Here is a 142,368-nt window from a genome sequence, read left to right on the forward strand (position 1 = left end):
ACCTAGGTGGAAGGTTCAGGAAGAAATAAGCAAAGCTGGTGTGGTGGAGACAGGAGGGAATGCACAGGGCAGTGACGGAGCGCAAAATCGGCGGAGAGGGGGCAGCTCATAGGCGTGACTCTGCTGGAGGGAGGTCGGGGGCGGAGTGGGGCTGGGAGAAGGTGGGCTCAGGGTGGGGGGAGCACGGGCAGCAGGGAAGGTCAGGAGACCAAGGAAGATGTGGGGAGGACCTGACGCGACAGGTTGCAGCGAGGCCGCGGTGGGCATCCGAAGTTGGCAGAAGCTGGCCGCAAGGAAGTAGGCGGGGCCAGGAGAGGGGGCAGGACCAGGGACAACTCACCGCCTTAATTGGGGCGGGGTTTTGAGGGTAGGAGGCGGGGAAAGGGCGGGTTTAGGGGCGTGCCCGTGCCGAGGGCGTGGCCTGGGCGGTGGCGGGCGCGCGCGGGCGGCGGCGGCGGAGCGGAGGCTCGCAGTGCTGGGCTGGGCTCCCGGGTCGGCGGCAGTGGCGGCGGCGGCGGCGGCGACGCGCACAAAAGCGGATTGTGGCTTCACTGGTGCTCGCGGCGGGCGGCGGCGGGGCGCGGGCGGCGGGGCGTGCCGGGGGCCCCCGCGGGCGCGGCGCGGGCGATGAGCCGGGGCCCGGCATGGCCTCCGCGCGGCCGCCGGGCCGGGCCTGTGCCTCGGCGTCCGCGCCCGCGGGGCTCCGGGCTGGGCCGTCCGCGCAGCCGGCCGCCTCCCGGGAGCCCGCGGACGGCGCCGAAGCGGAGGAGCGCTCGTTGCAGCACATGCTGCGCGCCATAGCGGAGGAGCGCGGTCGCCTCAACCTGCGCCGCGAGGTCTGCGGCCTGGGTGAGTGACAGTGCCGGGAGCGCGCGCGAGTGTCCGCGCGTGTCTACCTCCGCGCGTCCCCCTGTGCTCCCTGTCCTCCGTGCGTCCCCGGGGCCCTGCGCTCTGTCTCTCGGGACCCCAGGTCTCAGTCTCTTTTCGGTACCACAGAATCCCGAGCCTTGTGTCTTTGCGTCTCTGTCTCCCGCTGACCGTCAGGATGACTGTCCCAGCTCCTCCTTCCTCTTCGTGGTTCTGCAACTCTTCTGCCTTCTCCGGGAAGACCCAGGGGCCCCCACTGCTGCTGCGGGGAGTGTGGGCGTGAGATTTCGAGAGGCCTTTAGTCCAGCGCGCGAGGCAATGTGCCGTGATCGCATCCCCAGCCCACATGGAAGGCTGTGTCTCCTGTTTGCTGTAGTCTTTTGTCTTTCTGCACCCAAAGGCCCTCTTGTCCATTAGCTCTACCAGGGACCTGTTGGGCCTCTGCCCCTTGACCCCGCCTAGTTGGCGGCGGAATCTGGGCTTGCTGCAGCTTAGCCGGGTGATTCTGGTCTAAGGAGTCTTTCATCTGCTGGGTGGGGTGGGGGTGTCTCATTGTTTGAAAGGGCCTGGGACTGTTGGTGTGGGTGGGGTCTTCTTGGATGCGAGGTAATGCATTACTGATGCATTTGCCCATGCCCATGCAGAGGAGCCCCCTCCACTCTAGTCTCGGGCTTGTCATTTTTCTCTGTAAAAAGACCCCTCCCTTCTTCATGCAAGGAATGACTTCATTCCATGTTGTCAGTGTCCCCTCACCCCAACCTCCCTCTTAGTGTGGGCTTGGCTTTGTGTGTGTGTGTGTGTGTGTGTGTGTGTGTGTGTGTGTGTGTGTGTGCTGGGGGTGACAGCCTTCTAGATTCTATGAGTGCTCCAAAGTGGAAGTGTGCCTTGGTAAGGCCACAGAGTAGCAAGGACAGGATAAAGCCTGGCACTCAAGGTCCCTTGGTAGGCCACGCCCTGGAGTCTTGGTGAGGACAGGAAGTGGATTTCAATTGTTTTTTGAAGGAGGCCTGTTTAGCACCTGACCTTCTCAGGCAGCAGGGTCTAGCATAGTTCACCTTGAGTGGTGTTCTTTTGTCAGGCAGGTACGGCCACCTGGGGGTGTCTTCTGAGGTGGGAATGAATGAAAACATAGATTTTAGTGGTTTCCTCAAAAAGGGGTCCAGAGAATGGTTTGTGGCTGAATTGGAGTGCCCTTATTGATGGACTCTGTGTACATGTATTTGAGCACTGTGTGCCCACCTGTCATGACCAGCTGTCACTTGGCACAGAATATCTGAATTGGGGAGGGTCTGGGGGACCATCTGTTGCAAGCCCTTCGGCCCTGTGACCTCAGCAGCTCCAGGTAGCCCCTTCACACTCCCCCTGCACACACCTACCTCTGTTGTTCTTGGCCTGAGAGCGTCACCACTCCTGTTACAGTCTCTACTGGACAGCCTGCAGGGTCGTTCCCTAAGAGCAGCGAGCCCGTTACCCTAGCCTTACCTGGCAACTCACTACATGCCAAGTGCTCTGTGCATGCTCTGCCAGCTCAACCCTCCTGACACAGTATCACTTTTGCCAAGCACGAATATAATCTGCCACCCGTAAGGAGTCTTGTTCAGGGACACCCAGTGAGGAAGGAGCATAGCTGACTGACCGCTGGCTAGGATGACCCCAGAGCCTCCCCACATCCCCAGCCAGGTCTGCTGTGCCCGTTACCCCATACAGTGACTGTCACTTCTGCCAGCCTTCAGTCCTCCCTCACATACCGGGCTCCCTCCATCCTCTAGAGCGTCCTTAGACCCTCCTGCTTTGAGCTTCTGGATGTCTGTGTGTGCTGCTGGTTTCTCTGCATGGGAAGCCGTTCCTCCTCGTCTGTGCCTCGTGCACTGAAAGTTCCCCTTTGAGTCTGCTCCCTGCGGTTGCCTGGAACCCGTCCTCCATACCCAGTCACACAGCCCTGTCCCCTCTGTCCCAGACGATTGGCACGACGGTGGCATTGCAATGAGCCGTGTGGCTGTCCCTCCAGCAATCAAGAACCATGAGGGCATTGCCCAGTCCTCATGTTGGTGCCTGACACGGGGACACATACGGAGCATGAGCTTAGTAAACATGTTGGGGACAAAGGAGACATTTCCCTGCTATGTGGATGGCCAAGGAGAATTGAGCCTGAGCTCTTAGAAGAGAACGTTCTCTTCACAATGAGAAATCTGATGTTCAGAGAGGAAGGGGGAAGCCTGAGAGGGGCTTATGGTTCAGTTGGGTTAGAGCCTCGCAGTAGATACTTTTTGAGTCGCCGTGACTAATACCTAACGAGAGCAACTTAGGGAAGGTCTGGTTTGTTTTGGCTCAAAATTCAAGGATAGAGTTCATCATGGCAGCAGGTGCTTGAGGCCGCTGGTCACATGGTATCTGCACCAGGAAACACAAGGAGAGAGGGGGGGGGGGAAGAGAGAGAGAGAGAGAGGAGAGAGAGAGAGAGAGAGAGAGAGAGAGATGCTGGCACCCACCTCATGTTCTCCTTTTCATTCAGTCCAGGCCCCCACCCCATGAGGTGGGCCTGCCCATGTTCAAGGTTTGTTTCCCCGCATGGATTAACCCAATCCAGATAATCCCTCAAAGACTTGCCCAGAGGCTTGTTTCTTTAAGTGTCAAGTGGATGGTGGATATTACCCATCCTGGGTCTGCTGGTCGGCCCCCACACTCAGGATGTAGGAACTCAGGACCCCGTCAGAGTACTCCACGCCTGGCACGCAGTCACTTACCCTCTCAGCCCGCGGGGCAGCGTTACATTCTTGTTTTGTTTTGCTTTTGTGTTTCAGTTTTGTCCTTTGGATTCCATCTTGTCGTGCTGACTTTACAGCTGTGACAACCTGTTGGGTCTATTAGTAAATTTATTGGTGTTGGGAATTGAACCTAAAAAGCCTCATATGTGACGCTAAACACACGCTTTATCACCGAGTGACACTCCCGGCCCATTATAAATGAATTTCGGTGTTTAAGTAAAGCTTGTTACTCAGAGCTACGCTGTGTCCTCTCAGGCTCTTGTTTTCCTCCTGAGGTGGTTCTGAGGTATCCAGGGAGCCTCTGGGAAAGCTATTGTCCTGTCTGAGTCAGTGTCTGTTTATGAGAATAAAGTTGCCGGCCCTACCTGCATAAGGATGATCACTTGGCTCTCGGGATGAAAGGCACCTTGGAGCTACAAATCTGATTTTTTTTTTTTTAATGCTCTTCTGTGATGGCCTCAGTCAAAACATTTTTGGGACTCTTGCTGTGTGCCAAGGATTGAGGCTGGTCCTGGCTTCACTGCAGGGGAGAGAGAAGACAGCTGCATAGGTGATTGCTAGGTTAAGTAAAAAACTCCACTGGAAGCAGCCAAGATTATGGCTGCCCGTGCAAGAGTCTGATGTTTCCATAGGAAACTACTTATGACTCTGTAGCTCCCAGAGAGCTCTGCTCTGCCTCAGTGGTTTGGTGCCCACGAATGTGATACAGCCATCTAGAGGCCCACTGCTTCTGGTAGGGGTGGGACTTCTCCTGTTCCCTGGATGGCGACACAGGGCCCATCTTAAATAGGCAGTGTGCTTCACCAACCAGTGTGAGTTCTGGGGGGCCGGGGTCCACATCTTGCTGCTTGCCTTTGTCTCTGTTTTGACAGAGTATTTTTTCAGCCTCATGCCTGGGTGTTGGGCTTCATTGTCTGATAGATGGTAGAGGGGTCCTTCCTGGTCCATAGTGCTGCAGATTGGAAGGAGTGCTCTGTGCCCATTCCTTCTGTTTACCCCTGAAGTGTGCCTAAGCGGAGGGTCTCAGGGCACTGCCTGGGACACAGGTTTAGAGGGGTGGTATTGTGCCCTCCACCACAAGTGGCAGGATGTACCTGAGTTCAGTCTCTGCACAGAACAGAGACCCACCCAGACCTGTCCTCAGGATGCCAGTGTGTCCTGGTGTCTGCCAGGTTGTCACATATGGCTGCTTGGCTGAGATGGACCAAGGAAAGGGTCACAGATAAGAGCTAAACCCAGGAGAAGGGTTTGTGAATGGTATTGATTGGCCTCTGGGCAGAGCCGAGTCTGGGGGAGGCTGGGTGGAGGAGGAATGCTGGGTAATTTGGAGGGGCCTGTGAGAGTTGAGGCCGGAGCAGCAGTTTGGGTTGAGTGTCTGAGAATTTGGTACTTCTCAGGACTGGCCTCTGGGAGCTTTGTAGGTGTGGCTTTGGGTCAGGGCAGGTGTTACCACGCAGAACTCTGCACACTGTGCCGTGGGCCCGATGCCCCTGCACCTGTAGCACTTGCTGTAGCTTGGCTCCTGTGGAGGGAGGCTCTGCCATCACCCCATTTCCAAGGTGAGGAAGCTGCACTTGAGAGGGGACTGGCTGTCCTGAGGTCACAGAGTGAGAGGCAACCTGGAGAAGGTTCGAGAAAGATAAAGGAAGCCCTGCTGCCTTGTTCTCAAGTGTGCCGGGCCCCTGGGACCACCTTTTGAATTGGAATGCCCCCCCCCCCCCACACACACACCCCGGCTGACCTGGCCTTTTTCTAGGCAGACATCGCAGGGTTTAAGTGGTGGCTGGGGATTCTGTGGCAGGTATGGCTGGAGAAGAGGAGGACTGTGGGACCCTGGCCAAGCACCATTTCTGTGTCCTGACTGTAACAAAGGAGGCAGGCTCTGTGGGGACACGGGAATCACACAGAAGAGGAGCAAGTAGGAGATGAGCCGTGGCATGCACCGGCTCAGCATAACCTCTGGTGGAGGCAGCACAGGCTGAGCCAATGCCTGGGGTAAAGATGTCTGTTGGGATGTCTGCCCATAGGATTTTTTTTTTTTTTTTTTTTAGGATCTAGAAATAGAAATAGAGTTGTTAAGACAGGGAAAGTGGTCCCAAGAATGGGAGTGGGCTAGTGAGCTGAGGGCAAAGCCTCTGAAGAGATGGCTCCTTTGTTCTGAAGTTCAGGCTGGTTTGCAGTCACTGGGCAAGGCTCTCTTGGGATGGCAGTGGCCCTTCAGCCCGATGGCTGTGAGCTGGTTGTGGGCCAGCGTGGTGGGAGGAAGTGTGTCTGTACAGAGGGGTAGCAATGCTGCTTTCGGTTCCTGGGCCTATTTCAAGGCCTGTGATTCTGGCTTCTGCTGGTCCTAGGACCGGAGCAACCCCAAGGCACTGGTCAAGTGGAAACCCTGTGCCTTTATTGCACCTGAGGGCTCTGGGGGGGAGACCGTGGTCACAGCTGCAAGGCCATCTGTAGCCAGCCTTCTTGACATCACTGGGCCCCGGGTGACAATACTGTGCTGCTGTCTTGCTCTGTGGCTTGGCTGAGTCATTTCCTACCCTGTGGCTTTCTTCTGACCCAGAGGCTCCTTGCCTCCCTCACCAAGCTGGGAAGGCTCCCGAGTATCAGCTTAGCCAAGAGTGTTGGGAAATATTATTTTAAGATGTGTTACCTTTGTTTATGTTGCATCTGTTTAGCTCTGTGAAGCTGTGTTACTGTGCCTGTCTAAAGCACCTGTTGGTCTAATAAAAAGCTGAATGGTCAATAGCGAGGCAGGAGAAAGGATAGGCAGGGCTGGCAGGCAGAGAGAAGAGACAGACAGAGAAATCTGGGAGAAGGGGAGAAAAGTAAGGGCCAGAGGAGCAGGAGGACTCCAGGGGCCAGCCACCCAGGTACACAGCAAGCTACGGAGTAAGAAACAAAGAAAAGGAAAAGCCCAGAGGCAAAAGATAGACAGGATAATTTAAAGTTAAGAAAAGCTGGCTAGAAACTAAGCCAAGGTAAGACTGGGCATTCATAAATAATAATAAGCCTCTGTGTGTGAATTTATTTGGGAGCTGGGTGGCAAGCCCCCCCCCAAAAAAGAGGAAAAACAAAAAACAACACAGGAGTCCATTGAAGAGACGCTCCACATAGGCCACTTGTTAAAAAGCATCTTCCAAGTCGCCAAACAATCTAGCCAATTAAAGAGGTAATTTGCTGGATGTGGTGGTTGGTGCATGCCTTTGATCACAGCACTCAGGAAGCAGAGGCAGGCTGGTCTCTGTGAGTTCCAGACCAGCCAGGGCTACAGAGGGATACCTTAACAAATAAATGAATGAATAAGTAAATAAAATAGTTTTTTTTTTTAAAGATAAAGCAAACTTGCTGGATGCAGTGGTATGCAACTGCAATCCTAGAACCTTGGAGGCAAGAGGATCCCTTTGAGGCTAGTTCAGTCTACACAGCAAGTTTTGGGCTAGCCTGGGCTACTTATGAGATCCAGTCTCAAAACGTTTAAATACCAAACATTTTAAATTTAAAGTGGCTGTGCCATAATTTATCTAATTGGTTTTATCTTGTTAGTCACTTAGCTCAGCTTCACAAATAGGTTTCTATATTGACCAAGTTGCCTGGGAGGCCATTCTTAGAGTCTGACCTCCAAGGGCCAAGCTAGGGCCATTGCTAGAGGACAGATGCTCACCAAACTCACAGAGAAACTTTTTAAACATTGGCACAAAAGCAGAAAGGAAAGTGAGCTGTGGTAGGGGAGGAACCTGGGAAGAAGCCCGCACTGAGAGAGCATGTGTGCAGGGAGCTGAGGGAGAATCTGTACTGAGAGAGCGTGTGTGCAAGGAGCTGAGGGAGAACCTGTACTGAGAGAGCGTGTGTGCAGGGAGCTGAGGGAGAATCTGTACTGAGAGAGCGTGTGTGCAAGGAGCTGAGGGAGAGCCTGCACTGAGAGATTGTGTGTGCAAGAGCTGAGGAAGGAGCAGCACCAGATGAGGCTCCCAGCCAGGCACCCTGTTGGTCTGTTAGTCTTCAATCTGTCTGCTCACCTGAGAGATCTTTGCCTGGGATCTCTGGATTGTCCTGCTTCTAGAGGCTCAGAGCCGTTTGTTCCCAGCTAAGGACGGGGAGGTCTGGGAGCTAGGCCTCTGACCACAGCCCAGGCTGGCTCCCCATGACACCTGCATGTCCGCTTGGCCCCCTCCCACACTGCATGCCCAGCAATGCTCAGCAGCACCTGCTCCTTTCTTCTTCTAGTTATGCCTCTTAACACCTCCCCTGGGCTGCTACGGAGGCAGCCTTGTAAGCCATGTCTCACTCCATCCTCGTAACTCCCTGAGAAATAGGATTGGATTCCACATTTTATAGAAAAACTAACAACGAAAAATGGGGCCCAGAAGCTGGGTGGGTGGTGGTGGCACACTCCTTTAATCCCAGCACTCAGGAGGCAGAGGTAGGCAGATCTTTGTGAGTTCAAGGCCAGCCTGAACACAGAGTGAGTTCCAGGACAGCCAAGGTGACACAGAGAAAATCTGTCTGGGAAAACTAAAACTAATAATAATAATAAATTAATAACGGTGGGGAGATGGGGGTGGGGAACAGAGCATTGAATGGTACTTTTATCATCTTGGGTTTGGGTGCACTCAGCTTTCTAAAGGGCAGAGTTCTCAACCCTGCACTCAAACCCTGTCAGAGGGTGAATCCTGGCATGTTCTGGCAAACAGGCTGTAATCCTGGAAGCTTCCTGCAGAGCATCCTCCAGGTCCCCTGGTGAGGTAGACACACGGAGCTTGGATCCCGAGGGTAGGCTGCTGGGCTGTTTCACGATGGCTTTGAAGGCTCCTCAGCCATGTCTTGACCAGATATATCTTCCTGAACATTCCAGATGTCCCCACCTCTGGATCCATACCTGGAACACCCTTCCTCCACAGACCAGCCTGTCTGTGCTGAGCACATGGTGTAGGCTCATGGGCTAGGAAGCACTTGGCCTGGGCTGGGGCACTGGGCAATTACTGCTCTTAATCCAGCGGTGGCAGTCACTGGCTTCATTGGAAACTCAGCTTCCCTCCAGCCCCTCTGCCTCAGTCTACCTACTTGTTACCACACTGTCCACTGTATCAGCTCACCTTTGGACAGGGCCACTCCTGGGAACCTTGTGCGTGTCTGGCACTGCTGATGGAACCCGAGGCAGTGTGTGTGTGTGTGTGTGTGTGTGTGTGTGTGTGTGTGTGTGTGTTTGTTAGGCAAATGTCTGTCATTGAGCTGTATTCCAGCCTCCCTGGAAACTTTCAACAACCCAATGTGTCCACTCTCCTTGTCCCCCCGCCCCCCAGACATGAATTTACTCCATGGCGTCTCTGCTGTTAGCCTGTTTCCTGTGTGATCAGGGCAACTCTCACAGTTGGTGGTAACTGTCCAGCTACCAGTCCCTTCCCCGTTTCAGAGATGGGATCATTTACCACTGAGGCTCAGAAGCCAAAAAGTGCCTGTGATGCCTCCTAGGCTACAACTGTCATCCTCCTTCCTGTCATGAGTGGCCTTTGCTCACTCCTCTCCCTGGCCGTCACCGTTCTGAGGGACAGTCAATCTACAGCCCCCCTCTTGGGCCTCCTGTCCCATAGGGTTGGGTGGGTTAGGGAGTATCCTGGTGGGACTCATGAGGGATGACCCCCAGGACATGCTCCAGGTAGTTTGGTCCAGATCGCAGAATGCTCTGGAGATCTGGGATGCAGCAGAAGATCTCAGGATGCTGCCAGCCTAGCCTTGTCACCAGCAGGGGAGGTGGGGGCAGGTTCAGGAGGCCCTAAGGGGACCCTGACTGGCTCACAGAAGATCTCAGGATGCTGCCAGCCTAGCCGTGTCACCAGCAGGGGAGGTGGGGGCAGGTTCAGGAGGCCCTAAGGGGACCCTGACTGGCTCACACAGGACATGACCATGAGAGCTAGCTAGAGCAGAAATGCCTGGCCCTGACCACTCCATCCTGGGGCCTTGTTGGGCAGGTGAAGAGACTGAGGCCCATTGATGGCAGGTAGAGTTTACTTTTCACATGGGCAAATGAGGACCCCAGAACATAGACATGAGAGGAGTTCCAGGACTTTACAAGGCCCCTGGGCTGCAGAGTGGAGCAAGGATGTATCGGCTGGATGGTGTCCACCAGCTGTCCCTGGGATATGCAGACATTGGGGATGGGAGGCTTGTTTAGGCTCGTAGCTTTGGAGTCATCTAACCAGTGAAGGACTCTTAATGCAGGTAGTCCAGGCTTAGAGCAGACCCCTGCCAGCTCACTCTGGGGGTCCTCTGCCTCTTCAGTCCTCCTTTTGTGTGGACATGTGTATGTGTGATTGTGCGTATGTGACACATGTGTATGTGACACATGTGTATGTGACGCATGTGTATGTGACGCATGCCTATGAAGGCCAGAGGTCAGCTGAAAGTCTTCCTCACTTACTCTCCACCATAATTTTTTGAGACAGGTTCTCTTACCAAACTCAGAGCTCACCTATTTGTCTAGATTGGCAGGCCAGCAAGCTCCAGGGATCTTCCTGTCTCTGCCTCCCTGATGCCGGGATCACAGGTGATGTCACCGTGCCCAGCTTTTACATGGAATGAAGCTCAGATCTTTGTTTGGGCAGCAGGCACTTTCCACTGCCCTGTGTCCTGTTCATGCCATTGTGGGACCTGCCTCGACACCCCCCAGACATCCAGGCCTCACCACTGATGTAGGCAATGAATAGTCTTCTTCATCTTGGGACTATTGCTGGAGATTCCAGTACCAAAGCAGATTAACACAAGAAGAGCATTACAGCCTTACGGAGTGTATGTTTCACGTGACTCAGTCTCCCTCAAGACGAAGGGCTAAAGCTGTCTATGTTTCATGCTAAGTCTGAGGAAGTGGAGAGTTTGTGGTGTGGTGGGCTCACACCTATAATCTCAACAGTTGAGCTGTGAGGCTGAGGCAGAAGGATTGCCGCAAGTGTGAGGCCAGTCAGGGCTACAGAATGAAACCCAGTTTCAAAGAAGCAAAGCATGTAATGGTCTTAGAGAAAGGCAGCTGGATACAAATATGAATGGATGTCAGTGGCCTCTTGGTCTTGGGAAGTGCTGGAGTATGGAGCTTGGGAAGCGAACTGAGGGGGATTCCGTCTGTACAGCCATGGAGAAGTCATCCATGCTGGGTGGGACTTTTCAGTGGTGAGATTACTTTGGGGTCATCTGCGCTTTGTAAGTAAACCCTTGGTTCCCCAAGTTGGACTTGGATGGAATCGCGCTTAGGTTTGTCTTGGGACCGATAAGGAAGGGGTAGAAGTTTGTTTCTCTTCCCTGGGGAGAGTTCTCACAGCACCCTCTGTATGTCCCAGGCCACAAGCCCCGAGATGCCCCTCCTTGTCCCACGTTCACCGACAATGCCAGCTTCTGTAGTGATGCTGAGCCATCACCGGCCTCCATCTGTCTGGCCCACAGCAGCCGCCTGTCACTTCTGCTGGTCACAACTTTAATGACAGAGCAGAAGCCTAAGTAAGATTCTTAGTGCTCTCTGCTCCTCTCAGTGACTCGGGATGTTCCCAGGACTCCTTGACTCCTTCACTCTGCTCTCCTGTGCCTGGAATTGTTTTCCTGCCCGTCTGTTGGACAGCCTCAGGTATCAGCTCCAGGCCCTCAGGAGCCTTTTCCTGGTACTGTAGGAACTGGCCTCCATTCCCTCCTTCTGTTCCTGAGGTCAAGATTCCTGCCACCAGGCTCCTCCCCACACCCACCGGTGCCCCTTCCAGTGCCAGTCAGCTCTCCTGTGTCCCTTGCTGTGCCAGCCCAGTGGACAGTGCCCGAGTCACCCCCACAGGAACTCAGAGTGCGGGATGCGGGACTGTATCAGGTGTTGGGTTGGTGGAAGAGGCCTCTTGAGTGGAGAGGGTGTCTGGTCTTGGGGAGCCAGCCTTTGATGGGGGCTTCCTCCTGAGCAGAGCCACAGTGGGAAAAGAGATTTCTTTGATTCAGGGTGGGATGGGCTACTGCTGCCTACCTTCAGGGGATGAGGGGCAGACTACGCTAGCCTCAGGGCGTCTCAGAGATGGTCGGTGGGGACAGGGCATAGTTCCTTCCTGTCAACTCTTGGTTTCCTCTTAAGAGAATGAGGAACCAGTCATAACTGCCAGCTGGAGTTCTGGGACACTGTTTAAAGCCTGTTACGCATGCTCTCTTTCTCTCTTTGGAGTGTTTTTTTTTTTGTTTTTGTTTTTTGGTTTTTTTTTTGAGACAGGGTTTCTCTGTGTAGCCCTGGCTGTCCTAAAACAATTTGTAGACCAGGCTGGCCTCGAACTCAGAGATCCCCCTGCCTCTGCCTCCTCAGTGCTAGGATTAAAGTTGTGTGCCACCACTGCCACGCTCGCCTGTTATGCTCTTAAGGACTGTTAAAAACCTCGCCACCTGTGGAAAGTACTGTCGGCCAGCAGGGCCACTGCTTGAGGCTGTCAATAGGACCATGTGTGTGCTCGGGTTCAGGGCCAACCGACATGAAGGGAGAAAGACAAGTTAGAGGTGCATTTCTACCCTGTACGTCATGGCATTAAGTCCCTGCTGCCTTAGGGCCCTGTGAGAGCTGGAACACCACATTTGGAGCCTCAGACATGGTTGGCCTGCTTGGGCTGCTGACTCAGGGAAATCCAGATCCTGCCAGCCAGGGAGGTGGGGCTGGGATTCCAGAGTACTCCTGTCCCCTCCCCCCAGTTCTCCCGGGAGTCCTCTCCAGACAGGGAACCTGGTGGGATGAATCAGCCTCAGCTGGTGCTGCAGCTGTGCTCAGCTGAGGTCACCCTCTTCCCGGGGCTATCAGGGGAGCCTGTGCACCCGGGAGAGTTCTCTGTAGCGCTCTGAGTGGTACAGAGCTCTTCTCAACCTGTACTGCTCCCTTTCTGCAGGGGAGTGTCACCCCTGTTGGCACATGGAGCCAGTGGGACTTAGGGGGGTTGAGGCAGTTGCTCAGACTCTCACAGTAGCAGTAGGCAGGAACCTACCTTTCCTGGATTTGGAGCTGTGGCCTGTCCATTCTCACACTTCAACACATCTGCATCAGAGGGTGCCCTTTGGTGCCCTGTTCTTTTCTGGGTGGTCCTGTCCTGGGTTGGCACGTGAGGAAGCACCCAGCCCCTGGCTTTCAGAAGGTGGGTAGTCGCAGAAGTGAGAGCAGAGACCTGAAAGAGAATGGTGATGGAGTGGGCCGTTCCAGGAGGAGGAAGTCAGTGGGGGACAAGGTGCCTGCAAGAAGGATCACCTGGCCGTGGGAAAGGTGTGCTTGGGTTTGTTTTGCTCCCAAAGGGGCCTGGATGACTGTGAAGCTAGGGGAAGCCCCAGGGCCAGTTAGCACTTGGGGGTCTGCCCAGGTCTGGAGGTGCAGAGTCCTGTTTTGTGTGATGGTTCTTTATCTGGGCACATGGGAAAAGCTTAGCACACTTGGGCCTGCAGAACCCGCAGCAAGCTGGTACCGGGTCCACTGTAGACGAGATGCAGCTACGTGGATGGAGCTAGGGTGTCTGGATCCTGGCCGGAGCCTGGCACAGAGAGCAGGGTGAAGAAATGAATGAACAGTGAGGCCCAAGTTCCCAGCCTGGGTGCTGACCTCTGTACTAGTCAGGGAGTGGCTAGAGAGGGTGAGTTCTGGGCGTCTGAGGTTCTGTGACTCACCTCCTGCCCTGCAGTGCATGAGTGGAAGCCTGAGGAGGGTCTAGTGACTGCTCAGTGGAAAAATAATCTGCAGCCTAGGGAGATGGAGGTGCTGGCTGGGGGGTATCTCAGGAGGCTCACAGCTCCCTTTGGGTCAGGGCACCCTGTAAAGTGTTATGGAGCTAGTTTTTCATGTGGAAATAAAAGCCACCGTAGTGGTGAGCCCAGAGGTGGGGGTTTGCATCTGAAGACCCCCTCAGTTGATGAGATGTGCCAAGGAACATCACAGTGGTCTGGAGGCAGGCTGTGGGTGGTGATGTGGCAGGTGCTGTGTTGTGCCAGTCACGTGGGCGATTCTGTGGCATTGCTGCTGCGGAGGGAGCATAAAGGATGGCTTTGTGGGAACTAGAGTCCTGCAGGCCGCCCCAGAGGAAGCTCGCACTCTCCCTGGCAAGGGGGAGGCTGCAGAGTGCCAGCATCTACCATGACCTTCCCAGGCAGCGTGGATGTCAGCCCCTGGTTTCCTGACCGTGAAGTGGGTTCTGAGGATTTTCGATGTGTGCTTGCCGATGGTGGTTTGTGTGTGTGTGTGTGTGTGTGTGTGTGTGTGTGTGTGTGTGTGTAAATCTGCCTTAGCGTCTCTGAGAGTACACCATATGTTCATGTGCCTGACATCATTTGCTGGCTGCCTACAGTGACCTCTGTCCCGCAAGGTGCAAGGCCCCTCACTGATAGGAAGTGAGAAATCACTGGGACAAGGCTGGAAAGGGCTGAAGGTGTGGCTTGCAGGCAGATGCATGTGGGCAGTGGTCTGACCCTGCCACAAAGCAGCAGTGGCACGCCTGGCTGGTGACGCAGGCCTTGTGCCTCAGTTTCCCATCATGTGAATGAAGATCAGATCAGAGTGGGCACTCAGAAGGGATCCAGCCCCAGGGTACAGATAGCTCTTAATGTGTCTAGAAAGGTGCAGCCAGTCAGAGGCAGCCTGGTGTGGGAGTGAGTGTGCAGATGGACCCCAGGAGCTGAGCACAGAGCTGCTGTCACAGGGAGTAGATACTACTGCTGAAGGACATGTGGCCTCTGCGGAGATATTTGGTCAGGGAACTGGGTCAAGGCTGGCTACTGCATTTGAGAAATGCAGGGCAGATCTGGGGTGCTGTCTGGAGAGCTTAGCTCATGTGGTGAGGGAGCCCGGACTTCCTGAAGAAGAGACCAGACCAGCTCAGCCTGTTTTGACCATCAGCATCACCCACACCCCCCACTTCCCTTGGGATTGCTCACATGGGACCCGAATGACCAGTTCTTCATCCAGGGCCTCATCAGGGCAGCCTGGCCTCCTAGGACAGCTTCTTTGTGCTTTGTGTCCCAGGGAAGGAGGGCCCTCAGCACCCAGGCACAAGATGATAAAAGGCCTATTGAGGCCACAGAAGCCTATTCATCCTGCCCAGAGGACCAAGGGCCACCCTTGGACTCTTGTCAAAGAAAATTGACCTCTCAGCCTCTGCTGTTGGCAGGTATCCAGAAGCCAGCAGAATCCACTGCTGACCAGGTGTGCTCTTGGGAGGACCTTGTCCGTGTAGCCGGCGTTGGGTCAGGACCAGGAGAGCGAGCATGCACACACCACAGCAGAGAGACACCATCCCAGTGCCCCCACCCCTTGCCAGACTGTTCAGAGGCTTATCCTTGGAGGGGAATCACTGACCGCCAGCCAGCGTGCTCCTGAGGTTGGCCCCTCCAGCTCCACCTCCTCACTAGGCTGGGCTGCTGGGCCTTTCCTGTCCTCCCTCGGCCCAGGCTTCCCTGCAGTGGCCTTGAATGCTGCTCCCAGCAGCTGTACTCCCTCTGCCTTGTTAGCTTATAGTTTCCACTGAGCCCCGGCTGCACTCTCTTCACTGGGAGCTGCTGGCAGTTGGGCCAGGGTGCATGCCCTGCTGTCCAGCCCTTGCTCCTTGCCTGGCTCTGAGCGCCATCTGCCAACAGCCTGGACAGTGGGCACTTGGGATGCTGGGTTCACAGTCCAGGTGGGGCCAACTGTGCTCCTGGGCAGCCTCTCCTTACGGCAGCACCCCTGCCTGTTTAAAACAAAACAAAAACAAAAACAAAAACACACCAAAAAACTGCTAATGGAATTGTGAGATGGGAGGGAAGTTTAGCATGGTGCCTGGCGTTCAGGAAGCCTTAGTGTGTTTATAAAGCTGTGACAGAAAACTGGGAAACAGGAAGGAACCACAGCTCCATGCTTGCTGGACATTTGGATACTTCCTTCCAGTCTTCATAGGCATTTAAAAGCAAAACAAACAAAAACCTGTTCTCATAAGTATTTATATATGTTCGCTTTCTGTGTTCTGGCTCCCTCTCTTGATGGAAGTAATTTTCTAGTAGTTAAGTTGTAAGTCGTATTAAATTCTGGCATTTGCTAGCTGTAGTTGCTAAAAATGTCTTGGTTCCTTTTTATTTCTGGTGTGTGTGTGTGTGTGTGTGTGTGTGGTGTGTGTGTGTGTGTGTCTGTCTGTCTGTGTGTCTGTGTCTTTGTCTGTGTGTGGTGTTGTGTGGAAACTTAAGGTTGACACTGGGTGTCTTCCTCAGTTACCCCCCACTTTACTTTTTTGAGACAGAGTCTCTCCCTGAATCTCGGGCTTGCTGATTTGGCCAGACTAGCTGGCTGGCGAGCAAGCCCCGGAGATCAGCCTGTCTCACATCCCTGTGCTGGGACCCCGTGTGCTCACTGCCACATCTGGCTTTTTACGTGGGTTCTGGGGAGTCGCCAGCTTTTGTGGCCAGCACTTGGCCAAGCCATCTCCAGAATCCCTGTTTCGGTTCCGTTTGTTTGTTTTTGAGTTAGGGGGTCTTACTGTGTAGTCAAGGCTGGCCTCCAATTCCCAGTCCTTCTGCCTCAGTCTCCTGAGTGTTGGGATCATATGAGGGTATCATATCCAGCTATTTTTGGTTATTTTTTCAGTAGATCAACTTAAGACATAAAATTCAAAATGTATAAGACAATTCTTAATGAAAACCCAGTTGGGGAACATAGCTTCATGGTAGAGTAGGGGCTCAGCACTCACAAAGCCCTGGGTTCGATCCCCAACACCTCCCTCTTCTAAAAATCACAACTTTTAAGGGCCATCAAGATGGCTCAGTGCATAAGAACGTTTGTTACCAAGCTTGGCAACCTGAGTTCACTCCCTAGAGCCCACGCAGCGGGAGAGAATTGGCTCTCAGAAGTTGTCCTCTGACCTCTACACATGTGCTGTGGCACGCCCCCCCCCCCCAGCAAATTTTAAAAAATACAAACTAAGCCTTCTGTATTAGCTGCTTTTCTCGTTGCTGTGACAAAATACCAGAAAAAAACCAAAACAATGTAAGGGTTTGAGTTTATGGTTTAATAGGAGTTACAATGTTTCATCATGGTGGAAAGACTTGTGGCAGGGGTGCGAGGTCGCTGGGGACGAGATGAGTTCTGACTCTTAGGTAACTTTCTCCTTTCTCCACTTCTATCCAGTCCAGTCCTTAGTCTACTTGCTCTAGGAATCCACCTAACTCTGCCTCTTAAGTCCACACCAACATTGCCTAGGATAGTTTACATGGGGATGAATTCGGGTCCTCACGCTGGTATAGGTGCTCTGTCTACTGAGCATCTGCCCTGTCTACTGAGCATCACAAAGCCCCCATCACAAATGGTCCCCATTGAGTATCTAAGCCATCTCCCAGGCCTGCATTGAGTATCTAAGCCATCTCCCAGGCTTGCATTGAGTATCTAAGCCATCTCCCAGGCCCACATTGAGTATCTAAGCCATCTCCCAGGCCCACATTGAGTATCTAAGCCATCTCCCAGGCCCACATTGAGTATCGAAGCCATCTACCAAGCCCACATTGAGTATCTAAGCCATCTCCCAGGCCCACATTGAGTATCAAAGCCGTCTACCAAGCCCACATTGAGTATCTAAGCCATCTTCCAGGCCTGCATTGAGTATCTAAGCCATCTCCCAGGCCTGCATTGAGTATCTAAGCCATCTCCCAGGCCCACATTGAGTATCTAAGCCATCTCCCAGGCCCGCATTGAGTATCGAAGCCATCTCCCAGGCCCACATTGAGTAAGCCATCTCCCAGACCCCCACTGAGTATCTAAGCCATCTCTCAGGCCCACATTGAATATCCACCAATACCACCTTGATTTCATTAATCATCTTATTCATCTCATTCATTCATTCAACTTATAAGTATTTATTGTTTCCATATACCAGACACTGTTGTAGGAATTCACTGTATAGCAATGAACAAAGTGACCAAAGACAGGCAAGACTAAGGGCTTTGGGGAACTGATGTTCTGTCAGGATGACTTTGTTAAAGCATGTCCCGGGCTCAGAATAAATTACTCTTTTTGAGGCAACAGCTGTGTTTTGTAAATAAGTAAATAAATAAAAAGGTAAAATATCCATTCTGTTTGATAGTGACAATGCATAGGGTAGAGAATGCTGGGGCTTGCAGGTGTGTGTGTGTGTGTGTGTGTGTGTGTGTGTGTGTGTGTGTGTGTGTGAACTTCAGTCATCATCCTTAGCAACACTGCTCACCTCCTATGACACAGGGTCCCTTGCTAGCTTGGAGCTCCCTAGTTAGACTGGCTACCAGTGAACCTCAGGGGTCCTCCAGATGCTGCTCTCCAGGACCAAGGCAAGCACTTTACTAACTGATCTGTCTCCACACCCTGGGGCTTGCAATTTAAAATTGACCAGGCTGGGCTTGAACTCACAGAGATCCACCTGCCTCTGCCTTCTGTGTGTTGGGATTAAAGGTGTGAACTACCACCACAAACTAAAATTGATTTTTAAAAATATTTCTTTTATATGTCTGGTTGTTTTTGCCTGCATGAATATATGTGCACTGGATGCATGTCTGGTCTTGTTGAGGTCAGAAGAGAGCATTAGATTCTCTGTAACTGGAGTTACAGATGGTCTGTGAGCCCATATGGGTGCTGGGAACCAAACCTGAGTCCTCTGCAAGAGCAGCGAGTGCTCTCAACTGCTGAGCCTCTCTCCAGCCCCGGGCTTGCAGTTCTCATGGGGACCTGGAGCTGGGAGTATGGATGGAGAGGTCTGACAGTTCTGTAGGGGAGGAAAATTGTCGGCAGAAACACGTCTGCAGATTGGCAGCTGTGCAGGGAAGCTATAACTGGGAGTTTCCACTGGAGACAGGCTGCCTGTGGTCACGTGGGCCTAGAGGATGATGGGCTTGGGGTTTGTGTTTAAAGGGGGAGAGTCTTGAATGTGTTAGGATTCTACATCCGAGTAACAAAAACACACATCCTACTTACATTTTGTCGCTGACCAGAAGAAGTGTAGAGAAGGAAGGGGGTGTTTTAGCTTATAGGGCCTTCAATGGTCCATTGCTGAGGAAAGTCAGTGCAGGAACCATGGAGGGACATACAAGAACCAGGTGCCCAGGGAATGGTGCTGCTCACAATGGGCTGGGCCTTCCTCCATGATTAGCATTCAAGACAGACATGCCCACAGGCCTATCTGAGCTGAGAGATCCCTCAAAGGGGACTCCTTTCTCGGGTAACTCTAGAATGTCAACCTGTTGACAGTTAAGGCTAACTAGGAGACAATACCAGAGAAGCTCAGACAAGGGTAATATATTGGCTGACCATCTATGGGAGGGTGAAAACCCAAACCCCAGAATACCAACACCCTCTAAGGATTCCCAGGGCAGCAGCCCCCCTCTGCAGCCCCCCTCCGCAGCCCCCCTCCGCAGCCCCCCTCCACAGCTCCCCTCCTCAGCCCCCCTCTGCAGCCCCCCTCTGTAGCTCCCGTCTGCAGCCCCCCTCCTCAGCCCCCCTTCTGCAGCCCCCCCTCCACAGCCCCCCTGTGCAGCCCCCCTCTGTAGCTCCCGTCTGCAGCCCCCCTCCGCAGCCCCCCTCTGCACCGTTGCTGGCATTGTCTTGTATGTGATGGAGCCTCCAGCAGCTGCAGTCTTATGTCTATAACACTGCAGGGCAGGGGATGGTCTGGGCTGCTGTGACGTGAGGGTTGAGTTTTTTAAAAAGTATGTTACAGGCTGGAGAGATGGCTGAGCCATTAAAGGCTAGGCTCAAAACCAAAAGTATGAAAAGAAGTGTTTTGCATTTATGTTTTGTGTCTATATGTGTGACATATGTGTCATGTCACATGTGTGGAGATCAGAGGACAACTTGTGGGAGTCAGTTCTCTCCTTCTACCACATGGGTTTTCATAATGGAACTCAGGTCCTCAGGCTTAGTGGTGCACCTTCACTCACTGACACACTTAAATGACCCTGGGTTTTATTCTTTCCTTCCTTCCTTTCTTCCTGTTGTAAATGACTCTGAGTTTTATTCTTTCCTTCCTTCCTTTCTTCCTGTCGTAAATGACCCTGGGTTTTATTCTTTCCTTCCTTCCTTTCTTCCTTTCGTACAGTGTTCTGCCTGCATGTACACCTGCTGACCAGAAGAGGGCACCAGATCTCATTATAGGTGGTTGTGAGCCACCATGTGGTTGCTGACACTTGAACTCAGGACCTCTGGAGGAGCAGCTAGTGTTTTTAACCCCTGAGCCATCTCTCCAGCTCCCCTGTTTTTTATTTTAAGACAGAGCTTCACTCTACAGCCCTGGAACTTACCATGTTGTCCAGGCTGGTCTCAAACTCGTAGTGATTCTCTTCCCTCAGCCTCCCAAGTGCTGGGATTGTGGCTATATAGCACCGTGCCTGTCTGGGATTTAGTTTTATAGTCTGTTGTTAGATCTGGTTGGGCTCCTATGGGATTCTTCTGATTATTTCTAGCTGCACTGACTTTTTGAAAACGTGTGTGCATACATGCATGTTTTGTGTGTGCTGTGTGTGAGTGTGTGTGAGTGTGTATGTATGTTGTGTGCACATGTGTTCGTGCATGTGTGTCGTACATGTTCCTGTGGCTGTGTGTACATGTGTGTACTTGGGTGTATATTCATGTGGGGACCAGAGACTGATATTAAGTATTTTCCTTAACTGTTTTCCACCTTACTCACTTTAAAAGGTTTATTATTTTTAATTATGTGTATGTCTGTGTTGGTGTGGATATGTGCATGTGAGTGCAGATGTGGAGGCCAGAAGAGGACTCTGGATCTCCTGGATCCAGCTGGCAGTTGTGAGCTGTCATGTGGGTGCTGGGGACTGAACCTGGGTCATCCAAGAGCAGCAAGTGCTCTGAACCGTGGAGCCTACTTTTTAAAATCAAGAATGGGAGTTGAACTTGGCATCTATGATCATGTCTTATTTCTCTCTGGAACTATAAATAGATGTGAATACATTGGTAAGCCTAATATTAGATTATTCTTGCACTGCTAATTACATCTTGCTTAGCCAGCAACATGTTCTTAGTGGATTTCTGGATCCACAGTTAAGATTTGTTGTTGCTGTTTTGAGTCAGGGCTTTATGTAGTGTTGGCTGGTCCTGAGTTCGTCATGTAGCTGAGGACAACCTTGAACTTCTGATCCTCCTGCCCACATGCTGGGATTATGGCCACTAGCTGCCACACCTGGTCTGCATTTGAGATTTTCATGTTGATCCCTATGTGATTTTACTGATTTTACTGTGCCTGGGTATGTTGTCTTGGAGTCAGCTGTCTACCTCATAAAAAGAACGTGCAAGTTTCGTGGGCTTTAGTAATGTGTGAGTAACTGGAAGTTGGAGTTACCTGCCAGCTGATAGCATTGTCCTCCTGGGGGCGTGCCAAGTCGCTAATACATAGCAGCCCCTGACCTAGCAGGTTAACTAGGTGCCTATGCAATACCTTAATCATCTTGTGTGGTCTTCTCCATGGCAATGGCAGGAGCAGCCATTCTTAATCTTGCTGATGGGGAAACTGAGAGGTTGGGTCACTTATCCAAACAGGCAGCAGGCAGGAGCATGGACCAAGTCGATTATAACTGGTTCCACAGAGGCTTCTCCAACTCCACACTGGGGTGGACAGTGCATGACAAGCCTCATAAGACAGCATGTTCCCTTCCTTTTCGGTAAGTATTTGAGAAGTCACCTCTGTGGAAGGTAGTTGGAATCTGTAAAATGGGCTCTCTGCAGGGAAGGGGGCCCACAGACCCTGACCCATGGAGCATCCTACCCACGTTTCTCTTATGTTACTTGAAGCTCCGAGCACGGTAGAGCTCAGTGGCTGCTGTGGTCACTCACACAGTAGCAGGGAGGGCAGAGCTGTTCTTGGGGGCTCAGAGGGTATGAGGGCAGGGGCAGCTGTTCACCACATGACCTCAGAGACTCCTTAGGTTCATGATTTATCAGCTAGAAGAATCTTAGCTCTGCCCATGTCTCTATGTGGGATGTTGGAAAAAGCAAGTTCTTTTTGAGGGGCTGGATGTGAGTTGCAGCTCTCCAGTCTGCCACCAATTTCTAAGGCCTCGTGTTGGAAAAAAAAGGCAGGTTTAGGGCTGGGAGTGTGGCTCGTTGGTAGTGTTTATGTCGTGTGCACGAAGCCCCAAGTTTGATTCCCAGCACTGCATAAACCTGGTGTGGTGGTCTATGCCTGTCATGCCCGCACCTGTGAGGTAGAGGGAGTTCAAGGCCATGCCCATTCTCAATTCATAGCAATGTGAAGGTCAGCCTGGCCCACCTAAGACACTGTCTCAGTAAAAATACAAAGAGATGGGCATGGTGACGCACACCTTTAATCCTATCACTTGGGAGGCAGAGGCAGGTGGGTCTCTGTGAGTTCAAGGCCAGCCTGGTCTACATATTGAGTTCCAAGACAGCCAGGGCTGCGTAGAGAGACCCTATCTCACCCTCCCCATTGTGTGTGTGTGTGTGTGTGTGTGTGTGTGTTTAAAAGACTGACCTTCATGCTATGCTGCTGTTGTCCTCCTAAGGTGGACAAGGGGGTCTGAAAGGCAGTAGGCAACAGTGCTTTATAAACTGCAGAAGGTGGCCGGCCGCACACCATCATTACCCTTCTCAGCCTAGCACTGTGGAACTAGGACTTTCATCCGTCACTTCTCCATTATGATGCGTGGTGAGGGTGGCGAACCTGCTGCCCCAGAGGCAGAAAACATAAGCGTTCAGAGAGGCCCAGGCCTGGTGCTTACCCCACTGCGCACCCTCTCCACCTGTCAAGGACCCGTCAGTTCAGGAGAATCAGAAATTGCTGGACAGGAAAGGCAAATGGTCCACACCCTATTTGGAGCTGGCTATTACGTTATAATATGTTTATGCCTTCCCAGTGAGAAATCACTCCAAGCACTCAGAGATTAATAAAGGAAAAACTCTTTAATAATAGCATGCAACCCGTTCTGGCTAATGCACAAAAGGGAACCGGCCCTGAATGAAATCCAGGCCCCAAGTTCATGGCCCCAAGTTACACTTTGAGCAGTTACATGTGCTCCACAGAGACAGAGCTCCAGGGCTTGGTTGTCGGGACAAACAGGAAGACTTACAGTGTAGAAATACTTACTGCCATAGTTATCCCGAGATGGACCAAGGCTGCTTTTTCTGGGCCGGTACCAGGGTCGTCCTTCCGCCTGGCAGAATTATGCTCTTCCCCATATTAGGCATAGAGCTTAATTAGCATGGTCAGCCCGGGTCGTCCTCTCTAAACTGCCTGGCAGAGGCATGCTCCTTTAGCTAAATTTTACTCTTGTGTAACTTAGTATTTCCTAAGCAAGTTTCCTGCTCCATCCTTCATAGCCTCAGTTTATTACCTCCATTTCCTCCTCCAACCAGAGTCAGTTTTTACCCAGTCATTCATGTGAGAGTCTGTTGCTTGCTGTCCCCACATCACTGCGCTCATGATTAATGGTAGACACTGCAAAGTGGTGAAAACCGGGCACCTGACAAACAGGTCTCCCGCTGAGACTGAGCAAGGCGACAGACACTCAGCTTTTGTTTTTTCAGTCCTCAGACAGTAAACAGCAGAGCTGTCTGACAGAATGCCGGTCTCCACAGCATCACAGACAGATCTCAGAATCTCCTTGAAGGTCAAAGAGGTCAGGCTCATGGGGCTATGTTCTATGTCTGGGCATGAATGCATCTGATATTAGTCAGCTACACATTAAATAAAGTGCCTTAGAAGTCATCATAAGGCAATCGATTGCTTGCTGACAGTGTGGCCAGAGTTCCTCACTTGTAGCCTGCCTCTCTAGTTCCCCTGGAGCAGTGGGTCAGTTTTCACTGATTTCCCACCCGGCAAGGACAACTGACTCACTGTCGCTGCCCCTCAGGACCCTAGCGTGAGAGGGAGGAGCCCAGCGGCTGAGAGCTGTCCGTGGTGCTGCCCGAGTGAGTGGCTGGGCTTCAGGCTGTCTGCTGCCCTGGGACTTGGGCTCCCTGGGTCACTGGGCCCATGGTTAGTAAACCTGCAGACCCTGTCAGCGGGGTGGGCTGGAGGACAGGAACAGATAGAGAGTTCAGGAGACTAGAAAGGTCTGTGCTAGACTGGCAGTTCCCAGGCTTATCACCCAGGGATTTCTTCTGGGCAGGCTTGGGGAAGAGAAGGAAGAAGGGCTTACCTATGGGAGAAACAGCAGACCAAAAAGAGTTCAGTTGCCTCTTGTGTGTTCACTACACAGATACTGTACCACAGGACCAAAGGATGCTGGGGGGCTGTGATCCATTGACTTCATCCCAGCTGACCAGAGAGGCGTGCAGAGCAGTACCTCCAAGTTCCTCACTTGCTCCATGTGATTGAGTATCACAGACTATCAAGGAATTTTGCTCTGGCTCTGCTACCCCAGACCTCACCGTGGTTCTGGGAAGGTGTGAAGTTACTGGAGCAGTCTGGGTGGGGAGCAGTTGGGACCAAGATCCATGTTGTAGGATTTCAAAGCCTGCATTACTCTGTGTCCCCAAGAGTTAGAAATTCTATGCCAGATCTGCCCTGCCCAGCTTCTGGACATGAAACACATCTCTGTGTCTGTCTTTCCCTCCCTGTGAAGAGGGATCTCTCCCTTCCCCTGCATGCTCTCTAGGCCTGTGACACCAAGCCATAGATTTAGGGCAAAAGACAGTTTGTGGAGAAGGGAGACAGGAAGGGGGGCTGGCCAGCCACCTGTGAAAGGCAGCTGTTCCCACTGTCCCCTGTGCTTTGTGGCGCTGTCAGTGGGACTACAACTGAGTTTTGCCTTTTTACTCAGGACTGAGTCTGTATGTGGTCTTCACAGCCTTTTAGGAGGCAATGTGACCGAGGGTGTGGCTTAGCACCATCGAGGCCCTTGGTTTGGTTCCTTGCACTTTAAGTAAATTAATAATCAAATAGTCAACAGACATTTGGTTTAGTACATATACCATGATTTGCCTAATTATTGGCAAATGGCAATACTTGCACAATCCTCCTCACCTTTTGAAAGTTGTTGGATCATTTGATCTTGCTAGCAGCACAGAACACAGTGTGTTTATTTATTTATTTTTATTTATTATGTATACAGTGTTCTGTTTGCATATATCCCTGCAGGCCAGAAGAGGGAGCCAGATCTCATTACAGATGGTTGTGAGCCACCATGTGGGTGCTGGGAACTGAACTCAGGACCTCTGGAAGAACAGCCAGTGTTCTTAACCTCTGAGCCATCTCTCCAGCCCCATGTTTATTCTTGTTACTTTTTGTTTTGCTTTGTTATACTTTTTTAAGGTTTACACATTTTTATTTTACATGTATGAGTGTTCTGCCTCCAAGAAAGTGTACCCATATGTGTGTGGTGCCCAAGGAAGCCAGGCCCCACAAAGGGTGCTGGATCCCTGGAACGGATCACAGAGATGGTTGTGAGCCACTCTGTGGGTGCTGGGAACTGAATCCAGGTCCTCTGCAAGAGCAGCCAGTGCTTTTAACTGCTGATCCTTCTCTCAATTCCCACTACTTATTTTTTAAGACAAACACTCCTTGGCTGTTTGTTTGTTTGTTTTGAGGTAAGGTCTCTTACAGGTCAGATGACCTTCAACTCTGGAGTTCTGGGTTACAGGTGTGCACCGTCACATCAGGCTTTTGGGTTTTTTGTTTTTGTTTTGTTGTTGTTGTTTTGGTTTTTCCGAGACAGAGTTTCTCTGTGTAGCTTTGTGCCTTTCCTGGAACTCACTCTGTAGCCCAGGCTGGCCTCAAACTCACAGAGATCTGCCTGCCTTTGCCTCCCAAGTGCTGGGATTAAAGGCATGCGCCACCACCACCCGGCCCGGCTTTTGCTTTTTTAAGCCTTTATTTTTTGTCTTTTTTTCCTGAAATACCCTGTGAATTCAGTCACACAGGATTTAGTCTTGTGAGCCTGACTTGTGAATATGATCTCTCTGATGACTCCATGGCACTATGGGGAGTTGTCGGCCACTGGCCAGTTCGCCTGGGTTTCTTGTGTCTACTTGGTTTCCTGGTTCTCACTTTGGGGCTCTTAGAAAAAAACCCTGTGAACATGTGTGTGCTAACCTCTCTTTGGATGCACACCCTATTCTCTGGTTGGACGTAGCAGGACTGGGTTATGACAGCTCTATAAGAATCCGAAGAAGGCAAATTTGCTCCTTTAAAAATATCACTCAGGGTACTGGAGAGGGGGTTCAGCGGTTAAGAGCACTGGCTGCTCTTGCAGAGGACCCGAATTCCCAGAACCCAACATGGTGGCTCACAACTGGCCATAGCTCTAGTCCCAGGGGATCTGATGTTCACTCTGGCTTCTCTAGACACCAGGCACACATGTGGTACCCAGACATACATGCAGGTAAAACATCCTTACACATAGAATGAAATCAAATAAAAATTCCACTTAGGCCAGGCATGCTGGCTCACATCTCTAATCCCAGCCCTTGAGAAGCTGAGATAGGAGAATTCCCGATCAAACCGACAAGTAGGGCAGTGAGATGGCTTAGCGGAAGTCTGCTGGCCTGAGTTTGACCCCTCCACCCCCCACTCGAGAGCCCTCCTGGTGAAAGGGAAGAACAGACTCGTACAAGTTATCCTCTAATTTCCACACATACACCACAGCATGATGCATCTGTGCCCGTATACATGCACACAAATAAATAAATGATAGAAAAGGATGAGTAATGATGAAAAATAGAAAAAGAACATTTATTCAATGTGACCATACTGGGAAGAGGAACAGAAAAAGAGGCCCAGGGATCCCAGAATCATGAGGGTTAGGTTTAAAGATTTGTTTTATTATTTTCAATTATGGGGTGTGTGTGTGTGTGTGTGTGTGTGTGTGTGTGTGTGTTGTGCACATGAGTGCAGGCACCCACAGAGGCCAGAAGAGGGCGTTGGGTCCTCTGGAGCTGGAGTTACAGGTCATTGTTAGCTGACTCGCGTGGGTTCTGGGAACCGAACCCCAGTCCTCTGTCCAGTGTTGGAGTATGTGGACCATGTGGACCTGCCTGGCCCCTGCCAGCCCCTTTCCTGTCTAAACAGGGCTTCCCCATCTTCTGCTCCTTGTGCCCTGAAACTGCCAGCATCCGTGATTGGCTCCTTTTCAGTAAATTGTTGAGCACAGGTTTTCCCAGGCCTGAGTGTGGCCATCAGGTAGGTCAGTCTCCAGCTCTGGAAACTTGGACACATCCTTTAGCCTCTTCTGTGAAATGAGTTGGGGACAATTGAGTGACAGTGAGCGTTTACTGTTTACAGTCTACACAGTACTTTGCCTAGCTAATTTGTAGCTAAGGTCATTATCATTTTGTTTTGTTAATATTGTTAATTGCCTGAATGCTCTAGAAGCCACTGCCCGGTGACCTTTTGTGGTCCTGGGGATGGAACCTCTGACCTTGCCCATGCTCAGCTAGGGCTTAATCACAGAGTTGCACCCTAGTCCCACAGGTGACTTGTATTCAAGAGCAGAAGAGCTCTTTGGAGGAAGGGCAGTCCTTTCCTCTGGGACTGACATTTGTAAACTGCCTGGCTGTGACATGGGTTGGACTGAGTCAGGCCAGAGATGCTTCTGCCTCATCTTACGGTATGTGCATCGTTGGACATTGCCTGGTGCAAAAGGGGTGGCAGGAATGTCCGATGCCAGTGGAGGTCCCACCTCGTCCCTGTGAGCCTGCCCCCTCTTCACTTGAGGCTGGCACTGCAGGAGTGGGTGGACCACACATTGCTGTCAGAGGGTGGAGGGGAAGGGCTGCCTTTGAGTCCTGGTTCTGTGATGTGGCTGGCATCTTCTACTTGCCAGTAGCCCCTGGTCTGGCCACTGACTGTCTCTGAGGATAGTGAAGGGTGTCATACAGCGTGGACCTTCCCAGAAGTAAGGCGCTAGGGCTGGGTCTCCATGGTTCAAGGGAAATGGGGAAAGAAAGAAACTCAGGTTTAACGTGTTGGGTAGCACAGGGTGACAATTTGTTGATCCATCCAGAGAGAGGAAGCCCGAATTTCCTGACCTGCTCTGTGCCCGGCACTGGCCATTCATCCTCATGTAGCCGAAAGGAGCCTGTGGCTCAGCAGCTCAGCCACCTGTCCCCTGTCACATAATAAAGTGGCAGGGCTGAAGAGGAAACCCAGATTTTTCTTACCGAAACTTGGGGGGAGGGCGGGTTTCTTCTATCTTGACCAGGAAATGATTTCACATTTATCATGCAGAAATACCCTTTGTAATAGAAAAAAGCTGAAGGGGTCATGGGGACCAGTCTGGCATTCTCCCAGGGCCTTCCTGCCTGCAGCTGAGATGCGCTGGCTGTCCCTTTAAGTCGGGTTCTCCTCGGGATTGCCGCAGCCTGAGGGGGAGGGCTAGGGATGTCTGCGGGGAAGATTTCCCCAGCAAAGCCTTTCTCCTTGCAGCCCAGCCAGCTTGCCAGTGACGTCCTCACAGCTTCTAGATTTTCCTTTTCCTCACAAGCCGCTGAATCATTCACGGGCCGGAGTCGGCTCACCAGTGGGGCCGTCAGGCTGCCGCTGGGTGGAGTCCTCCGGGGAGGCATCCCCAGCCTCTCTGATACCCGTGGGTGGGGGTGGGGGGCGCCCAGGGAGAAGGGGCAGAGCATTCCAGCCTTGTCAGCTCTCTGACCAGAAATGCAGGTGGGGAGGACCAGGTTTGACCAAGGTCAGAGCCAGGGCCAGGAGGGCCCCTTCTCACTCCTCTGGCCTCCTCCTGTAGGGTGCTTCAAGGATGACCGAATCGTCTTCTGGACGTGGATGTTTTCCACCTACTTCATGGAGAAACTGGCCCCCAGGCAGGACGACATGCTTTTCTACGTGCGCAGGAAGCGAGCCTACCCGAGCAGTGAGAGCAGCGTCGATGGGAGGAAGGTGGGTGACCCCCCCATCCCCCCCACCTGTGCCCTGAACATCCTGTAGGGGCTCCTTCCCTCCCTGCAGTATTCGTGTGTGGCTGAAGGGAAAACCACACTGAATACCCAGCACATTTGAGGGACCCAGGAGACGGTTACCAGTGGCTTACTTCTGGGTTTCTCCATGTTTTTGCCATGGCTCCAAAAGGCAGTGATCGTGTCTTTGAGGAAACTGAGGCTCAAGGTCCAGCTGATGTGGCCAGCCTCTTAGAGTGAGTTAGTGAATGGAGGTCCAGGGCTTTGAACCCCAAGTCTGGGGCACTTCTCAGGGTGGGCAGGGCAGTAGTGGGATGGTGGTGATGGTGATGATGGATGGTGGTGATGGTGGTGATGGTGATGATGGATGGTGGTGATGGTGGTGATGGTGATGATGCATGGTGGTGATGGTGGTGATGGTGGTGATGGTGATGATGGATGGTAGTGATGGTGATGATGGATGGTAGTGATGGTGATGATGGATGGTGGTGATGGTGATGATGGATGGTGGTGATGGTGATGATGGATGGTGGTGATGGTGGTGATGGATGGTGGTGATGGTGATGATGGATGGTGGTGATGGTGATGATGGATGGTGGTGATGGTGGTGATGGATGGTGGTGATGGTGATGATGGATGGTGGTGATGGTGGTGATGGATGGTGGTGATGGTGATGATGGATGGTGGTGATGGTGATGATGGATGGTGGTGATGGTGGTGATGGATGGTGGTGATGGTGATGATGGATGGTGGTGATGGTGGTGATGGATGGTGGTGATGGTGATGATGGATGGTGGTGATGGTGATGATGGATGGATGGTGGTGATGGTGATGATGGATGGATGGTGGTGATGGTGATGATGTTGTCCTTCTCTGACTTGGTCCTTACTGTAAACTAGAGGGAGCACTCAGGGCTATCATTGGTCTTTTGAACTCCCAGCAGCTGGGCAAATAGACAGATGAGGAAACAGGACTTAGAGAGAAGTGACTCACCCAGGGCATTTCATCTTCTAAGTGTGGCAGTGTGGAGGAGTTCGTGAGACAGACTTTGCATGCTTTCTTGTCTTTTCAGATTTTTTTAGTCGTTTATAGAATGTTTAAGCAGCCCACGTGTTTGGCATGGGAATAATTTGTTTGCCTTTAAGGATAAACAGTGGTCAGGCTTTGAGCCTGGTCTGGGACTAACAGCTTGTCTGCTACCAAGCTCCCTACAGCTCAGGCTCTGTGGTTTCTTAGTTATGGCTCACACACTTGAGTGTTGGGGGCTCTTTCCTGTCATGTGCCTGAAGAATGCATTTGCTGTGAGTGGACACCCCTGGGTGCTTGCTGCAAAGCAGGCCTTTGGTGGCTTTCTTGGCAGGCTGGTGTGTGTGTGTGTGGGGGGGGTGGCCTGCAAGGAGCCCATGAACCACTGGCCAGAGAGTTAGAAGAGCCAGGGGAGGGTAGGATCTGGAGATGTGGGTGATGCTGGGGCTGGACTAGGGCCCAGGAGTGACAGGTGGGTGGAGCAGGAGATGCTCTGTGGGAGAGCTAAAACTGAGACCTGACTGGTGGGTCCCTCTGGCAGCTTTTGGTAGTGGCACCAGTGAGGCAGGAACTTTCTCAGTAGGAGGGCAGCCCTGGGCCCCTTAGTCCTGCCCCCTACTGCCATTGAAGTCCAGATTTCTCCCCTTGATCAGTACTATGGCTGTGGCCCAGACCCAGACATCTCTGGGACTTGGAACAGATAGTAAGGGCCCAGCCTCCCACTGGATACATGTGACGCTGGGATGTTTGGGGTGATGTGACCACAGAGGTGCCCTTGGCAGGAAGGGACAAGTGCTAGGGAGCCTCTGCATGCTGATGACCCAGCACCAGTCCCTCTGGGAGTAGACGTTGCTTCCACCCAAGGTTTACCTTGGGATGAAGGTCCTTGGAGCAGCAAGACTGTGGACCCCACCTCTGGCTCCAGCCACTTCAGCCTGTCATCTCTGAGGACAGGCACATGTCTGTCTTTCAGGTGGAACCTACGTGGCGGTTCTGGGAGAGGTCATTGAGATGCAGGGGGAGGAGAGGGCAGGCAGGTCTGTGTGTACTGTTGAGGGGCCAGGTTGAGAGGAAACTGGGATGATTAGTTGATGGCAGTAGGGTGGAAGAGAAGTAAGACAGGAGTACTCCTTGGGAGAAGCAGCCCTGGGCCCAAGATGGAGAAGTCTGTAGCTGGAGGGTCCCTGGGGTTATGTTGAAACACGATTGAAGATTTAGGGGGTGTTGAAGTCAGCAGAGGCAGCCTGGGTCTAACAGGGGTGCTGAGTAACAGTGAGCCACATGGAAATGGCTCTTTCCTCAGCACTGATAACACAGACATGACTCAGGCTGCCCACTGTCTTTGGGAGACCCTCAGTGGGTGGGCAGCACCATATAGTGGGAGCCACAAAAGGTGACATCTGTCTACGGGACTGTAAGGCAGCTGTCCACTGAAGACATACCCGGGGTGGGAGTAGTACCTGTGTGGGAGGTGAGGAGGCCAAGCACATTTGACCCAGGGTGTGCTATAACTTAGTGTGTGACCATTTGTGACATCATGCCAGCAGAGCACCCTGGCCTCAGAGTGATATGTGCAGGGAGAAAGAGTCACCAGATGTCAGTGGAGTGAGACCGAGAACAGCCGTAGTCTTGCTGCTCAGATGGCTCTGTATAGGCGTTGGGAAGTGGGGACCCTCCTCCCATACATCCTCTTGGTGCGTGGTTGGCCTCCTGCTCCTCTGTATGGGTCCCAGGGAGGGCTGACTGGGTGGTGTCTGGTACAGGGTTTGGAGGACCAGGCGTAGGGTCAGGCAAGCTCAGGTCCACTCAGACCGGACATCTTTTCCAGCCTGGCAGCCTGCAGTGTGGCCTGTAAGGGGCAGGCTGGGGGTACACCCGGGAACCCCAACCTACCAGGAAACAGAAGCCAGGGCTGCAGAGATGTGGACTCCAGCGCCTGCGCACTAGGAGTGTTCTGCGGCAAGCGCTGCACCACCTCCCACCCTTCCCCATCCTGCTGGTACTGGTTGTCACGGCAACCAACCAGGCTCCTTGCCTAACTGAGGAGGGTGGGTGGGCAGAGCCGAGCTGCAGTGTGAGTGGCTGGGTTACTGGAGTCCCCACACCCTGCTGCAGGATCACGTTGGGGATCTGGACCGGCTTCCCCCAGTGTGCCCTAGATTTTCTGCAGTCTTGCTGTGCCACCCCTGGACGAAACACTCCCTGTTCTCAGCCCATTTTGTCTTTGGCACTGATGAGCACTGGCATCTGTTTGTGTCCTTGTCTATGCTGGTGGCCTCCTACTGACACCCTCAGCGGTCCTGGAGTAGAGATTACCCCAAACCTACTTGGAAAACCAGAGCTCAGAAGCAGTGAGGGTGTTTTTCTGGTCCCACAGCGTCCAGTCTTGTGTTTTCTCTTTTGGTAGCTTTTCTTGTGTGTGTGTGTGTGTGTGTGTGTGTGTGTGTGTGTGTGTGTGTGTGTGTGTGAATCAGGATCTCACTATGTAGCTTTGTCTGGCCTGGAACTCTATATAGACCAGGCTGGTCTCAAACTCACAGAGATCTGAGTACTAGGATTAAAGGTGGGTGCCGCCACATCCAGCTGGTAGCTTTACTTGATTGTGATGTACACGCAAGGGTGTCCAGGTTAATGGCCTTTTGTGTGTGTGAGTGCTGGGGTCGCCAGCCTTCAAGATCCAGAGACCCAGCATGACCAGTATGCCCAAGGGGCCTTGGCTCCAGCAGCTCCCTCCCCTCCTGGGCTTAGCTGGACTTCTGCCACTTAGGAGGTTCGTTTATCTCGAGCTAACATGGAGCTGCACTGTATCCTCTGGCTGCTTCTCAGTCCCTTTTTCATGGAGATGTGTCACTGTCCTGCTGACCTACCACAGGAGTGCAGTTGTGCTATAGGTGTTTCCCTGCCCGGGGGCACTGAGCCAGTGGCTGGTGAGTGCCCGCCTGTGTGGGCTCTCCTGCAGGAGAGTAAACGAGATGAGTACTAAGCATGGCACAACCAAGCAGGGCAGTGGAGTGAGACCAGGGCAGGCAGTGTGGAGGCTCCCAACTCAGAGTTTGGGTGATTCCCACAGCCACACAGACCATGGGAGGCAGGAGTCCCACCCCTATGGCATATCCTATTGCACTGAGGCATCTCTGTGTGGATCCCAGCTCTGCCCCACGGGCACACAGGCCTCTGTTCCTGTAGGGCGCCCCAGAGCTGTCCAGCAGGAGGTGACTGTTGTCTCTTGGCGCTGACCCTGTAGGAGCCCTCCTGGGCCTAGTTCGGACCCTGAGCTCAGGACCCCTACCGGGACAGCTTGCTTTCAAATCTGCTTTTGATTACTTATGCCTGGAGTAGGAGTAGCTGGGGTTCTTCTCTCTCTGATGAGCGTGTGGCGTGTGATCTCTAGCCTGTTTGATCCTCATCAGTAACAGTGGGATTAATGGCTCCTTTCTTGCAGATAAAAGGTTAATAATTTGTACGACATGGAGACTAGCCTCTGCTTCCCACTGCGAGCCCAGTAGATGTTACTGTCACTGGGAACTTGGGAAATACGATGTCTTAATTATCACAACTTGGAGAGGGAAATGCTTTTTCTGTTGTACAGATTAGAAAACTGGGCCTGCAAAGGAAGGAGAGGTGGGCACTGGGGATGGGATCTTTGTATGTTACCACCTGCCTGGTACAGCAGTCAGAGCAGCAGGCCCCAGTGGACCGACCCTAGAGTCTCCCTCTGTCCTGCACCACAGGCCGAGGCTGAGGCTGAGGTGGAGGTGGAAGTGTACCGGCGGGACTCCAAGAAGCTTCCAGGCCTGGGAGACCCTGACATCGACTGGGAAGAGAGTGTCTGCCTGAACCTCATCCTGCAGAAGGTATGGGCCGGGTGGTGATGGCTGCTCATGGGTCTGGGGGATGTGATTCCCCCCCCCCTCCCCCGCAACACACACACTGTGCCTTCTTCTAGCTGGACTATATGGTGACCTGTGCTGTGTGCACACGTGCCGATGGAGGCGACATCCACATTCACAGGAAGAAATCTCAGGTGAGCCCTTCCCTCCCTCCCTCCTCCCTCCCCCCTCCCTCCCTCCCTCCCCCCCTCCCTCCCTCCCTCCCCCCCTCCCTCCCTCCCTCCCTCCCTCCCTCCCTCCTCCCTCCCCCCTCCCTTCCTCCCTCCCTCCTTCCCTCCCCTCTCCCTCCCTCCCTCCCTCCTTCCCTCCCCTCTCCCTCCCTCCCTCCCTCCCTCCCCCCTCCCTCCCTCCCTCCCTCCCTCCCTCCTTCCCTCCCTTCCTCCCAGTAGCTGTCCAGGAAGATGTCTCCTCCTCCTCACATTCCCTCCCCTGAGGTGAGGGGTTGACTCCAGGGGTCTCGGTCACATGCATGGCTCCCGAAGAGAACATCCCTGGCCATACCTGAGGTGGCTGTCGCATCCAGGCTGGCTTCTCAGCTCTCTGCTTTGCTTTCTTTTTAGCAAGTGTTTGCGTCCCCCAGCAAACACCCCATGGACAGCAAAGGAGAAGAGTCCAAGATGAGCTACCCCAACATCTTCTTCATGATCGACAGCTTTGAGGAGGTGAGTGCTCACCACTGGACACGTTCCCCATCCTCTTCTCCTGGGGGCAGGGCGGGCGGGGCGGGTGTCAGGCTGAGGACCTGCAAAGCCTCCCGGGAGACATGGGCAGCAGGAGCAGGGAATGGTCTGGGTGACAGCCAGTGAGGCTCCCCTCCTCACAGTGATGGACTTAGACAAGTCCATCCTCCCTGCTCCGGGCCTTGGTTTTATTATTCATCTATAAAGTGAGTGTCATGACCTTGAGACCTACTCAGGTGTCAGGGTCGATGACCTGAGGACTTCTGGGTGGGAGTGTGCATCCTAGATGCTGACAGTAAGTGCTGCCTGACCGGACGGCACCGTCATCTGCCGCTCTGTGAATGGCTGCCTCCACCCTGCCCAGGGCGTCAGAGGACATGCCTTCAGTTCTGAGGCCAAGCCTTTGTTTCAAGATTGGCCAAATGTGCTCCGGACACATTAACTCACTGAAGGAGTGGAGGAGTGGAGGAGGGAGGCTGCCATTCCACTTCCTGGTCTGCTTGTCTGCCAAGGCTGATGGAGTGTGTGTGTGTGTGTGTGTGTGTGTGTGTGTGTGTGTGTGTGTGTGCCATGGTTCTTGGAAGTTCCATGAAGGTGGCCATGGCTTTCAGGGCCCCTGTGGGCTCTGATGGTGTCTGAAAATATACCCGAGGCTCAGGAAGATGATGTGGCCTCCATGGGCTCACACTGCACATGTGTTTGCCCCTGAGTCTCTCACCTCGAAGCTCACACCTGGATGTCAGATATTAGGAACAGCAGCTCGGGAATGTGGCAGGGTGTGGTCACTGCCCGTGTCCAGTGGTGTTATCCCAGGAAGGCAGTCACAGTCACATTAGCTCGGGCAGCCAAGCTCAGAGTAAGGTGGGCTGGACCAGGCTGTGACGAAGGAGGTCCCCAAGGGTCCCCATAGTCCTTGTAACTTGAACTCAGTATTAGGAAGTCCGATGAGGGTCTTGCTGGTGGCTCAGCTCGGCGTGGGGTGTCTTCCTCCAGTCCCAGACACCCCGCTGTTGCACAGCCCTGCCCCTCAGGGAGGCTGTTCCTACCCTGAGGATTGGAGGAGGGGGATGGCGGACATGGGTGCCTGTGGGCAGGTCCTCATCTGTGAAATGGGATCCCCTTCTCCTCCCTGATTCTCTCCCTCCTCTTTTCCTTCCCCCACTTCTCTGTCTTGAGACACATTGTCTATACCCCAGGCTGACCTCAAATCCTGCTCCTTCTGCCTCAGCCCAGTCGGGGCCTGGTGTGGGTGGTGGCGCCGACCGAGGTGGCACCGAGGTTTGTCACCTCCGTCTCTCTCCCCCCCACCCTCAGGTTTTCAGTGACATGACCGTAGGGGAAGGAGAGATGGTCTGCGTCGAGCTGGTGGCCAGTGACAAAACCAACACGTTCCAGGGCGTCATCTTTCAGGGCTCCATCCGCTACGAGGCGCTCAAGAAGGTGTATGACAACCGCGTGAGTGCAGGGCTGCCTAGGGGTGTGCGTCCAGGCCCTTGGCTCCTCACGGCCCCCCGCCCCCCGCCCCCCAGCCTGCATTGCTGAGGCCACCCCACATGAGGGCACCAGCCAGTGCCATACCGCCTCTCCCTTACTGCTGGTAAGGAGTACTTAGCCCAGTCCTGGGGACACTTCCAAAATTAACCCTGACTAATACAGCAGAGGAAGGAGTCCGGATGAACAGGCCACTCTCCTGTAGCTGATGCTGTCTGGCCTGAGGTGAAGTTAGGCCCAGGGTTAAGGCCCTGGCCAACAGTGTGGGTGTTCAGGGCTGTGAGAACAGCCTTGGCCAGGGATCTGGAACACACGCCATACTAGACCGGCTTCCCCGTGCCTCAGCCTCCCTCAGGATGACTCAGAGATGGTAATACTGGCCGCTGTGTCTGGAGAGAGAGGGCCTGTGGAGCCGCTCTTCACTCGGTGCTGACGGGGTCCTGTCCCACCTACCACAGGTGAGTGTGGCAGCTCGCATGGCCCAGAAGATGTCATTTGGCTTCTACAAGTACAACAACATGGAGTTTGTGCGCATGAAGGGGCCTCAGGGCAAGGGCCACGCTGAGATGGCAGTCAGCCGTGTGTCTACTGGGGACACGTCCCCCTGTGGGACCGAAGAAGACTCAAACCCAGCATCGCCCATGCATGAGCGGGTAAGGGCTGCACAGCGGGGGGCGGGGGGGACTTCCTGTCCCTCCATTCACTTCCTCACCCCACAGCCCCCAGGTGAGGGAGATGTCACCAGCTGACCTCCACGGCCGATGAGGAATCCGAGGCTCTGAGAGGGGAGGTGCCTTGCTTGAGGTCACCCTGCAGGTTCATACCCAGGCTCAGGCTGATTCTGCTGCTTCCCTGAGCTGCTCTGCCCTGAGGCAGTTCCCAGGGCCAAGAACAGAGGAAAGCCACTAGGAGCTGGGCCTGGTCCCTGTCCCTGTGGACCTGCTGGGCAGCTGCGGCCACATAGCCGTTCCGCAGTGAGCCAATAGGAGGAGGAAGAACTGAACCCTGGGTTGTCCCACGAGGACACCCAGGAAACACAAGGCTGGCTCTGGGCCTGGTCATTTGTTTAGGGTAGTCTGTTAGCAGTATCCCCCGGCAGGCAGGATTCTGTCTGGGCTGCCCCGCCGCATCTCTGAGGGCTCAGCGTAGGCCTCAAGCCTTGCTTCCATTGAGTTCTCTCTCTCAGTCCTTAGCGGGGAGCTGATGTCAGTGGCCATGTAGAGACCCCAGGCTCAGGCTCGAGAAAAACTCTGCCCATGGAGTCAGTGTTCAGATGTCACTCAGAGCAGTGGGTGCATCAGTCAGCCCTCATCCAAGAGCCCCGGTGGGCCGAGTTCTAGGATCCGCTGCTCATGTGACCTTGGCCGAGTCCCTTCTTCCCTAAGCTTCTGTAGTGAGGTGTGAACCTGCTTCCCGAGGTGTGGGGTCTCCAGGGGCACCGCTCACGGCTCATGCCTTGCATGGGGCTTGGCCCTGTGAAGTGTCCCAAGTGGCAGCCACGGTGGTTACTGTCCACCTGAGAGGTGACTCTCGAGTGGACAGTGCCTGACCAGCTGCTGCTGGGGTTAGTTCCTGGGCGCCTCTTTTTCTTTCTTTTGGAATCTTCTATACTTAGTGTGTTTTATAAGCCAAACGAAACCAAGAAATGCCGGGAGATTTGTAAAGGGTTGAGCACCTCAGGCAGGGGTCCTCTTGTGTTTTGGAATGGAGGTGTCTTGGATTCTGAGCTCCCGGGTGACAGCCTGCTTCTGCCCAGTTCTGTGTTGCACTGGATGCTGAAAGGTGTGCGTGCGCAGATGTGCAGAGGTGACCCCCACCTGGGCAACACTGGGCACTGTTCGCTGAGTGCCCACAGATGACTCAGGAGACCACCCAAGCCTCAGTTGTCCCACCTGCCAAGTGGGAGTGGCCATGAGGGAATGAGCTGGCCCTTAGCCGTGCCCTTCATAGCAGGGAGATGTGGCGCCCTGGGGAGGAGTCATGAGGTCATACAGGGCTCAGGGCCACTGCCCATGTACACACTGTTGCTTGTCTTCTTGTCCTAAGGGGTCACTCGTAAGCAGTGTACAAGAAATGCAGACTGTGTGTATTGTGGTTTCTGGTATTTGTTTTTTTATCTTTTAAAACCTTCCCTGACTTGAGGGAGGACCGTCTGGAGCCCAGCAGCCGCCGGGACTTTGGTGGATGTCGGAGCTATGACGAGGAGGCCGATGGGGCCCCGAAGTCTCGGTCTCAGCTCATCTTGCTGCTCCCGATTCTTGTTTGCGTGGGGAGGAGGGAGGGGATGGGCCAAGTTCCCTATGCCTGGAACGCCCTTCCCCCCCTTCTTCACCTGGCGAACTCCTACTCGTCCTTCAAGACCCAGCTCAAGCGGCACCTCCTCCAGGAAGCCTACTCTGATTTCACAGGCTGTCTGTTCCTTCCATGTCCTGTGCTTCCCTTTCTCTGTCTCAGCAACCGGCATGCAGTCTGTGGTTGTCACTTGAGTCTGTCACCCCCAGCAGACTGTGAGCTCCTTGAGGGCAGGGGATCTATGTCTTGTGCCTGTCTGTGCCCACCTCACCCCCAAGTGAGTGTGGAGAATGTTGGTGGCCGGGACCGAATGTGCTTGGAAGGGAGGGGAGGAGACGACGGGCAGAGAGCTGCCTGAGCACTTGTGAGCTGGGCTAAGTGTAAGAGGGAAGGGCCCCAGGGGGTGACCTGGGGTGTAGTCCCAGTGGCTTTGGGCAGGTCAAGGTGGCCATTTGTGTGCCTTGTCTGCTGGTATGTGACGGGCATCGTGAACTGCTGTGTTGGGACATGGTCGGAATGACATGGTAGTGTTTCCACCACGCCCCACAGCCTGCCACCTGGCATTTGACAGCCCCTCCTTTGTGTGGAAATGTGTAAGGGTGGCCCTTCTGTCAGTTCTGCTGGCAGCCTGCTCCCTCCGTAGGCAGGACTGGCTGCTGCTGTGTGTGGCAAGCCCCTGGTGCCCAGTGCCCCTCATCCAGGACAGGTGGCCCTCAGGCCAGGGTCAGCAGCTGTAACTACAGCCCCCGCTTGGGCTGGCTTTGATCTGAGTGGCTTTGGGGCCTCCTGCTACACTTGTGACTTGGACTCCTTGTTCCCAGGTGACCTCCTTTAGCACCCCGCCCACCCCGGAGCGAAACAACCGGCCCGCCTTCTTCTCCCCATCCCTCAAGAGGAAGGTGCCCCGGAACCGCATTGCAGAGATGAAGAAGTCCCACTCAGCCAACGACAGTGAGGAGTTCTTCCGAGAGGACGACAGTGGAGGTGATGGGCCTCACCTTCGTCCTGCAGACTAACGGCCCCTGCGCTGGCTTGCGATCACTCATCTTTGCGGTCATTTGTGCATGTGGCCACTCATTCTTGCGTTCGCTCATCCATGCATTCATGCGCTCTGCCTCCATGAGCCCTGTTTTCACACTGTCCGCCCACCTCATATCCAGAGGCTCTGGAGCTTTCTGCGGACCTCGGTGCACATCACGGGCTGTCTTGCTCTTCTTCTTCTGCTTCCCAGGCCAGCTTTCCTCATTCTAGAACCTTTTGTCCTGGGTGAAGCTCAGGGTTTCTCTGTTACCTCTGTCTCCTGGTCTCCCGCGAGTCACCCTGACTCACAGATCCTTCCCTGTGGCCCCACCAATGACCTTCTGGTGTCTGCCCAGAGGTCCCTGGAGCCCTTGGTCCCACCCACTCATCTGCTCTGTGTACACAACCCCCTCCCCAGTGGTCCGTCACTGCCAGTGAGTTGTGTAGCTGTGGCACAGGACTCCGCAGTCTTGGACCAGGAAAGCTAGTGGTTGGTGGGTAAACTGGCCACTCCATCAGTCTTGTGGGAAGTGGGGTTCAGGGAACAGACCCCCTGGGTTGGGAGTTTCTGAGGGAATGCCAGCATCCCTAACTGTCCCTCACAAGCTGGTACCATGCCGGTTCCACGTTGTGTTGAGTGGCTGGAAGAGGGAAGCTTCACTGGGGTGAACCCTGAGTACTTTCTGGACCAGGCCCAGGGAGAGGGGGGCCCTGGCAGACAGGACAGTGCGAGGGCCTAGAAGCAGGGCTTTGGGGGTGTGGATACTGGTGGGGAGCACTTGTGAGTGGCATCAGTCTAGAGGAACAGATGTCTTGTTGCCCCTCCCCCATGCTCCCTGACCCATACTGGGACACTGACCTGCCCTTCTCCCCTGCAGCCGACCTGCATAATGCCACCAACCTGCGGTCTCGATCCCTGTCCGGCACGGGACGGTCCCTGGTTGGGTCCTGGCTGAAGCTGAACCGAGCTGATGGAAACTTCCTTCTCTATGCACACTTGACCTACGTCACCTTACCACTGCATCGGATCTTAACAGGTACATGAAGGCAGAGCCCTTCAGTACAGCCCTTCAGTGGGCTGTAGTTTCCGTAGCCAGTGGCTTCCCTCCACCTGTGTCCCTGATGTCCTCACTGGCCCTTCTCTCAGTGGTGGCAGGTGGGTGTTAGCCCCAGAGTCTCTGTGGGGGTCTTATTCCTCTTGGCCTCTGCATCTACACTTATCCATTGCTGGTGTGGGAGGGCAGGGTGATGATGGCGTCTGTAGCCTGTGAGGCCTGATCAGAAATGGTGGGTGTACATGGCAGCTGTGGCTCCCTCCCAAGAGTGTCCTCACCCCACCTGCTCCCTCCTGTCACCCTAGACATCCTGGAAGTACGGCAGAAACCCATCTTGATGACCTAGTGTGTGTGGAGCCTGCACAGAGCCCTGGCCCTGCCTGGCCCTGGGAATGCTGTCAAGTGCCTACCTGTCACCGCCACGGGGTCTTCTGTGACAAGCCAGCGCCGGAGCTGCAGCCAGGCAGGGCCACTCGACTCCTGGGGCCAGGGCCGACTCCATGAACACCAGCCCAAACTGAAGTGCCTCCTCCCTTGCTGGCTCTGCTCCCACCATGTCCCGCGCTCAGCCCCCTCAGCCCGTCTCTGGAGAGCCTTCTGCTCCCAAAGAGGGCCAGAGACACTAAGAGGTCAGAGAGCGTGAGGGGGCTGCCAGCTTCCAGAATGTTCTTAGACCTCCCGACCTCGACTCCATCCCCCTGCCGGGGCTCTGTGCCAGGCCACTGTCCACACATCCTACACAAAGCCAGTTGAAGATTTTGTAATGCAGTCCTGACGGACTTCAGCTCGCCAGTCAGTCCCAACTTGTTCTCCCGTAGTCATTATTTGTCGCCGTGGGTTCCAGCTGGGAGTCACAGGACATGAGCTGCTTGTCGGCTGGGAATACCTCGCCCTATGCCTAGCTCAGAATGGGTCCCAACCTCCAGCTGGGCAGACAGGCCCCGATCCCCCAGAATGGCCTTTGCTTCCATCCAAAGAACACCGCCAACACACACACCTCCGACCCCGAGATGTCCTGCGTCAATCTCGGCTGGAGGGACGCAGAATTTGGTTCTGAAGGAATGCGGGAGGGAACTTCTGCTGAGGGATGTCTGATGGGGACCGGGGTTGGAAGCCTCCCAGGAAGGTTTTTAGGCAGAATCACCCTGGGGCCAGAGCTCAGGGCAAGGCTGGTGCTGTCCCCTCTGCCTCCATGCTTTTGGTCAGCATGCTGGTCTTGTCCTCAGCCTGGCTTCCTAGGCAGAGAGGAGCAGACTGGGCTGCTCATGAGCCCACGTTGTCCTCGGTGAGTGCAAGTGGCCATGGGTCACCAGCCCAAGGCTCACCCTGGCAGTGTGCTCTAGCTGAGGCCTCCTCTACCCAACTCGAATAAACTGGAAGCTAGGCCTCCTTTTGCCGCTGGGTTTAGTGTCCCAGATTCTGGAGAAATCAGCAGTGTATGTAGAGCTCGGCCCCTCTGGGCTGTAGAGCAGGAACAGGAGCACGGCTCCAATCCTTGGTCTTTGGGAGTGGGGACTACTTTGGGGCTTTCTCTAGATTTTGTATGTTGTTATTAAAAGCGAGCTATTGCATTTCATTCTGCCTCAGTTTGCCCACCTGTAAAATGGGGCTGATACCACCTACCTCACTGAAGTCTCCAGGGTTCAAGTGCATGGCTGGGTCAGGGCTTGAGACCACCTATCATTCTGCATAGCTCAGGCTGGGTCTTAGGAGTGGGTGTTAGGTGGCCAGGAAGCTCGCCTCTCCTGCCTGCTCTGAAATAACTCCTTCCAAAGGGACAAGTAGTGGGTAAGTTTAGACACTGATCTTCTGCTGGAGCCTGGGTCCATGCTGTAGTCTAACCACTGAAGCAGACTCACATCCTGCCCCAGAATGCCCGAGTACCTCAGGCCTATGGGTGTGGCCGTGCAGTCTAGGGTTTCCATTTCTCCTGCAGGGGGGTGACTGCTGTCCCACATTTGTTTCTAGGGAGGTCATAGCAGCCTGCCACTTCAGGACCCTAGCCATTCTGGGGTCTGAACACTCTGGACTTGATCTTGGGGGAAATGCAGCCAGGTGTGTGTTCTGCAGAAGACTGAGGCTGTCCTAGACCATAGCAATTTTGTGGCTTCTCTTTTCAGGGAGTTTCCCTCTCCCAGAGCTTAGCCATGTTCTCTCGGCTGGGCTTGGGCAAGACTGGCTTCTCTAAGCTGGGTTAACTGTGAATACAAGTGCTTCCCAGGTTGTAGGAAGGTACAGTCTGTGTCATGCTACTTGGCTCTGTGTGGCCCATGGAAGTAACTGATATCCACAGGCCCATTTACAATGCTTAGGTACCATCATTCCATTTATAGAGAAGGAAAGCACCCCAGAGAGGCTGAGTGAACTCCAAACTGAACCACAGGAACAGTGGAAGGAGGCAAGCTTGTTCTGAGCCCCAGTCTATGGTTGGAACCGCATGCTGTCCCTGAGCACACAGCCAGACATTCGGTCAACCTTCCCCTTTCTCCAAAGGGTACTTTTGAGTTCCAAACATGTTGAGGCTCTTGAGAACTGGGATAGAATTCTGACGTTTACTTTTTCAAATCGCTGACATCAGAGGGCCAGACATGTCTGCAAATCTCAGTACTGAGGCTGAGGCAGGACAGTTCCCAGCTAGCCTAGGCTACATAGCAAGACCCTGTCTCAAAGTCTGAGAGTGACAAGTGACAAGCTGACAGACTGACTTCTAAGACCATCTTTCCTTTTCCTGGGAACATGCCTGTCCTCACACAACACAGTGACACATGGCAGCTGGAATCCGAGTGCAGCTGTGTTTTGAGGAAACCTTGGTGTCAGTCTTTAGGACACTAAGAAGCAAGCACTGTTTGCTTTGTGCTCTTTGGAGGGGGCATCTCTGTTTCTTAAGGCCGTGTCCACCTTACCTCCTGGGATCTTGCTGGAATCCCAGCCTACAAAGGCAGCCCAGGCTCATTTCTACTCCAAAAGATTATTATCTAAAACATAGGCAAAAAATAAAGTAAGCCAGGTGTGGTGGAGCACACCTTTAATCCCAGCACTTGGGAAGCAGAGGCAGGTGGCTCTCCATGAGTTCGAGGCCAGCCTGCTCTACATAGTGAATTCAGGACAGCCAGGGCTACATAATGAGACCCTGTCTCAAACAAACAAACAAAAAAGTGTTTTCATTAAAAGACATCCTAGCCCCTATGTAGTTTGTCTAGTCTAATAACTATAAAAATTTTTTTTTGACAGTGTCATAAGTAGTCTGAAGTTTTTGGCCAAAACTCTGGATGTATTGAGTTTGATGATTTAGGTCCAGTTCATTTTCAGGTTAGCTTCACAATCCAAGTATCTTGACAGCACACGGCTTCTCTGTTCAGGCTCTCTCTCTCACCTCTGCATCATTACACAGGACTGTCCCCTGGATGTAGCCTCCCTAAGAAGTAAATATAACACCCAAAGGACTAAGGGCTCTATGAGACATGAACATACACAGGAGTCGCTGTCCCTGGCATGGTGTGTCCCTGGTGGGCCTGAAGACTAAGGGTAAAAGATCTTGAGGTTGAACAGAAGTAGCCTTTGGGGGCATCAGCAATGGCCCTTTTGGGGGAGTAGCCGGAGTGCCCCCTGTCCCTCTAGGTGAGGAGTGGCAGTACCTGAAAGGCCATCACTGATGAGATACTGACAGGAACCTGCAGGTCTCCACTGGCCACTGCTGGCAACACCACGCCAAGCAAGTGACTTGACAGCTCATGGCTGGGGTGGGGACCTGAGTTCTGCAGCAGGTAGCTCCTCACAAGGGGAGGGAGCCACGGCCTGCTGACAGTTTGTGTTTACAGGTTTCTGTTTCCAAGGTGATTTCAGACCATGAGCTAGCAATTGTGTGGTGTGTGTGTGTGTGTGTGTGTGTGTGTGTGTGTGTGTGTGTGTGTGTGTGTTTGGTCTGTTTTTGAGACAGGGTCTATGTAGCCCAGGCTGGCTTCAAACTTGCTGTCTAGCAGAGAATGACCTTGAGCTAACTAATGAACCTTCTGCCTCCACCTCCATGTGCTGGGATTACAGGCTTACACCACTGTGCCTGGTTTTATGCTGTGGTGGGGGTGGAACCCAGGGCTTTGTGCCACTGGGCACGCACTCTTACCAGCTGGACTGTGCCCCTCGGTGCAGTCCTTTCTACCTTCTTTTGACTTCAGCCCCTTACTTTGTAAGTCAGGAAACTTAGATGCAAATAGCAATCTTCCCTCTTCCAAAATTACATGAGTAATTACACCTACAAAAATTGTTTTTTTTTGTTTTGTTTTTTGTTTTTGTTACTTCAAAACTTGTGATTTCTACAAAAAACATTTCAACGAAGACATGAGTACATTGAATGAGTTAGTGTACGGATTGCAAGTGGCTTGCCCAGGACACCCGTGCTCACCCACAGAAAGCCTCTCAAGGCAGGCTTTCCAGCAGCTGTTGACTTTGCTTTATGATTTCACCGTTCTTTGAGACGTTGCTTTGCCTTTTAGAGACACTGAAAATGAGTTTTCTTAGAAGTGACCCTGGCCCGTACCTGTTTCTTTTAATACACATTTCAGGTTAATACAGACACTACAGCAAGTCAGGGAATGACCTTGACTTTGCGGCAAGCTTTGCCACAGACACTGTTCTGAATGGTTCCCGCTGGGGTTGACAGGCCACCCCGTGCACTGGCTGTCCTGCTGGCTGCTGGTCTGTGAAGACCCTGTGAGGGGACAGTGACCATGCTGGCCAGAGGTGTAGGCCTTTCCAAAGCTATCACATGATGCCTTTTGGGCTTGGTTCTGTGCTCCCATGAAAATACACCCTGGCAGGGTTTGGACCGAAACTTTCCAAGCTTTTCTAAGAATCCCATAAAAACCCTTATGGTAGTGGGAAGATGGCTGGAATAGAAGTTGGAACCTAGTGAGTTTAGGAAAAATCCTGGCAGGTGCCTTACTGTCCCTGTCACCCAGCACCTCTGACAGTGGGCTGCTGAACAGGCACCTGTAATCATCACAGGTTGATAATATCACAGCCACCTTTCACGCATAGGGAGCATGCCAAATGACTTATGTCACAAGGAACTGGGCCTAATATACTATATACATTGGAGTTAGGAACTGCAGTGGAGGAGGAGTGGACACGGGTCTGAGAGAACACAGTAAGGAATCAGCCCCTACCCTAGAAACACCAAACCAGGAGAGCCCTGTGAACTGGAACCTCCAACTGTAAGGTGGTAGGAAGGAGGCGTGGGCTTAGCAGGTAAGTCACGCCTCCTTGCTATCCCTGGGTGGCCTGAAGTCTCTGCCCCAGATGCTGGCTGCAGTGCGGGCCTTCCAGCTTCCCAGATGCTGTGGGAAGAGAGTTCTGTCTCAGGTCTTTTATCCGGACCCATACCTTTGAGGAGCAGCTGTCAGCCCTATCATGGAAGAAAATGCTCTGAAAAGGAAAAACTTCCAGAACATATGGAGAAAAGAGCAATGTAAAATAACGTACTCCTTGTAGCTCATTGTATATACCCATGTCACCTGGAGACATCGGACTTTGTGCTTGTTAAAGTGACAGAAAGCTGGGAAACTTAAGGAAGGGAAAGCTTGCTTCGGGGGGGATGGGTAATAAAAGAAAGGGTCCTGTTCTGTTCTTAACAATGTCACTCACTGGCCTCCTGTAGCCTCATGTAAGCCAACAGGCTAGCAAGACTTTTCTCTCCTCTATGTGGATGGCTCTTTCATTTTGGAATCTGACTTTAATAAAGCAATCAGGTTGCTCAGTTTGAAATAACCATTGTTTCTGGTGAGCTTTGATTATATTTTTAATGAACAATTTTACTCAAAAGACTTAAGCCAATTCCAGAAACCACTGAAATTGAGTGATTCAATGGGCACACTGGAAAGGGCCACATAGATCGGGCCCCTTAGCAAGCCATGACACCCCCAATACATCCCTTCAGGTTCACCAACAATGAAGTTAGACAAGGTCATGTATAGAGGTCAGCATAGTTCCTGGGAATGCTGGTGGTCACTGCCATTTACTCCTAGGATGTGCTAACAGGTGTTTATTTCATGGCTGTACCTGGATTACAGGGAGGGAGCTTGCCGGCTGGTAGTGGTCAAGTGCAGCTGTGTGCCAGGTCATCTGGTCACATACAACGGCTGGTACTAGTTGTGTGATTGTACAAAAACCACTAACAATATCAAATAAAGACTGGGCCTTAACCTGAGCTTCTGGTTCAGTGGGCTTAGGGGGCCCCAAAAGCTGTCAGTCCTGGAAAGTCTGTGGGAGCCCACACCAACTCAGCCAGTTTCCCCAATGGCTCAGGGACAGTCTTACTCTTCAGGAAGCACCTGTCACTTGTCTCAGTTCAGAACCCTGGGGACAGCATTCCATTACCTTCTTTTTCAACTAGGAAACACCTTGTAACTTAGACAATGCTGTGCTCCTTAGCAAACTTGAGAATCTGAACACAGTTCCAACACATCACCGAATGGACTAGAATTCAGTGTTACTTCTGGAGGAGAAAGCTAGCCTCCTCCAGCCCTAGTCTGGGGCTCTGCACCCCACTTCAGAGATGCTTCTGCACACTACTGTCACGTGCCTCTTCTCCACTGATTTGCCAGGGTATCAGAAACAAACCAGTGTCACACGCCTGGGGTTAACTTTCCATTTATTCACATTTCATGGATTGGTACACTTCCTCACAGGCTCATTCAAAAGCTCACACACACTGAGATTATACTGTCTGACAATTCAAGTATTTTAGCTTTAGAAAACAATTTCCTGTTTAAGGTAAAAAGCAGATTATTCCATGTGATTGTTAAGAAGTCTTACATCCCCTTTACAAATCTGTCCTCAGTCTTATGATTGCTTCTGGAGAGTCCGAGGTGGCCTTGTGCAGAGCGTGGGGCTAGAAGATGCCTGAAGAGCTCCCAACTTCACCTATGGGTAACAGAACAGGTCATTTCCTTAAAATCCCCCTTCCAGAATGAGACTTGGTCTGAGCCCATAGCCTGCAGCCTCAGGGGGGCTGTTTCTCATCTTCAGAAATAGTAACAACATAACAACAAACTGGTAAGAACAGACTCCTTAACCTTCAAAAGGTAGAGGAAGCTGTCAGGGAAAACCCTGACAAGGTGGTATTTTCCCTCGACTCCGCAGCAGGTATTATTTTTTTTTGGCACGCAGCATGTACAAAATAGGATTTAGAACTGAAACTGTAAAAGAGAAATCAGCCCATCAGCAGTTGGGCCTGTCACTAACAGCCACAGCCCATACGGTGTGGCTCCGAGGAAGCCAGCACAGGGCTCAGACTTTGTTTACTGGGAATGTGCGAAAGAAAGCGGGAGATACAGTGTGGCCCAGGCTCGGCGTCTGCCTAGATGCACCCTGACCACAGAGAACACATACTTCCTCAGGCAAATATATGAAAGACTTTAGATTTTCCAACTGGAGATAAAAACCGCAGTTCATATCAAACATACAAGAGGCAAATTTTAACATGTTGAAACATAAATGAAGTTTAAGCCATGAGTTGGAACCAGCTACTAACACAGTGGAGGGAGAAGACAGCCCTCCAGGGGCCAGCCTCCCTGGGACACAGACATTATAGTGACTCACACTCAGGTTAAGTGCAGAGTGTTGAGCCAGCTCCTACAGCACAAGGACAAGACACACTGAGTTCCGGGCACACCACCTCTCCCCTGTAATTCTCGCTTCCAAAAGTGATAGTCTTAGCAGCAAACTTGGGGCTAGGAATGTTAGCAAAGGGAGAGCCACACCCACTAATTTACAGTTAAAATGGACTAGGGAGTTTAGGAGGCAACCCAGTTTCGACCTTTTTTGCTTTTGTTCTTTTGGTAAATATTCAAGGCATGGGCAGATGCTCACAGAGCCCCACCACCACGAACAGACAAGTTCCTGAAAGTGCCTGAGAGTCTGAGAGCAGTCAGCCCCACGAGCACGTGGTACATGGCACTGTTCTGAATACGTTCCCCTCATTACATCTTTGGAAAGCTGGGCAAACCCAATGTCAACAGGGCAGGGCCAGCGATAACAGAAGCAGCAACTTGCTTGTTAGAAACCAATTCTCAATGCCAAATGGCAAGCAAATCAATGCACAGCACCTCCCCAGGTCCACACCCCATGAAGCGCAAGCATGCCATCTGTGCAGAGCACTGTAACCCTGAGTGATAAACCACCCCACCTCAACAGAGGCTAACCAGCTCAGGGCTCAGGAGGCAGAGGCAGGTGGATCTCCGAGTTCAAGGCTAGCCATGGCTACATAAACAAAAGTTAACTAGGTTTCATTCCCACCCCTGGCACTGCCGTTTTGAGAAGGCAACTGTGCCATCAGGTTTTGTGACTCTGCCCAGGTCAGAACAGCTGTGTATTGACGATCTGAGCACACCAGTGTGCACCCTGGGCAACTGAGCCTAAGCCTTCTGACAAGATCTGGTCCTAGTGTTGAATGGTTTCACGAGGAATCAGAGTGGAACTTTAGTCCTTTTTTTTTTGCGGGGGGATGGGAGGTGGGGGGTGGGAAGTGGGGGAGTGGGGGTGGGGGATTACTATGTAGCTCAGGCTGCTGCGAACTCACCATCTTCCTGCCTCAGCTTCTCCAGCACTGGATTACAGGTGTGTGAGCCATGAGCAGCTAGGCATCAAATCCTGCATTTAACTGATGTCTGGTCTTCAGAGAATGCTAGTTTTAGTAACCTCACTGCTCTGAAGTGACATGAATGGCCCGTGCAGAACCACGGCTCTCTTCCAAATGGACACAATACCTCAGCCTTAAAAAAATAAAAATAAAAACGAGTTTTCCAGATGCCAGTAACATGCTGCTGTCTGAAGCTACAGGCCAAACCGGTGGTTCCCACTGCCACACTCCTGCTTCTTTTGAGTGCACGGTTCCTGAGAGGACTCTACTCAGGCTGTACCCATGGGGTTCAGCAGGCAGAAACGGCCATGAGCACACATCCCTTTTCAGTATGGTTTCTCTTTTTTCTTTTAAAATAAAGGCTTGTTTGTGGTATAGAAATGATATAAAAAAAGCTACCAAATTTGTGCTTTTAAAATCCATTATTCCTGACAGCCCCTTCCACATTAACTGAGGGGTAAAGTAAGAGCACCTCCTGGATAAAAACAAAACCTAGTCTACGCCGCCAGCTCCCCGACAAGCCACTCATGTCCTTTTCATGAAAAGGCCGTTTCTGGATCAGTCAAGCAGCCCCAGGTCAAAGGCCAGTACCTGCCAACAGGCCGATGACAGCGACACCCAGTACCCACAGTTTAGCGCAGTCACAGTGTGGCGGCGTGGTGTTTGGCAGGAGTGCTAGTCACGGGTCAGAGGCCCACAGGAGGGGAGCGATGGGTGTCTTCCGGAGCACTGAGGGACACTGCCATGGGGTCTCCTGGGGCAGGCAGGAGAGCGGAGCCCAAGGCTGCCTGCAGGAGCCTTTGAAGAGCTAACTGGTACCCTGATTGCAGTCCATTAAGAATCACTTAGGTTAGTTTTTACTCAATGAATCCACATTAAAAATCTTCCCCAATTTTCCCCTGAATGTATTTTGCTTAGTTCTCAGGAAGGGAACAGAGCTGACACATCCAGAGGTTTTATTGGCCTTCATCTTCCTCACAGAAGTTTCCCGTTACCTAGAAGTTCTCAGAATGTCACAGTAAGAAGAGGAAAGAATGTGACTAAGTTTAGGGGCAGAGGGGAAGCAGCAATGTGGCAACATTCCTTGGTCGGCCTCAGTGCTCAGGCATCCTTTTTCTGCAGTAAAATCTTGTGTAATTCATCCGCATCCTCGCTCGTCTTCACCCGAATCAGCATGGTGACCGGGACTGTGGGCTGCTTCTCATCGAGTGGAGGGTTGGGGACACAGACGATGAGGACATTGTTTTTCCCTGTTCGGGTGCACGGCATATTGGGTGGAATCAGAACATTCAGCAGTATGTTGCCTTTGAGTAAACAAAGGAAAATATTTATCAAAACAACATATAAACATGTATCAAAACTGTAGGATTCTTTAAGAGGCTAGAGACTCTACACTGAAGCAACTCTCCACGTGTTAAAAGTTACAGCCATCCATCGTCTTTCCTTTCCTGTATGCTGGACTGTGCCAAGCTGGGGAGCTGGAGGTTGACAGGAACCAAGCCAACTGTCCACACTCTGCAATCTCCGAGGCAGGAGCCTTGTTCCGAGTGTCACTGGCTTACCCAGATCTTCACCATTTCATGGGACTTAAGGATGCCGGGTCAGCAGACATAGTGCTTCTCACCAGCACTGCTCACTGGGCAGGAGTGACACTATGGTGACACGGGCCTAGTTAGTCAAATCACAGGAAAGCGAACCCCAGGAGTCTCTCGGTGATGCCAGGCAGTCTCACACTACCGACCACACCCCACAGGCCCACTGCTGTCAGAGCTAGTCTCTTAACGGACTGTTGCGAGCGTCAGCTCAAGTGTGGCAAGGAGACAGCACCGTGGTCTTCTTGTTCTGGATAGACAGATTCCCTAGGGCTGGAGATGGCCCCATCACAAGCGTGCAACACAAGGACCTGGGTTCAAATCTTAGAATCCATGTTTTTAAAAAGCTGAGGACAGCAGCACATTCCTGTCATCCCAGCTTAGAGAAGGGTAAGCATGAGGGGGTGGCACAAACAGGTGGATCCTTGAAACCCACTGGTCAGCCAGTCAAGCTGATCAATAAGGTTCAGGTTTAGTGAGATCCTGTTCCAAAATTAGGGTAGAGATCGGCTGAGGAATGAGACCTAATAACCTTGGCCCTCCATGTACCAATCCCCGCCCCCCAACCCCTTAAACTGAAACCTGTGTACTTCTCCTTTGTGCTCACCAAATGGTCCCGCCTGCATGCCGTTCCTCTGCCACACCCCAGTGTACAGCAATGATAGCCTCTGCGGTACTTTCCCACTACAGCTTTTAACACCACACCTATACTGTGTACACGACGCTCCAATATGTCACTCAAAACCACATCCATATTGGAAACCAGAAGATCAATTTGACCTCAAGATGACTTTCATTAGACAAAACCAACCCCTATTATTGAGCTTCAAAATCCAAAGAACCTCAGGGTCAAGACAAAGCTCTTTACCAAACTCCCTGGGACGGCTCTGCACTCACCTAGGTTGGTGTCTGCCCGCACCAAGAGCTGAGTCTTCTGACTGGCTGTGGGTTTTAAATGCAGGGTCCCCACACCCTTCTCTTTAAATTCATTGTCTTTCTTGTAAAATAGTTTACACCTGTGGAAAAACACCAGCCATGATCAGATTCAACAAGTCAGTTTGCTGACACCACTGTTTACCCTCCTGTAAGTCAACTGCAGTGGGTAAGAGAAACATAGAGCCTTCTTTACCAGACTGCTGGTATCTGGGTTAAGAAAATCAGAGTAAAATAATCTAGTTAGATATTCTAGAATATGCCGCCACCACCACCACCACCACCACCACCTTGCTTTGTAGTGCTGGGCATGGAATCCAGGATCTTGGGCATGCTAGGTGAACTTTGCTAGTAACAATCACAGTCCCTACAAACCATCTTTCCTCAAGTCACTCAGCATCTCAGCTGACCCACTTCTCACTGCCCTCTCCTGTGCCTTGGTCCTGAGTGGCAGGCACAGACACAACTGTCTGTCCTGCATCTCTCTGACCCTGCTTTCCCGTATGTTTTCAAATTCTCTTCAGGCCTTCCCTTTCGACTCCCTAAGATAGTGAGATAAATCTGGATAGGGTGGGACTACGGCTAAAGCAGCGTACTGTTTTCCAAGCCTATGTGTTAAATGCAGACCCTTAGGTAAGAAAATAGAGCCAGCACTCTGGAGGTGGAGGCAGGTGGGTCTGTGAGTTCAAGGTCAGCCAGGGCTGCACAATTAGATCCCTACTCAAAACAAACAACAACAAAATTAAGCTGGGCGGTAGTGGAGCACCCCTTTAATCCCAGCAGCACTTGGGAGGAAGAGGCAGGCAGATTTCTGTGAGTTTGAGACCAGCCTGGTCTACAGAGCGAGATCCAGGACAGCCAGGGCTACACAGAGAACCCTGTCTCGAAAACAAAACAAACAGACTCATTTGACTTGTTCTGATGAAGAGGAAACCCCACAAACAAACAAAACTGGAAAGTCAGGATCATTCCTATGTGTCACTTGTATTATTAAAATTAAAATTGTTACTGCCTAGCTGGGCGGTGGTGCACGCCTTTCATCCCAGCACTCAGGAGGCAGAGCCAGGCAGATCTCTGAGTTTGAGGCCAGCCTGGTCTACAGAGTGAGATCCATGGACAGGCACCAAAACTACACAGAGAAACCCTGTCTCAAAAAATCAAAATTACTGCCTAAAAAGCTCTTGAAATAAAACAAAATTCTATGGCCCACAGCACCTGCAACATAGGACAGCACTCTAATATCTGTGTCATGAAAACACTACTGGAAGCTTCCCAAATAGGACAAAAGTTTCCCAGTAAATATCTCAGTACAAAATAATCTCATTTAATCCTAACAACAGAATTAAAACTTTCCTTCCGGTCTTGTTCACAAAGAGGCAGCTCCCATCAGCAGAGGACAGACAGGCTCATATACTCATAACAGGGAGGAACAACTGTGCCTAACTTTTTGGCTGTGGCTGCCCAGCCACAGACAGGCCCACCACATCCTATGGACCACAGACACCTCCATGCTTACAGCAGAAACAGAACCAAGATCAGTGACTAGGTGATTTCCTGTGGAAGAAGGAAGAAAACAGGGAGAGAGAGGAGAGATAAGGAAGGAGGTCATGGAAGTTTTTCTGAAGCACTTCACAGGGAGAAGAGCAGCCCAATTCACTAAGGAGCTAGCCCAGGACATGTGGAGATGTGCCCAGCACATCTTTAGAACTGATTTGTTTTCAAATAAACAGGCCAAGCCTGGTGGCAGTAGCACATGCCTTTAATGCCAGCACTGGAGAGGCAGAGGCCAGCAGGGTCTACAAAGTAAGTTTCAGGACAGCCAGGGCTACACAGAGAAACTCTTGTCTCAAAAACAAACAAACAAACAAACAAACAAACAAACAAACAAACAAACAAACAGCAACAACAAAAAACCATACTCATCAAACAGACCAAGCCTTCTTCCCTGGTCCAGCTGAGGTCCGGCTGGAACCAGGCCTGCAGGCCACCCCTACTCCCACAGCCCACTCACTTTTTGGAGTAGAAAGCATCCTCTTCCTTCACTTCGGTCACCACCACCTTGGGCGGCTCATCTTCTTCTTCATCGCCACCTGGCACAGAAACCACTCAGAGTCAGCAGATGCTTGCACCCCACCATCCTGCAGATGGACCTGGAGTACTCATGGGAGTTGGTAAATACAACCGTGAACACTACAAAGGGAGCCCGACACCACCCCTGCCAATGTTCTCGGGTCCAGAGCCACACTGCACCCAGGGATAACCACCATCAGCAATGGCCAAAGGGCAAAAATGACTGTTTTACAGGTCAAGCTTGTCAGAGAAATTGCTCCAAAGCTTTGATGACTGTCACAGGGCTCAATGGTCTTGTACTACAGGGACCTGGCTCACTGAGAGGGGCAGGAAGGGCACATTCTTTCAAGAGAGACACTGCTGACACACAACAGAAGGATCCTCTCAAAGAGAAAGGCAGCTGTGTCCAACCTGCCCGACTAAAGCAACCTTAAGGACTTGGATCAAAAGACTGAACTAAGGTCCACTAGGATCTATCTCCCGGCAAGCTTCAAAATGATTACTTAGCTGAGGCTCTAGGACTTGGGAAGGTGCTCCAGGAAGGCCAGACACTTGCTGTTTCAACAAATTCCAAGTTTTTCTGATGGTAACGTGTGGTAACCCCAAGATAGCAGCTGTGTCAGAGGGTGCAGGGTGCAGGGCAAGGGATGATACAGCTGCCCACGTTGGGGAGACATTCTCCTCTTATTAGAGGAGAGGAGAAATAAAAGGGGCCCCCGGGGGCTGCAGAGATGGCTCAGAGGTTAAGAGCACTGGCTGCTCTTCCAGATTCCAGAGATCCTGAGTTCAATTCCCAGCAACTACATGGTGGCTCACAACCATCTGTAATGAGATCTGGTGCCTTCTTTTGGCATGTAGGCAAACATGCCAGCAGAACACTATGCATAATAAATAAATCTCTAAAAAAAGGGGGGGGGGTTATTGGGCCATCTACCCTGAGGAAGAGTTCAGACAAGGAGCAGTGGTGGCTGGCCCAGGTAGGACAGATAGATAGCACAGTGGTGCAGTGGCAAATAGACAAAGGTACTGTACCCCTGGAGAACAGCACATTAATAAGCATCCTTGAGGACTCAGTGTTAGGGCCTACTCTAACAGCAGAGGAAGCCAACAGGCTGGGCCCAAAGTCCTAGATTTGACTTTACTCAAGGCTCAGGCACCATAGCAGAACTGTCACCCAGACAATACAGCCTTCTGGAAGGAAGGTCACATCCACACCTGAGGGAAACACTGGCCTTGTTCTCTGTGGCCATCGAAAGTCTTCATTTTGCCTACCCTATCATGTAGTCCTCACAATATTCTTTACTATTTGTTTCCTTGTCCTGAGTTCCTTATACGTTTGTATTTATTATTTACACGTATGTGAGTGCATGTGCACATGTGTGTGCAGGAACCTGTAGAGGTCAGAAGAGCTCTGGAGCTGGAAACCAAACTTGGGTTCTATGGAAGAGCAAGGAGAGCTCTTAACAGTCACACATTTTTAAATTCTGGACATCAGGGCCACCAGCTGTTCAGCTTCCAGATGTCTCCTCTACTCCGCAGGCATCTTCACTGCTGACTGCCTTCCTGGATGTCCAGGGGATTTTACGCTTCATCCAATTGTTTTCCCTCCTTTTACTTTTGTGGCCTCAGGTATTTCAAAGCTGTTCCCCCTGCCCCACACAATCATTTACACACAGGAACATTTAACTATTTAAAACACGTAACTCTTTCTATCAAAAATTAGAAACTTGTTGGCTATGGTGGTGGCTCACAACTTTAATCCCAGCACTTGGAAGATAGAAGGTGAAGATCTCTGTGAGTTCAAGGGCAGCCTGGTTTACACAGTGAGCTCCAGGACAGCCAGAGGCTACATAGAGAAAAACAAAAACAAAAACAAAATAAGGGCTGGAGAGATGGCTCAGTGGTTAAGAGCACTGACTGCTCTTCCAGAGGTCCTTAGTTCAATTCCCAGCAACCATATGGTGGCTCACAACCATCTGTAATGAGATATCAAAACCTCTTCTGGCCTGCAGGGATACATGAAGACAGAACACTGTATACATAATAAATAAATAAATCTTAAAACAAAAACAAAATCCCTGCCCCTGGAAATTAGAAATCTAAGCCCTCAGCATCACTAGCCACAATGCATGTATGGAACTACCCAGGCATGGCTAGTGGCCACCACACTGCACAGTGCACATACTAAGCACACCCATCATTTTAGAAAGTTAACTGGATGGAACTGGTCCTGAAGTGTTATGTTATGAGCACTGTGGGTAACAATATCTCTGAAAAAACCCTGCAACTGTGCCTGCCTACTGCCAAGACCTGACACACTGGATACAAAAGGTCCAAGGACACTGATGTGATTCACAACAGCAGGGCCTTCCTTTGGGGAGGAGGGACCCTCCTTTGCAGCAGCAGGTCTGGTCCTAACATTAATGCTGGAGCATCTCATGTACAACCGAATTCCTGAATACAATCAAATTCATGTTGCGTTTTTTTCAGTAATATTCAATTTTTAAGTTTTTAATTTACTTCTTCTAAACACACCACTACATGCTCAGTGCTTTTTAGTTAGCATGTTAGAACTTCAGCCCCCACTGCAGCCATCTTTTTTTGTTGTTGTTGTTGTTGTTGTTTTTGTTTTTCAAGACAGGGTTTCTCTGTGTAGCTTTGGAGCCTGTCCTGGAACTCACTCTGTAGCCCAGGCTGGCCTTGAACTCAGAGATCCGCCTGCCTCTGCCTCCCGAGTGCTGGGATTAAAGGCGTGCACCACCACTGCCCGGCTCACCGCCGCCATCTTTAACACACCTTTACTAGGCACCTGGAGACCCGCCTCATGAAGACTGAGGCTGTACTGCTGGTGCATACCATGTCATCTCTCTTCTCCAAAGAATCACACCTCTACCCCATTCAGCTCTTGTGAGCTTTTAGCACCCTATAAAACAGGCCTTGCTCTATGTTAAGGATGAGGACTAAGCAACTGTGACACACACAGGAAATGCAGCACCTGGGATCTTCTCATTAGACCTACACAGATGTCAATCAGTGGCTTAGTATTTACCTCTGCATTCACTGCTGCTGCCTCCTGCTTGACTCTCTGGTGCTTTAGCAGAAAACGGTGAAGAGGCAGCTTTACTTTGGGCAGCATCTTTACCAAATAAACTAGAGTTTCCAGGGGAGAATGAAAACCCAGTCAGGGAGCCAGAGCTTAACGAGCCCAAAACCGAGCTCTCAATTTTCTTGCCAAAATGGAACGAGGCACTTGTTGCTCCTTGTGCTGTGTCCGATTTCTTTTCTGCTGTAAACTCCACCTTTTCAGATGTGTCCTCTGTCTTGTTACCAGGAAACGGAAATGGTGACTCTTGCTGGAGTTTTGTGGAACTAAAAAGGGAGGGAGACTGCATTCCAATTGCTGCCCTGTCAGTCTGGCTCTCAGAACTGCTGCTGCCTCCATTCTCAAGCTGCTTCTCAATCGTGGCCAAGTATCTCTCATAGTCTTTAAAAATGGGCGTCAGGTCACACAGTGGGTTCGTATTCACATGCTTCACTATCCAGTCCCGGACAGAGCAGTTCAAGCCAGCCAACTGCTTGTGATAGACACTCCCAGTGCAGGCTGTACTGGAAGCAGAGCCAGAGGAGGCCAGCTGATTGCTGTTAGTACATTTGGGACTTGAAATCTTTTTATCCACCAGGGTAGTAGGGCCATTCACAGCAAAAGCACCTGTAAGAAGTTAAAGTCCAAACACTTTAGAAGCAGTCTGATGAAACCCTCTAGGTGTTGGTGTGTTTTTACTGGGTTTCAATGGAGTCTTGCTATGTAGCCCCAGGCAAGCTGGAACTCCTCATTCTGCATCAGCTTGAGCTGGGACAACAGGCGTGTGCCACTAGGCTCAGCTACAACAAGGTTTTTGTGCGGCTACCACCATGCTCTGCTTTCCCCGTCACTGTTCACCAAGCTTGTGTGCGGAAACCAACACTGAGGAACTGGATATCCAGCAAGTGGTTACTAAGGCACTAAGGCTGTTCTGCTTAGTAAGGACTACACAGGTCAGTGGTACTGAGTGCCTGCAGGAGAATGCAGAGTTCAAAGTCATCCTCACTACACGGCTAAAGGCTAGCCTGAGTTCCTGCAGCTAAGCTACACGACTCATCTCAAACCAACAAACACCACACAGCATACATTTTCAGAGCCAGTCAGGATCATTTTTAGGATTCAGCCCAAGATCCTGTTCTCTATGTGTCCCAGAAGTTGCTGACTAACTCATTCAAAACAGGATTGGGTAGTCAGTATTTCCTGTTCAAACCTATGTTGGGAAATGGTGACAAAGACAGTGTCACCCCAGTTTCCACTGGCATGTGCAGTGGGAGGTGCACGGAAAGCCCTTGGTGTGCATGTACCAGGACTTCTTGCTAGTCAATTCGGGGACTCAGAGGTTAGGAACCTGACAGTGAAGCCACATAGCAAATAGCTGGCCGAGCTGAGAAGAGCATCGCTGTGTGCTGGCCCACTTGCTCCATGCATCTCCCCGAGTCCCATCCTTCCACTGCTATGTCCAAGGATGCAGTGCTAGAAACATACTCACCAGCTGGGTCTGGTAGCACACACCTACAGTATCCCAGTATTCAGAAGGTTGGAAGAGGAGGACAGAGTTCAAGGTCAGCCTGGGCTACATATAAAGACCCTGTCAAAGAGAAAAAAAATAAAACAAACAAAAAACAACCTGGTAGCAGAGTTCTCTTTCAGCAACTATTTCAGAGGAGGCTGGAGAGGGAGTAACTCACCAAAGGTTGCCTTGGGCTCTACTGCCGCCTTTGTGCTGGAGAAGGGTGTGGCACTGGCTGTGCTGTTTCCATTTGTCAGTCCTTCTAGAGGCTTCCCTCCAGAGCCACCACCAAATCCAGAAAATCCTCCTCCTCCAGAAGGCACAACCAAACCTTTAAAACCTTTAAAGGCTCCTCCACTATCAGACTGCAATAGAAAGAAAGCACACTTTAGGCAAGCAGAGCTCCCGTCCTCAACTAAGTGACAACAGGATCTCAGAAACAGCAGAGCTCAGACGTGGGGGCACTGTACCTAAGAGAAGCTACAGCCCAGACAGGAGAGTGGGAAAGATGGTGCCTCTAAGGACATCAGTGTCACAGCTGCCTTCCTGAAACAGTCAGGAGAGATGGTCGAAATCTGTATTTAAAGGCACTGTATATAGTCAATGTTAGGATCCTGCCCTCACTCCGCCGGCACATGCGCAGCTCGGGGTCTTGTGTCTTATGTCATCAGGGGGTGCTGGCGACTACTTATGCGTGGCGTGGTCACCTTAAAAGCCAGATGCAGACCCCACCCTCTCTCTCTGCTCCCTACCCCCAGGCCTGGCTTCCCTCTCTCACCCCCCCCACCCCCCCCCGCCCCTTTCCCTCCTAATAAAGCTCTCTGTAACTCTGGTAGTCATGGCTGTGACTCGTGACTTTTCCGCCGGTAACCAGCACCGCCACCAGCCCTATTTATCTTTCAGGCAACATTAAAAATTTATGTACCTGCCACTGAGCTCCAGAATAACTGAAAATATTCCCAATACAATTAAACCTCATGCACCTTTTCAAAGAACATTTGCCTAAAGAAGCTTTAGAAACACAAAATTAGATTAATTAAAAATATTTCACTGTTTACCTAATTTCTCAAGAACTTTGGGGTTTCCAAGCTATTCTCAGCCTCCAGAAATCTGAGACCACACTGCAGATTCCAGCCTTTCTATTAGTTAAGCAATCTTTCTTTTCCTTGCTGTTTCCTAATTCCTGTCTTTAGTAAACTTTTCCCTTGGCCAGCCTGTTCAGTCAGCTGAGATGCTGTGAAACTTACATTCCTTATGAAATTCTAGACACACACTGACACACACACACAGACACACACACACAGACACACACACACACACACACACACACACACACGCGCACACACACAGTTAAACCTTCTTCATTTCTCAGACAACCTATGTTTTGGTTGGTTTTTGTCAATTTGACACAAGCTTGAGTCATCTGGAAAGAAGAACCTCAATTGAAAAAATGCCTCTTGATTTTCTTGATTAATGATCCATGTGGGAGGGCCCAACTCACTGTGAGCAGCACCACCCTTGAGCAGGATGTTCCTTAGTTATGTTAGAAAGCATACTGAGAGCCAGGAGGAGCAAAACAATAAGCAGCATTCCTTTCTGGCAGTGGTTCTCACCCTTCCCTAATGCTGTGACCCCAGCCATAAAATTATTTTTGTAACTACTTCATAACTGTCATTTTGCTATTTTTATAAATGGTAACATAAATATCTATTTTCCAATGGTCTTGGGCAACCCCCTGTGAGTGGAACTCCCCAAAGGGGTCACAACTCACAGGTTGAGAAGCATTGCTCTACGGCCTCTGCTAGAGTTCTTTCCTTCGTGATGGACTACAACTGGAAGTTGCCCTCTCGTAAGTTGCTTTAGCTCATGGTGTAGCAATAGAAACTCCAACTAAGACAGCACAGTTAGTTAGCCTTAATGTTAGATTTTTTTTTCAAAAGCACTTTTAATCACACCTACAGATTTTCAAATGTTTACTGACCACCGATACATTTACAGCAATAAAATCAGAAAGAATGAGAAATCTTAAATACATCTTTAATTCTGATACCTTTGTCTATTTGGCAGAGTATCATGTATCACACGCTGGCCTTCCACTTGCTATGTGATCCATGACCTTGAACTTCTGAGCCTTCTGCCTCCATCTCCTGAGCCTGAGTTTATAGGCATGTGCCACTATCCCCAGAGCTTCACAAATGCTAGTCATGTACTCTGCCAACTGAGCAATGCCCCTGCCCCGGCCCTAAACTCGATTTCTGATCAATCAAATCTTAAAAAGGGCTGGGGAGATGACTAAGTGGTTAAGAGCACTTATTGCTCTTCCGGAGGACCCAACCCAAGCATGATTCTCATCACCCACATCAGGTGGTTCACAACTGCCTTATTAAAACTCCAGTTCCCAGGGCTTTGATACCGTCTTCTGGCCTCTGTGTGCAGTATACACACACACACACACACACACACACACACACACACACACACTCACTCACTCACAAAAAAGAAAATAGCAAAAGCACCATCCCCTGAAAGATAGATGTTTTGCACAATTAAACAGTTTGCCAGGCAGTGGTAATACACACCTTTAATCTCAGCACTGGGGAGGAAGAGGCAGACCTGTAGACCAGGCTGGGCCTCGAACTCAGATCTGCCTGTCTCTGCCTCCCAGTGTTGGAATTAAAGACGTGCACTATTATGCCGGACTTGACACATCCATATTATTTCTATTGTCTAGATCTGTTTGCATCTGGTATTTGGGAAAAGCCCATTTCTTCATTCAGGTAGATGCTATGACTCTGTCTCATCCCAGTAAAATAGAGGTTGGAAGATGGCTCACCAGGTAAAGCATGTGCCATACAAATACAGGGGACTGGAGTTTAGTTCCCAGCACCCATTAAATGCTGACTGGGTATGGCAGCCCTCCCTGCCTATAATCCCAGTGAGTGGGAGGTAGACTCAGGGAATCCACACAGCAAACTAGCTGGCTAGACTAGGCAAATCAGCAATGTCTGGGTTCAAATGAGACTATGCCTCAATATGTAAAGTGGAGAGTCATGAAGGAAGACACTCAACGGCTACACATGTAATGCACATACACCCACCCTCCCACCCCCGCTGACATGTGATAATAATAATGATGATGATAATAATAAAAGGTGGTAATAAGAGGACATTTGATGTTGACTCCTGGCCTCCACATGCACACACATGTGATTGATTCTGAAGTGGTCACAAAGGTTGATTTCAAAATAGTTTCTTCTTTGTGACCATAGATTCTAAGCCACCGAAGTCTCACTCACAGGTCTAGAACCTATCTGAGGAGTGAGGATTACAAGGGGGGAAGATTGCCGAAGTGATCCCTAAACACTGGACACGTGACTCTGGTCAAGAGTTAGAAGACCTTTCTGAGCACAGGAATAAAGCATGAAACATACATACCTCTCGAATACTATTACGGACCAGCCTGGCCCTTAATAATCTTCTTCCCAGGGGCCAGAAGAGAAGCTACGAATAGCGCCATTATTTCCAGGAAAAGAATCTAAGTACACTAAGCTCTTTTGTCCGTCCACTTTATTCCTCTGGGATAAAATCCTATCTACATAACTTCAGTTGTTCCCCGTGCCTTGATCCTTTCTTGCCTGATTTCTCTGTACATTTACCTGCTGTCCCCTCTATGTTCTATCTTAATTCTCTCATCTTAGTTCTGCCCCATCTTGGTCTTTCTCATCTCGTTCTTCCCCATCTGGCTCTTCCTCATCTTTCATCTCATTCTTCTAGTTCTCCAGTCAAATCCTCCTCAGTCTCTGAGGTTTACAGTTATATACCCATGCAACAGCAGTGCTCTAGCCAAAGCAAGGTTGTCAGGTGTGAAGTCTTACAGGGTCACAAAGGCAGACAAGAGTTTTCCTCAGGCAGTGACTGTCAGGCTTTCTTTTATAACCCAAAAGGGGAGAGGTAAAGGAGGAGGTCAACTGAGAGCTAAAATCGGTTAATATATCAGAATAGGGGAATTTGTGTGCTCAAACTACATTCCTAGAGGTGGCTAGGTAAATGTTAGGAGTCTATAATGTTAGTATAATACCACTAAGGCTGTATAAGAAAGGAGGGTCTGAGCTTAATTTACCTTAATTCAGGAGATCATTTGGCCTTGGATGCTTGATAGGTATTTCAGACAAAATACACTGTTATGAGTTCTTGGACGCATACATAGCATACAAGAAAATCACTGCAGGAATCAGCTAATATATATACAAAAGCCAAAATATCACCAAGACTTCTTAAGCCATGGCTTGACCTTCGGAAAAGTCCTTGACCTTTCCAAGCAGTAGCTTTTGTGGTAGTAGCTGAATTCCATTACATTTTCCTGCAGCTTGCAGCACATGCCACCATATTATGGAACCTATCAGCACATGAAATGCTCCTAGCATGGTGAGAAGATTCTCCTTTCCTCCTCCACCCCCTTCCACTTTACACCACTTTTGCACGGTACTAATTTTTCCTCTTCATGTTGTCACAACTTTGTCATTATCCATCTTATTGTCTCAGCTAACTGGATGACTCATTATTACGTTTCCTAGCTTTTAAGATCTACACCAAGAAGCACTTTAAAAAGGCATTTGTAGGGGCTAGAGATGGCTCAACAGTTTAGAGCACTCGCTGCTGCTCTTCCAGATGACCTGAGTTCAGATCCTAGTCCCATGTCCAGAGAGCTTACAAACACCTACAACACCAGAGGATCTAAAACTTTCTTCCGACCTCTTTGGGCACCTGTACCCATGGCGCATACACACACACACACACAAACAAAATGTGTGTGCTGGTGAAATGGTTCGGCAGGTAAAGGTACCTGTCTTGTCACCAAACCTGACAACCTGAACTTGAATTCCAGGGACCAGATGCTGGAGAGAACTGACCCCCAAAGTCATCCTGACCTCTCTGTGTGCCACAGCAGGCACACAAGCACTACTCCCCATGCATACACATATAAAAAATGTGCACAGGGAGAGCATTTGCTGTACAAATGCTCTGTAACTGGGAATCCTGTTAGTAAGACACCAAAGCTGCAGGAAGCACTCACTTCAAATCCAACGTTCCTACGCTTTGCCTTCTTTATGGCTCTATTCTTCAAGACTTCCTCACTGGCCACTGAGAATGTTCCCACCTGCAAGAATGGACAAATTAGACAACAGAAAAGTAAGGCCAAAAGATGATTAAAAGCTGAACATAAATGCCAGAATAGACACACTTATCTGGTATTTGATATCTTAAAAGAGTTTACTGTTAACACATTAAGAAATAGCTCACACTGGGCAGTGGTGGTGCATGCCTTTAATCCCAGTGCTCAGGAGGCAGAGCCAGGCAGATCTCTGAATTCGAGGTCAGCCTGGTCTACAGAGTGAGATCCAGGACAGGCTCCAAAACTACACAGAGAAACCCTGTCTCGAAAAAACCAAAAAAAAAAAAAAAAGAAAAAAAAAGAAAAAAAAAGAAAGAAAGGAAAAAGCTCACATTGAGTATCTACAGATTTCTGTAGATTCCAATTCTTTTTTTTTTTTTAAAGATTTATTTATTTATTATGTATACAGCATGTATGACCAGAAGAGGGAGCCAGATCTCATTAGGTGGTTGTGAGCCACCATGTGGTTGCTGGGAATTGAACTCAGGACCTTTGGAAGAGCAGCCAGTGCTCTTGACCTCTGAGCCATCTCTCCAGCCCCGTAGATTCCAATTCTAACCAGGTGCCATGAGTCTTCCAGAATCTACAAATCCAGGCTTCCAGTCCCAACCCAGAGACAGGAATATGTGATTTCTGAAAAGATGAACACCACCAAATCTTTGGTGCACTAATATTCATGACTGGCTTCCTCAAATATCTTAGCCATATTGTCTAAAAAAAGCACTAATAAAGTCACAGTAAGTTGCCTATGTCAACAAGACATAAGAGCTACCATTCCAAAGCTCATGATTGGTAGTAGATAGTAAAGCCCTTCTGAAACCAGGAGCTTACTACTAGTTTTCAAAAGAAGCCGGGCAGCGGTGGCACATGCCTTTAATTCCAGCACTGGGGAGGCAGAGGCAGGTGGATCTCTGTGAGTTTATGAGGCCAGTCAGAACTGTTATACAGAGAAACAAACAAAAGAGTTGATACAGATAGCATCCACATTCTTCTTTTGTAGAATAGAACCTTGCATGTGCTAAGCATGGGCTCTACTACTGAGCTACAGCCTTCCGCTGTTTTGGAGAAGGCTCCTGGTCCTGCCCACCTTGGCCACTGTCTAAAAAGACCAGCTACCTAGTCACAAATATCCCTAGTCAACAAATATCCCTGTGCACATTTTTTATATGTGTATGCATGGGGAGTAGTGCTTGTGTGCCTGCTGTGGCACACAGAGAGGTCAGGACAACTGTGGGAGTCAGTTCTCTTCAGCATCTGGTCCCTGGAAATCATGCTCTTCCACGGTGTGAAGAATGTGCTAAAGGGCTGTGGTTTTTCTGCATCTATTCTCTTACCTATCTAGTTAGGGCCAGAACTAATATTTCCTGTACAAAATTCCCACTGAGTCAGGTGTGCCAGCTCCAACCGATAGCCCCTATAAACAGGAGGCTGAGGCAGCAGCACTGACAGACAGTTCAAGGCCAGCCTGAATTAGAAAGTGAGACTATCTCAAAATCAAAACTACTCTCCTACCAGATCAAGGACCATTTGGCTACATTTGTCCAATTACTGTAACTGATTTCCATACTCCTTTCGGTAGAGCCTGCCCAGGTTCTTTCACCCTTGGACACTTTAGTGTCAAACAATTCTATGGCAGTCTAGATCTTGTTCCCAGGACTGTCCTTAAGACCAAGGCAGGGAAGAAAATCCGCGACCAAAGATTCAATTCAAGACTAAGGCAGTTAACGGCCCTGTAAAAACATTAACAGACCAGTGGTTTGGTTTCCCTAAACATATCAGCATACAGATCAGTACCAAAAAGGAAGACAACAGCCTAGGAATAAAACTGCAAACCACTTTTTCTTCCCTGATTCCTTCTTCCCTTACCTCCTAGCTGCGTGCTATAGACCTGGAGTTAGCGTTGCTACAGAATTTCTTAGTAAACTCGCCTAGGAGTACCAACTTGCTCAAGAGACCTAGATATGCAAAGGTTTCCTCACAGGAGACAACTTTAATCTTGCTGATGTAAATTCTATTCAAATCAGTACAACTGCTGGGATGCAGGTCTAGCATCAGAACAGCAAACAGCAGGCATGAGAAGCACCGGAATGAAGGGGACAGGGGAGAGAGCAGACTGAGGCTTCCTTAACTTGCCATTTAGTGATGCCTAAAATACACTCAAAACCACAGTAGAGGACGCTGCAAGTGTGTGAATTCTGTAGGAAGGTACGTCTACACACTCATCAGGAGCATACACTAGTAGAAAAGCACAATCACATATGAAGAACATGTTTCTACAGTAAATGCACACAGCTCACGAGGAAGCATCATCTCTCCTGCTCTGTGTATTCTTAAAGGTTTTAAAATTCTACCATTATATTCTTCACGAGGAATGCAACATGAGCTTAACCGCAGACAGCAAGAAACCACCAAGGGAACTGCTCTGTACCTCTTCAGCTTCGTCTTCTTGATCCCAGTTCCTATCTGTTAATTCCTTCTCCGCAATTCTTTTGGCCATTTTTGTGAACCTAGATTACAGAAAACAGAAATAAGATGTTTGCTTTTCTGCACCAAGACAGCTGTTACAAATATTTTTGTTGCAGTCTTCATTTATTTTGTAATAAAATCACAAAATAGAGAAATATAAGAAAAAGCAGTTAACAGGTTTTAAACAAATGAGATTTACTTAGATGGATTTGCTTAAAGGGAAGGAAATAACACTAGGAAATTAAGGAAAATATGGAGTTCAGCGAAGTGAATTCTACTTTTTTAATTAAATTTTTTTTATTACAAGTAATTTAAAAAATCTAGTCCAGCATAGGATCTGGTAAGCATTCTCCTGACGCCGGTGAAAACTGCATCAAGTGAGAGCTTTACAACGGGCTGGGGGACTCCAGTGGAACATTCTCATTTACTGTTTCAAGAGGCAGGCACAGAGACCCGGGGAACACTGGCACTCTCAACAGGAAGCCAACTCCATGCAGAAAGATTAAATGAAACATCTATTGCTCTTTCAAAATCTACAATAGTTATGTAGTCTACTGTACATACAGTAAAGTCCTTAGGTCAATGCAAATATTCTTGCCGTAAACAAAACATTTTTAATATTTAAAATTTAAAGATGCTATGTTTATTCTTCGGTACGGATTTTAATAATGCACTGGAAATACTTCTGCAACGAGTAGTTTTCTTAAGGCTACAATTGACAGAAATGTCTCCCAATTAACATTTAATTGCCCTGAATTACATATTGTGAAAAGCTAAGACATTACTTACAAATTCAAAACCTTATTACTATGGATGTGTTAACATCTCAGAATATAAATTGCTTCAAAAGTACACCCTCAGGGCTAGAGATGGCTTGGCAGATAAGGGAGTGCACTGGTAGTGCAGAGGACAAGTGTTTGAGTCCCAGGGCCCACCACAAGCTCACAAGTACCTGTAACTCCAATTCCAGGGATAGCTAATTCTTCTGGCTTCCACAGCAAGCACACACCAACCCAAGTAATAAATCTTTAATAATGATAATAATAACGTTGATGGTCATGGTAATAATAATAGTAATAGCCAGGGGTGGTGGCACACACTTTTAACCCCCCAGGGTTAGAAGTAGAGGTAGGTGGATCTCTGTGAGTTCAAGGACAGGCTGGTCTACGAAACAAGTTCCAGGACAGCCAGGGCTACACAGAGAAACCCTGTCTCAAAAAAAAAAAAAAAAAGCCTTTCTTTTTTAGAAATAGTAACAACAGGGGCTGAAGAGATAGTTCAGCAGTTAAGAGGGTGCACTACTCTTACAGAGGACCTGAGTTCTGTTCCCAGCACCCATGTCCAGTGGCTCACATGCCTGTATCTCCAGCTATAGGGGATCCGGTGCCCTCTTCTGACCTTCACAGGCACTGTATACACACACACACACACACACACACACACACACACACACACACACACCAAACAAACAAACAAAAGGAAAAAAATGAACCCACATCAGATCTGACTGAGGGCTTTGATCTAAGCATTGTTCGGAATCTTTAGAGCCTCAGCAGCAGCAGCAGCAGGAGCACCTGCCTGGGCTGGCAGTTATCTGTCAGGACTTCTTCCTGATGCTTTCTCCATTCATTTGCCCTCAGCACAGCAACCCACCACAGCAGGCATCCCAGAACAGACACTAGACACCATCTTACCCATCATCTAATGCTCTAAGCAGATTAGCACTACAGAATAAGTTTCAAATCAGAGAACTCCAAAGCCCTCCAGAATCTGATGTGCAGGGAGGGGCTTACAGGTACTTTTTTTTCTGATTACAGAATGACTTTAAAATTGAAGATTCTAAAATATACAGCATGAACTCTAATAACACCAGTAACTGGGAACTCTCTCTTTTTAACTCCTCCCCCCAAACACTGCAAAGTTGACTTCATCAGAAACAGCATTCTTCATAGAACTCTTCACAGGTAAGATTTCTGGATCCCTCAGGAAATTGTTCTAATAATTACCTAACATCAACACTAGAGAGCAGAAGAGGCAAGCAGTGGACGGGCTACAGTCACTGTTTTATGATGTGGACAAAAGGGATGGCGGAAACCCCAAATACAGGTACTGAGTAAAACTTTAACATCTAACTCACACTTGAAACTAAAGAGTAACTGCCATAACAAATAAATTAATGAAGATGATGCCATTTCCTATTTATTCAGTCAGATAAAACAGAAAGCAAGAATTTGTTTGGTTTACTGATGACTCCAAATGTCCCAAACCTGCTTGACTCATAGGAAACTGTTGCTGAATCAGTGATGTGAGGCATTGCATATTTGAGAAAATACTACAAGATACTAGTGCTAGCATCCGGGACAAGCTGAGAGATCCCGGGCAACTGAGTCTGGTGAATGCTTCCTTGTCTATGGGATAGAAGGAGTGCTCTACAAGATAAAAAGCATAGCTTAGCTTGGTGCCTGGAACAGAGGAGAGGAAGTGCTTTGTAAATATTAACTAAACAAGTTTGGTTAAAAATAAAATACTACTTTTACTCTCAAACTCAAAAGTAGTAGCGTGGGAAAACAAAGTAACTCGAACGATAGGCTCAACTTTTAAAACACATTTCACCAACCGGGGTGATGGCAATGGGGAGGCTGAGGCAGGATAAGAGTTTGAAGCCAGTCTAAGCCACCCAAGTTCAAGGACAGCACAGGAGATACATACAGCAAAACCTCGCCTTTAAAAACAAAGGTACCAAATACCTACTTCTTCCATATTCCAAACAGTTAATTTTCCTCTTCTGAAAAGACATCTCTGCGAAGTACCTGGAACAAGGCCTGGCACGAGAGACTTATTTGCCAGCTATTATTGTTATTATCAAGGCTTTTCTTTTTTCTTTTGGAGTGCTGGGGAATAGAACTCGGGGTCCTGTGCGTGCTAGGCAAGTCCTCTACCAACGTGTTACCGGGGAAATTGAATCCCCGTAACAAATGGGTTACACCGGCAGCCCGGAAGAGTTTGCCAGTGTCTGCGTTTGTGGGTAAAATGGCACCAAGTTATGAACTGCTTTCTAGGTATAAAGCGCTGTAGTTATTAGGAGAAATGCATTATTCGTGAACGATCGCTTTCTGCGGTGTGCGCAACCGACTTCAGTATAGTTCTGCTCTCAGAGATGAACTTCACATGGAAAAAAAAAAACAAACCGCTTTGGCTATGCTCGAGAGCGAGGAGCAGATCGAGGTCACTGAAACGCCCCGGAAAGCCCAAACCTCAAGACCGGCTCTTGGCGAACCCGGGTGACCAAGGGCCTGGGAACGCGCTGTGAATGCAACCGCGACCGGCCAGCGGGACGATGGATGAGGAATGCAGGCCAGGGCTGGGCCAGGGCAGCCCCGCCGCCGCCTACCTCCGTCCGGGCCGAGGCCCGAGCCCCGCCGAGCCCTCCTCCGGCCAGGAGGGACGCCGCGGTTCGCAGGGCAGGCCCGGGCCGGCTTCACAAACAGCCGCCCGCGTCGCCCAAGGCCGCCGCCGCCGCCGTCGCCCCGCCTTCCCCGCCCGCCCGGCCCGAGCTCACCTCCTGGGCGGCCGCCGCAGATCGCGCTGGGTCCCGGGCGCCGCGGCGGACAGGGCCGAGGCGGCGGTCGCGGCCGCTGGGAGCTTCCGGCGCGCTGAGCACCTCCAAGGACTTCGTGGTCAGCAGGCCTCGGGAGCTTGGAGTCGGACACTGAGGGGACGAGACATCCGCCCAGCCTGAAGCCGCTACTGAACGTTGAAGAGAGCGCTCGGGGCCGCCATTTTGTAACTCGAAACACCCGTCAGAACCAATTCGAAAAGAAAAAAAAAAAAAAGAGGAGGAAAGAAACGCCCGCGTCCAGCGACTGCGCAAGCGCGACGGAGCCCCCAGCGGCCGGCGCCTCTTCCTAAGGGCCGCCGGGTGTCACGTGGCTCACGCCCACGCCCCCTTGGAAACGGTCGCTGGGCGGAGCGTGAGTTCCGCGCACGCGCGCAGGGACGGCGGGAGCCGGGCGGCGGAGCCGGCGCCTCTGGCAACGCGCGTGAAGCACGTTGGTCACGTGTCGGCCGGCCGCCATCCGGGTTGGAGGCGCTTCGCCCGCCAATCGCTGCTGTTGGAGGCGCGGGCGGGAAGGGTTGTGCGGTCCAGTCCGCGGCTTTGGGGGAGGCCTCTGATGGGGTGGCGGGCGGTGAATGCGTGCAAACGTGAGGCGTTGGGCAGCGTGCTTCTCTCGCGGACCGCCCTGCGGGGATCTCAGCCTGCGGCTTGAAAGCTGGTTGTGGCGCGGGGCTGGGGAGCCCCGAGGGACAGACTCCAGTTGCTGTCACGTGCCTCCGATTTCCTCGTTGGGAGCTGTGGAGGTGAAAGTAAATTTCCGCAAAGCTTCAAGACCAGTATGGGCCCACGGGAGATGAAGGAGGCCCCGGAGGGATTCTTCAGCTGCGGGACGAGCACCTGCGTCCTGCATCAGGACTCCTGTTTTTGTGCTTTTAGCTGACGGCTGCACGCTCAAGCCGTGGAGTGACAGGTTCACTTGTTCGAAGGGATTCCGGGTGGTCGACTTCTTCTGATTAAGGTTTAAAGAGACTGTCAGCCAGAAGACACTATGGTCATTAGAGCCATCATTAACCATCTAGAAACTATTTTCAGAAAAATAAGCATTTCTAGAGCAATAGTTCCTAACTTTTAGGAGAGGAGAAAAAGGGGTCCAAGGAGAAATCAAGTCTCTTAGTTTCAGGGTATTTCATCCTTCAATCCTTTGACAAGAACTGCATAAGGAGACTGGCTGGCACAGTGGTAGAGTACTTGCCTAGCATATGGGAAACCTTAGATTCAATCCCCAAAGCCACTAGAAAGAGAAAAAAAAAATGATTGCACTTAATAACTTGGCTTCTGGACTCAACTGACTGCAAATTAAGTATATTCTGAGAAATTGTGTTGAACATGTGCAGAATTTTTTTTTTGTCATTCTCCACACATTTCAACTATGTCATTGATATCGTATTTGCTAATACAAATACTCCAGAGATAATTCATCTGAAACCAGTCAGGTCATGTAGACTTCCACCTAAAGTCACAGTTAGTGGAAGGTTGAGGCAAGAGGATTATCCCAGGCCAGGCTGAGAAACAAAAAACCTCTCAGAGCTGGGATGATGGTGCCCGCTTTAAATCCCAGCACTGGAAGACTAAGAGGTAGGCAGAGCTCTGTGAGTTCCAGGCTAGCCTGACCTACATAGTTCCAGGATAGCCAGAGCTACACAACAAGACCCTGTCTCAAAAACACAACAACACAATTAACCAAAAAGGGCCGGGGGTGGGGAGGTGTGGGGGGGTGTAGCTCAGAGGTAAAGCACTTGCCTGGCACCTGTGAGGCCCCAGGTTCAAGCCCCAGTACTACAAAACAAAAACCATAAGTAGCCCAGACCTGTAATTCCACTACTTGGTATTGATGAACAAAAGCTTAGCTGAAATTCACTGGAGTTAGATGTCACTGTGAATCCTGCCTGCATTCTTCCAGGGTATAGGCAGTCTTAATTAGTAGTTTTAGTAAACATTGAAATCCAGCTGTTGACAATCTGGAAACTGGGACAGGATTGCAAGTTCAGGGCCATGTTGAACTGTCAAGTGAGATCCCTTTCTCAAATAAACCTGTAAGTATAATACCTACGTGAATACTGTCCCACGTCATATAAGAGCCTTGAGCAGGCTGGAGGGATGGCTCGGTGTTTGAAAGCACTTGTTCGTTCAGAGGACCTGGGTTCAATTCTTGCTTAACTGAAGTGCATCAACTTAGAATATGGTTTTTGTGCTTAAAAGCTCACCCTGAGGAAGGCCCAGGACTACAGTGGGATTCTGAACACCTGGTGTAGTCAATGGTCAGCTAATAAAGACTTTCTATTGGCTTAAACCCATGTCTGAGCAGTCGTCTCTGGTGGAGACCCCACAACACTAGAATTCAAACTGTTCATACCACAAAATAATAAATCTAAACATAGAAAAAGAGAGACAACGCGTAAGATTGTGTATCTGCAGGTGTGGGCACAGAGGTCATTGCACTCACCCATAAGCATTAGGGAAACCTGGAATATTAAACATACAGAGTTGTCTCTTCAAAGGAAGAGATATATAACCTGTTTTCCACCCAGAAAGCTGGGAGTGGAGGTGGTTAATAGCCTAAGTGGCCTCTGCGCTATTTGTGCAGCCAGGCTACACCTGGTCCTTGCAGACCCTTACAAACAGGAGGTGTTTAGTAGCCTAGTGACCTTTGTGCTAGCTATATGACTGAGACCACACCAGATCCTCCCCCAGGTCCTTAAGATAATACATGTAGTCTATCTACGGAACCCATCTTCACAGAAGAGATGACATGTACTTTGAAAAGAGTTTAAAAAAGAAAAAAAGGCTGGGCGATGGTGGTCACCACCACCAATCCCAGCACTTGGGAGGCAGAGCCAGGCGGATCTCTGTGAGTTTGAGACCAGCCTGTTCTACAGAGCGAGATCTAGGACAGTCACCAAAACTACACAGAGAAACACTGTCTCGAAAAACAAAACAAAACAAAAAATGAGCATGATAGCACACACCTATGATTCGAGCACTTGGGAGGCAGAGGTAGGCAGGTGGATCTCTGTGAGTTTGAGGCCAACCTACATAATGAGTTACAGGACAGTCAAGGCTAGAGAGAGAGAGACCCTGTCTCGAAAAAATACAAAAACAAAACACATTAAGGTACCAAATCCAAACATTTATTTTTCTGTATTACTTTTTCTGAGGACAAATATGAAATGAAACAACTAGCTAGGGAAATGTTTTATATATATATATATGTTTATATCCACATTTTGACAATTCTTCCAAACCATCCTTATGACTTGGGTGGATTAATGTGAATTATGGATTACCTATCAGAAATTACAATTTGAGATTGTTAATTGTACTAATTTCTACTCACTAATACAAAATACCAGACACCGTGTAAATTTAAAGGGAAGATGCTTACATTACTAACAGGGAGATTTAAAATCATAGTGTAGCCATCTGCTTGATGCTGGTAAAGGCATGATGAATGGCATCACAACGGTGGGGGGGGGGGGGTGTAAGGGAGAAATCACATGGCCAGACAGGAAGCCAGAGTGGGTCTGGGCTTTTGTTTTTAAGACAACTATGTGGGAACTAATTCACAGGTGTCATGAGAAAGAAGGCAGTCTCCAATGATCTTAAGTTTTATTGAACAAAACAAAAACACTGCAGAGCATTCCACTAAAGACCTAAATTCTCTTGTACAGGTCAACATGTATGTACTCCCAGTCTCAGGAGGCTGAAGCAGGATGACCCTGAGTACCAGGCCAGTCTAGGTTACATAGTGAGACCTTGCCTCAAAAACAAACCTCTTAAACTGGGAATGGTGGCACATGCCTTTAATCCCAGCACTCGGGGGGCAGAGGCAGGAGGATCTCTGTGAGTTCAAGGCCAGCCTGGTCTGCAGAGCAAGTTCCATTAGCATGGAGGCTTCTTTTAAAAAGAACCAAAAAATGGCTGGGAGTGATGGTACACATCTTTAATCCCAGCACTTGGAAGGCAGAGATAGGTGGATCTCTGTGATTTCAAACCATCCTGGTCTATATAGCAAGTTCACAGCCAAGGCTATAGAGAGAGAGAGAACCTGTCTCAAAGAAAACAAAGAAAAAAACCTAAAAATGGACCCACTCCCAAAGTGGTATATACTCAAAGGACTAAGTCCTACCACAGAGATGTTCATACGATCATTTTACTGATGCACTGTTCATAATAACTAAGAAATGGAATCAGCTGACATCCCTATCAATAGATGAATGGATAAAGAAATTGGTACATATTTACAGTGTAATTTTATTCAGGCCATTAGAAAAATAAGATCATGGCATTTGCAGGAAGTGGATAGAACTGGACATTGTTGTATTAAGTAAAGTAACACAGACTAAGACAAACACCACATTTTCTCTCATGTAGATCCCAGATTTTAATTTGTGTGTGTGTGTTTGGGGGGCACATGCCATGAAATTACAAAAGGAACTATGAAGGGGAAAAGGTCTTTATAAGCAGATGGTGGCTTAGAAAGATATCCAAGAATAGTATTCCTCCTTTCAATCCTCAGCATCACAAAATATTGTCCAAACTCACAGTTTTTCACTTATTTGACTCATGAGTTCTATTGTTTCTTAATTTTAAATCATATGATCAATAATTTTAGCCTTATTTTTTGCTATTGATTTCCATTTTTATTAAGCTGAGTTCAAGAAATATATGTTAGGTTTTGGCTTTGTTGAGTTTTAGTGTGTAATCTTTTTTTGTAAATACTTATTATGTCCTTGGATAAAAACTATATTCTTTCACTTTGTGGATTTGCAAATTCCTCCTTATAATTTGGTTAATTTTGGTTTGTGCTTGGAGATTATGTGATTAGGTTTAACATGTGTTTACAACTTCTGTACATGAGAAAATGTTCCTTGAGAGCCTCTTACTCCAATATCACTTTCTGTCTTTTCATTTTCTCTCAGAATGAAATAGTGCTAGTATCTTCCTCTTGGTAGTACCTGTTTGGTGAACTCTTCTTTTAGTCTCAGCCTTTCTTGATCCTTCAGTCTCAGGTGTTAGGTTTTTCTCTTGTTGCTGTCATCAAATACTTGACAAAGGCATCACTTGAGGGTGTCTTAGTTAATCTGCCGTGAAGAGACACCATGACCACGACAACTCTTATAAAGGAAAACATTTAATTGGGGCTGGCTTACAGTTCAGAGGTTTAGTCCATTATCATCATGGAAGGGGGCGTAGCAATGTGTAGGCAGAGATGGTACTGGAGAAGGAGCTGCTATATGTTGATATGCTGGCAACAGGAAGTAGACTGAGTGTCACACTGAATGAAGCTTGAGCAGAAGAGACCTCAAATCCCACCCCCACAGTGACATACTTCCTTCAACAAGGTCACACCTTCTCCAACAAGGCCACACCTCCTACTAGTGCCACTCCCTATGGGGGCCATTTTCTTTCAAACCACCACAGAGGGGAAGGGGTTATTTTGGCTTACAGTAGGAGTGGATACAGATCATCCTGGTAGGAGTGTCAGGCAGCCCAGTCACATTGCATCTGCAGTGAGGAAATAGAAGAGGTGAATGAATGCTGGAGCTCTGCTTGCTTCTCCTTTTTATTTCTTCTGGGATCCCAGCCAGTGGAAAGTTGATGTGCTGGTTTGAGTATGAAATGTCCCCCATAGGTATCTGAGCACTAGATCCCCACTTGCTGGTATTTGGGGAGGTTTAAGATGTGTGGCCTTGCTGGATGAAGTCTGACACTTGGGGTAGGCTTTGGTAGTTTATAACCTCATCCTGCTTCTAGTTCACACTCTCTGCTTATGGCTGAGTGTGCTTTCTCAGCAGAGCCTGCTACCATGCCTGCCTACTGTCAGGCCTCCCTGTCATGATGGACTCCATTCCTCTGGGGCAATAAACCAACATAAGCTCTTCCTTTTAAAAAAAATAAAATTATGTGTATGAGTGTGCCTGAGTTGTATGCACATGCACAACATGTGGACTTTAGCTGAAGAGTGTTGGGTCCTCTGGGACTGGAATTACAGGCAGTTGTGAGCTACCATGGGTGCTGGGAATGGACCTCTGGTCTTCTGCAAGAGCAGTAAGAACTCTGAAATGCTAAGCCATTTCTCCAGCTTCTAGAAGTTGCTTTTGTCCAGTGTGTTTTATCACAGTGACAGAAAAGTAACTAATACAGGCTGCCCTCATTAGAGTGGGTCTTCTCACCTTAACCTAATCTAGAAATTTCCTTACAGATATGCCCAGAGGTTTGTCATGTTGACCATCACAAGTACGTTTCTTTTACTCTCTTATAGATAAAATTTCCACGCCCAAATCTAGTCAGTTTTTGCTACCAGCCTCATCTGAAAAACACATTCTGGGTCTAAGAGCACACTTGGCACACTAAGATTAGAGCACAATACACATTTCCTAGTCCAAGTATTGGCTTGGCCTGATCCCATTTTTTTAAACCATACTTCCTTGCCCTTGATAGCCCCAGTGATCTATTAATCAAAACTTTCTATTTCTTGTAAACATGGTTTAATGACTGTTTAGTATCTTTACATGAAGTCACACCTGACAAAAAAATAATTGGACAGGATTGGGGATTTAGCTCAGTGGTAGAGCCCTGGGTTCAGTCCTCAGCTCCGGAAAAAAAAAAAAAATGGGCACTGGAGACACTGGCATCCTTAGACATCTCGCATGCTCACTGGGTCTGTGGCAGCCGCTTAAGTACGTTTGCAGCGTTCTGTGGTTGTAGATGCTGTGTACACTACATGGAAGAAAGGGGACCTGGCATCCTCTAATCTCTTCGACAGCTTTCCTTCCATACTCCCAGCTGCCTCACGGTGGAGGGAATGTAGACTCTACCTGGAGTGCAGCAGATCCTTCAGGACATCTCTGTGCTCCATGTCCCGCGATTAAAGTCAACGAGGAACAACAACAACCCAACCCGAGCAGGATGATAAATGGTCCAGATCCTGCAGGAATGAAGATATGGGTTTCCATAACCCCGGATAAAGAACCAAGACCCACCAATGTCCTCGCTGAGGGTGGAGGAAATACAGAAAGGGTAATAGAGAAAGGTCATTATAGATATCAGCCAAAACCAAATCACCTCGGTAACTACGGAAAAGAGGTTTGTAACTGACATGAACATTTTGTCCTGTTTTGTTAGGAACATGTTTGTGCATCTATTAAGCAGATATTATGTTTTCTTTCTTCCATTTTTTAAAAATCGTGAAATGTAACATCTATTGAGATAATATCAGTGGTTATATCTCATAAATCTATATTATCCATATTTAAGTTATGGGACATTAAGTGACTAATCATTCCTCTAGAGACTTTGCTACCTCAGCCCTTGGGAGACTGGAAGATTACATTCCAGGCTGTAGATGCGGGTCATTAGAACTACAATATTTTGTGTTTTCTCAGCTGGATTTTGATTTTTGCTTTTGTGTGATTGTGTATCTGCTATGGCCCTGAGTATATCACTTGGTTTTGATAGGATCTCACTTTTAAAGAGACTTTGGACTTTTAAATTGGGGTTTGGAAAGACTTTGGGGGCTTTAAGAAATACTTACATTACGTGTGCGTCTGAGCACATGTCTGTATACCATGTGTATGCAGTGGTCTGAGAAGCCATACAAGTGTGTCAGAGCCCCTGAACTCAAGTCAATAGACTGTTGTGAGTCACGATGTGGGTGTTAGGAGTTAAACCTGGGTCCTCTGGAAGATCAGTCAGTGATCTTAACTGCGGATCCATCTCTCTACTCCAGTATTATTATTTTAAAAACACTTTATTTTTGATGTATGGATGTGGTTGTTTTGTCTGCATGTATGTCTGTATATCTCTACCATATATGTGCCTGGTACCCTTGGAAGCCAGAAGAAGCTGTCAGATCCTGTAGTTGCTGTTTTTTCTTTACTCTTTTGGCTCTTTGCTCTTTTGGGGGTCCCGCCCCTCAGCTGCCAAATAAATACACACAGAGCCTATTGTTTTGTATGAATGCCCAGCCTTAGCTTGGCTTGTTTCTAGCCAGTTTTTCTTAACTTACCCATCTATCTTTTGCCTCTGGGCTTTTTCCTTTTCTTACTTCTGTAATCTTACTTTCACTCTTACTCCGTGGCTGGCTGGGTGCCTGGGTGGCTTATGGTGATATTTTTTTGTACTGAAATGTGATTTTATTTTATGTTAATAAATAAAGTTGCCCGGGGGTCAGAGCTAATAGCAAGCCATAGCAGGGCTGGGCATTCGTGGCGCACGCCTTCAATCCCAGCACTTGGTAGGCAGAGCTAGATAGATCTCTGTGTGGTCAAGGATACAGCCAGCATTGGAGACACACGCCTTTAATCTCAATACCAACCATAGAAAATCTGGAGGTCTATACAAACAGGCAGTGACGAGGCGGTCATGTGGTTGGGTTTACAACCAATGAGAAGGCAGAACAGAAAGTCTATAAAAAGACAAACACACAGGAAGTAGGTCTCTCTTGGCTGAAGTGGCTAGCTGCAACAGACAGGTAAGGCTCTTAGCTCTGATCCCTTGGCTTTCTTCTTTGCATTGGTTCTGTGTTTCTTATTTTAATAAGACGGTTGGTTACATCTACAGTGGCTGGCCCCTTCTATTCTCGCTCCTTGATCTCTCTTGCTCCTCCTCCCTGGTTTCTCCTTCTATTTATTCTGTCTGCCAGCCCCGCCTATCTGTTCTCCTGCCTCGCTATTGGTCATTCAGCTCTTTATTAGACTATCAGGTGTTTTAGACAGGCATAGTAACACAGTTTCACAAAGCTAAACAAAAAATGCAACATAAAAGAATGCAACACATCTTTGTATTGTTAAACAAATGTTCCACAGCATAAATGAATTTAACACATCTTAAACTAATATTCTACAAGATCCCATGAAACTGGAGTTACAGATGGTTGTGAGCTGCCATGTGGGTGCTGGGGACTGAACCCAGGTCTTCTGAAAGAGCAACCAATGCTTTCAATCATTGAGCGTCATTCTAGTTCGACTTTGTGGACTTTAAAAAAGCTGAACTAGGGCCGGGCGTTGGTGGCGCACGCCTTTAATCCCAGCACTCGGGAGGCAGAGCCAGGCGGATCTCTGTGAGTTCGAGGCCGGCCTGGGCTACCAAGTGAGTTCCAGGAAAGGCGCAAAGCTACACAAAGAAACCCTGTCTCGAAAAACCAAAAAAAAAAAAAAAAAAAAAAAAAAAAAGCTGAACTACATTATGAAGTAAGCACGAGACTTCAGAGACTAGAGGTGAAAGTTATGGTTAAAGTGATGTGTTTGTGAACTTGACACGACCTAGGATCCCCTGGAGAGAAAACCTCAATGAAGGTTCATCTGCATCATGTGCATCTGTTAGCACATCTGTTGGGGGTTGTCTTGACTGTCTTAATTGATGTGGGAAGACCCTCCCTAAATATGGGAGGGATGTGGAAGAATGAAAGCTTTGCTCTTTTGCCTGCTTGGTTTTCACTCTTGCTGCTGAGCTCATCTACTCTGCTGCTGCTGCTGATTCTTTCATTGGTTTTAGGACCAGCTTCTGCAGGCTTCCAGTGTGGATGGATGGCCAGCAGGTCTCCAAGACCTTCAGCACCAAAACAGGACTGCTGAGCAAGGTACCTATACTTTCAGACTAAGCAGCTGCCAGGTTCTGGGCTTTGGCAGTGTGAGACAGCTGTCGTTGGACTACTCAGACCACATGGTGTAAGGCATCCTAACAAGTCTCACCTCTCTTTGTCTAGAGCTCAACCTTCCTAATGCTGTGACCCTTTAATACAATTCCTCATGTCCTGATGACCCCAACCATAAAATTATTTTTTGCTACTTAATAACTGTAATTTTGCTACTGCTATGAATCATAATGTAAATCTCTGTGTTTTCCGATGGTCTTAGCTGACCTCTATGAAAGGGTTGGTCAATAAGAGGGGCCATGACCCACAGATTGAGAACCTCCTGTCTAGAGAGCCCTAAGATGCACACCTGTCCAAGGGTCAGCTCCTACACCCTTCGCTTTATGTAGTGCCTAGCTCTGGGGCACACACTCAGGTCCTAATGAGCGGGCACACCTGACCAAGGAGTCTTCCCCTGCTTGCCTAGACCGAGTCTCCTATTTATACAAGCTCCTTAAATGGAGGGAACTACCTTCCCCAGCCTGAAGTACTACTGACTTCTGAGCCATGTCTTTTGTCCCAGAATACATGAGTTTGGCGTGTGAACTTTGTAGATGACAGTGTGTCACAATGTCAGAAGATTGGACACTCCTGAAAGGAGAGGTTGGACATAAAAGTGAGACACCGAAGGTCAGTGCTTTAGGCAGGAAGGATTGAAAACCGGGGCCCATGCTGAGGCAGAGGCATTCCCCTAGGAGAGAGGGTGGGAGAAGCTCGGGTGCCCCAGGAACAAAAGAGCCACCACACTTCTTTCCTTAATGCCACTGTGCCACTCCTCTGCTCATTTCAACTTGGCTCATGCTAGTTCTTCCTCACGCCAGACAACTGCTACAGGACTTGAGAATGAGTCTTGAGACTCTCATGAAGTTGGAGGGGAATGATGGAGCCAGCCATGGCTAGAGAGAGCATATGCAGGGTGGACTCTGGGCTAAACCATAGCATTCAGTTCTCACAGATCAGGAAGCAGGGGGCAGCGTGATTCTGTTTTCACAGGGAACGGAGGTGCAGAGGACTAGAATTATTCATCCCACTTTAAACGAGACAGTGGGGCCGGGCGGTTGGGCCACTCACCTTTAATCACCTTTAATCCCAGCACTTGGGAGGCAGAGGCAGGTGGATCTCTGTGAGTTCGAGGCCAGCCTGGCCTACAGAGTGAGTTCCAGGACAGCCAAGACTGTTACACAGAAAAACCCTGTCTCAGAAAAAAAAGAGAATGAAAAAAGAAAAAAAAGACAGTGGGGCTGGAGTGAGAACCCAGAAAAAGGACCCTGGAGGCTGTGCTGTTCATGGTGGCATCATAGGCTTGTTCCTGTTCCTAAGCCAGATGGAAAACAGCTGGCCAAAGTAGCCCACATGTGGGTCCCACCGGTGTTCCAGACAGCCTGACTCAGCGCCATTTTTATCTTATCGTTCTAAACTGCTCAGCTTTCCAGCCTGTGCGCAGAGCTTGTCTCCCTCCATGTTAATCTACCTCAGCGTCTCATGGCTATTTTGGTACATCCCAAAGTAGGGCAGGAAGGATTTACCCTAACTTAGGAACTGAGTGAGATTCTTACCAAAGACACACAGAAAAGATAGACCTTCTTCTACAGCTTGAGCTTGCCCCCCACCCAACTGCCCAGCCCCAGATTGGTAGCCAGATTTCTATATGGGGTCTTATGGTTGGGATTTTAAGAGGCTCAAAATTAAAAGCCTTTATCCTCATCTCCACCTGTGACTGCTGCCACAGGCTTCCCATCTTGAGTAAAGACATCTCCTGTCATACTTCCTGATGCTTGGGGACAAAACTATTCTCTCAGATCCCTACACATAAACCAATCAATGCATCCATTCACTCCTCCTCCAAGGTATACATGTCCACAATCCAGCCACATGCCAATTAATGTCATGCATTAACTCGGCTATGATACCTAGGCATTTTTGCTTAAATATTAGTCTAGATAGATATTGCTGTGATGGTGTTTCTTAAGTGATATCTAACATCTAAACCAATAGACTCAGAAAAGCTGACACTAGGTTTCATCCAATCAGTTGAACCCCCCTCACCCCCTAAACAACAATAGCAACAAACACCTGACCTCAAAAGAAGGAATTCTGCCAGCTGACCACCTCCACACCCCGTCTACAATGTCAGCTCCTCCCTGTTTCCAGCCTGCTCTCCGACCCTGTAGACTTGACTTCCAGTTTCCCAACCTCATGAGTCAGTCCCTTGAAATGATCTCTCTAAAGGAAAGCAATTCTCCTGACAGCTACTGTCTTTGGTTCTAGAATGACGTACAGCCAACACTACTTGTCACACCCGCCTTCTCCCGCTGCCTGTCCCAGCTTGGGTATGGCTCTTTGCCTGATGCGGTGACCTGGACCTTCAGCTCCTAAAGGGTCTGGGCCTCATTGTTCTGCCTCAGGTGGATTGTTTTTGGTTCACCACTAAAGCTAGTCGCAAGACATGGTGATCCCGGGGAGCGCGCTGAGTGGTTGCCTGTATCCAGACACTGCTCCTCACCTCCAGTTTCCCTTTGGTAAAGAGCATCTGGCTGGCGCCCAGAAGCACATGAATTCCCTTCTTCGCCTTTCATTCAGAGGTATGTGGGGCCTACAATGGGTGAGCACTCTTAGCTGCTGCTTTGGTGGAATCGTTGTGTGCCCTAGTAGAAGCATCCAAGTGTCTCCCCTTTGGAACAAAGACCCCTAGGCCAGCAGGAACAGGAAGCAAAAAGTCACTAGTGTTAACAGATAATAGTGCTGCCCTCATTTCCACCCCTCGCATTCTGGATCCCTACCTACTAGACCACACACAGCTGCGAGCACCCATGTTGGTTCTGTCTCCGTCACCCCTGGCTAACACAATAGCAGCGCTTTCCCATCACCTCTGCTGTCGTGCTCCCCCCATGCCGTATTCTCTGTCTAAATCACTGCCAGGCCTGCCTAAGCGATGAATAAATCAGTGAGTGAATATGTAGGATGGACTTTGAGGCATTCGTGAGTTTGTTTGGTGGAAACATGGGGCCAGAATGGCATTTAAGGCTAAGGCAATAACAAAACTCCATGCAGAGAGCTCTAGCAGGGCAGGTTGTAGGCATCACCATAGGTCAGCTTGCTGGATGCGGAGAGCGGGGAGAAAGAGCAGGTTGGGGTATGGTGTGGTCTCCTGTAAGTTTTCTTAATATGCTTTATTACTAGTTCAGAAAGCTCTGTCTGGGTATTCAGAAATGACATTAGTTTAATTTAGATAAAAGCATCTTACACTGCTAGGTAGCTTTCATACTACCAGAAGGTGCTACCCAGGCCTCAGTGGGTAGGTTGGAGGGTAGAAAAAACATCAGTTGCTTTACTCAGAGGTGAGCCCTAGAAACCACAGTACCAAGTTTCCAGGCAAGATGTCCCACTGGCGCAATAGTGAGTGACTGTTATGGAGGTAGCTCCACTCTTAATTTTGAGGCACACTCCTCAAGAAGGAATTCATGCCTCATGTTGTAAACGCAGGCCAAACCCCATAGCTGAGGAGGTCTTAGGCCCTGGGGGGGAGCATATAACTATTGTCTAGCTAAATTGCCACAGTGTCAAGCTGCCTTCTAGATGCTTATGTTTATACCACAGACAAACGCTATTCCCAGTCTAAGAGAAGCTTCTTTTTGCAGTGAATGATGGTGATTGCAGAGACACGTGACTGCTGAAGCTGCTGAGGAGGAGGAGGAATGGTTGAGTGCTCAGCCCTAAACAGGACATTTATATCACCCCCTCTAAGACTCAAGGGCCGCCAGGCGGCGGTGGCGCATGCCTTTAGTCCCAGCACTCCGGAGGCAGAGCCAGGTAGATCTCTGTGAGTTCGAGGCCAGCCTGGTCTACAGAGCAAGATCCAGGACAGGTGCCAAAACTACACAGAGAAACTCTGTCTCGAAAAACCAAAATAAATAAATAAAAAATAAATAAAAAGAAAGACTCAAGGGTCATTGTGGAAGAGGGGACAGAAAGAACGTAAGAGCTGGAGAATAAGGAGAGGGCAGTGAAACGCTGTCTGCTGAGCATCACTTCACAGGAGCTGTGGCTGCCTACCGTGGGCTTGCACAGGACTGAGCCTATCAACAGTCAATTATGGACTGGGGTGGGACTCATGGGTCTCCCTGATGAACTATTGGCTGCTGATAGATTCTGGGGGTGGGGTAGTTATTGGCTTTAGCTGTGTACTCACTGAGGTGCCCACCCAGCTGTAAGTACATAGTGTCCCAGTTAACTAGATCATAAAAGACATGCCTATGGGCAGGATTATGATGGGAAAGAGTGAATGATCGGGATGCAAGACATGGTTAAAGAGCAAATCCGGGAAAAGAGTTCTTGACGTAGCTAAGCAGGCCAGGGAGATGGCTCAGTCAGGAGAGTGCTTGCCCCGCAAGCGTGAGGACCTGAGTTCTAATTCCCAGCCCTCACCTAGAAGCTGGGCATGTCTGTAACCCCAGTGCTAGTGAAAGACAGGGGGGTCCCTGCAGCTTGCGGATCAGCCCTGTCTAGCCAAGCAAGCCCCAGGTTCAGTGATCGGCCCTGTCTCAAGACATGAGTGTGTAGGGAGGGGACAGTGAGATGGCCCAGTGAGGAAGGCATTTGCTGCCAAGGCCGATGGCTTGAGTTCAATCTCATATGGTAGGAGGAGAGAAATGACTCCAGCAGCTTGTCCTTTGACCTCCCTAGGTTCACCGCGGCACATGTACACACACACAGAGGGTGGGGGGTTCATTTTAAAAATTATAAAAGTGCAAGCAATTGGAGTAGGATGTGAGCGAGGGTGGCAGTGGCAACCATATGCTTATGTCTGCTTACTCTCAGGAACGGTTTTCTTGCCTTGGTCTGTACATAAGAAGGGATGCTGTCGGTGTGGAAGGTGGCCCAGGAGCCGCTGGCATCCCCCTGCATCTTTCTCTTGGAAAGGGTGGGCAACATTCATTCACCCAGCTCCTTCCTTCTGCAGCGAGGGCACTCATTTGAATGAGGAAAGGTTTTCTTATGTGTGGGGTGCAGAACACAGCGAAGATGAAGGAACCCAGGGGTCCCACAAACAATGGGCCACAGGGTCATGGAGGGAAGGAGAGAGGAGGTCAGTGTCTCCAGGTGCTTTCACACAGTCCTCATTAAGGTATGAATGGCAGCTGAGGAATTTCAAGGCCGGGCTGGGGCTGTAGCTCAGTTGGTAAAGAGCTTGCTGCTAGGCACAAAGTCCCGATTCGAACCCCAGCATCACGCAAAGCAGACAGATGGTGCATGCCTGTGATAATACCACCATTTGGGAAGTAGGAGCAGAAGGAGGAGAAATCCAAGGTCATCTTTGAGCTACACAGTGAGTCCGTGGCCAGTCTGGGATACATAAAACGTTTTCTCAAAAAGAAAGAAAAACTTGAAAGCCAAAGAGCAAAATACTACCACAAGCAAGATGGAGGAGTGTGATTCCATTGCCCTTTCATTTGGGGGATCGTTTGCTGCTGCACATTGCCTTTGTAGGACCCAAGATTTTAAGAAAGAGGGATGCGCCAGGTGGTAGTGGTGCGTGCCTTTAATCCCAGCACTCGGGAGGCAGAGCCAGGTGGATCTCTGTGAGTTCGAGGCCAGCCTGGTCTACAGAGTGAGTTACAGGACAGGTTCCAAAGTTACACAGAGAAACCTTGTCTCGGGGGAAAAAAAAAAAAAAAAAAAAAAGGTGCTCGATTGCCAAGTGTGCCAGGCTATTTAAAAACAGGTTCTTATACACTGTTTCTTAAGGATCCCCGGAATTATGATGCCATCCTATCTTTTTGTTCCAGCCCAGGACCGTGCAGACCTTCATACACAGAGCAGTTTCCACATCAGCAGAGCTGGTGGTATGGGTATTGGCCAGGCTATTCTCTTCTGCAGATCCAATGATGGTCTTCTCTAAAGCCGCTTCTTGGCTGTGCTTCCAATCCCCAGCTGTCAGTCCGTCTGCCCCCTCTGGTGTCTGCATGTTGAAGTCACCCACATGCATAGCATTCGAGCTAATTAATATGCCCTCTGGCTCCCAGCAAGCACCATGGCCTATGGCAGGTGGCAGCAATGACAGAGAGCAGAGTCCAATTTTAAGCAGTTAAATGTTAGGAGGGCAGAAGTCACCCCACGTCTGGACTTTACCTTTGAAGGTAGGTCCCATTGCTGGGCTTCCTTGACCTCTCCTGCTCTTCATGCCTATTAATAGAAAGCATCTCCTGGCTTGAAGAAGCCTCTGTACACCACTGCATTTTTCTTTTCCTCCCTTTCACAGAGGAGGAATGCAGGTTGTGTGGCTGGTGTGGCAGAAGCAGTTCTTTCTGTGTTGAGAAAACCATACAGGGGTATCATTTGAAGTAGACGTATAAAAAAAATCTTAGGCGGGGGAAGGTATTTTCAGAGGCACCTTGTATCAGACCCACCTCCTTAGAACAGTCACAAAAGTTGATGGGACAGAAAAAAAACACCTGTTTGGAGGCACTTCAGGCTGAGCAGGCAGCCAAGGTGTTGTCTGTTCAGGTTGGAGCTGATCTGCACCGGGCCTGGAGGCAGAGGGAGGAGCTGTCCAGAGCCGACACAGTCTCAAGAGACTGGAGAACCCTGGGGTGTACTGCCACAAAAGCAATCCCAGCGTGATGAAAGAGTGAATGAGAATATGTCTGTGAATGCGTTATTCGTTTACAGTGAACAAGAAACAGACTGTTCGGTGAACTGTTGGTTCATAGAGCCTGGCTTCTCTCCCCTGGACATCAATGACTCTCCAAGAGAAAGCAAGCTCTAATCAGAAAGAGGACTGGTGAGCAGGGACTTCAACTGTACCGGTAGAGTTCTGTTTCTTATGCAGCCGCCACGGTGCATGGGCTGTGTCTCTGAGAGGGGCAGCTTGTGTCCCCAGGTAGGGGCACCCTCTTCCTGGACAGTTGCCCAGACAGACACTGCCAGTTCAGCTCTTTCCTCTTCTGTTTTCTGCGGTCGCCATTCCTTTAGTCTGCTCAGCAGTCCTTCACCTAGGACAAAAGATGATTAATTTGACGTAAGCGGGTATGATGCCAAGTCACAGCCTAGTCGCACATGCCCCTAAGCCTAGAGTGTGCTCTCATGAGAAAACTGGCTGTGCCCCTCTCTCTTCCGCTCCTCACTTAATGACATCAAGCTCGTGGTTTGAACTGGTAATCCTGGGAGTGCTTACGCCACAGTCATTGGCAAACAGGGTAAACTATGACTTCCTTGAGAGAGCCACGTGTTCAACAGTTACCGGGACGGCGCTGCTAGACGTCTTGATTGGATTTTGCGGTGTGGTGGTTTGATGAGATGTCCCTCAGAGACTCGGGCATTTGAACACTTAAGTTTCCTGTTAGTGGAACTGTTTGGACAGACCTAGAAGAAGCGTATCACTGGCTTTGGGGTTTTTAAAGCGACAGGCCATTCCCGGTTGTTTCTGCTTCCTGCTTGCAGTTTAAGATGTGAGCTCTTGGCTTGCCGCCTTCCAGCTGTCACCCTTCCCTACCATGATGCTAATGGACTCTAATCGCTCTGGAACTGTAAGTCCAAATAAACTCTTCCTTCTGTAAGTTGCCTTGGCTGTCATGTTTTACCCCAGCAACAGAAAAAGGCCTAACATGGAATGACACCAAAATTTTGGATCTCACATTTATAGAAATCCCTTGATTTTTCCCTGCAAGCCGTAAATATATCATTATTGTGGATTTCTAGAGTAGATCTTGAGTAACTTAGTGTCCTTTATCTTGAAGGTCAGGGGGCAGCTTAGCTTTGTCCCACGGACCAGGCATAGGACAGACAGTGCAGTGCCTCAAGAAGCCAAAACCAGTGATGAGGGAAGAAGAGCTAGGAGGCCATTTTGTCATCGACCTAAAAGGTGACACATGCCGAATCTGGGATGTTCATCTGCCATCTGTGCCATTGCCTCTTCTGAGAGCAGTACTCCATTCTACCATGAGAGAACTGAAGTGCTTCTGCCCTGAATGTCACACACATCAGAATAGGATCTTTCAGTTCATCGACATTTCTAGGGTTCTTCCAGAAGATGGGTATGTTCAGAATTTATACCAAAACTAAATTGTGTCAATTGTTATGAGGTCAGGAAGTCTATGGTCATGGGAGGTCAGCTGTTGGTGAGAATTCATGATTTTGTTAAACTCATTTATACACAAGCATTTCATGACTATTCTCATTAGTGTACATTGAAAACCTAATAATGTGGGACTGAGAGATGGCTTAGAGGTTAAGAGTGCTGGCCGCTCTTCCTGAGGACCTGGCTTCAGTTCTCAGCATCCACAGGAGGGCTCAAAACCAGTTGTAACCCCAGTTCCAGGGGGGAATCCAATGTCCTTTTCTGGCCTCCTCAGGCATTGCATGTGTGTGGTGTGCTTGGATATATACAGACATACATATAAATAAAAACAAGTCTTTTTTAAAAGCTTACTATGTATATGACCTGAGATTTTAACGTGTTAAAGCCCTGTAATGGTGGAGTTCTGAGCAAGGAAGTTTATCGTTCTGTGGCCCAAAGGTAGAGGAGTTCCATCAGAACTTAGAATGTTCCTGAAGTAATCCCCAGTGGGCTGTGGTTTATCAGAAAATATCTCCTGTTCCACTGAGTCCCAACTGAAAGCCAGTCCCAGGTGATGCTAAATGCTTATTCACTCTTCCAGGGAGACTGGATACAGGAGAGGGAGTTTGAGGAAATAAACATCCTGGAGTGTAGAACCTCTGTGATCCATCTGGTGAGTGCTTGTTTGTGTATCCAAAGCAGTACGGAAGTACCCAAATGAGCATCCTCCTAGAAGTCCAGATTTTCCAAGGAATTGGGTTTAATGAAGAAGGGCAGAGACAGAATTTCATGCACTTGTCCTAAAGTGACACCTACCTGGGCTGTGGTCTAGCGTTCCCAAAGATCCTTTATAGGTGAAGTACAGTCAATTCTCTGAATCCAAAACATATTTTCTATCCATGGCTGGTGGACTCTGGAAATGAAGATGTATCAAGATTTTTCTTTTAGGCCACCAACCAGCCCCCAAATCATGACAGGGAGACTTACTATTATGAATGCTTGGCCTAGCTTAGGCTTGTTTCTGGATAGCTCTTTTCTTAATTATTTATTTTTATTTTATGTGCATTGGTGTTTTGCCTGCATGTATGTCTGTGTGAGGGTATTGGATCCCCAGGAACTTGAATTACAGACAGTTGTGAGCTGCTACATGGGTGCTGGGAATTGAACCCTGGGGCCTCTGGAAGAATACTCTGTGGTTGATATATTGTGTACCTCAATAAACTTATCTGCAGGTCAGAGAACAGAACAGCCATAATACTAAACATAGAGGTTAGGCAGTGGTAGCACACGCCTTTAATCCTAGTATTCCAGGGGCAGAGATTTGTCTGGATCTCTGTGAGTTCAAGGCCATACTGGAAACAGCCAGGCATGGTAACAAGAGCCTTTAATCCCAGGAAGTAATGGCAGGAGGCAGAAAGGTATATAAGGTGTGAAGACCAGGAGGTAGGCCTGGTTAAGCATTCAGGCTTTCGAGAAGCAGTTCAGCTGAGATCCATTTGGATGACGACTCAGAGGCTTCCAGTCTGAGGAAACGGGATCAGCTGAGGAACTGGCGAGGTGAGGTGGCTGTGGCTTGTTCTGCTTCTCTAATCTTCCAGCATTCACCCCAATACCTGGCTCCAGGTTTGTTTTTTATTAATAAGACTCTTTAAGATTCATGCTACAATACTCAGTGCTCTTAACTGCTGAGCCATCTCGCTAGCCCCTCTGGCTAGCTCTTTTAACTAATTAACCTGTTTCTCTTTATCTGCCTTTTGCCTCGGGGCTTTTTACTTTTCTTTCCTTCTATATATCTTACTTTCACTGCTTCTCATGTCTGCTGGCTGGCAGCTGCCTGATTTCTTGCCCCAGGCATCTCCCTGTTCTCTCCTCTCTTCTTCCCCAAGCCTAGATTTCTCCTCCTATTTATTCTCTCTGCCCACCAGCCCCACCTATCCTTTCTCCTGCCTAGCTATTGGCCGTTTAGCTCTTTATTAGACCAGTCAGGTGCCTTAGGCAGGTAAGGTGAAACAAATGAAACATAGCTTTACATAATTAAACACACATCCTTACATCATTAAACAAATGCCATATAAACAAATGTAACACATCTTTGCATAGTTAAAATAATATTCCGCAACATGAAAGCTAATAATATGGAAGACCAACTAAAGGGCCAGCTCCAAGGAGTTTAGTTCCCCACAGGACCAAGGAACAACCTGTACTGCTATCTTCTCTTGTGGCCCAGTGACAGAGCCAACACAAATACCCAAGGTTAATGGTGCCTGACCTGGGAGCTGGGGGGATGGCTCATCAATTAGGAATGCTTGCCACTGTCCCAGAGGACTCCATGTTTGATTTCTAGCACCTACATGAAACAGCTCACCACAAACATGTAACTGATGGTATGAAACACCCTTTTCTGGCTTCTGAGGGTGGCTGAACACACAGGGTATTCGCCGAGACATGTACACATACTAGTAATTAAAAGTTTTTAAAAATATTTTTAAAAGCTACCTGACCGGGCACTTCTTGTGCCAAGCAAGAGGTTTTTAAAACGTTTTTAAACATTTATTTGTATGTATGTATATACATGGATGTGCCATGAAAAGCATGTGGAGGTCAGAGGACAACCAGCAGGATCCACTCTATCCTCCCACTATTCAATCCTGGGGATTGAATTCATGTTGGTGTGTGTGTGTGTGTGTGTGTGTGTGTGTGTGTGTGTGTGCATGTGTGATGCATGCACATGTATAAGCTGTGCATGTGCCTAGAAGGCCAGAGCAAGATGCTGTGTGTCTTTCTCTATATCTCCACCTTATTGTTTTGAGACAGGGTTCCTGATTGAACCAGAAGCTTGCCATTTTTTGACAAGGCCGGTTGTCCAGCAAGCTCTTGGAATCTTCCTGTCTCTACTCTCCATTGCTGGGACTATATGTTTTTGCAGTCACATCTGGACTTTTACATGGGTGTTGGGATTTCAAAATCAGGTCCTCATGCTTACAGAACAAGCATACTTACCCACTGTGCCATCTTCCAGCTACCCACAAACATAACGTTTATGACAATGTATTTTCGAGGTAGGGTAGAGACATACTTATAATACAATAACTTTTTTTTTTTTTTTTTTTTTTTTTGCTATTTCAAAATACTTTATTTTCACTTGGTCCCGAGACTTGGGAGGGGCTCCAGAGCGGTTAACAAAGCTGTCTGAGGCTGGCTGGTGCAGAGCAGAGGAGGGAGCCCCTTGGAAGGTGAGGCCTCCTAGTCATGCTTGAGAGTGAGCCTCTCGGAGAGGTACTCGCCCAGAGACGGCGAGGGCATACCGGTCTGTGCTGGCACACCGGTCTGTGCTGGCTACGGCCCAGCCACCCTGCGGAGGTTGGTCAGGTGGTTGTCCATCTTCTTGATGAACTTCACCTCCTCATCCAGGAAGTGGTTTTCCAGGAAGTCACAGAGGTGAGGATCTGTGCGAGCAGAAGCCAGGGCATGAAGATCCAAGAGGGCCTGGTTCAGGCTCTTCTCCAGGACCAAGGCAGCTTCCATGGCCTCCTGGGATTTACCCCACTCATCTTGAGAGGGCTTCTGCACATCCTGGAATAGGGCGCGGCCTCCGCTTTCGTTCTGCATCTTGAGCAGCGGCTCGGCGCCCTCGCGCTTCCCCTCAGCCAATTCGTGGAAGAAGTGGCCGACACCCTCCAGAGCCACATCATCCCGGTCAAAATAGTAGCCCAAAGAGAGGTAGGTGTAGGAGACCTGCAGGTGCAAGTTGGCCAGGCGGTTCACTGCAGCCTCCACTTCGGTGGAATAATTCTGACGGACCTGGGAGCTCATGGCTGATACGCAGTGGAGCTAACCGCGGAGAGACAGTGCTGGCTGGTCCTGGGAGCCGAAGGCGGCAAGGAGATGGTCCCAGAGGCTGAGACTGGAGACACTGGGAGGCAGCTGGACGCTAACAAAGGGAGGCCCCGGGTCTGCTCCGTCCAAACACTGTTGAAGCAAGACACAGACACGGGATCTCCGGGCGCTGCGTACAATAACTTTTTAAGGTAAGTTCTTGTTCAACACCTACACAACTCATTGAACATGGAGAATTTGAGCTGGTGCCTGTATGGAGCCTTTACCCCCTACATTCTACTGTCTGTGGTACAAGAAGGTACCCTTCATGCTACCAGGAAAGAAATATAAACACCAACCCAGCCACAGATACTTTGATTTACAATGGTGTCCTGCCTGCAAGATATGCTAGGGCAATGGTGGCACCAAGCTTGTGGGAGTCACCAACCAATATCTGATTTGACTTAAGGCCACTCCACGAAATAGAACCCACACCTGACGCTGCTTGGGTGTCCAGGAATATAGGGTAAAATCAAATACTACTGTTCTAACATATATACATAATACATACACACGCACACACATTGATAAAATGATACCTAATGACATTCTGCTATGTTCCTCCATCAGTGCTCGGAAAGAAAAGCTTCCTCCTGTAGCACATGGGAACAAATACAGAGCCCCCGGTGTTCAGCAAGCTCTTGGAATCTTTCTGTCTCCAATCTCCATTGCTGGGGCTATATGATTATGCAGGGAATGAGAGACCTTGGAACACTCAGCCCGAATTGGGATGTCTCCATCAAATCCCTCCCCTCAGGGCCCAGAGAACCCCACAGAAGAGGAGGCAGAAGGAACAGAAGAGCCAGAGAACATGAAGGACACCAATAAAACAAGGAATTCTAAATCAACATGATCAAAGTTCATATGAACTCACAGAGACTGAGGCAGCATGCACAGGGCTCACACAGGCCTGCACCGGAGTTTGTGTATATATTATGGCTTCCAGTTTGGTGTTTTTATGGGATTCCTAAGTGTGCAAATGACGGGTCTCTGATTTTTGTGCCTTCTCTTGGGCCCTTTTCCTTCTCTTTGTCTTGTCTAACTCCGATGTGATAGTTTTTATTTCTGTGGTTTTTTTTTTTTAATGTGGGGGAAAGGTTTATGATAGACACAAATATTTGCTTTTAAAAAGTATGACATAGGGCAGGGCGGTGGTGGTGCACACCTTTAATTCCAGCACTTGGGAGGCAGAGCCAGGTGGATCTCTGAGTTTGAGGCCAGCCTGGGCTACAGAGCGAGATCCAGGACAGGCTCCAATACTACACGGAGAAACTCTATTTTGGAAAACAAAACAAAACAAACCCCAAAAGCATGACATATATTTGCATATACAACTTCAATTAGATAAAAATAGATAGAAAAGGGAAATCAGAAGGTTCATGAATGAGCCCAAGGCCAGCCTGAACCACAAAGCAAGAGAGCCTGCCTAAAAAAATTGTATAAAAAATGTACCACATTAAAATAGTTGTCTCTCTGTGAGGGACAATGGGAAACTGTTTTTAATACATTGTCCCCGTATTATATGTTTGTGCACTATTTAATCAGAAAAAAATATTTTAAAACTGATAGTTCTATGCCAGATTGGTATTTTACACATAAAGATTGTAGTTTATGAAACATGTATGCTACATATAAAATTAATCAAATAATTCTGTTAGTACTGTCATGGATCTTTAGATAGTGCACAGTACCTTTATTACAGAGCTGACCTATATAATCTGTGACCAGATAAACAAACCTCAGAGGTTCTTAGGACAACTACATTAACTTTAAAGTTCAACAAGGTGACAGCAATAAGAGCCTGCCTCACAGACTCGTAGCAGAAGCCATCCACTTGAGTTCTCTTCCACTCAGTGCTGACTGATCCCTGTTTCCTTATGGCCTCTCTGGAGCATGAAGAGAGAAAGACCCTGTGAATCCAGCTGGAGCCGAACCAAGTCAAGTCTGAGATGGACAGGAAGATTGCCAAGAAGGATGAGGAGATGGACCAGCTGAAGAGAAACCACATTAGACTTGTGGAGACACATAGAGCATGCTGGACACAGAGACCAGGAGCAGGGATGATGTTCTGAGAGTCAGGAAGAAGATGGAGGGAGATCTGGATCGTGTGTGCCTGTGTGTGTGTGTGTGTGTGTGTGTGTGTATTTGGTTTTTCGAGACAGGGTTTCTCTGTGTAGTTTTGGTGCCTGTCCTAGATCTTGCTTTTGTAGACCAGGCTGGCCTGGAACTCACAGAGGTCTGCCTGGCTCTGCCTCCCGAGTGCTGGGATTAAAGGCGTGTCCACCGCCCGGCTGGATCTTATATTTTATTATCCCTTAGAAATTTGTTTTTCTTCCTCCCTCCCTCCCTCACTCCACCTCCTCTCTTTCTTTTGCTTTTTGTTTGTTTTTTGAGACAGGGTTTCTTTGGGTAGCCCTGACTGTCCTGGAACTAGCTCTGTAGACCAGGCTGCCTTAAATTCACACAGATCCACCTGCCTCTGCCTCCCAAGTGCTGGGATTAAAGGCCTGGGCTGCCGCCACCACCGGCTGAAACCTGTTTGTTTTCTAATGAGAGACAGATAGTGAGTGGATCAACATGGGAGGGAGCTGAGAGGAGCTGGGGGGAGTAGAGGGAGGGGAAACCATACCAGGAAATATTATGTGAGAAAAATTATTTTCAATAAGAGGGGGAGGAAGAAGGTAGACTCTTGCTGTTGTACACACTCATGTTTCTCTTACCTCATCCTCCAAAGTAGCTGGGGTTACATACATGCACCTGTATGCACAGTTGACTGTTTTGTGGGGCAGATGTACTTGGCTGTGCATGTTTTCGTTTAGGCTGCTGATGGAAGTCTCGAGAAGAGACTGGAAAGCCAGGTGGTGGTGTTGCACGCCTTTAACCCCAGCACTTGGGAGGCAGAGCCAGGCGGATCTTTGTAAGTTGAGGCCAGCCTGGTCTACAGAGCGAGATCCAGGAAAGGCGCAAAGCTACACAGAGAAACCCTGTCCCAAAAAACCAAAAAAAAAAAAAAAAAAAAAAAGAGAGAGAGAGAGAGAGAAGAGACTGGAAGGGGAGGGACTGTGGTAAGGTAACCGATGGGGCACAGGCATCACATCTTACTTGGGACCTCATCTCAGTGAGGGTTCTAGGGGAACCTCCTCCTGGTACTCGCTATTTTTCAAGGCCTCTCCCACACTGATGATGCCGACTCAGCTTAACCAATACAGTGGAGCCAAGGGATGCCAGGCTGATTCTGGGTCTTAAAAGGTATGTTTCAGCTGGGCGGTGGTGGCACATGCCTTTAATCCCAGCACTCGGGAGGCAGAGCCAGGCAGATCTCTATGAGTTTGAGGCCAGCCTAGTCTACAGAGCGAGATCTAGGACAGGCATCAAAACTACACAGAGAAACTCTGTTTCAAAAAAAACAAAAAACAAACAAACAAAAAAAGGTATGTTTCTGTGCTTCGGGGGAGCCCTGATGTACCCTGCAAGAGGTCTAGCTACCCTGACAGAGAGACCATGTGGTTAGAGTCTACTATTTAGTCATAAAGGGGAGAGAAACAAAAGGGGGAGAGGGAGAAGGACAGAAGAGAGGAGTGTGAGCGTGAGCACACACTCGATCAATCTCAACAATCCTGACCAACGTGTCAGGCACACAGGCAAAGCCATTATGGGCGAGACATCTCCAATGGGGACGTGAAGGAGAACCATTCAGTTGATCTCTAGACACCCCTAAACTGTGGGTAATAATGCAGCAGCCATTCACTAATCATCTGGCCCACTCCCAGCAACCCTCTGTTCTTGCTGCTGTAACTTTCTGTTGTCCCTGTCACTGACAGCTTTCGTCCCTGGCCTGGGGCTCTCTTTCCCCAGCAGACTCACTGTTGATCCACACGGATGATGTTAGGACTTGGTTGCTCCTCTTGTTCCGCCCTTCCTTTGCTGTCTGCCCTAGACCCTCTCTGGATCTGGGGACATCAGCTTGCTGTACCATGCCCCCTTCTTCAGCACCCTTCCCTCTTGTTATTTTACTCTCTGACTCTGACCCTTGCACTCCAGCAATTCTGCACATTATGGAGTTTCCCATTGTCATGACCCTGCATCTACCTCGTTCTGATTTTTAAAAATTTGTCATTCTGAGGCCGGGTGTGGTAGCACATGCCTTTAATCCCAGTGCTTGGGAGGCAGAGGCAGGGGGGTCTCTGTAAGTTCGAGGCCAGCTTGGTCTACAGAGTGAGTTTCAGGACAGTCAGGGCTATGTAGAGAGACCTTGTCTTAAAAAAAAAATCACCAGCCAATCAATCAAACAATAATTGTCATTCTGTGGAGGGGAGTGTATATATGTGAGCATGTTTGTATGGTTGTGTGCATGTATGTGTATGTGTGTAGAGGACAGAGGTTGACATCAAGTATTTTCCATAATCATTCTCTACTTTGGTTTTTGAGATAGTCTTTCACTGAACCTGGAGCTCACTCACTAATTAAATAGGCGAGCCCTGAGCCCCATGGCTCCACCATTGTACCTTCTCAGCATTGGGTGTACCACCACTCCTGGCTTTCTGGGTGGGTGCTGGGGATCCACACTCAGGCCCTCCTGCTTTTTAGGCAGCACTTTATAGGCTGAGTCATCTCCTCGGTCCCATTCATTTTTGTTGTCTTTGAATATCTAGTCCCAATATCAACTGTTAGAAAGACTCGTCCCACTGCATAACCTTTGTATACGTAGCAAAATCACCGGCCATGAACGTGAAGCATTAGTTCTTGGCCATCAGTTCTGTTCTGTTGATGTTCATTCTTAGATGAGTCCCACACTGACTTGGTTACTATAGTCTGTAGTAAAATTTGGAATCAGGAAGTTAGGTCTTCCAAATCTGTTCTTTTTTGTGTTTTCTTCCAAGTTTTAAGATCAACTTGTTAATTTCAACAAAAAGACCAGAAAAAGTGACTAGGAATTATTGTCATCCAATCAATAAATTTTCCAACATGGATAATTGTTCATCTGTTTGGTTTTTTTGTTTTTCATTCTTCTCTTTTTTCCTTCCTTCCTTCCTTCCTTCCTTCCTTCCTCCCTCCCTCCCTCCCTCCCTCCCTCCCTCCCTCCCTCCTTTTCTCTTTCTTTCTGTCTCTCTCTCCCCTCTTCTTTCTCTCTTTCTTTCTTATTATGTAGCTCTAGCTGGTCTGGAATTTGCTGTGTAGATAAGGTTGGCCTTGAAGTCAGAGATTCCGCCCCACCACCACCCGCTTCCCAAATGCTAGGAATAAAGGAATCCATCACCAAACATGGCTTCTGGTCTTTAATTTTTTTTTTAATTTTTTTTTTAAATTTTTTTTGGTTTTTCGAGACAGGGTTTCTCTGTGTAGCTTTGCGCCTTTCCTGGAACTCACTTGGTAGCCCAGGCTGGCCTCGAACTCACAGAGATCCGCCTGCCTCTGCCTCCCGAGTGCTGGGGTTAAAGGCGTGCGCCACCACCACCCGGCAGTCTTTAATTTTTATGAAAAACATTTGTAGTTTTCAGTGTACTGCTCCTTACTTCTGTGGACTGCCATCCTAAACCTCGCATCCTTACTGAAGCTGTCATCACCAGAATCCTCCCCTTTATCCCAGTCTCACAGCCTCACTGGAGAAATGCCATTGAACTTGACCCTGACTTCGAAGCCCAGAACTCTCCTGAATCTGCTCACTACTTCCCGTAGCTGTCACTCTCTTACCATTTTCCGTACTCGGTCTCGGGTCCTCTGGGTCATCCAGGTGCCCTGTGTCTCTCTCTTATCACTGTCTCCACCGGGACTGGATCCTCCAGTGACATGCTGCGTGTAAGTGGTATGGGCAGACGCTCTTGTCTTGTTCCTGACCTGAGAGGGAGGGGTTCAGCTCCTGTCCTCAAGTGTGGTGTAACCAGCTTTTCACGGATCACCTCTCTCCAGTTGAGGACATTCCCTTTCATTTCCGGTTTGCGAAGTGTTTTTGTGAAAGGCTTTTAGAGTTGCCAAGCACCTTTTCTTGCTGTGACGATCTTGTGGGGTTTGTCCTTTATCCTATTACTGTGGTGTATCATAATTGATTTTTGGATGCTAAGCCAAATCTCCGTCCCCGGGATAAGAATCCTTGTGAATTCCAGGACAAATCCACTTGGTCACGGTGTGAATGCCTCCCTATGGGCTTCTGGACCGTCTGCTAGCATTTTGCTGAGGCATTCAGAAGAGATGTGGAGTGGTAGTTTCCTTGCATTGCCTTTGTCTGGTTTTGGTTTCAGAGTGACACTGGTCTTGTGGAATGAGCTGGCAGCCCTGTCCTGACGCATGTTTAAGGGCTTGAGGCTAAGTGACAACTCAGGGGCATTAAATACATTCATGGTGTCAGGTACCCCGCACCACTATCCATTTCCAGAACTTTCCATCAGAAATCATTACCCATTAGATAACAGCTCACAACCCCTCTCTTCCTGGGGCCTTGGAAACCTCCAGTATAGTTTCTGGCTTTTTTAAAAAGAAAAAAAATTATTTATTTTTACTTTATGTGCGTTGGTGTTTTGCCATGGGTGTCGGGTCCCCTGGAACTGGAATTACAGACAGTTGTGAGCTGCCATGTGGGTGCTGGGAATTAAACCCGGGTCCTCTAGAAGAGCAGTCAGTGCTCCTAACCACTGAGCCGTCTCTCCAATCCTCTAGTTTCTGACTTTTATAAATTTTCTCACTGCCTTTCTATGTGTAGCCACACATTTTTTCCCTCATATGTGTGTGCAAGCTTGCATGTATGTGTTTGTATGTGTGTTATATACATGTGTGTACATGTGGTCAGAAGTCAACATTGTGTCTTATTCTGCCACTCTTCACCTTATTTTAAAACAAAGCATCCCTGAGTGACCGTAAGCTTGCCTTTTTGCCTAGACTGACTAGCCAGCGAGCATCGGGAATCCCCCTGCCTCTGTCCTCCCTCCCATAGTTCCTCATTGTACTGTAATTACTTGTTAGCTAAAGCTCTTGCCATCCTATCCCAAGCTTCAGTCAACAAGGTCTGACCTCTGTCCTTCTGACTGTCTAGCCTACTCTCCACCCCACCCCTGCACACACACAGGCGCTGACTCCACGTCTTGTTCACAGTAGAGGCTCAGTGCATACTGAATCCCTGATGAAGAAGACTGGCATCTCTCCTCAAGCTGACCCCGTGTGACCCCATGGCTCAAACTGATCGTGAAGGACTTGCTGACATCGGGAGGCAAAACAGTAAGTTTCAGGAGAGTCCAAGTAGATCAGTGTAGACCCAGACATCCAAGACAGTTCCATCACGTTCATCACACTTGGAGAGCCACTGAGGGGTTCCAGAGCCCGGTGTCCTGAGGTTGTCCCAAGGGGGACTCTCCATCCTCTGGTTCCTCTTTATCCCACTGTCTCCTTCTGATCTCAAACTCACCACACACAGTTTCCCACTCACTGGACAGGAAGTGTATGGCTCTCAAAGCACGAAAGATGCTTACGTAAGTATTGAAATAGGAGTTCAGAGCCCGGCAGTGGTAGTGCACGCCTTTAATCCCAGCACCTGATAGGCAGAGGCAGGTGGATCTCTGAGTTGAAAGCCAGCCTGCTCTACAGAGGGGGTTCTAGGACAGCCAGGGCTACACAGAGAAACCCCGTTTCAAAAAAATCAGTTTTGGACTTGGTTGGGGTGGCTGTGGCTTTTACCCTAAAGTTTATATTCTGATCAAGAATATTGTTTAGGTCTGGAGAAACAGCTTGGTGGGTAAAGGTGCTTGAGCCAAGCCTGATATCTCTGTGTTTTTGTCTGCCTGTGCTTCTCTCTCTCTCTCTCTCTCTCTCTCTCTCTCTCTCTCTCTCTCTCTCTCTGTTTCTGTCTGTCTGTCTCCCTCTCTCAACAAATACAATAAATTTTTAAAGAGAAGTTTAAATGACAAGTTAAATATCTGTATGCATTTAACAATGACAGAAGGAAGCAGACCAGGGTTGGACCTGGACAGGACAGGGTGTCCCCCTGAATAACAGCTCTCACATCTTGTGGCCATACTGGCAACTCTGTAACTCAGGAGGCTGACCCTTCACTATCCTGTGACCAGAGTGTCTTACTGTCACCGGGCCTGAGAGGACAGCAGACTGACTTCCCCTCAAGTCCAGCCGCCAGACCCATCACCCTGGGGTGGGAGGCAACTTGGAATAATCTCTATCTTTCACTCCCAGACCAATTTCTTCCTGTTCCTTATTGCTTGATGAATCTGCATACTAATTAATAGCTGTTACTTCTCTCTCGGCAGCTTAACCTGCTGAGGAAAATTATGACAGAGTTAAAAATGAGCGATTGCCAAGATAGACTAATTACATCTCCAGAGACGAGCCTGGGATACTTCAGTCTGTCTATTCCCTCCTCATCACCTTCCCCCAGAGAGTAAGTTTGCTCTAATCACTTCTGAGGAAAGCAAGGTGTGTTGCCAGTTCAGTTCCCTGGGGCTAGTAGGGGGTAAAAGCCTCGAGGAAGGGGTTTGTCAGTGGAGTGCCTGATGGCCTTTGAAGGGGAGGGGGCCAAGACTTCATTGTTCTCTTCCTTCCATGACACACCGTCCCAGCACCTGCTTGAGGGTACTGGGGTGGAAGCAGACCATGCCTTTAAAGCTTGGCCGCCCCCCACTGTTCTGGGATCTGTGGACTGCCGGTGGGTACATTTTAACACCGTTCACAGTGAAGGAATCCTAAGTGACAGTCTCCACGAGAGACTGATAAAGGGGCTGCAGGGAGACCGGCTGGTAGCAGCCTCCTCAGTTTGCACCTTTAGAGATTCTCGGCACGTTGGTGCCCTCCCAAGGGCAGCCAACTCTATAGTAGGACATGAAGAACTGTAAATCAGGGTGGCGGGAAAACGTAGCCATTGAATGATGCAGTCATCGAATTTTAGAGATCTTTATGGGGGAAAAATATTTAAAAATTTATTAAAATCCATGCCAGGTGGTGGTGGCAGCGGCGGCGGCGGCGCACACCTTTAATCCTAGCACTCGGGAGGCAGAGGCAGGTGGATCTCTGAGTTTGAAGCCAGCCTGGTCTACAGAGAGAGTTCCAGCACAGCCAGGGCTGTGCAGAGAAACCCTATCTCTTTGGGGTTTTTTTTGTTGTTGTTGTTAAAACCCATAGCTCAGATTCATAAGAGGCCTTCAAATAAAACCAGAAGGGTGGGTGTATGTGTGTGTACATTTGTATGTATAAATGTGTCTTGTATGTATGTATATGCATGTACATGTGTATATGTTTGTGTGTGTATTGTGTAGGCACATGTATGTGTCTGAATGTGAATGTGTGTATGCGTATGAATGGGGGAGTGTTATGGTGTGTGTTGCTATGGTGTGTGTGTGTGTGTGTGTGTGTGTGTGTTGTAATGGTATGGATGTGCCCCCAAATTCGTGTACTGGCAGCTCGAGCCCCAATGCAATGGTGTTGGGAGGTATAACTCAGTGAAGAGGAGGTTGGTAAGGAGAGCATATCCCCTATGAAGACAAGGATGGAATTCTTGTATGCAGAGCATGGCCTCTAAAGCAGAAGCTGCTCCCACGTCTTCATCTTAGCCCAGGGTTGCAAACCTCTTCTCTATAAACTACGCAGTGTTACAGAAGATGGCCTGAGACGTCAAGCTGAATGCCAGCCAACAGTCACAGGTGTTAACACACCTAGCCTCAGTCGGGGGAGAAATGGCGGACTGTTTCCTTACAGGTCCCTGACTGAACTGTGAAGGGCACAGGCTGCCTATAACCAGAGTGTCTGTATTGTTCCCACGGGAACTGTTTTAGATGAAATCCAGATTTTAAAGTATTGACTCAAACATTCAGTTCCATGTGGAGCCTGGGATTGCAAGCCAAAAGCCTCTGCTTATGGCTCCCCATGTTTCAGGCGGAAAGGGAGGTCTGAAAGGCTTGCCAAGGTCAGCCAGGATGAGCCCAGGGCTCAGGCTCTGGTGCCAGCCCCAGGATGGCCTCCTCTCCAGCTCTCTGCTCAGTTCTCACCTGCTGGCTTCATCCTCCGACAAGCTCTCCCTAGGTAGCCACAAAAATAGCAGCCCCCGTATCCCATAATCCTTAGCGCCACCCCTTTCAGGCCTTTTGTGCCTGCTTTAGCTTAGCTGTCCCTGAACCCACCTAGACCCGGGAGACATAGGGACATCCAAACAGAATCGCACAGAGTGGGAGACGGGACAAGTGGCAGTGACCAATGGAAAGAGAAGAGGCCTGGGCAGGGAGGAAACGGAAGGTGTGGATTCCGGAGGCTGGGCCAGCCTTTGCTTGCAAGCAAGGATTTATGAGATTCAGGGTCAGCAAGTGGCTTTAGCCCCCACTCATGGGACAGGAACCCAAGGACTCTCTGATCCTCAACTGTGCCCTTTCTCCCATACATTTTTGTGTGTGCATGTTTGTGCGTGGGGTGCAAGTATGTGTGAGGGTTCACGTGTGTGTGTGTGTGTGTGTGTGTGTGTGTGTGTGTGTCCATGTGGAGGTCAGAGAACACCCTCATGTGGTCTTTTGCTGACAGTGGATGGTGTCTTGCTGACATGGAATTCACCAAGTAGGTGAGGTTGGCTGGCCACAGAGTCCCAGGGATGTGCCTGACTCCACCTCCCAACACTGGGATAAAAAAACCACTACACCTGACTTTTTTTTTTTTTAAAGGTTGTTTTCTTCTGCTTCTTCCACATTGAGTTGTTCAGATCTTGCTGTTGTAGAACCACTAGGTTCTGGTGGTGTCGTATTGCTCTTTATGTTGTTGAATGTATTCTTACACTGTGGTCTACCCATCTCTTCCTCCAATCAGTGCAGGTGGGGTCTGTGCCTTAGGTGATCACTGATGTGTCAGGGAATGTTTGGGGGTGTGGGGAGGGTGCTGCCGGGTCTCTGGGGCTTTTTGGGAGAAGGAGAGGTGCAAGATGTGTCCCTGGGGGTTAGGGCCTAGTGAGCAGGGCTCTCCAATTGGGAGCCCAGACACTCACCTCCTCCTGCAGGTATGGGCAGTTCCTGTGGTAGCTCACATGGCAGGGGATGGTTTCGGGGTTGGGGAGAGCTGCTGCATGGGATGTGCCCCTGGAGGCTAGGACCTAGAGAGCAGGGCTGTTCAGCCTGGCTCTTCCTCTTCCTCTTCCTCTTCCTCTTCTTCTCCTTCTTCTCCTTCTTCTCCTTCTTCTCCTTCTCCTTCTTCTCCTCCTTCTCCTCCTTCTCCTCCTTCTCCTCCTCCTTCTCCTCCTCCTTCTCCTCCTCCTCCTCCTCCTCCTCCTCCTCCTCCTCCTCCTCCTCCTTCAACAAATTCCTAGGATAAAGCTCACATTTGTAAGGCAAGCATTGTACTGACTGGACTCTTTCCCTCCCCCTGATACTCCCACCCCTGCACTTTTTAATAAAATGCCTGGGGTTTGGTGCTTCCAGCCAAGACCGATGACCTGAGTTTGATTCTTGGGACCCACATGTTGGAAGGAGAGAACCAACTACTAGCAATTATCACTAAATAAATATTTTTTTTAAAAAAAGATAAAAACCCTGGACTCTGTTATGTCCCCGTATAGCCCCAGCTGTCCTGGAACTCGCTCTGTAGACCAGGCTGACCTCAAACTCAGAGATCTGCCTGCCTCTGCCTCCTGAGTGCTGGGATTAAAGGCGTGCGTCACCATGCTCATCATATGTCTTCATCTTGATATGAGTAGCTTACAACGTGCCTGGACCTGAGTCTTCTTGCTGGAAAAGGAGGTTGGTGCAGCCTCAGAATTTGCTCCTTAAGATCTGGTGGGGTTTTTTTTTGTTTGTTTGTTTATTCATGTGCATGTGTGTTTTGTTTCATGTTTTGTTTGTTTTTTTGTCTTTGCATGCTCATTGCAGAAAACCCGAGAAATGAAAAAAAAAATTAGGAGAGTCTCTGCTGATGGTCTCTATTGGGGTGCACCCTGCCTCTCACCAGCCACACCAGCCACTGGCGTCTTTTATCCTTCATACCTGGCTTGGCTCACACCGTCTGCATAGCTTTATAACTGCCTGGGCCAATGTCCCAGTGATCATGATTGGGAAACTGGTGAGGGGCCCCACTAAAGTGCCTGAATCAAGACAGACCAAGCTAGCCTCTGGAGCTGGGGGCAGCTCTGTGCTAATGGCCCTGGGGACTCCCACACAGGGGATAGGGAGATGACAGGGCAAGGAGCCAGGTGGACCCTAAAATACTGTCAAACAGTCTGCCCACTGTAACCCCAACCACTGTTCTAGAAGACCGTAACCCTATGGCTGCACGAATAACATTGGGGGCCAAGACTGGCTCCGCTAATGCCCGGCTTTATTGGCCGTATCTGTGCGTATGATCCAGGAGGAGAGGCGGAGTGCACGCCTCCTGGTCTGGCCACCCTTTTGTGTCTCTTTTCCTGAGTTGTCACAGAATGAGGGAAGATGGTGTCCGAATCCCACATCTCCCAGACAGAAATTGATGGCTGTGCTATATATTCAGCCTAGTTTGAAAAGCACTCAGGATTTACTTCACGGAGCAGAGTGGTCCATCTACAATCATGTAAATCCATGCTTAGAGAAGTTTAACACACACGGTGACCGAAATGATTCTTGCCGATATCACCACTGGTAGTGAAAATCACACACACCACTTTGTAAAGAAAATCATCTTCTTCACCCAGGAGCTCATAATAGCTCTCCAGAATCATTAAGACCTCAACAGTCTGTTCAGGGCTTGGGAAGGGAGGGAGTGGAAGTGAGAAGGAGAGGGCTCAGCCTTGCACAAAACCCAGCAGGATGAAAATTGGCAGGCAGTTTACTGGAACTCCAGCCCTTTAACCACTTCTGCACTTAATGGACTTGTAAATATCACCGAGTCCTCTTCCACATCTCCGCCGACAGCCTTCTGTGTGGCTGGCATCCAGACCCCAATCTCAGAAAATTCTTTGTAATGCCCTGAGGAACAGCAGGCCGGGTCAGTGTGCACTGCACTGTGAATGCCATTCAGCACACAGCCAGAGGTTACCTCGACAGGGCTGCTTGGTGAACGATACTTCTCTCTGTCCTTCTTCCTTACCGGTGACAGCGGCAGCTGCTGTCAGTGACAACTTTGTTGTCGATAGCGATAACAGCCAACGTGTGCTGGGCACAGGCTGTGGGGTCTTGAACCACCTGCCACGAAACCCCTTCTAAATCCTTTGTGTCGACCAGTGTAGTTCAACAGCGTGCTAAGGGAAGCCAGCTAATGTCAGCTCCATTCTGCAAATGAGCAAACAGAGGCAGAAGATGTTTAATGATCCACCCTGTCCATGAGCCTAGTCAGAAGCAGAACAAAGGTGTAGGCCCAGATCACAGGCCTTGGGAGTCCAGCCACTTACCCGGCAGACCAGGGGACTGACTATTCAGGGATCATAGCAACTGGCTTTGAACTTGTATCCCCACTGGGAATCTCAGCTCCCAATTCTACTGGTAACTTTCCCATGTCTCGAAGCTAAGAGTCATCCCTTATGCCTCGCACATTTAGAGTAAGTACTCGATTCACACTGGACACCTGGCACTGACCCCACCAAGCAGGTTGCAAAATGGTTTTATTTCACAGTGACAGTCGCTTACTTGGTTCTCATCTGCTTTATGGGAACATTGCGGCCTCATCCAAGACTCTGATGGAAATATATGCCAGAAATATAGAGCTGCTTGGTCAGGAGGAATATTTCCAAGGCAGGAGGATGTCTAGATGGATGTGTTGAAGGTCAGACTGGGAGCTTTGGGCTGGGAAGTTGCAAGGGCTGGTCTCCCCACCCCCATCCCCACCCCCCGCTGCCACCCCCCTCCCAAGCCTAGAATGGGAGCTGAGGGGCCAGCAGGACTAAGGCAGAGCCTGGTCTTGGGTCGCCTGGCTGGGGCTATTTGCCAGATTTCTTGAAGGACATCAGAAACTTGGTTCAGGTAGACTGGCTTGGACCAGGGTCCAGGCTACCCCAGTTGATGGTGCTGTTTGGCTAAGTTTAATAGGTGTGGTCTAGTTGGAGGAAAGTTGTCACTGAGGGTAGGCTTTGCGATTTCAAAAGCTACATGCCGTTCCCAATTCTCTGTCTCTCTGTGTCTCTGTCTCTGTGTCTCTGTCTCTGTCTCTGTCTCTCTCTGCTTTCTGCTTGCAGTTGACCATGAGAGCCCCTGGCTTCTGCTCCAGCCGCCATGTTTGCTGTTGCTGCCATGCTTTGCCGCCATGATGGACTGGAACCCCCCTCTGGACTCGGAAGCCAAAGGAACCCTTCCGTGAGTGGCCTTGGTCATGGTGTTGGATCAAAGTGATGGAACATTCACTGATACAGAACATAAGACATCCAACAGGATTCAGAGTGCTCTGAAGTGTCTGACCGGGGGCAGGACCCAGGTCACTAATTCCGCATGCCACAGGCCTTAGGGAGGGAGAGGTGAGGCCTTGACCTCTGCCTTTAGTTGGGCCACAGGAGACAGTTCATGTACACACAGAGCCTGGCACACAGTGGGTTCTTGAACCTTGGTGAGAGGCTCACACTGCTCTGGCATCCCCATCCTAGTATAGGGACAGGCAGGAGATTCCTAAGCGAGTAACAGATCTCTTGATCTCAGCACACAGGGCAATTGCCTACCACAGATTAGGGAGTCTAGATGGGCCCATGAACCACTTGGGTCTGAACTCCCCAAGGCCAGTATGAACCCTGAACATACTTCTCGGTTAATCTTGATTGTCAACTTGATTGGCTTGAGAGATGTCTGGGTCATTAGACACACCCTGGTGTGTTGGGGTTGGGGTTCAAGAGACAGTTGGATCACGGGGGCTCTGGCCTACTGCATGGCTTAACGTACTGATAGAATCAAATGTTGAATAGACTGGAACGATGGCTCAGCAGTTAATAGTGCATACTCATCTTGCAGAGGACCTGAGTTCAGTTCCCATGGCAGGTGGCTTATAGCTGCTTGGAACTCCAGCTCCAGGGGACTCCAATGCCATCTTCTGGCCTCTATAAGCATGCATCCACACTCACATGCACATACTCACACACAGGCACCCACATAGACACACAATGAAAAATAAAAAATAAGACTAGGCGGGGTGATGCATTCCTGTAATCCTAATGACTCAAGAGGCTGGGGGCAGGATTGTTGCATGTGAGTTCGAGGCCAACCTCTTAGGGTGTCAGGCTACCCTGCGTGAGTGTGGTCACTGTGAGACTCAGATTCTGCCTCAATAAAAAAAAGAAATAGAAATTCTAAACACTTTTGAATAGACTATTGGAAGGTAGTGGGACTGGTTAGAGAAGGTGGATCATGGGGCTATGCGTGTGGGTACTGTATCTGGCTCTGGCCCCTTCCTGTTGCTTCTCTGTTCTACTTCCTGTCTGCCATGAGGTAAACAGCCTTCTCCACATGTTCCTCCCACCAGCATGCTCTGCCCAAGTGCATGGGACCAAGGGACCAGGGACCAAACCCTTTGAATATGTGGGACAAGAGAGGTCTTCTCTCCCTTCCCGTGTTCTCTCAGGTGTTGGGGTCACAGTTGCATAGAAGTAACCAGTGAGGCCCATTTATTTCAGAAAAAGAGTGGAAAGTAGAATTGAACTTTTTAATCATCTTATCACCGCGACAAGCATGGACATACAGTTAACACTTGCCTAGTAGAAATGACATTTTAATCTACAAGCTTCCTTTCTGTTTTGTTTTTCCCCTTTTTCAGGGGGCTGGGGCCGCTAGCCTATCGGGGACTTGTAGATAGATCTCTCAAGAGCTCTTTTGTATTATCCTATCTGCTGTTCCCTGGGAGTCCACACCAAGGCTCCAAGTTCCCTCCAGCACCTCTGAGAGGACTCTTGGCATGAAACCAGTTTGCATTTTTGTTGAAAGATGGAATCCTTTAAAAATGTATTACATTCTATTTTATTAATTTGTGTGTATGCCAGGGAAGGTGTGTCACACAGGACATGTGTGGAGGTCAGAGGACAACTTGTGGAAGTTGGTTCTCTCCTTCCACCATGTGGGTCCTGGGGTTTGAACTCAGGTCACCAGGGTTGGTAGCAAGTGCCTTAACCAGCTGAGTCGTCTCACTTGCTTATGAGATAAAATCTTTCTGTGTAGCCCAGGTGTTCCTGGGACACATGATTTCCTTGCCTCAGTTGCTCCAATGCTGGGGTTACAAGAGTTAGCCACCACGCTTGCTATTGTTGGAGGGGTCATGCTCTGTTTCCACTGGAGGGGTCATTATGTCTAAGTCTCTTTTCGTGATAGTGGCAGGTACTGGCCAAGATCTGTGAGTGATTGGGTGTTACAATATGGCCATATTTGATGATTCTTTTGGTGAGTACCATCCTTCTATCAAGAGATGGAGCCCTTGGAACTGGAGACATGGCTCAGAGGCTAAGAGCATGTACCACTCTTGCAGAGGGACAGAATTCAGTTCCCAGCGTACACACTGCATAGTTTACAACCACCTGTAACTCCGACTCCAGGGGATCCAGCACCTTCACTCGTGTGCCCATAACATAATTAAACATAAAAATTAAAATATTTAACAGAGATTCCTCCCTTCATCCTGTTTAGGTACCTGGTAGGAGAGTCTGTGTAGGAAATGCTCCATTCTTTCCCTCAGTTGCGTTTTCTCAAGGTAACAAATGAGTCCCCGTTCACGTGTCCCAGAGGTGCTCACACACTTCAATTATCACTGTGAGCTCATGGGCTTAAGCATATTCTGTAGTCTCAATCCACTGCTACGATTCCCTTTTGTTAAAGTTCAAATCAGACACTCCTAGTCAGGGAGGAAATTGTGTTATCTCCCGAGTCCTTTTGGTATGATCTTAGCAGCCATTCAGCAGATTCTGGCTGTCTCCAATGACAAAACATTTCACACTTCTCTTGCACAGGATTTTTTTTTTTCATCAGCTATTTCCCCGAGAATCCTTTTTTTTTTTTTTTAAAGTGGAAAATGAACTTCAAGACCGCAGTTCAGACACTCTGTTCAGTGCTGTCTGGGTCAGTTTGTCGGGGTTTATATATAATCTTCTCAGTAGGCAGGCTGGGCTCCGTGTTTCCATCCAGAGGAGACTCGGGGCTTTGTGACTATTCTTGGCCTCTGGGAGGCAGGCTCACTTACAACGAAGAGAGCTTTGTTTATCTTATGGTTACCAAGACAGTGAGTGGAAAATGTGAGGTGTGGGCTCTGGTGAGGGCTGCCCTCAGGCTACATCGTCTCTGGATGGAGTGCAGTGGGAAGGCTGTGTTCTAGATGCGGGCTCAGCTTGGGGGTTCTCAGCAGCCTCTGTGGGAGCTGGCTAGGGTCCCTGATGCCCAGGGACCCATGTCAGATGTCATTCTTCCCGAAAGTCCCTCTCCTTATTTAAATAATAGCCCTTGCCCCTGGCCCCACCTCTTCTCCCTCTTGCTGGAATCATCACTTCCTGTTTCTTTCTCCCTGGCAAACTTCAGTGCTGCTTTATGTGATTATCGGTTTAAACAACAATAACAACAACAAAAACCTTTTTTTTTTTTTTTTTTTTCAGTGCTAGGGATGGAATCTGGGGCCTCACCATCCTAGGCAAATGTTCTACGACCAAGCCATATCCCCAGATCTGCGTATTTTATACAAGTGAAATTACACGATGTTTGTCCTTGTGTGTGTTAGAATTCCTAGGCACTCTCTCGGCTACATGACTGCGTGTGCGCTGTCCAGTAGCTAGGCAAGATGCTTAGTCATCCCAGGGCCTTACATCCTACGTAATCTGCACGCAGTGTGATCATGCAACCCATGCTCATTGAGTGCTGTGGCCACATAAGCCCATATGCGCATGTGCGGGGGTGGGGGTGGGTGGTGGGTGGTGGGACCTATAAAAGCAGGTTCCTCGTATTCCTTCTCACTCTTCTTGCACGGTCATTCCATAGGCCTATGCACACCCCTTCTATTCCCTCCCCTTAATAAACTTTTATAGTGGGTTTTGTTGTGCCTTGTGGTTTCTCTCACACGGTAAACATTGCGCCGCTTAATAAATAACAGTGTGACTGAACTCAAGGTCCATACAGGATGTGTCAGAATCCCGTTGTATGGACCGCCACAGATGTTCAACCATTATCTACCCGGGGTTTGTCTAAGCTAGATTCTACCTTTTGGCTGTTGGGACTACTGCTGCGATGCACACAGGCTTACTTTTTCCTTTCTCAGTGAGACACTCAATATTCATGTAAATTCCTACTGTCCCCAAGCCCCATCTCCATGGGGACAGTCCTACAGCCTGTCTCTGTCTGTGGAGACTCTTATTGGAGGACTTTCTCCCTGCCACCTCCAGACCATTGCCAAGCCCAAAGCACTGAACTGCATGCCTCCAGGTCACTAGATGGCGCTGGAGAGCAGTTTGGATTTGGCCTCCTAGAGGAAGCTCTCTTCTCTTCTGGGCTAGGGAAGGATGCTCAGGCCAGTTGGGGTGGGATACCTTTTCAGTGTCCCTGTCTTGGGTCATGTGACCTTCCAACTTGGCAATGGTTGTGGATTTCAAATGCTTTTATTAGGCAAACCTCTGCAGTCTGGGTAAGAACAGAAATGGTTCTGGGTGTGTCAACGTTGGGGAGGTTGCCGCAAAACCCTGCGTTTAAATCCCAGGTCCGTCAACAAGCCATTTGGGTCCTCTCCACCTCCATTTCCTTCCTTGTAAAATCAAAGGTCACAGTGTCACAGGGTCGGCTCCTGGGAGGAGACTGCAACCTTCTGTCCTCACAAGTACTCCAGATTTCTTTTGAGGACACTAATCCTATTTTACAAGTGTTCTATCCTTATGATCTCATTTAATCGCAAATGTCCCTGGAAGGACCCTACCTCCAAGTGTGGTTACACTGGGGATTATAGTCTCAACAAAAATTTTAGGGGTGACACATTCAGTCCCTAACTTTTCATAGTACAGGGGTGCAAGATACAGATCTTCCCAGGGGCAGCCCCCCATTCTAACAGAGCAAGCCCCCCTCATACAGAACACTGAGTCTCCTACAGACTCTCCTATCCCCCACTTTTGAAAAGACCCTTCGCCTGCCATCTGTCAGGCCCATCCTCAGGGAATTCTTTCTTCGTAAAAACATCCAATTAGAGATACTAAATATGCAGTTTTAAAATATATTATTTGCACCTCAATTAAGTTGCTGTTGTTGTTGTTGTTTTAAAACCATTGCTTTGGACTGAGCAGATGGCTCGGTGGGTAGAGTCCCTGCCAGGCAAGCATGAAAACGAGAGTTCAGGTGCCCAGAACTCACGCAAATGCTGGGCAGGTGGGGTGGGCCGGGCCACCTGGAATCCCAGCACCTGGGAGGTGGAGACAGGATGCCTGGCTAGACTAGCCGCACCAGCAAGCTCTTGCTCCACACGAGAGGCCCTAACTCAATACACAGGATGGAGAGTGATCCGGCAAGACACCCAGCATGTAACTCCGGCCTCTATGTACAGGAACATGTGCACATGTACACATTTGAGCACGCACACACACACACACACACACACACACACACACACACACCCCACCTGAAAAAAAAATCCTATTCTTTTCCTTCCTTTTCCCCTACCATTTTACATTTCTGTCTGTTTGCCTGAGACATCATCTTGCAGAGGCTCTCTCCTCAAGCTCCAGGCCTCTCTGCCTTAACTCCATGCTGGAAGTAGAAGTGTGTGCCGCTGCCTCTGGCTCACGTGGTTTTAGGATTCCTTTACTGATGGGTGACATGTATAGCATGTGGCACCCACTCACGTTATCCGACCTGGTGAGCTTTGACAGGTGCCTCAGCTTGAGAACCTACGCCATACTGCAACAGAACACCTCAACTTCCGGGCTTCTGAGGCCCCCTTTTGGTCCCCCCTTTCCCCTCCTCTCAGCCCCTCATCTTCTGTCTGCTTTCTGCCAGCCCCCATGTGCTGGTGTTTTCTAGAGCTGCAGATGAACTAACGCACACTAGCTGGGCTCTAAGTGTGGCTTATTTCCCTCAGCATCGTGACCTCGTGTGTCAATCATTCCATCCATTCATCTCTTGGTCCAGTGGACAGACACCATCCTTTCCTTACTCACATGCCTGTTGATGGATTCTTGAGTTATTTTCAATCTGGGGCTGGTAGGAATAACACTGTAGTAACGTGTGTTCCAGTATTTGCAGGGGGCGGGGCATCCTTTCCTCACACACAGGTATCTAGATGTGAACCAATCCCCTGTGTTAGGGACAGTGGTACATATAACTGTCAGTCAGACTTCTTGTTGTTGTGACAAATGCCTGAGAACAGCAATTTAAAGGGAGAAAGGGCTTATTGTGGCCCCTGCTTCTAAGCTTTCAGTGACTGGCCCCTTAGCCCTGTTACTCTGTCTGTGAGGTAAGGCAGAATCTGTGAAGGTGGGAGTGTGTGGAGGAGCAGCAGAACGAGGCTAGAGTTGAAGTATACCCTTCACAGGCACCCCTCACACTCTCCAGAGACCAACATCCTCCACTTTCCACAGTTCCATCACCTCCCCACCATTCATTCAGATTTTGAACCCATTGATGGATGAAACCAGGGACTAGGTCAGAAATGCGCCCCCTGCCCCCCAACACAGCCAGAGCTCCGCTTTACTAATCTAGATGTCCTTCAATCCAGTCAAGTTGAGAATCAAGATTAACCATCACAGGGGCAGTGTTTAAAGTAGAGAATCCTGTCACCAGGATTCTCACCTTCAATAGTTGTGGAATTAACTTGTGGAATTAACTTTTACATTTTTTCTTATACTTTAAATTTTTTAGAAAAACATTTATTTGTGTGTGTGTGTATACACATGAGTGTGCACGTGAGTGCATGTGTGTGTTCATGTGTAAGTGTGTGTGTGCGTGTGCGTGTGTGTGTATACACATGTGTGCATGTTAGTGCGTGTGTGTATTCATGTGTAAGTGTGTGTGTGTGTGTGTGTGTGTGTGTGTGTGTGTGTGTTTTATGTTCTCTTGTGGACACCTGCCTTCCTCATAGCTGGGTGCATCTCCCTTCTTACTGTCTCCATGATGGGCAAACAAGGCGTCCTTCCAAGTTGCAGTGTTTACCCCTGAGCTCTCTCCATCACCAGACTTGGGGTTTCTGAGAGGCAAGGACAGATTCTCATTCTCTCTGTGTCCACCCAGCATGGCCCGGTGAGAGCCCAGTGGAGGGAGTTGTTTTAGCTCTGCATGAGTTTCCTCAGCTGGAAGCTGAGTCTTTACCTGGCACAGTGGGGCTGCCTTAGCCAAATATCTGGGAGAAGCATGCCCACCACTCTAGACGACAAATAGAAAAATTAGAAGTCTGTCTTTCCACGGGGGCATGCAGGTAGGCCTCTCAGGATGGTAAAGTACTTGGAAGAAAGTCTGTGAAGATCTAAGGGGAAAATCTAAGGCTATTTGTTCCTCTTAGTGTCACAGAATCTAATAGGCATTGATTATATTAACATATGAGAATTCCGTACCCATGAGACTGCAGTGCCCTGGGTACAAATAGATTTCTATGATTAATTTTTTAAAACACTTTTAATGGAGCTAATCCAGTTACAGGGAGAGGAGATAACGTTGGCTGTCGTCCAGCAGCGGGCAAACACGCTGTGTTCACCACAGTGGGTTGATCGCGCCTTCCCAGGCAAGCCCATTTTTCAAGGAAACTTCTTAGATGAGGACTTAAGAAAGCAGACAATGTGCTTTCTGTGGGCTTTGTTTGTGTTTATTTTTATTTTATGTGCCTGGGTGTTTTGCCTGCATAATATGTATACACCGCATGTCTGCCTGGTGCCTGTGGAGACAAGAAGAAGGTGTCTGATCCCCTGGAACTGAAGCTAGAGATGGTTGTGAGCCAGTGTAAGTTCTGGGACTCAAACCTTGGTCCATTGGAAGAGCAGCAAGCACTCTTAACCACCGAGCGGTCACTCTAGCCCCACTGTCTGTTTCTGAGATAGGATTTTGCTCCGTAGTCCTGGCTGGGCTGGAACTCAATATATAACTCAAATAGGCCTTGAACTCAAGGCAATCTTCCTGCCCCAGTCTCCCAAGTGAAGGGATTCTAGGTATGAGCCATCAAGTCCAGCTGCTTTCTTTCATTTTTTAAAAAGTTATAGCAACATATATATTACACAAAATATTACCTTTTTTTTTTTACATGTTTTTGATGGAATTGTGTCCCTCCAAAATGCATGTTGAAGGGGCTAGAGAGATGGCTCAGCAGTTAAGAGCACTGGCTGCTCTTGCAGAGGAAGGAACCAAGGTCAGTTCCCACCACCCACACCAAATGACTCACCAACTCCCGAAACTCCACCTCCAGGGGATCTGAATTTGATGCCCTTTTCTGACCATCTTGGGTACCTGCATCCGCATGCGCGTACACACAAAGATGTATGCACAGACACATACAACAATAAAATAAACCTTTTTAAAAACGCACATTGAAGCTCTGACCTCCAGTGTGACTGTATCTAGAGATGGGAGCTCTCAGGAGGCCACGTCAGGTCGTTACGGCTGGTGTACTCATTAGGAAGGACCCAGGGAGGGCTGGGAAGAGAGTCCAGTTGGTAAAGTGCTCACCTTACGGGCATGAGGGGTTGAGTTCAGTCTTCACAACCCATGTGGAAAAGTCAGGTGTGGTGGCTCAGCACCGGGGAGGCAGAGACAGGAGGAGCCTCGGGGCTTGCTGGTCAGGGAATCTAGCTACATCACTGAGCTCCAGGCTAGGGAGAAGCCTAGTTTCAAAGGGCAAGGTGAATGCCATCATGAGGAATGGACATCTGACGTTGTCCTCTGGCATCTAAACGCACATATACAGATGCATGTGTATTGCACACACACGTGCCCCTGACTAAACATACACACATACACACACACACACACACACACACACACACACACACACACACACTTAGGATATTTAGTTAAATTTGAATTTCTTACACACAGTGAATTTTTTTTTTTGCATACATGTATCCCATGGGATACTTGAGACATACACAGACCAACCTGTTTGTTGTTTCTCTGTGATTAGAGTTTACTGAACATTCTGTACGTTGCCTGTGATCCCATGCATGAGCGCTGAGACTTTATACCCTCGATGCACTTAGCTTCAGTTTCACAGATGTGGACACTGGGGCTCCGGGAATGAAACTCACTGTTCTGAGGTCTCTCCAGCATTTGCCTCAGCTCTGTCTAACTCTGTAACTCCCTCCCCAGTGCTCTCTCTCCAGCCATTCCTGCAGCCTCCCTAGCGGCAGGCCTAGAGCATCAGGCTGTCCGTCTGTCTTTCACTGCCTCCCCTCTCTGGAAGAGAGCTTTGCTGCTGCAGAAGGACGCTGTGGACAGTTTTCTTATAGAGAATAAGGACAGCACACGTCTGTGAGATGCACTGTCTGACTCTGTGGCAAACTCTTGATTCAGCTCTGCAAACGACCATCTCTCCCTAGGAGGACCACACCACACAAGGGTTAGGAGTCCAGCCAGTTCCGTTAGATGAAGAGTCCACAGCATCCGCTGGCAACCTCAAGCCGCCTGCCTGCTGCTCCTCTGAGGGCTGAGAACAGTCCAGCATCTCAGAACCCTCAGTCCCAGGAAGCTCTTATGACATCCAGAGCCCTGGAAGATTTCTCTACAGTGGCCTTTTCCCCACATGCCTTTAATCCCAGCACTCAGGAGGCAGAGGCCAGCAGATCTTTGAGTTCAAAGCCAGCCTGGTCTACACATCGAGTTCCAGGACAGCCAGGGCTGTACAGAGAAACCCTGTGTAGCAAGCAAACAAGCAAGCAAGCAAACAACAACAACAACAAAAGAAAGAAAGAAAATACAGGGGGCTGGAGAGATGGTGGCTCAGTGGTTAAGAGCACAGACTATTCTTCTAGAAAGCCCAGGTTCAATTCTCAGCACCCACAAAGCAGCTCACAACCATCTCTAACTCCAGTTCCAGAGGGACTGTCACCCTCATCTGGCCTCCATAGGTACTGCATGCACAGGGTGCACATACACACATACAGGCACTCATACACATAAAATAAAACAATTCCTTAAAAAAAGAAAGTATAGGAGGATTTTTTTAAGTAGATAATATACTGGTCCACAAAATGAGTCTCAATGAGTTTCTCATTTATTTCTAAAACAAAGCTCTATTAAATGTGATATTATATTGAATATATTCTTTGACTCCAATACAATTAAAACAGAAACCAGTAGTATAAAGAGAATGAGGGTATCCCACTCAGACTCCATGTGTAAATGTCAAAGAAGAAATTGGTGAAGGGCAAGATGGCTATACAGGTAGCTTTAAATTGTGTGGTAGCAGCATTAACATAGGAAAATAATTTTAAGGTTAGGCTTATTTAATTCTTTACATACAAAATATTATCTGTTCAACATGCCACCCAGACAGGAATCAATGAGGTCTGCAGAGATAACTCAGTAAGTGGTGCGTGCTACATGGGGGAGGGGGACAGGATTGATCCCAGGTGTCTTTGCTTCATTTATGTTCCTAAAGAAAATGGGTTTACTTGGCTCACAGTTCCAGGTTACAGTCCATCATTGTACAGCCCACCCACAATGCTTTGGGTCATCTCATAGTAATTAACATAATCAAGACAACCCCCCCCCCCCAGACATGACCACAGGCCAACCTAATCTAAATAGTCCTTCATAGAGACTCTCTCCCCAGGCATTTCTATGTTGTGTCAAGTTGACAAAACCAACCATCACACCAGGATGGTGGTATGAACTTTTAATCCTGGTGCTGGGGAAGTAGAGACGGGCAGATCTTGGCTCACTGGCTGGTCAATCTTGCTTATTTGGTGAGCTGCAGGTTCAGCAAGAGACCCTGTCTTTAAAAAAAAAAGAAAAGAAAAGAAAAGAAAAAAAATCCCCAAGGTGAATGGTTTGAGGACAACATCCAAGGTTGACCCTCAGCCTTTGTATCTACATGCACGCATGAAGAAATTATTAACAAGACTCGCATTTCAACTCTAGGGGAATCAAACCCAGAGCTTCATAAAGTTTCACACATGCTATGCCTCTGAGCCATACCCCAGGCCAGGGAGATCTTAAATATGTTTTTTATACATGTTGTTAGACAATAATGCAGTCACAGATAGCAAAGACGTCTAGACAGTTGTCAGGGAGGAACAAATAATGCAGGAGGGAAAGACCTTTGGAACATTCCCCTTGCAGCCTTGTGGCTGAGCCACTCATGGATCCTCAGTTTGGCCCTGGCTCAGACTGCGGCTTCTCTGTCCCTGTGGACTGAGTGTAAGGAGGCTCGTGGGGACTGGTGACTCATCCAGATGGGAGAACATCCCAGAATTCTTGTCCTGTTCCATCATTCACAGCCATGCCCAGTGTAACATTTGACCACACGTGATGGGGGGCTCATAGGCTATGTCACCGGTGACACAGGACCACCTTAGTTTGTGTAAGTACCGTCTGTGACACCAATTGCCTGACTCTGAGTTTCTCAGAAAGGGTCCACTCTGTTAAGGAACACATGACTGTATTTACCAGGAACTGATCCTCCTACTCGCCTCTGGCTTTGTTGTGACTCCAAAGCCTCTCAGCCATGTCTCATTCTCTCTCGGCACTAAGAGAATCCGAGTACTTTGAAGTTGACTGCTTCTAACTGCTGGAGATGGAAGCCTCAGGCTGGTCTCTCTCTTACCTTTGCAGGGGTCCTGCTTTATCATCAACTGTCCAAACGAACATCACCAGGGAGGGACTCCTCAAAAGCGGTTCCTCAGTCTTGGGAAAGTTCCCATGCACCTCTGTAAGACCTATCATCCTGAGTGTAGTCTTGCTCAAACAGTGAAGTCTGGCAAATGGGGAATGATGCCTTCTGAACTGAGCTTGGCTGGTCCCTGTGCCTCACTTTCATTCTAGTTTGTTTGTTTGTTTGCTTGTTTGTTTGTTTGTGTAGTACTGAGGTTGGATCCAGAGCCTTGCACATACTGCACATGAACTCAAGCATCAAGCTATATCTCTAGCCTCCTTTTTTCCATTCTATCTCCTAGAACTCTCTCATTTGCAAGTCTTTTATGGCAAAAGAACACTGATGGTTAATATCTCTCTCTCTCTCTCTCTCTCTCTCTCTCTCTCTCTCTCTCTCTCTCTCTCTCTGTGTGTGTGTGTGTGTGTGTGTGTGTGTGTGTGTGTGTGTGTGTGTGTGTGTGTGTTTATTGACACAAGGGCTTGCTATGTAGCCCTGCCTGGCCCAGAACTCACTATGTAGATCAGATTGGCCTCAGACTCTCAGAGATCCATTTGTCTGTACCTCCCAAGTGCTGGGGTTAAAGTTGTACACCATCACACTCATCCAATGATAGTTAATTTTGACTGTCAACTTGACAGGACTTAGACCCACCTCTAGGCACGCCTATGATGGAGTGTCTGGATTGGGTTAATTAAAGTGGGACGACTACTCATCCTAGCGACAGGCAGCACCCACCCAGGGTTTGAGGTGCCAGACTGAATCCAAGGGAGGAAGCAAACTGATGGCATTTGCGTTCATCTCTCTGCTTCCTGCCTATGGAAGCAGCATGACCAGCAGCCGCCATGCCTTCCCCATTGTGACGGACTTCGCACTTGAACTGTGAGACACAAGACACCTTTTCTCTCTTACGTTGCTTTTGTCAGTGTTTGTCACAGCCATGAGACAAGTAACAAGTCCCATCAGCACTTCTGCCTTCTCCTCAGGGACTAGGGAAATGGAGAGGACAGTCATTCTGTCCCCAGGAACATTAGGCAACACTAGAGACATTTTTGGCCCTCACAGTTGGGCAGGGGAGCTACAGGCAGAGCCTGGAGATGCTGCCCCCACCCTTGGTGTCCAGGATGTTCCTACTGCAGAGGATGAAGATTCCAGCCTTGAGTGTTCCCTTGCTGAGTCCCAACCTTCCTGTTCCCTCACCTGCTCTCTGGCTAGCCTCTTTCTCAGTCTGGTGACAGCCCCGTCTCCTTCCTCCTTTCTCATAGGGCTTGCCTCTGTGAAAGGACATCACCCTTGCTGAGACTTGATCAGCAGCCTCCACGATGGTCTCCCGTCCACAGCCCTCTTCCCGTGATCCCTGTTCTGAAAGCATCTTCCTGATTTATCCATGATCCCCAGGACAAAGCACATTCATATTCACAGGGCCCAGGTATTACTCTAACACCAGACCCTCTGCCTGTTGTGCCCTGGTACAGGATGGCATTGGCTGCCTTTGGAAAGAGGACCACAGTGAGGCTCCAGCTAGCCAAATTCAGGCTGCGTCAACTGTCACCAAATGGCATCCCCATGCCTCAGTGGCTCATAGCAACATCCCAATTCCTTGGGACTCAGAGGCTCTGCTGGGTGTTTTTTTTCCATTTTGGCTGGGCTCCCTGGGTGTCTCTGAGCAGCTCCAGTGCACACATAGCTATGTTCATCTTTTCTTGTCCTTCATACCCCCACTCTGGGCTGGGACAACTGGGCCGTCTCATTCCTGCTCCCCTGCTGTGTAACTTTAAACAGGCCCCTTAACTTGTTCTTCCACCATATGGGTCCCATTAATTAAACTCTGGTCCTCGGACTTGGAAACAAGTGGCTTATCTACCGAGCCATGTTGCTGGCCCCCAAACTCTCATTTTGTACGGCTCTAAGGCTAAAGCAGCATTGACATAACCTAGGTTCAGAGTGAGACCCACCCTAGACGTGGCAGAGGTGACAGGTTCCGACAACACAAGGCACAGACAAAAGCCAACTGCGGACAAGTTCTGTTTGTAGGCACTCTGTCCTTGTTCTTCCTGGGGACTCTGCCGGGCTTGGCGTGTGCTGTCAAATGTGGCCATGCTGCACGGCTGAGCCCGCTGCAGAGCTGGTGCCTGGCTGAGCCGGGCCAGAGGCTTCCCACTGCCGTTGGACCTCTAGGGGTGTATTACCAGATCAGCATCTGTACCCTGAAGGGTACACCAGGTAGCTTCCCGTGGCTGCTCAGAAGAGTGGGGGACATCACACTGAGTCGCCTGCCCCCAAACCTATTTCCACCTGTGAGTTGGTCAGGCCTCGTTAGTCATGACAACTCCTTCCTCCTACAGGGTCTCTGTGGCCCATCCTCCTGTCCCCATGGTGTCCTCCTAGTCCATCCTCCTCCCCAGTGTCCATCTTTCTGTTCGCATAGTATCTTCAGTCTATCTTAGTGTTCTCAATCTTCCTAATGCTGTGACAGTTCCTCCTGTTGTGGTGACCTCCAGCCATAAAATTATTCATTGCTACTTGATAACTATAGCTTTGCTACTGTTATGAATCTGAATGTAAATATCTGCCATACAGGATATCTGGTAGGTGGCCGACAAAGGGTTGTGACCCACAGGTTGAGAACCACTGACAGACATATCCAGTGTCCCTGTGGTCATTCTCTGGTCCACATGTTGTCCTGCATTTTATCTTCCTATCCAGCATCTCTGTGGTCCATCTTCCTGTCCCCAGGGTGTCCCCACAGTCTATCCTTTTCCAGTGGCCCTTTGGTTCATCTTCTTGTCCTGTGGTGTCCTGCAGTCCATTCCCCTGTCTACTTGGGACCCTACAGCCCACCTGACTGTCCACAGTGTCTCTATGCCCCACCCCTTCCTCTTGGCGGTACTATGGCTGCAGGTTCTGAAAGCTTCCCTGACCGCAGGTCTGCGACAGTTCCCTCTCCACTGAGCCACACTGCCCTGGTGACCTGCTTTAGTCTTCGGAGCACTTGATCTCATCTGAAATCCTCCCCTTGAGTTTCTCACTTGAGCATCATCCATCTTCCTGCCCAAACTCTCTAACACGGGGGTCTCCAATAGCTCCCTGCACGTGGTACTTGCTGAGTATATCTTGATGAACAGAGTGGGGTTTTGTTTCGCAGATGACAAACCCAGAGCAGTTCAGTGACATACTCAATCACATCCCCTCACATCCCACTTGTTACCTGAGTCCAGGGCTCTCTTGATGGGAACGAACTGCCCCTCTAGACAAAGAAGGAAACAGGGAGAAATGAGATGGGGTGTTTGTAGCCCCCTGTGGTGGTGTGAATGAGAATGGCTCCCATAGGCTCCTATGTTTAAATACTTGATCCCCCATTGGTACAACTGTTTGGGAAGGATTAGGAGGCGTGGCCTTGTAGAGGTAGTAATTCACCAGAGGTGGGCTTTGAGATGCTATTCCCAATGAACTCTCTCTCTCTCTCTCTCTCTCTCTCTCTCTCTCTCTCTCTCTCTCTCTCTTTCCCCTGTGCTTATAGATCAAAATGTGAGCTCTCAGCTGTTCCTGCTACCATGCCTTTTCTCCACCATCATGGAAGCCATACACCAATTAAAATTCTTTCTTGGCTGGGCAGTGGTGGTGCACATCTTTAATCCCAGCACTCGGGAGGCAGAGCCAGGCGGATCTCTGTGATTTTGAGGCCAGCCTGGTCTACAGAGTGAGATCCAGGCCAGGTACCAAAAACTACACAGAGAAACCCTGTCTTGAAAAACCAAAAAGTAAAAATAAAGTTACCTTGGTCCTAATGTTTTGTCACAGCAATAGAAAAGTAACTAAGGTAGAAGTTGGTATCAGGAGTGGGGTATTGTTGTGATAGACCTGACCATGTTTTGTTTTTTCAGGAATGTGGAATACTTTGGGACTTTGGACTAGAAAAGCAGTTGAACACTGTAAGTGAGGTTTCATGGGCTTGATCCTGGTAGGAACTGGGAAGACAGTAGCACTGACAGCAACAAGGACTGTGGAGCCCCAGCTCAAGAGGTTTCAGAGGGAAAAAAATATTGCTGACTAAGCTAGAAACCGTTGTGGTAGTTTGGCAAAGAATGTGGCTGCTTTTTGCCTTTGTCCTAATAATCTGCCTGAGACTAAATTGAAAAGTAATGGACTAACTCCTTTGGCAGAGGAGATTTCCAGACAGTCTAATAGTGACTCTGTCTCACGGTTATAAGTAACCACTCCTGTGCAAGTGTATAATGAAAAAGAGCACATGGGACGAGAAGAAACACAAAATGTACAGTTGGAAGAGAAAAAGAGCACCAGGAAATGTCATGTTGGAGCCCAGGCTTGTCCTGGAAGAGGTAAGGAGATCAAAGAGAGGCCTGACCTGTGTTAAGATAAAGGGGGGACACCATCAAGGCAGGACCCCACCCGGCTGGGCTCTGGCCTGTGGCAAGAAAGGCCTAAGGAATGTCCTGCCCTTAAAAACCAGCACGCCTTTAATTCCAGCATTCTGGAGGCAGAGTCAGGCAGATCTCTGTGGGTTTGAGGCCAGTCTGGTCTACAAAGGACAGGCTCCAAAGCTATACAGAGAAACCCTATCTCAAAAAACAAAACAAAACAAAACAAAACAAAACAAAAAACAGCAAATGAAAGAATGTGATTAAGGAGGGCAGACTCCATTCCAATAGGCAGCCCAACTGGGCAGGACTGTTGACATGATTCTGACTTTAGAATTCTGACTTTATGTATCCTTATACATAAGCAAAGGTGTCATCGAATCTCCCTCCCAGGTTAAGGAGAGCCCCTGAGACCAGGTGTGTGGCAGGGGAGTCCCGGCCTGGAGACCCTGAGAGGCCATTGTGTGAAGTTGTGGAAGCAAAGCCGGAATTGCAATGGAGACCCCAAGATGTGCCAAGGCCGTGAGGTACCTGCCCAGGAGAGTTGCATGCAGGGTGTGGAACTAGCAGAATTGAGAGTGGTGTGCTGCAGTCAGCAGGGCCGGAAGGGTGGACCCATCTAAGGCTTTGATGTGGAACTACTGCAGGCTTTCAGTCTTGCTTTGTTCCAGTATTTCCTCACTATACCCCAGTTCTTCCCTTTTAGAATGGTAATGTGTATTCTGTGCCATTGGATATTTGGAAGTGTGTAATTGCTCTCTGACTTTTACAGGGGGTTACTGACAATTAAGAGACTGCTTTGAGATCTCTTTATTCACGTGTCTTTCCCGCAGGCCTGAGCACATCGGTCTCTCTCTCTTATCTTAATAAAACTCTTGTTAGTGGAAAAAAAAAGAGACTACTTTGAGTCACAAAAGAAAATTTGAACATTGAACTTACAAACAGTGTTGGGAATGTGAAAGACTGTGGGGACCAAGTTGGACTAAATGCATTTTGCTTTATGATGTGGCTGATAGCCAATGGTATTCAGGGAGTGGCATGCGGTGGTTTAAATGAGAATGATCCCTATATACTCATGTATTTGAATACTTGGTCCCCAGTTGCAAGTTGGAACTGTTTGGGAAGGACTAGGAGGTATGGCCTTGTGGAGGACATATGTCAATGGGAGTGGGCTTTGAGGTATCAAAAGCCCATGCCATTCCCAATGTTCTCTCTCTGCTTTGTGCTAATAAATCAAGATGTGAGGTCTCAGCTGTTCCTGCCTCCACCATGCATTTGCTCCACGATCAAGGACTCCAACCCTGAATCGTATGCTTACATGCTTTCCTTTATAAGTTACCTTGATGGTAGTGCTTTTTATCACAGCAATAAGAAAGTAACTAAGATGGCTCCTGAAATGGAAATAGTGTTTTGTGGAAATGTTCGGTTTGCTCAGTGCCAAGTGAAGTAGGAAACCACCATGGAAATTCTGATTTAATGGCCAGCTAGCCAGGCTGAAGATTCTGGAGGCCTGGGACCTCTGGGTTCATCAGCACCTCTCCATGAAATTCTTTAGTAGCTTCTACAGCAGGTGTGCCAATGGACATGTTAGGGATTTGTTGCTTTAAATATTTAGTTTTATTACTTTTATTTCTGCATTGATATATGTACATCTATGTGTGGGCATGCATATATCAATGCAGTTGCCCTCAGAGTCCAGAAATGGCCATCAGATCCCTCAGAGTTATAATTACAGGTGGTTGTGAATTACCCAATGTCGGTGCTGGGAACTGAACCCAGGTCCCCTGGAAAAGCAGGAAACACTCTTAACCACTGAGCCATCTCTCCAGCCTGGGAATTTGTTTGCTTTTGATCTACCATCTGTGAGAAGTTCGGGGTTATGAAATCATGTCCAAATGAACGGATTAAGGCCTGAGGGTCCCTTATTAGTTAATGGACGCAGACCTTAGGACATGGTCTCTGAGCATATATTTTGAACAAGACCCCATACTTGTTAGTCTTAAGAATGTTCTAGATGATTCAGAGAGATAGAGTCTATATCAGATCTTCAAAAAGGCCAGGTGTTACTCTGGATTCAGCTCCATCCCAAAGCCTATGTTTATCTTTCATCTGGAAGATGTCATGGCTCAGTCTTTGCGGGGGGGGGGGGGGGGGGCTCTGCACTGGGACTGGTCCCTTTCTCCTGAAGGCAGGAGAGTGGGGAGGAGCCAACCCTGGATGATGGGAGGGCTTTCTGCTGGCTTCCAGCTGCCCAGAGTGACTAAGAATGATGCATGAAAATAGCAGCTGAAAAATGTCACCGCCCACCTGCCAAACTTTCCAAGAAAGTGAAACATTGGCCCAGGCGATGCCGCCTGTGAGCAATATGAAGCAGGAGCTGTTTGTGGCGGGAGACAAGGCTTCCCTTGGAAGTGATGTGGCTTGGGGCGGGGCTTGCTTGCTCACTGTTGTGTGACGCTATTCCTGGGAGACACGAACAACTGTCTACTCAACACCAAAGTCCAACTTGGTGAATCAGTGAGTTTTTTAGGGGTTACAGGAACAGAAATGACTCAACTGTGCCAAAGCCCACTGACCACACTTTGGTGAGCATGGGCGACAGCTCACCAAAGACAGAAGCCTGGAGCCTACTGCACAACCACCAGGAGGCTCAACAGGTTGGAGAGTGTTCGTAATCCATCTGAGCCTCTTCTGGGCAGCTCAGCTGTCTGGGTCATCTCACAGTCCTTACTGCTTATGTAAGCATGCGGAAGGAGGGACCTAGTGAATCCGATCAGTTTCAGGGAATTCCTGAAGTTTTTGAGTTATTTCTGGAGCTTAAGGAGCCTCCTTGCAGGATGGAGTGTTTCACCTCCCCTTAGAACATCCTGTGTCTTAAGGCGCTTCCCTCCAAGACAGTGTTATCTAGGAAGAAATTGCTGTATAACACCTGCCAACAAGTGGGTCCCAGTGTGGGTTTCCATGGCAGAAGCCTAACCATTTCCCCTAGGCTAGGATGACAGACCCTGATGTCACCCCATGACATGTCAGCAAGTAGGTAAACTCATCTGATTTTGGCATCCATCTGCTGGGAGAAGATTATCCTTCCGCTGTCCCTCTTGGTTGGAACAGTTCCTCCTGAGGGGAGAGGAAGGCTCCTGAAACTCACAAGAAATGTACATGACTGAGGAGGCTCATGAAGCTTGCCAGGCCCCTCCCTGAAACAGTAAAGAACTGTAGCAAGGACTGTCTCCTGTGGGGTAGCTGCCTGCATGCTGGGCAGGGAGCTCCAGGGATGTAGCTTTATGAGTCCCACACTGAGATGAATTTTGGGGGGCGGCTCCTGTAAATATCTCCTCACTTATACTTGTGTAAGTTGTCCCAATAAAGTCCTTTCTTCACCATGCTGAGCTTGGACGGAATTGTTTCTTTGCTGGGTCATTGTCCCCTCTACTGGGGTGAATAGAATGACTCTCAAGGGAAAGTATCCCTACAGTAGCGAGCACACTATTCTTGTACACATGGTCCTCTGGAGGGTGGAGTTCAGTGGGAGCACTTGGGTTTTGAAGGTCTGGGATCCCTCCAGACAGATGTCTCCTGTTAGCAATGAGAACAGTGTGTAGGTGCTTGCCCACTGATACCCATAAGTCACAGAGCCCCAGGCTTCTAGACCCTTAGGCCCAAGCAGCCATGTCCTGAAGCAACTAAGAAAATGTCTAAATATAGTCATGATGAAGACGGATGTCCCAGGAATCAATGTGCCTGGAGGCCAGATGGTTCCATGATCTGTTGACATGGAACTCCTGGGGTGGACAAATCCAGCCTGTGAGGACATAAGCCAGGCAGGAACACAGGCAGAATGGCTATCCTGTATTAGAGCAGGCACACCTGGAGGTTTGTGTGTTCACGCATGTGCAGGCCGGAGGTCATCTTCGGGCATCTTCCTCTAGTGTTCTCCACCTTCTTATTTATTTATTTATTTATTTATTTATTTATTTATTTATTTATTTATTTATTTATTCATTCATTCATTCATTCATTCATTCATTCATTTATTTATTTATTTAAGGCAGGGTCTCTCACTGAACCTGGGACTCACAGTGTGCATCCTGGTATTAGCTATGACGCTTGAGGTGCCTTTGTGGACACTGCCCATCCAAGTCCTTGGGGACAGGAGTCCAGGTATGCCAAGTAGCTGAGGGACCAGCACAGAAGGCAACAGGTGCCGGAGCCAGGATCTGGCAGTGAGACTGGGTGTAGGACTGGTCTGTTAACAGCAGGGTGCTATTTATAGAACTCTACTGTGATTCATGGCTTCTGCTTAAATACGTCAGTGTCTTTAGAGCACAAAGCATGGTATTTAAAAATGTTTTTACGAGTGGGGTGGGAAGGTGGGCTGAGGAACCTGCTGTTATACCTGGGCCCCAGGCCAGCAGTAGAGTCCTGGAATTCCTGAACTGGAGGACTGTGTCACAGAGCCCCCACCACACACATACACACTCCCCACACACATGCCACAAATACCACACACACACACACCACATACCCCACACATACCACATACCGCACATACACACACACACACACACACACACCCCACACACACCACATAACCACATACCCCACACACACACCACATACAACACACACACCACATACCACACACACACACACACACACACACACACACCACATACCACACACACATACACAGTGCATATCACACACATCACACCACACATACTACATACATACCATACCACACCATACCATACCACACATACCACACACACATATACACACACACGACACACATCACACACACACCACACCACACACATTATACACATACCACACACACCACACTACACACGCTATGCACATACCATACACACACACCATATACACCACACCATACCACACCACACCACACATACCACACACACACACTCAGGAGCCCCTCAGCTGTCTCTAACTGGAAGAACTGGGCTCCTTTGGGTCACTTCTACACACAGTCCTGCACCTGCTCTGAATGGGCTGGGCTGGGTGGGAACAGTGCTTCTGAGGTTTTCCAGACTAGGAAAGGGCCTCGCGGCTGTTACTCTTTCAGGAGAAGAGGTGAAGGCTGTGGGTCACGATGGGCTTCGTCCCCACAGGAATGTCAAACAGGGACAGTGGGGCTGTGACCCAGGGTGTGGCCAGCTTTTGCACCCTGCGGCCTCTCTGAAGGCACAGAGATGTGGGTCTGGAGGCAGCCACGGGAGGTGCCAGCGCAGCTGCAGGTTGACCACCTGACAGCAGCGTCTGTGCCCTTCCTTGGGCTTATCTCGTTACCCTAATCCTGTTGCCCTGGTACCTCCACTCCTGCCCTGCCAACTCCTGGAACCCTCAGTGCAGCGAGGCTCCAAAGACCAGGATGCCTCCATCTTCTAGTTTGGTTTCTGCGGCTGTGATAAACACCTTGATCAAAAGCAACTTGGGGAGGAAAGGGTTGATTTGGCTTACAGGTTACAGCCCAAGGGAGGAACCTGGGGGCAGGAAATGATGCAGAGACCACGGAACCATGCCGCATGAAGGACTGCTCAATGACTTGCTCCCCACGGCTTGCTCAACTTGCTTTCTCAAACCATCCTGGACCACCTGCCCAGTGGCACTGCCCGTGGTAGGCTGGGCCTGCCTCATCAATCATCAGTCAAAAAAATGTCCCCACAGACATACCCACAGGCCAGTCTGATGGAGGCAATTCCTTAATTGAGGCTCCTTCGCCCCTGGTGACTGTAGCTGGCGTCGAATTGACAGAAACGGAGCCACGTACCTCCTACTGTGACAGGATCATCACATCCAGTGAGCTTCTGCGAGATCCCCACACTGTGTCTCTCATGCAGTTGCCTGACCCAGCAGAAACCTATTGTCTCCCTGGGGACTGCCCTGAGAGAACACACAGAGCCTGTCTTTGGGACAGAGATTCAGGAGAGGACATGTGAGAACCTGGTACGGTAGAAGGACACACGAGATGATGATAGACAGTTCTGGGCAACACCCTGGGTATGCCCTGCCCCTTGATGACAAGATTCTCACCGCAGGAACATGGTGGCACTCCTGGCCTCTGTCATTTGGTAAATTTGATAGATGTGGGTCCCGTGGTTTGACCCTGTTTTACAGGATGTCCTCTAAACCAGCATCAAGGATCTCAGGTGCCTGTGGGTGGTGAGAGCCCCAGGGGCTGAGAGCTACCTGGGGTGGACACCCAGCAAGGAACCCAGACTCTGGATCCGGGATGGCAAAGAGCTGAATTCCGACAGCTCACTGAATGAGCCTGGGCACGTACCTACACTCACATGTGTACACAGTCACACAAGGCAGACCCAACAGCTGGGCCTGTTGGTACACATCTGTAAACAGTGCTCAGAAGGCTAAGACAAAAGGATCCCATGTTCAAAGCCAGCCTAGGCTATATAATAAGGCTCTATTAAAAAAAAAAAAAAAAAAAAAAAAAAAACAACTCAAATGAAACAACAATAGCAAAAAAATGCAAGGGGAACCCCGATACTCAGATTTTTCTGGGGCACGGTAAAAGTTTAAGGAGAACATTATCATGTGCAGAAACTGGGCTGGGGAGGAAGACCGCTTGGCCCTGCTGTTCTTTTTTCCTTGTATGTGTTGAAATCCACCCTAAAGGTGGATGAACGGGGGTGGGGTGGGTGGTGGGTGGTGGGTGGTGGTGGTGGTGGTGGTAACGGTGGTAGCAAAGGTGGCCTGGTTCTTCTTTGGGGGTGGACACCACTTCAGGCAGAGAAGAAGCGAGCAGTTTGCTGACCCCTTCCTGCAGCTCTGCTACAAGGCCGCTGTTGTCACCATCTCTGTCTTCTGCATCACAAAGACAGTGCAGCCCACCCAGGCACAGAACAGGCTTGGGCTGTCAGGACGCCTTAGAACTTAGATTTGGGCCCTGGGCTCAGGTCTGTGCCCTTCCGTCCCACCTTCTGGGCCGTGTTCCTGGGTTGCTCTCACGGGGAAGAAAGCCCTGGTGGAGTTCAGAGCCCAGCTGCTGCAGAAGCAAGAATGGAGCTGCTCCTCCCACAGGGCGGGCGGGGGTGGGCGGAGGGCAGAGGATGAAGAGAACAGAGGTTCACTTGGGGGCCAGAGGGTAGGCCACTGAAGATTCCACATATCTGCTGCACATCTCAACACCCAGACTGTATGGAGGCCCCTTCAGCTCTCCATACGCCACCTGTCTGTTCACATGCAGCACTGTGTCTGCCATCTTTATCCCTTCCCTCCCCACCACTGTCCCCTCCCTTACCCCTAAGTTCCCTTCATCAAATATTCCAATAGAATACCCCCCCTCAAAGCCAGGTCTGGTGGCACAAGTCTGAAATCCCAACTACTCAGAAGGTTGAGGCAGGAGGATCACGGGTTCAAGACCAGCCTGGGCTACAGAGTGAATTCATGGTGAGTCTGGGTGGCTTGGCAAAGACACAGCCACCAAATGAGTAATAAAGAGGCTAGGGATACAGTTCAGTGGTAGAGTCTGTCTAGCATGCACAAGGTTCTGGGTTCAGCAACAAAACCCAAACAGTCAAGAAACAAGAAAAAAAGCACCTTAGATTTGAAAAAAGCATGACTTCGTCGTTTGCTCATTAGGATAGGATCTTTCTATGTGTAGTCCTAGCTAACCTGAAACTCGCTGGCCTCGAACTCACAGAAATTCACCTGCCTCTGCCTTCTGGGACTAAAGATGTGCGCCACCACAGCCAGGAAGTATGGCTTCCTTAAAATGACCTTACCGATGCACAGATCTCATCTGTGTGAAGCAAGAGGACCACCGCCTTGGCTGCTTTGTGCGGGCGAGCCAGTTTTCCTCTGAGGAGATTTGGGTCTCTTTGCTTCCTGGTGTTATTTTTGGAGCGCCATAAGCAGGCCTGCTTAGGAGGTGCTCATTCTGATCTGTGTGTTTTTTCCTCTGGTATAAAAACCAGTTTATCGCTCAGTCCTATAAATACCATGTTTCCCTCAGCTTCCGGGATGGCATGTGAGGAATCCAACAGACCCGTGTCTTCCTCAGTGTTTGCCTTTTCTTGTCTCAGTTTCCCTGGAGACAGCCCTCCAGGTGACTTCTTCAGGACATCAGGAGGCCCAGCTTCTGCCGGTTCAATTTTGGTACCTGGATGCATGGGCATCTCTCAGGGTAACTTTCTCTCCCCAAGCGAGGTGTGGGGGCTGTTTAAAGAGTTCCATATGAACCTACAGACCAGCTCCGCAACGAGGGACCCGCTTTGCCTCTGTCCTCACCTTGAGACCCCATTAACCAGGAAGGTTCCCCACTATAGAAGAGGCTGCACTCCAGCAGCACCCTGGAGCCCAGGGCCCTTGTCCGGGGCCATCACTGGTGTCTGGGCACATTCCACGTGTGTAAAAATCATCTTCTACCACCTGACAATTGCCTACAGCCCTTTCCTCTCTCCTTCACGCAGAACAGTGAGCCTTTTCCTGCTGTCTCATACTCCCTCCCTGAGCCTCCAGGGGGAGGGCTGAACTTCCCTACAGGGCACACACCACACACCAAGGCCCTCATGTTCCTGCAGCAAAGCAGCCAAGGAAGTTGCCTCAGCTTGCTCTCCCTGTGTCTCTGCAGGAGCATCCTCTCCCTCTGCTCCTTTCTCAGCCGGCAGAGTGTGTCGCCTGCATGTGTCCACTTCTTTCTAGAAGCCCAGAGAGTTAACCTGTTGTCTTAGTCACTGTCCTGTTGCTGCGAAGAAAGACCATAACCAGGGTAACTCTTAGAAAAGAAAGCATTCAGTTGGGGGCTTGCTTAACGTTTCAGAGGTTTAGTCCATTGTCATCATGGCAGGGAGCATGGTGGCTTGCAGGCAGACATGATGCTGGAGAAGTTGAGAATTCTACATCAGGACCTGCAGGCAGCAGGAAGAGAGAGCCACTGGGCCTGGCTTGGGCTTTGAAACCTCAAAGCCCACCCCCAGTGACACACTTCCTCCAGCAAGGTCACACCTTCTAGTCCTTCTAGTAGTGCCACTCCCTGATGACTAAACTTTCAAACATATGAGCCTATGGGGGCATTCTTATTCAAACCACTATACTTGTGCTTTGCACCTCGGCATTCGGCTCTCATCAAACTCACCTCTGAGTTATTTAAATATCAGTTTCAAGCTAGGCGTGATGGTGCACACCTTTGATCTCAGTACTCAGGAGGCAGAGGCAGGTGGATCTCTGTGAGTTTGGGGCTGGCCTAGTCTACGTAGTGAGTTCCAAGACAGCCAATCACATGGTGAGAGCCTGTCTTGAAAACAACAACAAACCAGTTTCGTTTCTGTTTAGTATGGAACATCACTGGGCCTCAGTCAGGGATCCAGCACATGGGGTTTCCTGCATTGAGAGGGTAGCAAGAGAATGGAAGGATCAACTGTGACTGGACAAGAGAAAATTCAGAGTGAGAAATGATAGGGGGTGTTCTGGGCTCTATTTTTTTGTTTTGTTTTGTTTTTCAAGACAGGGTTTCTCTGTGTAGTTTTGGTGCCTGTCCTGGATCTTGCTCTGTAGACCAGGCTGGCCTCAGACTCACAGAGATCCGCCTGGCTCTGGGGGTCTGTCTTATGATAAAGAAACATTTCTCATTTTTTTTGCCAGAGCCTCTAGGCAGAGTAACATGGGGACAGACTGTCAGCTAGATGCTGGTGTCCTGGAACTAGCCTCCCCACTCAGCAACCAATCTGTGGGGCTCATCTACCACTACCCACACTGAAGTGCCTAGCAAAGAGTCTGGGGTCCTGCTGACTGGTTTCCAAAGGGTTGGATCTGAGATTCAGGGTGCAGAAATGGGCAGGCATACCTGCCATCTGTTTAGAGACCAGCTCCTCCGTGGGATATGTGGGGAGGTGTGACCATATAGAGACAAGTCAAGAAAGACTTGGGAGATGTTCTCCATAGTGAGAATAGGGGGATGTTTCTGGAACAGGTGGGATCCAGATGGAGAGACCAGGCCCTCACCCTACTTCAGGCATGAATCAGGGGGCCTTGGGGGCTGTGCAGGTGTTCAGGACCCTGGAGTCAGAGAGACTTCAGAGCCAAGAAATGTCATCAAGAAAGCAGCAGGATGAAGGTCTTCAGTGGAGATGACAGTCTGGTACATGGGGACAAAGCTTAGTGGGTTGTCCCTGGAAGGAGACCGAATGCTTGGGGACAGCAAGGCCATCCCACCCCTTGCCTGGGGTACAGGGACTTCATGGAAGAACAGTAAGGTCTTGCACTCAGGAAACAGCTTCAGAGCAAACTTTAGTTTGGAACCTAAGAGCAGTTACACAGGACAAGTTCACCAAGCTACACGGTTTCCAACTGGGGCCCACACTGGCCTAACTGGCCATTTCAATAGTCTGCTGCTGCCGCTGCCTAGAAATGGCAGCTCCTAAGCAAGATGAAGATGGTTCTAGAAAACACAGGCACCACAAGCTTGAGTGCATATTCCATCTACAGTGTCCACATGTCTGCCTGCCCCCCACCCCCAAGAGCCTCTGACATGCCCATCGATTCTCCTCCTTTATCGTGACGTTGCTAGTCCTTGTAATAGAGCTATGGAGCTGCACTGTGTGTTTAACAGGCACCAGCACTTGTTGTAGGGTTCCCATATTATTTTACTCTCAAAAAAAAAAAAAAAAAGCAAAACAAAAAAAACCCTATATGGAGAGCACCAGTACTTAGTGTCTTAGTTTCCTAACTAACTTCTATTGCTATGAAGAGACAACATGACCACGATAACTCTTATAAAGGAAAACATTTAATTGGGACTGGCTTACAGTTTCTGAGGCTTGGTTCATTATCATTGAGGTGGCATACAGGCAGACATGGTGCTGGAGAAGGAGCTGAGAGGTCTACATCTTGATCCACGGGCAACAGAAGCAACTGTAACACTGGATGTGACTTAAGCACCTACGAGACCCCAAAGTCCCGCTCCACAGTGACACACTTCCTCCAACAAGGCCAGACCTACTCCAACAAGGCCACACCTCCTAATAGTGCCACTCCCTATGGGCCAAGCATTCAGACACCTGATTCTGTGGGGGTCATGCCTATTCAAACCATCATAGTTAGTACACAAGTGACTGCGGCCCAGTGAGATCAAGTCACTTGTAACCAAGCACTGCTAGAATTTGAACGTGGGCACCATCTCTCCCTGGAGGGTGGAGAGTTTCTCATTACAATGTACTGGATGGTGAGGTTGCTCGGATGCTTGTGCCCCGTCGTGTCAGTCTGGAGACAGGCTGGGAAGGTCTCTATCCTCACCCCCATGCACACACCCTCTAAGGTGACTTTGATGAAGGTGTGGGGCTCTCCCCTGACCATCTGCCCGTAGTGGCTCATCAGACCCAGGTACAGAGACAGGTTGTGGCTCTCAAGGCTGCTTTTTGCCCCTAGCACTGCACCCAACCTTCTCCACCGGGCACACACCCACTCTCTGTGTAAAACTCTGCACAGACTGTATCAGGAGATGCTGTGGATGGCACAGCCTGGCGCTCAGACTCTTCCTTCTATAGGGGCTGTGGGAGCTGAAGGCAGGGGGTGAGGACACTGTGCTTCTAGTCATTTCTAAGCAGGGCTGTGTGTCCCAGCCCCCCTCACAAAACTACCGGATAATGTGCCATCACAATGCCGACTGAGGCATGAGCAGAGTCTCCCTTTCCAGTCAGCGGGCATCAACCTCTCAGCTGACTTCACAGAGACTCTATCAGCCTTAAGAGCCATTGCTGGCCTGGCTGTTCCCCAGTCTTTTTCCTGGGGAGAGGCTGGTGACGGTCACTTTCCTGTGCATCAGAGAAGTGGGCACCCATGACACGCTCAGATGGTTGCTGGCAGGGCTCGCCCTGATAGCCTCGCTTCTGCAGTTCTACCTTGTTCCCTGCTCAGTTGCTGCCACTCAAGCCCACTACTTCCTGGAACCTCTGTGAAAGTGGAAGGCAAGAACTGACTACACAAAGCTGTCCTCTGATCTCCACACATGCACCACGGTGTGTGTGTGTGTACTCACCTAAACATCACATACTGTTTCGGAATGTTTGTTTAACTGTGCAAAGGTGCGTTGCATTTGTTTGGCTATGTAAAGATGTGTTGCTGTTTTTCTTGGCCTGCCTAAGGCACCTGATTGGTCTAATAAAAAGCTAAATGGCCAAAAGTGAGGGAGGAAGTATAGGTGGGACTTCCAGGCTGGGAGAGTAAGGAGGGGGAGGAATTTAGGCTCCGGGAAGAAAGAAAAAGAGATGACAGGGAGACACCAGGGCCGGCCAGCCAGACACAGAGGAAGCAGAAAAGTAGGACATACAGAATGAAAGAAAGGTAAAAAGCCCTGACGCAAAGTATAGATGAGTAGAAACAGGTTAAATTAAGTTAAAAGAGCTAGTGGGACAAGCCTAAGCTAAGATCGAGCATTCATAATTAATAATAAATCTCCATGTCTTTATTTGGGAGCTGATTGGTGGCCCAAAGAAAATGCCAACTATAATATACATGTGTGTGCACATGTACACACACAAACAGGGTTAGAGAGATGGTTTAGTGGGGACCAGAGTTTGGGTCCCAGGATATGCACACACACACACACACACACACACACACACACACACACACACACACTCAGAGGATGCTGTAATGTGTTTCTATAGCCTCAGTGCTGGAGAGCCAGCATGGGTGGAGGATGCCCACTGCTCACTGGCCAGCCATCTAACCAATGGTTGAGCTCAGAGTCCAGTGAGGGACCCTGTCAAAATATAAGGGGGAGAATAATTAAGGATGACCCCAACATTGATCCCTAACCTACACATATGCATGCACATGCACCTGCAAAACTCCCAACATGAACACACACAGACACATACATACACAGTCCAACATGAACACACACAGACACATACATACACAGTTCAACATGAACACACAAACACATCCATATATACCCCAACATGAATACATACAAACACATACATATATACCCCAACATGAATACATACAAACACATACATACACACCCCAACATGAACACACACAAACATATATATATATATACACCCAACATGAACACACACAGACACATACATACACACCCCAACATGAACACATACAAACACATACATACACACTCCCGCACACATAAACAATAACAAAAAAACAAAAAAAAAATAAAAAATAACTCCACATCTCAGCCAAACAAGATCCTCAGGGATGAAGAAGCAACTGGATTTGTGCCCTGCCTGTGGACCACTGTCTTCAGAGCCCCACTGAGGCAGGACCAGGCATCTTGTTCTCATTTCTTTTAAGAAATAAGAGTTGCCCTTGCCCCCTGCCACCAAAGCAGAGAGATATTTGCCCCTCTGTCTTGAGTAAGAGGAGTGAGAAAAAAGAGAAAACATCTAACTTGCTAAGATGATTATCTTTGAATATGCTACCTTGTACTTCACCCTTGTGTCTTATAGTCTGAAGACAAATTCAAACATTTGGTCCTCTTTGCTGATAGGAGTGAGTCTAGCCGATTATTTTCATCTATTTATTTATTTTCAGTGTTGGGGGTGCAACCCAGGGCCTCAACCTCTCCGTACCCTTGAGCTTGGCTCTCTTGTGTGGTTTTAGCAGCCGTTGCCTGCATGGGAAAATCAAGGATCCTAAGACTGTCCCCTCCCTGATGCGCTCCTTGCTTTCTGGGTCTCAGTGACATACGGTGTAGGGGATGAGGGCAAATGCTTCCTGTCCTGCCTGGACACTCTCTAGATCTTGACCTTGAGCAAACCGATCTTTGTGTCTGTCAGGCTCATACGTGCTCGGCTTAGTTGGCAATGTCAACAGAGACACCACGTGTGTCAACACCTGACATGTGGCGGGAGTCAAGGAAATACAGTTTTACTTCAATGCCTGAGTTCCAGTAGAGTGTTGGAATCCACGGGAAACCGAGTTCTTCCTTGAGGTGTGTGTTAGTCTGAAGCATGTGCTATAAGCAGCCATCTCCAGAGCAAGGACTTAAAACAAAAGCAGTGTGCTTTGCCATCCCTCCAGGGTCACAAATTTGTCATCAGGGTATGACCAGGATTTGCTTGTTCTGAGGACTCCTCCCATACATTGAGTTAGTCTTGGTTAGTTTTTGATTGTCAGCTTGCCACAACTTAGAGTCACCTGGGAAGAGGGAACCTCAGTTCAAGAGCTGTCTAAATCAGATTGGCTTGTGGCGCTGTCTGTGAAAGATTGTCTTGACTGCTGATTGACGTGGGAGGGCCCAGTCTACCTTAGGCAGCACCATCCCTAGGCAGATGGGCCTGAATGGTCTAAGAGTACTAGCTGAGCATGAGTCAGTGAGCGAACCACTAAGCAGTGCTCCTCTATGGCTTCTGAGTGAGTTCCTGCCCCAACTTCCCCCAGTGATGGACTGTGACCTGGAAGTGTAAGCCAAATAAGCCCTTTCCTCCCCAAGCTGCTTTTGGTCAGAGTGTTAATCTCAGCAACAGAAAGAGAACTAGAACACTCAGCAGGCACACACCTTCTAGATGTACCACTCCGAGCCATTCCCTCATCCCCTAATAAATCAGAACTAATTATTGCAATTAGCGTTCGTTGATGGCACCTCTTATAATTACAATGATCTTCATTTTATTATTATAACTTATATTAATAACTCATAACTCCTTAACTGCTATTCTCATCAGTGACTAACACATAGTGGCTGGAAGACTTTTACATATGTCCTCTCTAGAGGGAGATAAAGCAAGCCCAGTTCCAGCACATGGCCCCAGGCCTCAGCAGGCAGCCTTTGGCCAGTGCCAACCCAGCTCAGTTTTGTCATGGGGAATAGGACACCAGGTTTGCACTCAGGAAGGGGAACCACTCTTTATTGGCTGAGGTCTCCTAAATAGATCAGCCAGCATCTCAATTGTTCTCATATAAATGAGGGGTTCATAATACCTATTGTGCTGACTAGTTTTATGTCAACTTAACACAAGCTGTAGTCTTCTGAGAGGAGGGAGCCTCAATTTGAACAATGCTTCCATAAGACTGAATGGTAGGCAAGCCTGTTGAACATTTTCTAAATTAGTGATTGATGTGGGAGGGCCCAGCCCATCGTGGTTGGTATCATCCTGGGCTGGCTGTCCTGGGTTCTCCATGAAAGCAGGTTGAACAACCTATGGAGAGCAAGCCAGTAAGCAGCACCCCTCCATGGCCTCTGCATCAGCTCCTGCCTCCAGGTTCCTGCCCCATTTGAGTTTCTGTTCTGACTCCCTTTGATGATTAACAATGATGTGGAAGTGTAAGCCAAATAAACCCCCCTCCTGCCCCTAAGATACTTTTGGTCATGGTGAAAGCAGTAGAAACCCTAACGAAAGTACCTATTGTAGTGGGTTTTATGAAAGACAAAAACAAGACAATGTGGTGCGTGGTTATTGGGAGGCCCTGCTGGTCAGAGGTTGCAGTTTACCATGGTCTGGCTGCTCTCTCTGAGCTTGGCAACATGGAGGACTCCCTCCCACTGGTAGAAAGCTTCCTGTTCTCTACCTGATCTTATTTGGAGAATGTCTCTAGGCCTGGATGCCCGACTTACCTCTAGTGTGACTCTTAACACAATTCCCTGCAAAGGCTCTTCCCTGGGTGACATGCTCTAGCTATTTTGATAGGGCCATGCTGCTACTAGTCCAGATGTGTGACAGGAGCATGCCACTTAATGCAAATTAGGTGATTCCCCATCTACCAACCCCAAGCCTATACATCCCCTATACACTGGAATAAAGTTGAGCTGCCTCACTGAAGCTGTCCCCTGGAAGGCTATTTCCACCATGTTCACAGGCTGTACAAAGCTCTGTCACTGCTTCTGCCCCTTTGTCCTCATGGACTGGCAGCCAACGGAGCTTGAGGAACTCACACATGATGCATGACATCTAATCTATTCTCATTCAGCAAATGTTAAACAGAAATGATGATGATAATGGTGATGATGATGATGATGATGATGATGGTGGTGGTGGTGGTGGTGATGATGATGATAGTAATGATGATGATGATGATGATGATGGTGATGATGGTAATGATGATGGTGATGGTGCTGATGCTGTTGGTTATGATGACAATGGTGATGAAGTGATGGTGATGGTAAGTATCTTCAGTGTTGACTGATGTGTAGTGGGTGCCCAATAAGTGCCTGATGAATGCTCTTTAGCCTGGCTTGTGGTGGCACATACCTTTAATCCCAGCACTCAGGAGGCAGAGGCAGGCAGATCTCTGTGAGTTCAAGGCCAGCCTGGTCTACAGAGTGAGTTCCAGGACAGCCAGGGCTATTACACAGAGAAACCCTGTCTCAAAAGTCTTTGAAAGTTTTCAGTGAACTGTGAGAAAAAGGGTCTAAGCCTGTGAATGAACATTGGAACCAACTTGCTGTGCCTATAGATATGCACAGGATTTGAGAACAAGTTTGAAGGTGGCACCTCCGGCCGTTGTGACCAGAGGGAGGGTTCAGCCCATCCTGCTGGGGAGTAAGGGAAGGCTAAGTGTGGCGTAGGCCTAGACTTGTGGCCTAGACAGTGGCAAAACCATCTTAAATTGTCCCTCAAGTAGAGAGATTGAGGGCTTTGATCCCACGGCACAGAGAGGGGGACAAAGGAGAGACCTGACTGAGGAAAAGACGAGGAGCCATCAGCTTCCTCAGCCTGAGGTAACAGTCTCCTGCTACAAATGGGGTGCTTTCAGTAAGAGCAACACAGTATCTCACAGTTCAGGAGCCCACAAGCCCAAAGTGGGGGTGCAGGCAGGGCTGTGCTCTGTGTGAAATGTGTGAGGTTTGAGCCAGTCCTCTCAGCTTCTGGCCTTGCCCAGGTCCTTGGCTTTCTCCACAGCTGTCATCATGCAATGTTCTCCCTGTGTCTCTGTGTCCTATGGGACCAGGGCCCACCCTGACCTGGGAAGAGTTGGTCTTACCTTGTTCATCTGAATGAGTCTATTTCCGAATCAAGTGATAATGCTCTGAAGCTCACTGAGGTATGTGACTTTCGTTTCTGCTTTTTATTCTGAGACAGGATCTCGAGATGTAGCCCAGGCTGGCCTTGAACTTGAAGGAATCCTCCTGCTTCCGTCTCTGAAGCTGGATCTACAGCTACACACCAGCATGCTTGACAGAATGTCACTTTTGGGCGGATTTGTCACCTCAGTACAGGAAAGGAGGCAGAATAGCACAAAGGAAGGCCGCTCACAAACTCCCCTCCCCTCCCTGTCTGCCCTGCGTGGAGACCTGGCCCTTTACAGTCTACAAAGCACTGGAGTACCTTTCTGTCTTCTCCACATGCTTCCCACACTCTCTGGACATTTTCTGGGGTCACCTCTAAGCTGGACTCACCTCTTAGTTTGAGGTTACCTCCTATCTGGCATCACCTCCTTCCTAAACTCTTCTACTCCACTGTAGCTCAGTCCTAACATCCGGCTTACATGCAGGCTAAGCCACCATGCTCCTCCATGTCTAAGCACACTGTGTCACAGCCTATCTGCACACTTATGCCACCCCACTGTCTTAGTTAGGGTTTCTTTTTCTTTTTATCATTTATTTAACTTTATTTTATGTGCATTGGTGTGAGGGTGTCAGATGCCCTAGAACAGGAGTTACAGACAGTTGTGAGCTGCCATGTGGTTGCTGGGAATTCAACCTAGGTCCTCTGGAAGAGCAGCCAGTGGTGAGCCACCTCTCCAGCCCTTAGTTAGGGTTTCCCTTGCTTCGGTGAAATACCATGAGTATAAAAACAAGCTGGGGAGGAAAAGGTTTATCTGGCTTACACTTCCACATTGCTGTTCATCAACTGAAGGAAGTCAGGACAAGGACTCAAACAGGTCAGGATCTCAGAGACAGGAGCTGATGCAGAGGCCACAGAGGGGTGCTGCTTACTGGATTGCTCATCATGGCTTTCTCAGCCTGCTTTCTCAAAGAACCCAGGACCAACAGCTCAGGGAAGGCCCCACCCACCATGGGCTGGGCTCTCCACCATGGATCACTAATTGAGAAAATGCCGTATAGCTGGATCTCATGGAGGCATTTCCTTCCTCTCTGATGACTCTAGCTTGTGTCAAGTTGACATAAAACCAGCCACCAAGCTTGCTGTGCCCCTCATCTTCAGTGTGTCCAGTGTTTCTGGTTTCTGGTTTCTTCACATCATCAATTGAAAAGCAGTGTCCCCATTCAAGCCAACACGACCGAGGCTAAGTCCTTGCTGACACTCACCAGCCGAGTGACAAACAGGTGACCCATCTACTCCAAGCCTCCGTTTCTGTAGACGCAGATGGTACAGTGTTCTCTCTCCTCCCTCTAGGTGGGTGTGATGCCCATTAAATGATGGAGGGGGAGGCCAGCTGATGTTTCTTGATCCCTCTTTATGCCTGGACAGTGTCCTATGAGGTGGAGGTTGACAAATGTCTGTCCTCATCAGACTGGGGGTACTTCAGAAGATGCAGGGAGCCCCAGGGGATGCTGGAACAAAAGCCAGTTCGCCTCCTGGACTTCTCCAGGCCCACTGTGGATGACTCCATGAAGGATGAATTGCCAGCAGCTCAGGACTGGACCAGAGAAAAAGATCCTCACCGTTTCTTTGCAAAAGGGGCCCAGGGCTAAGTTTACTATTGACCAGAAGTCAAAATGTCACCACAGGGCTGTCGAAATGGCTTGGTGGGTGGTAAAGGTCAAGCCTGAAGACCTGAGTTCTATCCCTGGGACCCACTAAGTGGAAGTAGAGGACAGACTCCCCAAAGTTGTCTTCTGATATCCATGAACATGCTGTGTATGCATGTGAACACACACACACACACACATTTTTTTTTTTAAAGTGGAAAAAAAAAATCGGCAAATGTGGGAAGGAAAAGCCAAACCAGCTCCACTGTTCCTGCTCTGCCAGCTTCAAGGCCCAAAGATGAGAGAGGGTGAGGACTCAGCATGTTCCCACAAACGTCCCTTTCCTTTTAAAGGGCGGCCCACGTCTACACGCCACGCGTTGACTCATTCGCAAAAGCGAGTTGAGCAGCTGATCTGGAATCTCTGGTGACGTAGGTGTGAAAGTCCTAATTAAGATGGTCCTGCTAATAATAGAACCCCAGGGACAGAGCATCCTCAGGTGGCACAGGGTGGGGCTTTTCTGTTTCGTGGCTTTTACTGAGGGACCCTGGGGAGTGAAGGCTGTCCCTTACCTCGTGTTCCTTGACAATTTTCTCCCTCCATCTCACCAGCCCGCACTTTTTGGGGGGACCCAGGAGGAAACTTAGACTCCTGAAATGAACAAGGAACCTCCAGCAGTGGCCAGGTCTCCAATCCCAGCTGCTGTCTCTGAGGGTGGTCACTTATTCAGAGGTATGGAGGCCTCTCCCCCATAGGTCTTTTCCTGATCCAAAGAAGCTGAGAGGCTGGCAATCTTTAAGAGAAGGATACTTGTGTGATGTGGTAGAAGCTGCATTTCCCATCAGAAAGCCCCCAAATTCGTACACCAGCCAGGCTCCCCTTGCCTCTGACCTGTTGCCACTTCCCCTATGCTGGGTCTGGGAAAGCACCCCACATGCCCTGGGGGGGGTTACCTTTTTTTGCTCATGGACCACTTGAATTCAGAGAACATGTTCTTGGGTATCTAATCTGGATTCAGGTAGATATAGCCCGACATATCGCTGGGTGGCCTTAGTTTTTCAATCTGTAAATGGGGCATGGCATTATCATCTCCAGGCCTGTGCCAAGCCTTCCATCATGTAACATACTCTACCAAGTCCTTGCCAGTACTTTCCTTAAATGCCCTCTCCAAATCTTAGTCCCATACTTGGCCACCAGCTCCCTGGTTCTGGTCTTCATCTCTCTGCCTGTGTTCCCTCATGCCGTCACCTTTAAGGAGCAGGAAGTGTTGGTAGCAGACTCCGGTGGGTTGCTTATGTTCATTCCTGTGGCAGCATGGTGTGGTGGAGGCAGCAGCCACAGCTTGAATATTCATTCTGCTTCCATCCTGCTACTGCCGGGCAAGGCCCTCATTACGATCTCTGGGCCTCAGTTCCCTCATCCTTATCCTGCCACAGGAAACGAGGCTTAAACAACGTGGTACACAGGGCAAGCGCCATCTCTGGGGTCAATTCTACAGCGGCAGGACAACACGTCAAACCCATTTTGCTCAGGTGCCTTTCAAAGGATGGAGCTCTGCCGTGTACAGCTACGACTGTGAGGTCTCAGTTTGCCCGTCTGTCAAGGGGCAAGATAATAAGGATTAAGCATGTTCATAGGCAGATGAATCTGGCTCATAGCCAGCAGTGCATAAAAGTTGGCTTTTATTTAAACATACGAAATTGCACGTCGAATCTGCCCATCCGGAACTGTGAGTGGGTGCATGAGAAGACACTGCAGGGCTAGGAGACAGCCAGGTAATGGAGCACTTGTCTAGCACAAAGTCCTGGGTTCAATCCCCGGTATCACATGAACCAGGCAAGGGGATTCTCAACCTGTGGGTCTCGACCCCTTTGGCAGGGGTGTGTGTGTGTGTGTGTGTGTGTGTGTAAAATGACCCTTTTCCCTTTTGCAGGGGTCACCCAAGATCATGGCAAAACACATTTGCATTACAATTCATAACAGTAGCAAAATTACAGTTAAGAAGTAGTAACAAAAATAATTTTATGGTGGGGGGATCACAACATAAGGAGCTGTATTAAAGGGTCACAGCATTAGGAAGGTTGAGAGTCACCGGTCTAATACCATGATTCAGAAGGAGCTCGAGGTGACCCTCTGCTCCATAGCAAGTTCCGTGCCAGATGCATCCCCTGCTATACACAGGAAGACTAGGAGTGTGTGTGTGTGATGGAGGGACCTAAGAAGGGGTTGTGCCAGGGAGGGGAGCAGAGGCTGGAACCGCTGTTAAGGGTTCTGCGCTCAGCTCAGGGCATGTTTGGTGGAGATGCTAGAAGCCTGAAAGGCTGTATGCAGAAGCTGTGCTAGCCAAGCCAACCCTCTGACCACTGAGGCCAGAGCTGCATGCCAGGGTGTAGCACCTCATCTACAAACAACTGTTCCTTCCACAGCCATAGAGTGGACCTTGGTTCTGGACCCTCCACAGTCCTGTGGTAGTTTGAGTGAGAATGTCCCCTATAGGTTCAGATGTTTGAACATGTGATCCCAAGTTGGCGGTGCTTATTTGGGTAGGTTTAGGAAGTGTGGCCCTCCTGGAGGAAGAATGTCACTGGGGGCAGGTAGTGTCGACTGGACATTCCCAGGTCATTCTCTCTGCTTCCTGCTTGTGGTTCGAGATGTAAGCTCTCAGTTTCTGCTTCTGCTGCCTCTCCTCTGCCATGATGGACTCTTATCCCTCTGGAAAAGGAAGCCCGGATACGATACGTTCCTAGTTCTATGAGTTGCCTTTGTTATGGTGTTTTAACACAGTGGCAGAAAAGTAGCTAATATGGTTCCTCTCTGGCAGGCTTGCTGCCAAGGCCAGGCTGGAGACAAAAAGAGCTAGCAATGGACAGCAATCTCTACTGAGCAAGTCAAGGTGGTGAGGAGTGGGCAAGGAGCTGAGGGGGTCTGGAGTTCCTGTGTCTGGTGTGATACATCTCCATCTTGCATAGAAGTGGGGTTGGGAGGTATAGAGAAACTTGTCTGATGCTGTTCAGGGTAGACTCGGGCCTCAGCCCCCACTACCCCCCATGAGTAAGCACTGCTTGGTAGACCTCCAGAGGGGGTGATAAGGAGTCTTCTTGTGGAAATTAGGGGAGGGGGTCCCAGAAAGGTCATTTGAAGTGAATCTTGGAGAAAAGGATTTGGGAAAGGTAGAATGAT

The 142,368-nt window shown here is 49.3% G+C and overlaps 3 protein-coding genes across 5 annotated transcripts; 1 reads left to right on the top strand and 2 right to left on the bottom strand.

The window, feature by feature from the left end:
• The first annotated feature begins 692 nt into the window (after nucleotides 1-692).
• Kiaa0930 (KIAA0930 ortholog) lies at nucleotides 693-41,497 on the top strand. 2 transcript variants are annotated; one of them, XM_059247704.1, is made up of 10 exons: nucleotides 693-849; nucleotides 28,299-28,450; nucleotides 33,225-33,347; nucleotides 33,440-33,517; nucleotides 33,944-34,045; nucleotides 35,378-35,518; nucleotides 36,013-36,207; nucleotides 38,668-38,830; nucleotides 39,745-39,903; nucleotides 40,227-41,497. In XM_059247704.1, exons 1-10 carry the CDS (start codon nucleotides 786-788, stop codon nucleotides 40,265-40,267), a joined length of 1,218 nt encoding a protein of 405 aa, XP_059103687.1. In that variant the 5' UTR covers nucleotides 693-785; the 3' UTR covers nucleotides 40,268-41,497. The 2 variants fall into 2 exon arrangements, with proteins under 2 accessions (XP_059103687.1, XP_059103686.1); XM_059247703.1 differs by lacking the exon at nucleotides 693-849 and having other exon boundaries at nucleotides 28,214-28,450.
• A 7,998-nt stretch (nucleotides 41,498-49,495) lies between these two features.
• Nup50 (nucleoporin 50) lies at nucleotides 49,496-69,214 on the bottom strand. 2 transcript variants are annotated; one of them, XM_059246887.1, is made up of 8 exons: nucleotides 68,942-69,214; nucleotides 65,345-65,423; nucleotides 62,818-62,901; nucleotides 57,922-58,108; nucleotides 56,201-56,860; nucleotides 53,093-53,171; nucleotides 51,046-51,164; nucleotides 49,496-49,860 (listed from the first exon to the last, which is right to left on the bottom strand). In XM_059246887.1, exons 2-8 carry the CDS (start codon nucleotides 65,411-65,413, stop codon nucleotides 49,658-49,660), a joined length of 1,401 nt encoding a protein of 466 aa, XP_059102870.1. In that variant the 5' UTR covers nucleotides 65,414-65,423; nucleotides 68,942-69,214; the 3' UTR covers nucleotides 49,496-49,657. The 2 variants fall into 2 exon arrangements, with proteins under 2 accessions (XP_059102870.1, XP_059102872.1); XM_059246889.1 differs by lacking the exon at nucleotides 68,942-69,214 and adding an exon at nucleotides 68,774-68,874.
• Nucleotides 69,215-89,931: 20,717 nt separating this feature from the next.
• Nucleotides 89,932-90,501, bottom strand: LOC131897002 (ferritin light chain-like). Its single transcript, XM_059247855.1, has 2 exons — nucleotides 90,040-90,501; nucleotides 89,932-89,997 (listed from the first exon to the last, which is right to left on the bottom strand). Exons 1-2 carry the CDS (start codon nucleotides 90,499-90,501, stop codon nucleotides 89,932-89,934), a joined length of 528 nt encoding a protein of 175 aa, XP_059103838.1.
• Nucleotides 90,502-142,368: the final 51,867 nt, after the last annotated feature.

The sequence above is a fragment of the Peromyscus eremicus genome, chromosome 20 (genome assembly GCF_949786415.1).
Source record: "Peromyscus eremicus chromosome 20, PerEre_H2_v1, whole genome shotgun sequence".
NCBI lineage: Eukaryota > Metazoa > Chordata > Mammalia > Rodentia > Cricetidae > Peromyscus > Peromyscus eremicus.

Coding starts and splice junctions, on each gene's coding strand:
- Nup50 (XM_059246887.1), bottom strand. CDS start 65,413: ATGGCCAAAAGAATTGCGGAGAAGGAATTAACAGATAGGAACTGGGAT. Junction 53,172..56,200: donor CAGCAGCAGTGAATGCAGAG/GTAAATACTAAG, acceptor TTTCTGTGCCAG/GTGGCGATGAAGAAGAAGAT. Junction 49,861..51,045: donor GCGGGCAGACACCAACCTAG/GTGAGTGCAGAG, acceptor GTTTACTCAAAG/GCAACATACTGCTGAATGTT.
- Kiaa0930 (XM_059247703.1), top strand. CDS start 28,214: ATGCAGGTGGGGAGGACCAGGTTTGACCAAGGTCAGAGCCAGGGCCAG. Junction 35,519..36,012: donor AGAAGGTGTATGACAACCGC/GTGAGTGCAGGG, acceptor CACCTACCACAG/GTGAGTGTGGCAGCTCGCAT. Junction 38,831..39,744: donor CCGAGAGGACGACAGTGGAG/GTGATGGGCCTC, acceptor TCTCCCCTGCAG/CCGACCTGCATAATGCCACC.
- LOC131897002 (XM_059247855.1), bottom strand. CDS start 90,501: ATGAGCTCCCAGGTCCGTCAGAATTATTCCACCGAAGTGGAGGCTGCA. Junction 89,998..90,039: donor ACCTGACCAACCTCCGCAGG/GTGGCTGGGCCG, acceptor GTGCCAGCACAG/ACCGGTATGCCCTCGCCGTC.